The sequence below is a fragment of the Theropithecus gelada genome, chromosome 18, assembly GCF_003255815.1.
Source record: "Theropithecus gelada isolate Dixy chromosome 18, Tgel_1.0, whole genome shotgun sequence".
NCBI lineage: Eukaryota > Metazoa > Chordata > Mammalia > Primates > Cercopithecidae > Theropithecus > Theropithecus gelada.
Genome location: NC_037686.1, coordinates 64,675,536 through 64,819,714, shown reverse-complemented (window position 1 = coordinate 64,819,714; position 144,179 = coordinate 64,675,536). Strand labels below are relative to the sequence as shown.

Here is a 144,179-nt window from a genome sequence, read left to right as displayed (position 1 = left end):
GCAGAGATTTGTCTTCACTGAAATAAATGTTATGGATTTGGGGTTACTTCCCCTTCCCATAACACTTTCTGCCAGCACCTGCCATCCACTTGTGTATGGAATGTCTTATTTATAGTCATGGTATTACTAACAACATTTCCTCTGATGAAAAACCATATTTTGCAGGAAACAAAATATGCCTTCTCCTCAGAGGTGTAAGTCAGCCTTGTGAGCCCCTTTTTTGAAATTTCTAAATTTTAATAATTCTAATTTATTCTCATTGTTTTTCAGCCATTTTTGAAATTATAAATATCTTCAATAATTTAGTTATATTTGTTTATTTGTGTAATAACTTCATGATCTAGATTATCAAATAATTTGAAGAAATTATTTTATAGTTAGTTGTCCAAATAATTGCTGCTATTTTTGTTTCTTCAGAGGACTCTGACTAATATATCATGTTTTAATGAGTGGCATTTTTTTGTTCTTGCTTTGTACACAAACTTATGTCTCTTTTATTGATGGCAGCTTAATTTGATGATATTGAACATTTAGCATAATAGTATTAATTCAGTTTTACACAGTGAATTGCTGATACAAGGACTAAGTATTTTTTTAAATGAATGGGAGCAAAAATATAGTTATAATGAATAAGATTGAATGTTTGATAGCACAACGGTGTGACTATAGCCACCAATAATTTATTAAATATTTTAAAATAACTAAGAGTAAGATGGGAATGTTCCTATTCATAATTATTTTGGCAAGAGTGCGATTATAGCTACTCAAATAGCTAGACATGAAAGCAAAAAAGGGATACATTAGAATTTTAAATTGTGACATAATTTTATTTTTAATATGTAAATGACAACTAACTCAGGATAATAATCTGGCCAAAGCTATATACTATACTGTATCTCCATTTCAAGCTTAAATAGAGTCATCTAGTATGTCTAATACAATGGCCAGTTTTATTTACAATGGAAAGAATATTAATTAGAAATTTGACAGCTCATTGATAGACAAAAATTACACGTTTTAGAAATGAGGTAATAAAATAATATTTTTACATTTAATCATAAATCACATGCTTCCAGTAGTTTTATTAGTAATCATAATTCTGTTTGGTATAATTAGTTTAGCAATAAGGCAAACACACAGCTGAATTATGAGAGGAAATTGCTTAGGAAGAGCATTTATATGCACTGAAGAATCCAATTTATTCACTAATAGAGCAAACAACATGTAACTGCTCTCTGTGATGCAGATTTTCCACAATGTTAGTACGTGTTAATCCCAGTATTAAACTTAGATACACTTTTAGAAGCAGGCACACAGTCCATTTGTGCCTGTGTGGTGTGTGCCTGTGTATGTGTGTGTGATATATATATAATATATGTATTTTATATATATGTGTGTGCATATAAATACATTTTTTAATTTAGTGGAGTAGAAATATACCCTTATAATAGATAACACAGGTACAACATCTTTTTCTTAATGGAGCATGACACTGCAAATCAACATGTCTTAAGAAAGGTAAATTTTTGTGAATATTTTATATATATTTTTAAATGACAAATTTACCTTAAATTGTCTGTTAATAAATAGATTATTCATTCAGAGTTAAAATAGCAGTCATAAATTTCATAAAGCAATTGGCTTTTTTTATTCTTAGAGTAGCAGTCCCTGATACAAATAATTTAAAATTCCATCTAGCTTGTACTTTATTCAACAGTATGCCTTGCCTTGCGTAGCCAAACAATTCAAGCACTATAAGAAAAGGTATGGTATTACACCAATTATCCCCGAACTGTAATTACTGAAACTGACACAAAACGGTTGATTTGTGGACAGCTATGTTTCTCTAGTGGAGCTTGTTAATGGAAGTGAATTCTGTTCAGGAATGTTGTTTAATGCCATACCACTTATGCTAAATTACTGTCAAACCTAAAACAGGAAACAGCCTCTATTGAGTCTTAATTAATCAAAACTATGTTGCAAACTTTTTGATTTGTGACTCCATACAAATTGGAGAAAATAAATGTAAACTAATCTACTGAAATGTAAGGACATCTGTATATTTTGGCAAGTCAGTTGATGGATTGCAGCACACAAGAAATTAAAATATGTAAATCTGAAAACATCTTCGTCTTACAAAGTACTTTAAATATTTTTAAATGAAATATAAAAACTTGTTTTGAGACTTTTTGTTTAGCTTCTTTTCTGGAAGTTTCTTCAAACTAATATATTAAACAGTATAGTTGATTTACAATTTTGAATATTTTCTTTTAAATAGATATTTATTTTTACATTTAACAAAAATAGTATCTATCCGTTAAAGACCAAGTGAAAATAAACATTTAAATTTGAAAAAACTCCAGACATTTACTTTTGCCTCTTTTAAATTGGAATTAAACCACAGTACTGTTTTGAAGTGTACTTTATACCTGATATACCATGCATATTATTATTTCATAAACATTTTATATTGATACAAGCTATATTATCTTGCAGATGTGCTGTAATTTGTGTACCCAAATTAATTTCATTAGACATTTAGTTTCCATTGCTCAAAATTAGTGATAATATACTGGAAAAATTTAAATACTATATTAATTTATATTGAACCTTTATGGAGCAAGAGTAAATATTCAAGGGCTTTTTTTTTCTGTTTGTTTGCATTTTTTTCCGTCAGCATGGGCAAATAGTTGGGATACATTCCCAAGTTTCACATATCTAACAATGTGCATATCACTGTTACAACATAAATTACTATTGATATCTTGTACCCCAACTTCTTTATTTTAATCTCTGTATATATTCTCTCAATATATTTTAATATTGTCAAAATAGAAATATCTGAGGGCATTTTTAGTTTTCTTCCACTAAAATTATAACTTATTTTATGTTATTATGAATTAGAAAATGTATTTATTCATAACTCTATGAATAGTTATTGGAAATGTTCTTTAATCTTGGATGTAAACATATCACTGCATTATTTTTCAGTGTTGTCTAGGTCCATGGTTGTGTTTCTGTTGTTGGTGTTTTATATCATCCCTCAGATTCTTGCCTGTTCAGTTTAATTATTTTCTTTAGGGACACCATTTTTCTTACAGTAGATTTTATGCTTAGGTCTTTTATGTCATATTCCTTCATTTTTTAAGACCTGTGATTTGAATACTTGTGATTATTTCAAGGCTGTCTTCCACACTGCAATTTAATTATTTGGAGATTTGTTTGTTTTTACAATGATCATTGTAAAATGATCAAAACTGTGTAGTCTTAACCTAGTGAATAAGTAGAACTTTCCTATGACAATAAAAGGTCACATTCTGCATACCCAATTACCACTCTTTACATTCACAAAAATAAACCAGATCACTAATAGCACAGATTTTTTGGCCTCATGTATTAGTTTTCTGTTGAGGCCATAAAAAATGAATACAAATTTAGTGGCTTAAAATAGCACACACACATAATCTCACGGTTCTACGGATCAGAAGTCTGAAACTATTTACAATGAGCTCAAAACAAGGTGTTGTCAGGCTGTCTCTCTTCCTGGAAGCTCTAGAAGATAATCTGTTTATTCTGTAGCTTCTGGAAACTTCTTTCATCCCTTGGTCATGACCCCCTTTTCTCCATCTTGAAGACCAGAAATGGCAAGTCAAGACTTTTTAACGGGATCTCACTCTAACTGTTCTTCCAATGTCACATCTTTTCTTAATTCCAGTCAGGATAGATTCTTTGCTTTTTTAAACAAAAAGAATTTATTTATTATAATTTAAGTTCTGGGATACATGTGCAGAATGTGCAGGTTTGTTACATAGGTATACAGATGCCATGGTGGTTTATTGGACCCTTCAACCTATCATCTACATTAAGTATTTCTTCTAATGCTATCTGTCCCCTATCCCCCCACCACCTGGCAGGCACCAGTGTGTGATGTTCCCCTTTCTCCGTCCATGTGTTCTCATTGTTCCACTCCCACTTATGAGTGAGAACATGTGGTATGTGGTTTGCGTTTCCTATGTTTGTATGCTGAGAATGTTGGTTTCCAGTTTCATCCATGTCCCTGCAAAGGACATGAACTCATTTTTTTATCGCTACATAGTATTCATGATTCTCATACTAATTGATGAGGTCAAACAAATATGTGCAACATTTTCTTTATCCATTCTATCATTGATAGTCATTTGGCTTGGTTCCAAGTCTTTGCTGTTGTGAATAATGCTGCCATAAACATACGTGTGCATGTGTCTTTATGGTAGAATGATTTGTAATCCTTTGGGTATATACCCAGTAATGGGATTGCTGAGTCACATGGTATTTCTGGTTCTAGATCCTTGAGGAATTGCCACACTGTCTTCCACAATGGTTGAACTAATTTACACTGTCACCAACAGTATAAAAGCATTCCTATTTCTCCACATCTTCCCCAGCATCTGTTGTTTCGTGATGATTGCCATTCTACCTGGCATTAGATGGTACCTCCTTGTGGTTTTGATTTGCATTTTTCTAATGACCAGTTATGATGTGGCTTTTTTCATATGTTTGCTGGCCGTATAAATGTCTACTTTTGAGAAATGTCTGTTTATATCCTTAGCTGACATTTTAATGGGGATGTTTGCTTTTTTCTTGTAAATTTGTTTAAGTTCTTTATAGATTCTGGATATTAGCTTTTTGTCAGATGAAGAGATTGCAAAAATTCTCTCAAAGACTTGAATATAAGACCAAAACCATAAAAAACACTAGAAGAAAACCTAGGCAACACCATTTAGGATATAGGCACGGGCCAAGACTTCATGACTAAAACACCAAAAGCAATGGCAACAAAAGCCGAAATTGACAAATGGGATCTAATTAAACTAAACAGCTTCTGCACAGCAAAAAAACCCCTATCATCAGAGTTAACAGGTTCTTTGCTTTTTAAGGACTCATCCAGTTAGATTGGTCTCACCCAGATAATCCATGTTAATCTCATATCAAGACCTTCAACTTAATCATAGATGCATATTTTCTTCCGCAATGTAAGAAATCATATTCACAGATTCCATCCATTCCATCTTTATGCAACCTTTGTTCTGTCTACCTAATATTCTATTTAAATAGTTGAACAAACATAGGGTTTTTATTACTTTTTTTCATTCACTACAAGATTTGTGAGATACATGCCATTGTGTTTTAGAAGATTTTTCATTTTCATTGCTATAAGATGTTCAAATGTGGAATAAAAAACTGTGGTGTATTGATTTATTTTACCATTGAGAATACTTATTTTCAGTCTAGTTTTGAGCTATTACAAAGAATGCTGTTATGACATTCTTATTATATGTATTTTGGTGCACTCATATCTGTTGATAGACTTATGGGAGTATATATTTATTCACTGGCCACATAGTCCTTAATTTAAACTTCACAGCCATATAAGAAGGTTCCATTTCCTCTCATCCTCATCAATTACTGCAACTTTTACACCTTTATTTCCATTCTTTTGTTTAAATTTCACCATTTAGTAGGTATAGATTGACATATCATTATGATTTTTCCATATTATGAAGTTAAGTGTGCTGCAAATATCTTCTTCTACACTTACAGTTTGGGTTATCTTTTCACTCACTTGATGTTTTGGTGGTAAAAATTTTACAAACTTTAATTATTTTTATAAAATCAGATTTATCAATCTTTGTCCTCATTGATAGTGCCGTTAGTGTTAAAATCATTTAGTACCCTATCTTCATGAAACTATTCTTCCATGGTATACTTTCTAGATTTTTGTTGTTTTTTATATTTTAAGTCTTTTATTTTAAATTTTATTTTAGCTGATATTAATAAAGCTATGGAAAGATTTTATATTAGATTTGCCTAATATGATTTTTTCTAATCTTTTATTTGTTTGGATTTGTGCTTTAGGTATGAAACTTATCAAAACAGCTATATGAATTTTACTGTTTATCTGTTCATCAATATTTATCTTTTAATTTGGATAATCATATGACACAAATTTTGTAAACTTTGAAAATAGAAAAGCTTATTTATGTAACTACTGAAAACTAAAACAAAGGTGTTTTTTTCTAAAAATGAACACGAGGCACAGTTGGTTTTACTGAATAGTTCTTTAGTTAAACATAGAAAGTCCTCCCAATGTTATATGACTAATACAAAATGAGGAATATAATTTAAGTCTTAATATGAGGCCAGCATAGGCACAACAAAACCATTAAATGATAAACATGTGTATAAGATTTATACATGAAATATTAACAAACTTTATCTCTAAAGCCTATACCTTTTCGTGTTCATCCCCAAAGAGTAAGTAGAATTTAATAAAAGAAAATTTATAAATGTAATTCAGTACAAGATTGAATTTTTTAAATGATGAATTGAAATTTTCAATCTCTTGATAAAGTTCAACATACATTAGTAACACAACACTTGTTAACTCAATGAAGTTAATTAAGCATAAATATTAAATTATCATCTTATATAGGAAAAATACTAGAAAATTCCCTTAAGTGGACAAATATGGTAAAGATATCCAGTATCATTTTGACTCAAGAAAGATTTTTCTCCTGGGCACGGTGGCTCATACCTGTAATCCCAGCACTTTGGGAGGCCAAGGTGGGCAGATTACTTGAGGTCAGGAGTTTGAGACCAGCCTGGACAACGTGGTGAAGCCCCATCTCTACTAAGAACACAAAAATTACTGGGGTGTGGTGGTGGGCACCTATAATCCAGCCACTAGGGAGGCTGAAGCAGGAGAATTGCTTGAACCCAGGAGACAGAGGTTGCAGTGAGCCGAGATGGCACTGCTGCACTGCACTGCAGCCTGAGAGACAGCGCAAGACTTTGTAAAAAAAAAAAAAAAAAATTTCGTTTTTCTATGGTTCATAGATAGTAAAATTAAAGAAGATAAATCTGGATCACCTGATTGTTTATATAGACAATTCAATTTTTTATCTCAAATAATAAAACAATTTAAGATGATGTTTGATATAAAATTAATATTGAAAATCTTATACATGTTTTATATCAGCAAGAAACAGAAAATGTTACTAAATAAATTACACCATGTACAATAATATCAAATACCTCAAGATCATTCTAACTGAAATGATATAAGATAGCTACAGAAAAAATATATATTTATGTGTGGATATATATATTTAGGTGTGTATATATATAACTTTATATAAGTTAGCTACAAAATATATATATATATATTTCTGTGTGTTTGTGTATATGTATATATATAACTTTACTAATAAAGAAGACCTAGGTAGATTAAAAAAGTGCAACATTTGTGTCTAGAAAGACTAGATACATGTAGATTTAAATTCTCCCAAAATTGCTTAATTGATGTAACCTAAAGAAAATTCCAATGTATTTTAATACAATTTAAAAGACATATTTAAAATGTATTTGGGCAAAATAAAGAGATTTGTTTTCTGGAATGGCAGTGTGATCAGCTCTGTGTGTCCTCTCTGCAGGAAAATTAAAATAAAATTCACCATTGAAAATTGAACATTATTTTAAAAAACAATTTAAAGTCTCTGAAACTTGTCCTAAATGTATGCAGCAAACGGGAAACTTTAATTTATGAAAATCTACAAAAATCTGGGTAGAAGTCTGGCTCATTTGAGTCAGGACCTGCTCCCCACTCCTTAACTCCAAGAGATGGAAATCAACTCCAGGCACCTACACCAGGCAGATTCCACCAAGGAGACAGGGGTCCCTTCTCCTCTCTGTTCCTAGCCTAAAGCTATGATGTCACTGGGGAAGAACAGGCCTCCAGAGTCTCTTATCCATCTCCAGGCCTGTCTTATGGAAGTAATATTCTGGGCAAGCATGGCTGAGTGGACTAGCTTTGTTTTCTCCAACCTACCTCCCACTCATAAGGCAAAGGTTCTGCTTCAGATAGGATACCCCAGACACTCAGACCCTTATCTCTCCCATACCCACAGGAAGGGTAGAGCTGAAGACCAGGGTGACCATCCCTCTCTCTGAGCACCCACACATACAGAGCCCAGGCAACCCACTCTGGCAGGATGGGGCCACACTGCTCCACCCCAGGTCTACTGCAGAAGTTCTTCCTAAGGGTAAAAATGTGGGCTATAAGGATGGAGATACATCCATCCTTATCACAATAATCCATCCACATAATCACATCCATCCATCCCACAATACAGCCTAAGGGGACTGACTTTATGTAGTACTAAGCCTGGAGAAGTTTATATGGAGGAGCTTCATAGTTGGCAATAAGGAGAAAATTGGTAATTTTCCATATGAATTGCAGCATGTGAAATGGTAGACTTGTAAGTTTAATATAGACACTAATAGAAAAAACACAAAAAGAATCCTCCATGACCCCACTTTTTCCTGAGGTCCAGGAGGCTGGGTACATTCACTACACTCTACCTCTCTGGACCATGCACCGTGAAAAACAGGGCAGACTTGAATTCATTCTGCAATTGACACACAGATTCATCAGAAAAATCTAGAATACTTACCGGATTGAGGTGCTTACACACAACTTCTTCTAAAACACCAGCTGAGCCATAAGCTACCCTGAGCCAGGTGTACCACCTGGAAAGTTAGATTTAACATAAAATCACACTAATTCCTACAGCGTATGTGTCCAAACTACTACATGGGAGAAAAGACCAGAGAAGGACCTCTGAGGTCACAGATCTTGGCTCAATGAAGGTTAAAACCATAACCTTTCTGAACTGTGGAAGCTGTCTCTAAGTTGCACATACATTCAATGTAAAAGGGTGAACATCTACCTAGCTAAGGGGGACTAAGCATAAAACTTGAATGGCTTATGTTGATTCATTAGCAATGTTTAAGAAGCCAGAATACAAGATAAAATAAAGGCAAACATCTGAGCACAAATAGCAGAGAATACAAATTTCAAGGAGAACATTCCACAGCCAAGTTACTAAACAGTCAAATGACCAAACAAATAAAAACAGTCCCAGAAATGAGGAAAAGTGAATCAAGAGATTTAACAAGGGAAAGTCAAGAGTTGGAGCAAGGCTCACATATCATCAGCACCCAACATGGGGCCCTTGCCAAGTGACTGAACTTTGTTTGCATCAGACTGTGGAGCAATGCACATGCCGGAGTGTTGTGGAAAACAATAGGCCACTCGGCTAGCAGTCACTGGAGGATAATAGCTGTGTGTGATGCCAATGGAGCCAGGCAACTCAGAAGCTTCTGGGGAAATCAGAGAAAATACATTCAAAGTGAGCACAGCTAAAAACCCCAGTCGTCCGTCCTGGTTGTGATGCAGGCTGTGCACCTGCCCCGTGTGTGCCATCTGGGGAGAGAACAGAGTCAGATATCCAGAATCTGTGATTCCCCAGTTCTTGCCTGAATAACGGGTAAACTCACAAACCCCCTGAAGTGTGGGGTGGTTTCCAGGCCATGCCCAGAACCAATGATAACGGTGGAAACTTCACTAACTCGGGACGTAAGCCCAATCAGTGGCTGATCACTAAGCGGTTCGAATCCAGGGATGTAATTGGAGCAATGGCATCTGGGGATGCACTGGACTCGTGCTATCAAATCCCTAAAACAAACAAGCAGCAGCAACTTTAAATTCAAAGATAAAAATAAAAATGATATGCCATGTAAATAGCAGCCATGAGAGATAACAAAAAATATCCTGTTTTATGTTACCACAGTGCTTGTGATTCTTCTCTGACTTATAAAACCAATCTTTGTAAAAATTTTGTTGAAATTTAAACAAACAGAGGGTCACTTCCAAACTATACAATAATGCTTCAAAAATAAAATGCATTTAATAAACTCATTTAAGCACTACTCTGGCAGTCAACTTGTTAAGTATGGCAAATACAGAGATGGAAATAAGATGATGCTGATACTGGCATTGTAATAAGCCTGGTGAGGCAGTGGCCCCCGGGCAGTGGCCCTACCAGTAGTGCACTAAACAGGTCTTAAGAAAAAAGCTGTGGCTAGAGGAGTGACCCTTTCCACCATGTCCCCGCAGAGCTCCCTTGCTCTTGACATTTATCTCATAATGTTTTTCTGGTTTTATACATTTCCTTCTCAGTTTCCATTATTGGGCTGATTTTCTTCACCCTGTTCTGTCTGTCATCCCATGGGAATGCTTTTCAATTCCGTTTATTCAGCAAATCTGTTTACAGTACATTTAAACACTCTCTCATGTTGGACTCTTGGAAAAAGAAATTATCCTGTTTTATGTTACCAGAGTGCTTGTGATTCTTCCCTGAGTTATAAAACCAAATCTTTGCAAAAAAATTTTTTGAAATTTAAACACAAAGTGGGTCACCTCTAAAACTACAGAATACTGCTTCAAAAATAAAATGCATTTAATTAACTCATTTAAGCACGTCTCTGGCTGTCAACTTGTTTAATATGGCAAATACAGAGATGGAAATCAGATGATGCCAATACTGGCATTGTAATAATCTCAGGAATGCCGTGGCCCCGGACAGTTTGATAAGCGCTTTCTGCTGTAGGATCTGATGCCATAGGAGGATTGGACAAAGAGACACATTAAGAAACAGTAAAATAAATGCTAGGATTGTACATCAACTGAAATTTGTATGTTTCCTAAAAAATCTCTTGTCTGATTCCTCCTAATCAAAGTATCTTTTATATTGATATCCTCCTTTAGAAATAGGAAGGGATTAGGCATCACTTCACTTATTATAGACAATAACCAAAATCAAGTAAACAGCATTAGTTGTTCTCTGCAGGTCTCTTGTTCTTCAAAGAGCATGTTATTTTTGAAGTTATATTAGCTCAATATAGTTTAATGTTTTAAGTTCTTAAAACATGTATTTTAAAACATGATCATTATAATCAGAATTGGTAAAAAATGACTTTCTAAATCAAAAACAAACTAATTCCTTAAATGGTTTAAGAAACAAACACAGTAACATGGATTTCACTGCTCTTCCGAGAAGTTATAATGGGAAAAATACAGAACATTATTGAAATAAAAGGGAAATGTAATTTTCAGCCAATAATGAGAAGAGGGTTGGCATTCTTTTCTGTGCTGATGAAACGATTTTGCAATTATGTTCCAAGGGCTCAAACAGTAGGTGATCCTTTACCCTGAAATTGTACTCTTTTAAAATTATTTTACATATAATAAAAGATATTACTTATGTATTCTCTATTAATAGGGTCCAGATAAATATTATCTAGATTAATACTATTAATCTCTATTAATATTATTTTATATATTAGCAATATCATCAATATTAATAACTAATTTATAATATCTGATTTAGTAGCATCTATATATATCTCTTATTATTATTATTTATTACAATTATTATGCCCATTAATGCAGTATCAGATAATAGATATTTTAAATAATGTGATGAAGTAATACATTTAAATGAACATTTGAGCAAAGATATCAATGACAGAATTATTAACAAAAATTGGTTCTCTATAGAATATGGCAATTTCTAAATATGTGGGGTCAAATTGGTGTAAAAGAATACCAGACATCCAGTTAAAAATATTTTTAAAGATTGTTTCATCCCAAATAGGGCATAAATATTTAAGTATATTCTATATTGCATCCATTAATAATGTCTATTTGTGAAGATACTTTTCCTGTTAATGAAAAAATTTTAATATTGACAAATTTTTTTCTTCTTCTTAAAATTTTAAATTTGTACTTTTCTCATTGAAACACATTTTATTTTTAAATTGCACTCACTTGTATATAGTATTTACCTGTTTTGTCCTGTACATAGCTTAAATTTACAGTAATTGTCTTGAGACTACACTTTATCAATTACACTCTGTTAGATCCCTCATAGCTGATACAATGGTTTGTCCATAAGCCTATGTCGACATTATCTGCACTAAAACCAGGACTGATGTGTGACTGAGAACAGTCTGAGGCAGCTAGAATGATACCTGGGGAATGACATTCATTCTCATTTTCTTGTTATGTCAAAACTGTTGTTAAATATCCTGTGTGTTCTATCACACATAAAACTGAACATGTGTGTCCATCTCAGAGATATAAATATATTTCAGAGGTGGAAAATACTATATTATCTATCTGGCATTTTCCCCTATAATTATATGTATGTCTATAATGTTATCTTTCCATCTCACTATTTTACACTCTATGTTTAATCTATACTTCTGTAACTCTATTAGTCATGCTTTTCCTCAAAAAACCATTGCAATTGTGGTATGAGGTAGGAAACAAGTCCTTTCACAGACAGAAAGAAACAAGTCCTTTCAAATACATCATATACAAAGTGCCATCCGTGATGCCTATGTATTATTTATTTTTTTCTACTTCTCCTTCCTCTTCTTCTTGTTTTTTTCTTCCCCTCTTCCTTCCCCTCTTTCTTCCTCTTTTCCTTTTCTTTTCCTAATTTGAGAGGGTTTATGAACTTTATATTTCTATCATAATGTTGGTGTTGCTAGACAATCCATTTTGCTGCAAATTTCATGATAAAATAAAGGGTGAATAGTAAAGATAAGATTGAAGCCGTCACTCAAATACATGCATCTTGACTCACAGAGTAACAGAATCAATAAAATTCTAGTTAAACTAGTGCCACAAATTTTTAAAACACAATTTTAAATGCTTAATAATAAATAAACCTAAGGTAAATACATTACCTTAAATCAAAGTAACTATAATGATGAAAATACGTATTAGGTCGACATGAGTTTACCAAGCTATGGAAATTAAATTTGCAGATAGAAAAAAATTTTGACTTTGCATAAACTGTAGAAGACCAAAGATGGCTTTGTCTCACGTCATGTCTTGGTCTCTTTCAGCAAAGGTTTGGAATTACATCAGATTTAGCACTTCCAAATTACAGTATTTGGCTAAATTGAGGACTGGGTTTTATATACGTTACTAAATTCTTCACAGCTTTTTACATTCAGCTGTAATCGTGTACTTGGAATTTGGCTGCTATTTGGTTCTACTTAACATGTTGGGAAAACTTACATACTTAAATATGTTTTAAAATATGTGTCTGAAAAACGTATGCATTTATCATAATATTTAATTTGCCATATTTTAAAATGACAAAGGCAATTTATACGTCAAAGTAAAAATAGAAATTGTGCTTTTCCAGCTTTTAGTTTACTTTCTTTCAAGACTCATTTTTCAATTGTAGAAAAACAAAATTCTATTGCAAGTAGGAACTTGACATAAATTTATTCAGAGTGTATATTAATCAATTTTGTAAGCTTAACTTGTTCCTTGTGCTTGGGATGGCAAACTGAAACGAAGGAATAGAAGATGGAGGGAGGGAAGGTATGAAGGAGGGAGAGAAGAATGGGAGTAAAGAAGTAGGGAATGAAGGAAAAAAGTGAAGAAGGAGGGAGGGAAAGAAGGAAGAAAAAGGAAAGAAGGGAGACATGGAGGGAAGGAAAGAAATAAGGAAGGAAAATAACTTTCAAAAGTTGTAGTAAAAACACTTAATATGATAAATACTCTTCTAAAAAATGTATAAATGCATTAGTTATAATGTACTTTAAAATAAATGTAAGTACGTTTGTACAAATGTAAGAGTATTAGCTATAGACACAATGTTGTACAGCTTGTCTCTATTACTTATCCATCTCGCATAAATGAAACGTAGGCACTTTCGTGTTTATAGCATGGAAATGAATTCTGACAACAACCTGAAGGAGCTTAGAAGTAGATTTATCCCCAGAATCCCCAGAAAGAATCTTAGCCCTGCCCACACCTGGATTAGGTGAACCAATGATATTGTGCTGGGCTTTTGACAGAAAACGGTAACATAATAAAGGGGTGTTGTTTCAACCCACGAAGTTAGTGACAATTTATTATGGTACCAATAGACATCTAATACACTAACATATTCAAAGCTAAAGCTATGATCAGAAATGCCTCATCAGTAACTTTGGCAGTCGTTTTACTTTGCGATATTTGCATTAGGGATATTTGCTAAGGTCTGGAACTTCTAATATAGAAGAATTCGATTACTCCTGGTATAGTGTATGCTTTAGTTTTTAATATTTAGACTATGGGGATTTTTCTTCTTTAGAACCCTTTAGATTGGGGTGAGTGTCTGAATTATTGCTACCCGATTATGTGCTCTGCCTTAAGTGATGACCTACAACACCCATAGACTGAAGTAGAATGTCCTAATCAATTATTAGGCCAGATAAATTTTAAAACAATCTGTAATCACAAAGACATGAGGTAGCCGGTCCTAGTGAGGGCAAGAACTTTTTAGAGGAGGGAGATTTGAAGCAAAAAAAAAAAGTGATGAAGGAGGTATGTATTCATTAGAACATACCATGAGATGAGAGAGAGAAAGACACAGAGGCTATACTCATAATTTTATGTGGCTTAGACACTCTATTATATATCTACCATTAAGTTTCTGGAGATATCATTTCTTAAATACTGTAGTTTACTTCTCTTAAGTATCATCTGAACTACTGCCATCATCTGTCAACCATTTTCCCTGGTTTTACTCTTGCTTTTCTCAAGTCTTCCTCTCTATATGTGCTATGCATAATGTAATATGTATAAAATGTAAAATGAATCAGTCACACTGCTTCAAACACACCAATGCATTTTCTATTAAACCTGAATAAAATGCAAAGTTTAACCATGACATACAAAACCTTGGCAGCTTCTCCTCTTCTCCTCACATCCTGTGTGCCCACCATGCCAGGCTTCTATCTCTCTCTGAAGCAGACAACGCTCAATTTCTTCTGGTGACCTTTCTCTTTGCTTTTCTCACCATCCAGAATATTCTTTCTCCAGATTGCCACATTTCTACGTTTTAATATTCTTTTTCTCACCTAAAATACTATCTCCTCAGAAAAGATTTTTCTTTTTAGTCTCTCTAAATTCACTATCATGCCAAACCAAGTCCCAAGTTTTAGTTATTTTTGGGCTTATGTGACAAAATGTCATAAAAATGAGTGGTTTACAAACAACAGAAATTTACATCTCATAGATCTGGAGGCTGGGAAGTCCAAAATCAAGGAGCCAGTGGACTCAGAGTCTGGGAAGGTTTGCATCCTGGTTTTCAGATGGTGTTTTCTCTTTGTGTCCTCATGTGGTGCACAGGAGTTGTTCAGGGCACGAACCTCATTCTTGAGGGCTCCCCACTCAGGAGCTTATTACTTCCCAAACCTCCACCTCCTAATAGCATTACCTTGAAGATGAGGATTTTAAAAGATAAATTTTGAAGGGACACAAACATATAAACCATGGTAGCCTCAGTCCCATTACCCTATGTCACTTTTGCCATAGCACTTATGGCTCCAAAATCACTTGACATAATTAGTTTATTATCTGTATCTTTTCTCCCTAAGCCATATGGCTCTATAATAATAGTGACATTTTTTTAAATTTGGCACTGATATTCCCAAGTGCTGATATCTAATATGTACAGGATAAAAATATGTAAATTAATAATCAAAGATCTCTGATTTAATTTGTGAAAATTAGAAGTTTTATAGCAATGCTTATCTAACCCACATGATAAATGAAATCTCTTAAAAAGATCCCATGTAGAACTATTTACAATCTCATACTTTCAAGAACAAAAAGGGAGTTAATAAATTATAAATTAGCACCTGATTTCTTGCATAAGTTTTCAGTATCTTGGGATTCTAATGTGTCCAAAAGGGTCCCATGATATCAAGAATGCATGCAAGATGCAAACACAGCTATTATTTCAAAACTTTGCTTTCTTTAATTATGTTACCCAGATGTCATAATGAACTGCAAGCAAATTCCACCAAGAGCTGATGTAGGCAAAATCTCCAGAAAAACATAAAGCTGCAATAATGAATAAAAAAGACCAGAGGATGCAAAATTCCACAGGAATGTCAGGTAAATCTTTGACCTAAATATTTTCATTTCACAATTAGTAAAACAGGAATGACTATTCATGAGTCAAGCTGATATCTTAGCTTCATATTTAATTTCTCAGGTTAGGTTCAACTATCAACAAAAAAATAAATCTGTTATTTCCGTGAATAAAATATTGATATCTAAGTGGCATCAAGACTATTGATTAGTATACAATAGAACAGTTATTAGTGATTATTTATAATATACACACATATAATATATTATAGAAATGCAGAGATGAAAAAATTTAGATACTTATAAAGGGACTTTATTTTCCTTATATTAGCTAACACTATAAAATATATACCTTCAACTATTACTCATTTACAGATTCTTTGTTTTGAACAGTAGTACATATATCACAATTATTTTCCACCCCAAAGACTTGAAGAAAATTTTGAGTTTTTCTCTATAAAGACCCAAAAAATGTCATGTGAATTGCCCCTCAGAAGATGTTTTGTGGTATATGGATGGTGTCAGTGAAAGATACACATAGACAGGGTAACTACAGACTTGGAAAAGAGGAGAGAGTATAATTATAAGAAAAGTGATCCCTGTTTCTTAGGCTATTCAGAAGTAAGTATAAACCCAAAATGTGAAATTTGATAGAATGTTTTATTTTTTGTCCTTGTGTTCAGCCTCTTACTTTCTTTTCTCTACATAAAGTTTTCTCCAAAATATCATGGAAGCCTAGAATCCACATGTAAGATTTCTATTCTGTAACATATAATTCAAGTCCTTATTATTTGCCAAATTATCTAGAAAACAAAAAAGTCTTAAATGACACCTTCATTCATAGAGTTGCTTAGGCCAAAATTCTCATATTGACTGTTACCATCACATTGATATAGTCAACTGTATTCACTACTTACAAAACATATTCCAGACATTCCCAGTTCTAGTTCCTTTGCCACACTTTCAATGGAAACCACCAGTCCCTCTTCACCCTGACCTTCTGGATTGAGCTAAAATGTCAACCTTTTCAAAAGGAGCCATTTTCTAAATCATATTATCCTAGTTTATTTACTATTTTATTTACATTTTATTTTCTTCATAGCATTCATCACTATTTAAAATTATCGCTGTACAATTGCCTTAAATGTTATTACCTGGCTTCCCAGCTAGAATGTAAGCTACAGAGGCCAGGAACTTGTCTTCTAGAACAGTGATTGACATGGTATTAATGCTAGTAGTTATTTGTTGACTGATTTGTTGTCTAAGCATAAGAAAAGATTAAAAGGAATGTGTGAATATTACTTTCTTATGTTGAAACTTTACTGACAATATTGTACTTCCTATATATAAAATTATAAGATATATGGTGTTTTTTTTTTAAACTTCAACTTCCTTTTAGATGTGACTTTGTCATGAATTTTCTGAGACTGGATTATTAACTTATTTTACTAAAATGGTATTTATAAATGTTTTTATGACATATTATTAGGAATTGTGATGTTTCCTTATATAAAGGCAGTATGCATGAATGATTTCAACATTGCCTGAATTACGTTCAAAAGTAACTGTCACTGTATTATCTAGAGGATTGTATCACTAAGGGTCTACACAATAAAACAGAGCCCATTTTAGTATAATGAACAGAGGGAGATTTAATGTAGGGAATTCTTGTTAAGGTGTTAGATGTGCTGGGGATGAAAAGAGAGGTAGTGTTTCTCAGGAGGAAAGGAGGAGGAGCAAGGTATTTGTCAGAAATGGAGAAACTCCCATGAGTCATAAGCTGAGCCTGTGTTTCCTGGTGAGGGTTGGGGCATCTCCCCACTGGAGCTGGAAGAATCAACACAGTGTGAACAGCACCTGGTTCCCTGGACTGTGGGGGATGCTGGGAAGCCCTAGGTGTTATATTGGTCTGACGACTGAGAATAAGGCTCTGTGCTGTGAGCCCTGACAGGCCTTGATGGAGAGATGCCTCCAGAAGGCAGAAGTTCCTCTGACCTGTAATCACCTGCTAGTGCTTCCTGTTGGAAGGAACTAGCCAGGTAACAGCTGACAAAGATGACTAGAAGACATACTTGCAAAGACTCATTATTTTAAAAATGCACAGGGTGCAGAAGGGCAGATTTTAGCCCTAAGGCAAATGACCACCACGGAGGCAATCAAACATATTACGGTATTTAGGAAACAAAGCGATTTCTATTAGTAGCAAATACAACATCCCTCTGACACAAATATCTAAGTAAGTCCCCTTTTGAAAGTTAGGTGAATATGTCTTCTTCTCTATGTGAGGGTAAAGGGATCAAGTTTCACACTGGCCAACAGAGAGCTGGTATGGACTTCTCCAACATATCCAGATATTATTATAATAAATGACATCCTCAAAAAAGTATGTTGTTTAGTGTTAAGGGAATCTATCCAGAAATAAATAAATACAAACATGAAGCAGATGCAGAAAACATAAAACAGAGTCCAGGATTTTGTGAAAATTCTATAAAATAAAAAGATGATTTTAGACTTTTATTTTCTGGATTTTGTAGATAACCTGCAATCTATTTTTCATGCTACTAAAGACTTAGCATCTCTATTGAATATAAAAGAGGCATCGTTTTATATTAACAGAATTCACAAGAAAGTAAAATTTAAAAGTGAACACAAAACACTAACTGAAAATCAGAACGCTGGTGTAAATTGATAGAAGGAGGTTAGATTAGTGGCCTTGGTTTTCAAGTGGTTTGTGTTTTCACAGCCTTTTGGTGCAGAAAAGAAGGTTTTGGTCATTCAAAAATGGAAAGTTGGAACTTAGATTCATGCAAAAGTCAAAAATCACCTGATGGCTACATCTTCAGTGAAAGGGAGTATTAAAACATTCTGTTTACTGATACATGGAGGTAACAAAAAAGACTGCATTTAAGGCTTATACAAATACAACGTGTTCACTGAGAATTTGTAATACAATATTATACTCAAAATATTTTAAGGCTTAAATTTGCATTACCTATATGTTCCAGAATGCACCAGAATTTACAAGTCAATTACCTATATGTTCCAGAATGGAAAATGAATCATCAATACTACTTGAGCACTTATCATAGCTACCATATTACAGCTCTGGAGGGCACATGCTTAGCCAGGCTGCACAAGGTTGCTGGGGATAAAGCCTGGCTGGGACAAACTCATGACTCAGATTACCAGATGCATGAAGAAACAACTTATCAAAAGAGGGAGAGTGAAGATAGAAGACCTGTAGTAAAATAATTGCGTTACAGGCTATTGAATGTAAGTTTTAAATGATTTAAATTAAAAAGAAAAATCAGAGAAGAAGAAAAATGTCAAAAGATAAAAAAGACAGGAATGATTTAACAAAGAATCAAATGAATTCTAATAAGGGCTAATGGTTAAGGAATGAGTTCTGCACTTAGAAAGAAGGATAATCTTTTCAATAAATGATACTGGGAAAATGATATATATAGGCAAAAAATGTATCTCAAACCTTTTTGTATACCATATATGTTACTTAAAATATATCACATAAGAACTAGAATTATGAAATTTCTACAAAAAATAAGATGCACTTTGTGGCCTCAGAATACATTTTTTTAAAAGTTATGGACATGAAGAGAAAAAAATATGATCCATTAATAAATAAATGGGAAAATATTTGCAGAGTATTTCATAAATGCCAACAAGCCCTAGAAAAGATGCTCAAACTTAGTGATTCGTAAATGTAGATAGAAACAATTCAATACCTTTACACAACTACTAGAATGGCTAGAGTAAAAAGATTGACCTTACAAGGTTGGTGTAGATGAAGAGTGAAAGGAAATCTGCTTTGATAGAATGTAAAAATGGTACAATCAATATTTTTAAAAAGCTGATGGTTTCTTATAAAGCGAAGCATGCACTTACTGTGTAGGTTTCATTATTTGATAACTCCGTAATACAGACGAAAACATGTTTACACAAAAACTTGTACAAATTCCCATAAAAATTTTATTTGCAATATTTCAAACTTTGGTAAATGTAAGATGTAAAATGGAATACTTAGCAAGAAAAAGGATATGATGATTAGCACACAACATATATGCATTTTGACAGCGTTATGTTAGGTGAGAGAGTGAGACCAAAGAATACCTAAAGTATCATTCCATTCACATACACTTTCGAAAATACAAACATAATATTACAGAAAACAGATTAATTGCTTCTGAGGGTCAAGGTCAGGGAAGGGATCAGAACATTCAGAGCCATGTGGGAGCTTTGGAGATGACAAAAATATTAAATATAATTTTGATGTTTTATATGACTGAATATATTTGAAAAAAATCTCATGAATCTGTCCAGATAAATTTAGTTAATTGCTGTGTGAATTGTAGTATGTCTAAATTACACTTCAATCAATTTTATTATATATAGTTAATACTCAAATGAAGTTAATTTTAAAAATTAATTCCATTTGTATTGTCAACTGGGTTTACATTCGTAAATTGTTCAGAATATTAGCTAACATTTCTGAGTACATTTTAAAGTATTTCAAGTTATTCCTTAATTTGGGATTGAGTTAGCCAGTTTCAAAATATTTTTTAAAAACTAAAATTAAACAAGTAAACAGCATGGCTTTGAAAATGAAGCCTCTGCTCAATGTTTCATTCTGAATATGGCATATCTTGGTAGAGCAGAAACTCGATGATGTAGTCAAACTTGAGGTTTGCCCTCTCAATGCAACACATAAAGTTCCTAAACAGATTCATATTAAAAACAACAAAATAATTGGTCAATTGTTCTATATCTACCTCAGCTGCTCTTAGAGAAGTTCACCAATAGAAAATACCTTGAGCCACCATTTTCTAATGCCACAATCTCTATATTCAATGAGTCATATTTTTGTCTTAATATTTACAAGTTGATCTTTTTCTTTGCAGTTAAAGTTTAAAATGTGTTTTTCACCTTAATAATAAAGATTAACCTTGTAATCTACCAAGGGCTAAGAGATACTGTAGTCTGAGATTGGAAGGTGGGTCTAGGAAAAAGGATGAAGGTAAGAGATAAATATAGGCTTTTAAGGTCTTTAACTCCAGAATGGGAGGATACTTGAATTTAAGACTCATTTCAGTAAATATCTTCAGGAATATTTCATTACCTAACTTTCAGATTGAATTAAAGTAAATGGCATCCTTACGCTCTACTACGCCTTCTTCCAAATAAGCCATAAGCTTAAAATGGTTTATACCATGATAAAGAATAAAATTTATTTCCCAGTCTTGATCATTTCTTTCACCACATCAAACAATGAGCCTCTTTTAAAGTTCACAGCAGAAATTCTTCTGAGAAAATATTCAGTAAGAACTGAAGATACCACATTTTTTTTTAGACTTGACTAAATTGTTAAGCCCCTGTCCTGAATACATTTTTCTAGAATTTTGTCTAATTTTGAGTAAAATATTCCAGTTGGAGGCTAGAAAAATACTAGGATGAATTAGATCTAAATTTTAGCAAAGCTATGCAATTTTATTTATAGTTTTTTTGTTTTCTAATATGAAATATATTTTATGCATTGTATTTAAATGGAATTATTTTTACTATACATTTTATTAAAATCTTGAAATTCTATTTTAGAAATTGTTAAAATATGATAGTTTTAAGTAGATTTCGATATTAACCAGTAAAACTAGTAATTTTTAATACTCCTAGGTTGGTGTAAAGTAATTGCAGGTTGGCAAAAGTAATAATTACTTAGAATTATTATTGTAATAATAGTAATTTCAATAAGTGCTAATTTCAAGCACTCTATAAGCATAATTTTTATATAAATTACACTACTTAGTCTTATAACAACATTATGACCTGGAAAATATTTCAGTCACTCACATTTTACTAACAAGAAAACTGGTAGAAATGATTAAATAATTGGCTTAAAATTATTTAAGTGTAAGAACTGAGATTTGAATCAATGAATTCTAACTAAAAAAGCAAGTTCTTTGACAATATATTTGCTGTGTTTCTGAAAAAATAATCATGACTAGCACTTTATGGCCAAGTGTCCATAAATTTAAGATATCATAAATGTCTCAAAGATTAATCTTATGAAGCAATCAGAAACATTAATTTTTCAAAAGTCATTGCATTATAAAAACAGAAATTTTAGCAAATACACTGATTATTTTAAACTCTGTAATGATTTATCTGCCGTCATTAGTAAGATAATTATTTTTGGCAGTGATCTTTAATTTGTTTTTAATAGTCAAAGAAGGCTATGCAGGCAACCATGTAGACCAATGTTGCTTAACGATAAGGAAATTTGAATTCCTGTTCTTGATGAAACAAATAATGTTATCAAAAAATAATTTATTTTTAGTTTACATTGAAATAACATGCAAGTAATTGTGTCAATGGTGATGTTCAATACACATAGTTTCCTCTTTTAATGAAAGGTAAAAACAAACGATGCTGACAATTTTCCTAGAGAGATTATAAAGGTACATGAAAAAATACAATAAACATCATTATTAAAATAATTGCATAAATTAACCCAGAGATGTTGAAGTCTGTTTCTTATATTATTATTATTTTTTATTGCTAAATATTTATTTTATTTTTCTAGTTTTATTGAGGTAAAATTTACAACTTAAAAGTGCATATACTTATAGCGTATATAATATTTTAATTTATATACATTGTGAAATGATTACCACAATAAATCTAATTAACAAATCCGTCACCTCACATAGTTATCTTTGTGTGTATTTCTCTGTGGTGAGAACATTTAAGAGCTACTCTCCTAGCAATTTCAAGTCTACAATACGCTTTTAACTAGAGTCACCATTCTGTACATTGGATCCCCAGAACCTACTCTTTAAGCTTAGTACTCTTTAAACAAACCCCTTACAAAGTATAGGAGGTGCAATCCTCCAAGGCACCTATCTTTGAATAAAAAGTAAAAAGAATTATAAAATGATTTAAAGTGAAATGCTATGGACAGAAAATGTTGGGGCAGGCATTGAGTGAAAAAAAATGAGAAAATAGTAAGAAAAAAATCTTTGACAACTGGATTTGATATTTTGCATCCAGAAAATAAGTAAGATTTTTTTTCTTTAGCTAATGTTTATTTATTTTGTTCTTCTTTATTTTTAAGATTTTATACAAGTTCATAGAGTAAAAGGGAGCAAAGTTAGCAAGAGGTAAATTGTTTAAGACTACTTATGAAGGGGTGAAATACTCTGACTCTGAAGACATTGATATATCAATTTGTGGAAGAAGAGCATACCAGGCAAAACAGATTTTTGGATTGAGGAAATGTGTGTGTATGTTATTTTTTATTAAGAGTGGAAAAAAGAAAGAAAGAAAAAAAAAGAGTGGGAAGAAACCTTTTGCAGGGAACCAGAAGCTTCATACTGTCTTATTTTTAATATTTTCAGTTTCTGATACCTCTTTAAATTAAAATGATTTATGGAGTACAGTTGGATATAGGTATTTACAGTTTCTGTGAGACTTTTAAATTTGCCTTAGTTCCCCAAATGCTAGAATTAGAGGTGTGAGCCATGGCACTCTGCCAATGTCTAACTTTTTAAAAACATGCCTACAACATATAAGCAAAGTATGTTCAATGTTTTGAATATGACTCATTTCCAAAAATAGAATTCAAAGCTTAACTGCATATTTCATCTTTCTTTATTATAAAACGGTCATTTTTCTAAATATATCTTTCTTCATACTTTATTATTTCTAAAGCATAGTTCGACGTTTATGGAGTCCCTCAACTACAAAGTTAAGTTTTAAGTCAATTTAAATTTAAATAGAGATTTAGACTGTATCATTCATTTTATTTTATGTTAAGAAAGTTGTTTATAGGCCTGCATTTTATAACTGCTGATAAACATAACAATGATAGATAGACAAATAGATAGATACATCTAGGTTAGTGTAAAAAAATCCAATTTTTATTGACAAGTTTGCTTGAATTCAAAAAATACGGAGTCATTGAAATTCTAAAGGATTGTAATCTTGAAAAAAATCTACAGAAAACTTGTCATACCCATGTGAGTATATATGTGAGTACCCATGTACTCACATATATACACATTTGCAAACATCAAATTGAAGATTAAAAATTCTCTTATAAATTATGATAAGTTTTGAATAAGAAGTTCGTGTCTTAGATGGCAAAAGTGATCTTTTTAAGCGAAATAATTTCTAGGTATTTTAATTCCACTTGTCTGAGGGCGGAAGACAAAACATGTGAAAACATTTTTTTTTTTTTTCCTGTATTGAGCACTTCACTATTCAATGAACAGTTTATGAAAATAGGCTCAATTATTAAAGGAATGGCCTTCCTATAATCTAGGGAATACCTACTACATGAATATTGCGAGACTAAATTCTGATGATAAACATAGTAATTGAATATTTGTTCCAACAAATGGGTTTTAAGAAATGGTTTACATCCTGTAATTTCAAAAGACTTTTCAAAATAGGATAAAGAAATTTGTTTTACCAACACTTATAAGATTTACAGAAACAGTGTTTTGTTTACCAATAGGCATATTATCAAGCTAATGTAAACTTTTCAGACTTTTTATTGTAAGTAGTTACTGTGTTAAGTAAAATAAGGTAGTGATTTCCAGTCTTAATCTTTTAAGTCAGATTTACAATATCATTAATGTATATCATATCTTTGAATTTCACACTTAAAGATGGTTACAAAGGTAAATTTTGTTTTATGTATATTGTATTACAATAAAAACATTAAAAACACAATACAATAACAGAAAATAATTTCTTTGATGAATTTTCAGTGTACTTCACATAGCCAAGGAAAGAATCAGTGAACTGAAATGTAGACCTTTAGAAACCGAACTGAAACTGAATGGGGAAAAAATAGAAAAAAAATATACGAAGCGAAAAAAACAGAAGGAAACATCCATAAATTGTGGAAAAACATCAAAAAGTATAACATGCTTAAATGAATTACAGAAGTAAAATAAAATATTATTGTATATACGATCTTATATATCTTACATATTATATAAGAAATATTAGGTTGGTGCAAAATTAACTGTGTTTTTGGACCGTGAATTTTGAATCATTTAACTAGGCTCAAACACATTTTGTTAATCAGAATAAAAACCATTACAATCAATACATTATGACCAATGAGAAATAAGTTTGTTTATTCATGTAGCATAAAAATCCATGCTTCAGGATTTGATGATCTCTTGGAAAGCATTTTCTGCATCCTACTCGTTGTGGAAGTGTTTTCCCTGCAAAACATTGTTGAGATACTTGAAGAAGGGATAGTCAGTTGGTGAGAGGTCAGGTGAATATGGCGAATAAGGCAAAATTTCACACCACACTTCGTTCAACTTTTGAAGTGTTGGTTGTGCAACTATTTCTTCCTTATCAGGTCACATAAATATTCTCTCTCTCTCTCTGTGTATGTGTGTGTGTGTGTATACAAAAACAAGAATATAATACTTAGGTGTACTTCTCTCTCTTATCAACTAATCTTGCAAAAATATATTAATAATTGTTAACCATACTTCATAATATTTAATTTAAGGAAGTGTCAAGAAGTAAGCATCATCCAAAGCATTGCATTATCTTCTGCAGAAAGGATTGGCATGTTTTTCGTTGTTCGTAAAATAACTGTATCATATTAAGTGGAAATTTGACTTTGTTATTATCTGTATTTGATGATTAGTTATGGTTTAAGTAGATGTGTATGGATGTCAAATTGACAACAGGTAGATTGTGATGATGAGTTTTATATATCAACTTAGCTAGGCTATTGTATTCATTAGGGATCTCCACAGACAGAATCAATAGGATATGAATAGAGATGGGAACGGATGGATGGATAGATAGATAGACAATTTATTAGGAGGGTTGTTTACGTTGTTATGGAGGCTACATGCAAGCTGGAGATGTTGGGGTACTGGTAGTGCGGCCTCAGTTAGTTAGGAGGCCTTAGAACCAGGGAAACCAGTGATGAAAATCCTGGAGTCTAAAGAACAGGGAGCCTGGAATTGTTGTCCAAAGAGAGAAGAGGAAGAGTGTATCCCAGCTCTGAAAGATGGATCCCCACACTTGCCTATTCTCTGTTTTTGCTCTCTGGGCCCCTGCCCTATAGAATGGTACCTGCCCACAATAAGGAGATGTCTTTCCCAACTACACCCATCACTCACATGCTAATCTCTGGAAATGACCTCACGGACACACCCAACAATACTTTACCATATTTCTAGGCATTTTTTAATCCAGGTAAGTTGACACCTAAAATAAGCTATCACAGCTCTGGTATCCAGTTATTCCATTAAACACTAATCTAGTTACTGTGAAGGTATTTTACAGATTCGGTTAACATCTGTAATCAATTGACTTTAAATAAATGAGATTATCTTGACAATCTGGACAGGCCTCCTCTAATCAACTGAAAGGCTTTAAGAACAAAACTGGTTTCCCTAAGGATGAAAATATTCTGTTAAGACTGCAGTTTCCAGGCTGCTGGCCTGCCCTACAAATTATGGACTTGCCACAGTTGCACCTGCCAATCCTGGAGCTAAATTTCACGCGCGCCTGCATACATGCACACACAGATTGAGAGAGAGAGAGAGAGAAAGACAGAGAACTTGAAGTCTTCCTATATCCTCATTCTAAGGCATTCTTTTGTGTTGTTTTGTTTCATTTTGTTTTGTTTTTGGGACAGCGTCTCGCCCTGTCTCCCAGGCTGGAGTGCATTGGCACAATCTCAGCTCACTGCAACCTCCACCTCCCGGGTTCAAGTTATTCTTCTGCCTCAGCCTCCTGAGTAGCTGGGACTACAGGTGTGAGCCACCATGCTCAGCTAATTTTTGTATTTTTAGTAGAGACGGATTCTCGCCATGTTGGCCAGGCTGGTCTCAAACTCCTGTCCACCCATCTTGGCCTCACAGAGTGCTAGGATTACAAGCGTGAGCCACTGTGCTGGGCCGAAGTCATTCTTTTTTCTTTATGCTCTTACACATCACATTTGTGTATTGTTCATCCAGTCTAAAAATAGTAATCACCTATTTTGTATTAATACTAATATATTTGTATTTAAGATTCCAAAATACTATTTGCCCCCATGTTCTTATTAGTTTATTTTTACTTTTACTGCCAAATATTATATTTAATATTCACCTATATGTTTTATTATTGTTTTCATCAGTATCCTCGAGATCATGAGTAAAGACATCCTTTATTTATTTTGTTAATAGTTGCATAATTGTATTTTAATTAAAACTACTATCTTTTCCTCCTACTTTATAATGTAGTAAAGGTAGGTTTTTTAATTGAAACTCTGTCTTTAAAATATTTGTAAAAGGTAACATATGCATAAGTTTTTAAAAGTTTATAATACATATATTTTCTCCATCCCCAATCTAGCTCAAAATCACTACTTGTGAGTAGTACCTGTGAGTAGATTCCATATGATAATGCCACATCTGTTCTTTTGGAAGAATGTTGCTTCAGTTTATGCACAAAATTAATATAGCATTCTCTGCAATTGTTTTTAGAATTTGGTTTTAGGTTCTGAAGAATGCATCAAAAATGATTTTATTGGTGTATAATTTAAATGGCATTTTAAAATTTGTATTCCATACAATTTAGATAAAAATAATTTAGTGAATTTTAAATTATCAGACTAAATGTTGTAGACATACTGAAGAAACGGGGTCGCGCCCCTACTCAAATACTGTATCAAATGCCAGGAAGGATGCAGATACACAAGGACCAAACTCATACAAAAACTGTTTTCCCTCATATAATGAGAGTTCTGAGGACAGCAGCACTAGGCCCCAGTAAGCTTGAAACTGAGCTACAGAGAGAAGGTGAATAGAAAGAGGACTGCTTTGACATTTTTATTGCGATTGGGGTGTAGGACTGGGCTGAGACCCTCCTTTTGTGGAAATGGGCTTGTATGGTTTAAATCTCCCAATGAAGACAAAGGAGAGAGTACAGGGCCATCTTACCAGCTTGCCCAGGGGTAAGGAATAAGAGGAAGGAGATGGCAGTGACAGGAGTGGGGCCTTAAAATTTTTCAACATAGTCAGCTGAAAATTTGAGACAAAATGAAATCAGACTTTTTATTACACCAAGATATAACAAAAAAGTTACCATTAAGAAAACCCGGAAGAAAAGAAGTTATTATTTTATATAGTCTTCTTTCTTACCTTTCTTTCTTGTTCTCTTCCTCATACAGCCATTAGTTTCAGTCATGGCTCTCCACTCTCTTGCAAATAAAAAATGATGTTCTGAACAATGAATCATTTTTTAGTTGCTTTGAGTTTCTTGCCAGCTTACAGGGGGATTTTCAGGTTTACTTAGTGCGGCCTTTCATCATAAGCCTTCAGGTGAGTGTGTGGAAGCTCAGAATGAAGAATGAATCTATGGGTGAATGACAGTTACTATAGCTGTTTCACTAAAGCTCATAAGCTTGGAAGGCATTATTTGCCACTATTTGGCAAGAGACTCAAAGCACTGTTTTTTATTTCTCTAAACCTAGTGCCCTATGGGTAATGCCTTAGTTGGATAAAAGGAAATGCTTTGGGCTATGCAACTGCAAAACAATTCATCAATCATCTTTTAATAGATTTCCTATGGTATTTTAAAATGCATGCATTTTGATAAATGCATGTTGAGAAAATGCAAAACATTTACAACAGAAGGAAACTGCTTTCTTTTAACCTTTGCATGAAGGCATCTCAGATTATGTCGAAGTCTTCAGTTCTTGTATACCTATTGAGAGTCAAATTCGTTAAATATGTTGGTGGGCATGTATACAGAGGGGTTAAGGGAGACAGAATTATAAGAATTATGTATAGAAGGGAATATCTAAATGGATTTTTATGAACAACTCCCTATCCGAAAAGGAAGGCTGAGAATGGATCGATATGTAGGCATTACAGTGGTAATGCCTTCAAGGAGACTAACAGTCTTATTATTTCCTGACACATTCTTAGAGGGCAGAGGTGGGTGTTTTATTTATTTACTAACTTGTGGTTTTTTGAAAGATGGAGAGCAGAGGCATAATTGAACTGAATTTGCTTGGTTGTTCATGTTGTTTCCATCTACAGTCTCATTTTATCTGGTATTTCAGCATGGGAAACAGCAACGGGACATTTTTGTTAGATATGAGATGAGTAGTTGTTTTATGTGCTGATCAAAGGGAAAAGTGGAGATTTGGGAGAAGTGGGACAAATTGTATGATGCCTTGGAGACATTTTCAAGTCTTAGGACATTGATTACTATCTTTTTTTTTTTTTTTAATTTCAGAAGGAGCATGTGAACTTTGAGCTTCATTTTTTCTAATTGCAGTGGAATTATTATAAATAACCTTGCTTCATCATTTTGTTCATGTATGTGAGCTATTTTGTCAAGTATCCGAAAGCAAAAGAGAAAATGGAAAATTAAACTTTTACAAATAGGTATTTATAAAATGTATTCACTCCTCATCCTTTTTGGTACTTTTACCACGTGAAAATAATTACCGTGAACACAAACATTAATAAGAACATAGAAAAATAAAAGCCTGTGATTTAGAAGATTCGACAAAGCTACACAAATTATTCATTCCTCATGCTTCTGGTTACCTTATGCTGGCAGCCACGCAGTGCCTGTAAACCTAAAAGGGCAAGTTGAGCAGGGGGTTCTGTCTTTCCATGACTCTGTGTTCCCATCTTGGGTTGCAGTAGACACCCACTGCGGCGCTTCCAAAATCAACTCAAACACTAAAGGCTTAAGAGTCAAGAGCTTTCTGGAACCTACGTAAAGATAGATACACTGCATCTTGAAATTTATTTGATATATGATATTTCTTTTTTATAAAGAACCTGAGCACATGTGATTATCTTAAGTTCTAGTAGGAAAATAATTTAATTGCTTGTATTTAAGCATATGCTTTTTTATTTTTACAAATATATGTTTCAGAGCTATTGTGTACATACAATATACTAATATTGTGATGAAACTAAAGGAAAATTCTTATAGTATTAAAAGAAAAACAATTTTTGGTGATATTTTGAATGAAAACTTTTATGCTACAGGCTGTACCCTGTAATGTTATTGATGATATATATTAAAATAATAGGTTTTGTATTGTGATGTTGGAAATAATTTTAGACTTCTGTAGATGACTTTCCAGTAAACTGGTAGGCAACATTTTATTCTAAAAAGGGGGAAATAAAACCACAACTTACTTTTCTTGTCTTATTAAATTTCAGAAAATTAATTAATAACAAAAGTGTTAGATACAACTGTTTATTGCCATCCAAAGCCCTGTAGAAAAGCAGTATTACTTTTCAAATTTGGAAAATACAGGTACAGCTTTTATTTTCTAACCCAGCCAAAATGTCTTCACTAAGTCTTTGCTTTTTCCACTTCTAAAATGATTTATTATGGTGTCTTCAGATATAAAGGCATGATTCTGTCTTTAAGCCTTCCCTTTGGGATAGGCAACTATTAATTTAAACCCTTAAATACTCATTTCTGTATGAAATACGTGCATGTGCGTGTGTGTCTGTGTGTGTGGAGACAGAGAGACAGAGAGTGAGATAGAAAGAGAGAGGGAGAGGTTATGACAAAGAAACATAAAAGGCATAACAAAATAGGATTAGCATTCTTCCTAATTATGAAAGAAAAGTACTCAAAATTCCTTACTCATTTTTTAATAATTGTGTTAAACAGTCAAATATATAGAGTAGATACATTTCTAGTAAATTTTAGTGGTTAGGAAATCATCAGGCCAAAATTGCCATGTAGACTTGTAGCAACTCTCCTCCCAAATCAGTTAAATGGGAGCGTTAATTTACATGTAGTTAGTTAAAGTTACAGTGCAAGAAAAGTAAAGGAATATTCTATTTTTTTCTACATGTACAAACAAAAAACACCAGATGTAAAGATGAAACTCAAGAATAACTTGTCTTTTATTCCTAAGAGAACAATTAAATGGTCAGATGTGTTCTAATAGGTTAAAACTCACAGGGATTGAACATGAGATTTGTGGAAAGAAGATTGTACACAGAAAATTAATAGAAACTTGGGGGAAAAAGAAAAAAGTAAAAAAAAATCAACAGGCATTCAAATACTTAATGGAATATTGAGTGCATTTATTGAACATTAGAAACATATTCTCATTTTGGGTTATATAATAAGAAACACTACCAGTCTAATATGCATGGCTATTTCTTTTTGTCACATTATCTTTGATTTCCCGTTCTTTGTAAAATATTCTCTTTGAGGACATGAAAGTATGAATCCCTTTAAAGTTATGTCTAAATAGTATCTATTTTCATTTTCTGTAAGCATGTACTGATAATTTGTATATGTAAAAATTTACATTTTTGCATTTATTTTTTGATTTAATTTTTATATTTAAGTTCTATTAACTATCTTTAGGATTGTATTAATCATGGTTCTACTAAGAAACACAACTAATAGGATATAGATGTGTACATAGATAGATAAGGGGAGATTTCTTATGGGAATTGGCTTACGTGGTTATGGAGAGAGAGAAATCCCACTACATGCTGTCCGCAAGCTGGAGAACTGGGAAAGCTGGTGTTTTAATTCACTCCAAGTTTGAAGGCCTAAGAACCAGGGAAGTTGATTGTGTGACTTCAGTCTAAAGCTGAAGATTTGAAAAGGGTTGGTGGCAGGGAGCATTTAGGGGTTCCTGCCCTCAGAAATGGAAGTTTCTGGTTCTTGGGCCTTCAAACTCTGGGACAGAATCTGAGGGCAGGAGATCGATGCCCCAGCTCAGAAAGTGAGAGCAAATTCACATTTAGTCTACCTTTGGCTTTATTCAGGACCTCAAGGAATTAAATGAGCATGCCCATATTGGTGAGGGTGTATCTTGTTTACTCAGGTATTAATTCTAAAGCTAAACTCTTCTGAAAACACCTTCACAGACATACCCAGAAGCAATGGTTTATTAGCTATCTGGGCATTCCTTAGCCCAATCAAGTCAGTAGGTAAAATTAACCATCATAAAGGCTAATGCTAATATTATTTGCATAATATTTGCATATGTAGGAGGAGTAAAGACAAAGACGATACCCTTTACAATATTCTATATTGTAAAAAGGAAAACTTTTTTATATTTTATATTAACTTTGAGCTATTAATGTAAAAATCATTTCAAGAATTATAAAATAAAATGTCTGATTTGAATACATGATTGTCATTCCTTAGGGAAATAGTGGAAGTCCATTTACTTATATTGCAAGTTCTTTTTTAGTAGTTTAACAAATATGTTAGAAAAAACAGCTCGTGATATTTGCCAAATATCTGTCAAGTAAAGCAAGTTCCAGTTAAAATTGAAAAATTCCTGATAGATAGTTTTCATAAAGAGAATACATTTTCATGGCAAACACTTATATTGGTCAACTCTGATGCTACTTGTACAATCATTTCCAGTGGGATTAACATCCACTCTCATGCATATTGGATACTGTTATTTTTAACAGTGAGATTTTTGTACCATATTCTCAATACATTTGTGACACACTCACTGAACTTCTACAAACTGGTGTGTGCCATATCTCATATGGAACCATTTTTATAGTACACTTTCTTGACTGTTAGAGTCTTTATTTAAAGCCTAACTAGATGTGCATTATGATTATTTACTAAAAGAGAAAAACAATTAAATATTTTTAAAATGCATTAAGATAATGCTAACAGTCTAATTAATCTACTAACCAGATAGATCCAAAAGCTGCAAGTCTACCTTTACACTTTCTCCAACTTGCTATGTATTGTGTTTCTCTGTATATAAAATCCTGGATTTAAATATACGCCCTCCACACTGGTCAACATATATTATGTCCTTGTTGTTAATATTTATAGTTTTAAGGTTCAGAGCCTAATCAATTTGTACGTTCCTTCACATAGGGAATTAAGTGTTTGATCTCTGTTGAAGGATAGAGTATAGGCGAGGTGTGTCAAACCGCATATAATTTTAAAGGCTTTGAAGCAAGTTTCCCAACTCGTACCAATACTCAAAATGTTTCAAGAATAAATCCTTCCACCTATTCAATCCTTATTATCCACTTACTCAACAGTGTTAACAGTCCACTGCGGTCAAAGTGTTCTGTTTGAGGATTGAGGGAATGAAATGATGAAAAATTCAAAGACTGCTCCCATAGTGATCGCAGTGTAGGTGAGATGACAGAAAAATGTACAAAAGTAATTATAAAGTAGATTATGGTATGTGACACAAAGGAGGTAGAAAGTGATAAGAGAATTCAGAGACATGAACGGTCACCTTGAACTTGGGCATTCTTGGAGAAAGCTGTATTTGAGACCATGTTAGAGTTTGTTTAGAGTATTGATCAACTGTTTTGTGCAGGCGTGTCGTCCTAGACTATGAGAAGGTCTCAGCAGACACAGCAAGGCATCTTTCACTTCCATCTGTGCCTTGCTTCTCTTTTATTTTCTTTTCTGCCAGAGTGAATATGCCTATAAGTCCATTCTCTATTTGCATCCCATTTGCTTATTCTTCCTCATTTACTTGCATACTTTACATTAATACTGTATCTGTTTTTTGTGCATGTAAGAGAAAATATCTAATGATGTGAATTTGATATTATTGATAACAAAGTTGCCTAAGCGCTAATTTAAAAATACACTCTGCCACATATCTATGTTTTACTACTAGGTTCAAAGGAAGCCTAACTGTGAGTGTGATATTTAATCCATCATACTATAGTTTAAGATAAACTTGGCCACCAAAATATACAATTCAAGATATATCTTATACATATTATATTTCTCTATGTATAAGATAGTAATGTTAAGAACATTTATATATTTCACTTTAGAAATGGAAAGAACATATTCACAAAAAATAGAAAGTCAAGCCACTCATGATCTCCCTCTGGTTTTATTTGCTCTAGGAAACATCTATTCCGATAAGTCACTCTCACAGGGCATTCACAGTGGGACAAATCATCTTTGGCTCTCATCTGCAAATAGATTTTTAATGGAACCCCCAAATTTTCCATGTGTTGGAGGAGTTAGATATGATACGCAAGACAGCTTACCCTTCCTCTTCAGGGATACATTATCTGTGGCATTCGGAGTGATGACAAACTCCTGGGGGCAGGAGGAAATATTAAAGCCTTCACTACCTCTTTATAGTCTTCTGCAGCTGGGTCACTGACAGGGGCACACTTGGAGGGTTTAGGGTTTTGTAACGTATTTAAAGAACTATTTACTGAAGGCTACTATAATCTCCATGTCCATCAGGTCCACAGGAGTCTGCCATCAGTCCTACTGACTACCACGGGTAAAAACAGACTATAAAGCCTCCCAGAGGCGGATGCCTTTTTTTGTTGTTGTTTGTTATAACGTTATAAAAAGTATCCACCAATTCTTGGCACATAATAATTTCCTATGAGTAGTGTACTATGACATCCTTTCCTTAATACCATGTGCATTAATACAATGTTATGAATGTGCAGCATTTATAATGCCATTACAATATTTACAGGCCTTGGGAACATTATAATAATGCTTCAGACATGTTCTTAGACTTTTTTTTCCCATGAAGCCGCACCACAGCTAAGGATATCTTTTAATCATTTAAGTATTCTATCTATGAACATGCAACTTACCTATTTGTTAAGAATTTAATGACAGGAAATGTGTTAACTTCTTCAACATGTGTTATCTCAAGTAAACCCATCATTTAATTTATGCAAAAGTGTTTGGTTTATTTTATAAAGTAGACAACGGAAGTTTAATGATAAAATGTTGTTGACTAGCTCAGTAATGGTAAGTTGCAGTACTGAAATACAAATCCACTTCTAGTTACTAGAAAATATTATCCATCAATCTAATCAAGGATCCATAATTAAATTCTTCTAGATGTCATAAATTGTAAATATTTCTGATGAATAAACAAGTATTTTATAATTATATTTTTCATAAAGATTAATATCATGTAAGGTTCAGTGATCATATATATGAGATATATATATATATATGTTCATTTCCACATGTGTCTTCAGAAAGCGATTTGATAGTTTTGTGAATATTGCATCATGGGTCAGCAAACAATAAGAGAGGAAAATCAGGACTTACCATGAAATTACAATTACATTATTAAACATAATCACTAATTTGTTTACAGTTGAGATGTTTGAAGACAGTTGGTGTATTTTTATCTTTTTATCTCTAGTGTTGAGCACAGTAATGGTAAATGTCTAGAATGCTCTAATGTTCAAGACTACATAAATGAGCAAGTTAAAAAATAATCTAAAAAAAATCAATGACTTTTGATTAACTAATCAGCTCATTATATATCCTGAAATGTTCGTTATCAATGTAATTGCAATCTTATGAGTGAGAATGAAAATTGCTATATATTTTAGTAAGGCATTTTAGTGGTCATAACAATTTAAAAACACTATTTTTTTCTCAGAAGCTCCATTTCTTACAATCTATTTTTTAAATGTTTGCGTATGCACATAAGAAATATGTAGGTGGGAATTAGAAATTATGCAAGTAAGAGCAAGAAACAGAAAATATGGGGTTTCAAATATAACTTTGACTATTAAATCTGTCTTGTTTGAGCATTGTTTCAGCATTTTACTGCATCTCATTATGTAATCTAAATTCTCAGACATGTGAAAAAAATGAAGACCTCTTATCAATTGCAAGTCAACTGAGTTGCTGTTTTTGGTCTTTATTTAAAATAAAATATTATTTGATTGTGCTATATTAGAAATATTGCTTGTTCTATTTAAGTTCTCTTCTACTTTCTACTTCCATAAATAAGTCAACTATAACATACCTAATACTACATGTTCCTTTCTCTTTCTGTCTTTTACATACACAAACACACACCACACAAACTTATTCTGTTCTCACACTAGTGTAAAATAATACATGAGACAATTTTAAAAAAACAAGAAGAGTGTTACTACAAGTGCTCTCACATCTAATTACAGATTAACAAATATTTTAATATAGGTGTAAAAGCTTTGTCTGAAATGTTGTTTTCTTTCATACACATAGTCCAACTTTAATCATCAAATTAGCAGTGTCATAAGCACAGCACAAATCATTTACTCCTGTGAGCTACCCATTTTTTAATTTATCTGATACCATTTTGCTCTTCAGTAGTACCCAATTTGCTAGACTTTACATGACTTATATCATCCCTTTCAATCCATTCCCTATTCTACCTACCTGTTATATGTCCATGATTGTAGGACACAGTTTTATTTTGTTGATGAGGGAAGGAGCTCATACAGACAGACACAGAGCAAATCTAAATGGACAGGATAGATATATCTTGAGAAGATACTTTATTTTAACAGAATAAGGGGACTGACAAACTGGGAGCCTCATTATATAGCTTACTGAAGTATTTAGAGAAAGTTGTCTCAACCTCAGCGCTATTAACTTTTGGGGTCTCACAATTGTTCATATTAGATGTTTAGCATCACCCCTGGCTGCCACCCATTGACTGCAGTGCTCCAATTGTGCCAACCAAAAATGTCTCCAGAGGTCGGGCACAGGGGCTCATGCCTGTAATCCCAGCACTTTGGGAGGCCGAGGTGGTAGTATCACTTGAGGTCAGGAGTTCCAGACTAGCCTGGCCAACATGGGGAAACCCTTTCTCTACTCAACAACAAAAAATTAGCCAGGTGTGGTAGTGCATGCCTGTAATCCCAGCTACTTGGGAGGCTGAGGCAGGAGAATTGCTTGAAACTGTGAGGAAGAGGTTGCAGTGAGCCAAGATCAGGCCACTATACTCCAGCCTGGGCGAGCAAGACTCTATCTCAAAAAAAAAAAAAAAAAAAGAAAAAAGAAAGAAAAAAGAAAGTCTCCAGACATTGCTAAATGATCCCTGGGTGTAAAATTGTGCCCAGTCAAGAGCCACTAGTCTTTAGAGATTTTTTAATTATATGTCACATTACTTGGGATTTGAAATATGGAGTTTAAAATATATTTGATATCTGATTTTCTTTCTTTCATACCTATTTTTACCTTTGTAATTTCATTACTATTTTAAAATTACAAAATCAAACAATTATTTCTGTTAATGGAAAATAATAAATAGATTTCATCTTTTAAATTTGAAGTAGTTAAATTATTTAATTTATCTAATTTATTTATTAATAATTTATATACTCTGATTTTGCATGCTACCCTGCATCTGCTTTGAAATTGCAATTTAAAATATATACCTTATTTTTACAAGGCATTTTTTTAATTTGGCTAGACAATTTAATTTGAAATGGAGACATTAAGACATAAATTATGAAAATTTTATTAAAGTGAAGAGCCAGTTAGTTATTTAAATGAATAAATATAGCTCATTTGGCATCAGTTATATTGCCTTATTTGTGACATCAGACAGGCCTGTTTAGAATTTCATATTCAAAAGCGGAGAAAAATACAAGAGTTCTAATTCAAGGCATCAATCACTGAAAATGAACATAACCTAATGTCAGTGCTGAATCAGGCCATCAATTTATTGCTTTGTAAAAGCAATCAGCAAGCTATCAAGCAATAAAGCGTATGAGATAAGTGCTTCTTTTGAGACAGCACTACCATTGACAATGATATACTGATGGGGAATAGCAACTATTTTCCAGTACGTTATGCCTATTACTTGTTAAAAGCTCTGTACTGTGCAACAGATGTGAAATATGTTTCTTATTATTATGGACCAATCTAGTTTGTTTAATAGCTTTGTATGCCACTTAGACTTGCTGTCTTATTTAATGAGGTTATATTTGAACTCTTTTGCCTTCTGAGTCTTTATGCAGAGAAGTGCAGCTGTGAACTGCTTTTCACTCAATTTCCCAAAGACAGAGAGGTAACTCACTAGCATATTTTATAATGTCTTATTACCAAAAGTCCAAGGTATCTGGGGCAAATTGTGATACTATTAAAATAGTGTCACTTCTGACTAGAAGACCACATACTTTACATTATGTTAACAAGAAGTGATTGGTTGTTCATAAATACCTAAGAGGTGATTGGTGCTTTTCTCTAGGTCTGTTTCATTGTCACAAAAGGGAGGATATAGAAGAAATGTAGTGGAAAAGCATGTAGTCTGTTCACCTATTCTGCACATATATAAGATGGATTTGATTTGATGATACAATGAACACCCTAACCCTTATCCGCGATTTTCAGGAGGTTTACAACTAACAAAACTAACAATCTTTTCATATCTATTTTTTTTTTTTTTTTTGACGGAGAAGCAGAATCCTTGGGTTGGCACCAGTAGGACATTTAAAAAAAGAAAAGGTTTCTATTTTCTAATAGAAACAAAAGTGTCTTTTTAAAAAGTCAGTATTCATTTCTTTCCAAAGATGCATAATTCGTAATATTGAAAGCTGATTGATTCAATACAATTAATTGCAACAACCTTAAATCATCAATATATTTGGTGATTTTTTTAGTACAAATATATTGTATGTTGAACATTTAAATTTAACTTTTAAGGTTTTCTTTAAAGGCCATAGAATAATCCTTTAAAGATTAACACTTATTTGCAGAGCAAAGCTTAGCCATATGTTCTTATTAGCAGAGCTATCCCAAGTATACAGACAATCTGTTTTGACTTAACACATTTCAGGTTCGTCATTTATAATAGCAAATACAGTCATAACTGCTATTAGTGTAATTATTGCTAATATCATTATTATTTTGATATATTTTCCCAGCTTTTCCAAAACTTTTGAAAGCTAAAATTTTGTAATTCCAAGAAGAACAAATAGATCTATCAGCATGACTTCCTGTTAAGCATAATAGCACAGCAGAAGAAATATACTTAGAAAAAAATGGTTAAGGGAAACTACTGCTCTTAAATGAACGGCATACACAGTTACATACGAATTAAATTTTAATCTATAGGGCAAGACAGATTTTTGCCCTCTTACAGCAAAATATCTTCTTTATGAGCAATATTTTTGAAACAAATAAGCAAAAATCAGGTCTACCTAGTCAAAATAATCTAGATTATGATGACATAATACACCTTTAAAATCTCAGTGTTTTAAAACAGACGTGCATGCCATTAAAATGTCAACATAGATGAAAAAAAACTGAATAAATCTAATAAGAATTCTTAATAAAAACTCAGCAAACTAGGATTAGAAGCATTTTCCTCAACCGATAAAGGACATTTTCAAAATTTCTACAGGCAAATTATACCAAAGACTGGGTGCTTTTCACCTAAGATAAAAAAACATATGGATGCCCACACTTATTTCTTTGTAATACTGTCTTAACAAAAGAACAAAAATAATAATGTCAAAAGTAAATCTAGAAAAAGAAAGTTTTTGTTCAGTATCTGTTTATATTAAAAGTATGATGGCTTCTACAGTAAGCTACTATAAGTAAGAAGACAGTCTAGCAAGATTGCTGTCAATATATGGCAATAATTTTATTTATGTATATTAGCAACAAGCAACCAACAATTGAAATACAAAATTATCATTCAGCAGCATATTGAAAATATGAATATAAAGATACATCTCACTAATTATTTGGGATCGCTATATGATTGTTTAGAGAAGTTAAAGAACAACTAGTAAGTGGACCGATACACCTTTGTGTGGTTCAGCAAACTCACTATCAAAGATATTTCAATTCTTCCCACAATGATCTATAGTTTCAGTGCAATAAAAAAAATCCAGCAGGCTCTTTTTTTTTAACAACAACAACAAAAAGATATATTGATTATCTGCTTCCAAAATCTAAATGGAAATGCAGAAACCTAAATTAATTAAAAGACGTTTGAAAAGCAAGAAAATTATTAGAGATGGCACTACTTGATTCCAATACTTATAATTCTACAGTAATCAAGACAGTAAGATGTGGGTGTTGAAACAGATGAGTAGATCAAAGGAACAGAATAAAGAAATAGACTACCACAAGGGAAGGGGCCAAGATAGCGAACTAGAGCCAGGTCACGTGTGCCGTGTCACTGTGAGGAAATAGAGTGGCAAGTAAACACTGACTCTGGAAGCCTGTCACCGAAAAACTGTGTCGGGCTCCATTTAGGGAGCGGGAAAACACAGACAACAGCCCATGTGGGCTGGGCATGGAGCCAGGGAAGCTTCTCAGCTGAGAAGGGGTAAGTGAGTAAGAGACCCCAGGGAACCGACACCTCCTAGAGGGATGTGTGCAATCCTGGAAATAAGAGAATCCCCATGCAGCCCACAGGTCTCTAGACTGATACCGAAAGCCACCTGGAGTTATTACAGAAGCAACATTCAAATCCACAGAGACCCCTACAGGCCATGGACCCCACAGCAGTCTGCTGCCATCTACCATAACCCCCACAGAGGCTGCCAATGCGGTGCCTGGGATTAGTAAGATTGTCCCGCACTCCTACACCAGACAAAACTCGGAGCCAGCTTCCAGCAGAGCAGCCCTGCTTCAGCCTGAATTCATCCAGTGGACACAGCTCTCTGTTCCTTCAGGAAGAACCTAGACACTGGAGCTGGTGACTCGATCCCCCTCCCACTGCTCATAGCCAGGCAGGCAATGCCTGCATGGGTATCCAGCACAACACCTCACTTCTGCCTGAACTCTGTTGGCAAGTATAGCCCCGAACCCCTGGGAGATACCCATATTGCAGATTGGGCGGTTATACCCAATGTTGCTGCACCAAGACGGGCAGGATTCACCAGCTTGAGCAGTTCCCAAGCAATGGGGGAAGTTCTCACTGTCAGAACACTGAGAGGGGTGAGAAACATGGGTTCAAGGACCTGCAGGGAAGTAGGGTGTGTCTCCATCAGCAAGACTGGTCTGGGAAGGAAACAGCGTATGGCCTGTCTGCCAACTGATATGGAAGAAAAGGGCGTGGTCCCTTTAAATGATACAAAAGAGGGAAAGGGGTGTGGTCCCTGGCTAGAGCTCCACCCCCGGGCCTGTGCCCATGGACTTATGTGAGGACGGGCATTTTTGTTTTCCTGCCCAAATGTTGCATTTCCCAAGACCCCCCTAGTCTGTCATGCCCCCATCCTGTGCCTATAAAAACTCTGAGACCCTAGCAGGCGCACACACAGGGAGCTGGACGTCAAGAGGAGCACATCAGCGGAGAAACACATAGGTGACTGGATGTCGAGAGGAATGCATGGACAGGCACCGGCATACTGGCAGGCCACCGACTAGCACAGCCACACTGAGTTTGGTTGGGGCAGCTGGAGGAGAGCCCGGGTCACCGAGTGGCCTGGCTCCGGGGGAAAGCCATCTCCCTTCTGGCTCCGCCACTGCCGAGAGTTACTTCTACTCAATACAACCTTGCACTCATTCTCCAAGCCTATGTGTGATCCAATTATTCTGGTACACCAGGGCAAGAACCCGGGATACAAAAAGTGCTCTTTGTCCTTGCAATAAGGCAGGGTTCTAATTGAGCTAACACAAGCTGCCTACAGATGGCTAAACTGAAAGAGCACCCTGTAACACATACCCAGTGGGATTTCAGCTGCAGACGTGAGCCCCTAGATGCTGCCATGGGGTCGGAGTCCCACAGCCTTCCTGTCTGTATGCTCTCCTACAGGTGTGAGCAGTGGGGCACTGAATGAGTGAGTCACACCCCTGTCACACACCCTTGGAAGGGGACAAGGGAACCTTTCTTGTTTCATTACCATGACTCTGAGAAAGCCCCATGGCCCAGAACACCTAACAGTGGAAATGTGAGCACGGAACCAGAGATTGGAGGGGGCTTCTCCAAGCCAAGGAGTAAACCAGGTGAGGGGGTTATATCTCTCCTCGCCCACCATAGCAATACCACCAATACAACAAAACACAGAAGAGCCATGTGGCTAAGTAGAAACTTATCTTCCAGCCACACCCTCTCAAGTACCACCTCTGGAACAAAGCCCAAATTATGACACCAAAATTTAAGGACTTCGTAATACAATCAAAACCATTAACAGCAGAATAGGCCAAACTTAGGAAAGTATCTAAGAGTTTGAAGACTGGCTCTTTGAATCAACACAGACAAAAAAGAAAAAAAGAATTTTTGAAAGTGAGCAAAACCTCCATGAAATATGAAATTATGTGAAGAAACCAAATCTAGGACTCATTGGCATTCCTGAAAGAGAAGAAGAGAGTAAGCAACTTGGAAGGCATATTTGAGAATATAGTTCATGAAAATTTCCTTAAACTTGCTAGAAAGAGAAGCAATCAAATTTAAGAAATGCATACACCCCCTGCAGAATGCTATACAAGATGACTGTCCCTAAGGCACATAGTCAACAGAATCACCGACATCAATGCAAAAGGCAAAATCTTGAAGGCAGAATAGGTCACCTACAGGGGAAACTGTATTAGTCTGTTTTCACTCTGCTGTAAATATACTGCCTGAGACTGGGTAATTTATAAAGAAAAGATTAATTGACTTACCATTCCACATGGCTGTGGAGGCCTCAGGAGACTTACAATCATGGCAGAAGGGGAAGCAGGCACCTTCTTCACAAGGTGGGAAGAGACAGAAGTGCAAGCAGGGGAAATGCCAGATGCTTATAAAACCATCAGATCTCATGAGAACTCACTATCACAAGAAGAGCATGGGGAAAACTGTCCCCACGATCCAAGCACCTCCCTCCTTCCCTCGACACATGGGGACTGTAGGTCCCATAATTACCACATGTTGTGGGAGGGACCCAATGAGAGCTAATGGAATCATGGGGACAGGTCTTTCCCATTCTATTATTGTGAGAGTGAATAAGTCTCATGAGATCTAATGGTTTCATAAAGGGGAGTTCCCTTGCATACTGTCTCTTGCCTGCTACCATGTAAGACGTGACTTTGCTCCTCCTTTGCCTTCTGACATAATTGTGAGGCCTCCACAGCTATGTGGAACTGTGAGCCCAATAAACCTCTTTTTCTTTTTAAATTGCCCGGTCTCAGGTATGTCATTATCAGCAGTGTGAGAACAGAGTAATAAACCTCCAAGCTAGGATTCATAAGCAAAGGAGATATAAAATTCTATTTAGACATACAAATACTAAGGGAATTTGTTACTGCCAGATCAGACTTATAAGGTCCAAGGGGGTGCTAAACATGAAAATAAAAATCAGAGTCTGCTACCACAAAAATGAACTCAAGCATATAGCCCATAAACAAGATAAAGAAATTACACAGCCGAGTCTACAAAACAAACAGCCAACAACACAATGACAGATCAAAAGAAGGGCATTACATAATGATGGAGGGTTTAATTCAACAAGAAGACTTAGCTATCCTAAATATATATTCACTAAACACTAGAGCACCTAGATTCATAAAACCTTTTTAACCTACAAAAAGACTGAGCCACACAATAATTGTGGGGGACTTCAACACCTTACTGACAGCCTTAGACAGATCAGCCAGGTAGAAAATGAACAAAAAAATTATGGACTTAAACTCAACATTTGACCAACTGGACCTAAGAGACATCAACAGAATGCTCCACCCAACAGCCAGATAATATACCTTCTTCTCCTCTGCACATGGAACACATTCTAATTCTAAGACTAACTACAAACTCAGCAACAAAGCACATCTCAATACATTTTTAAAATTGAAATAATATCAGGCACATTCTCAGATCACAGTAAAATAAGAATAGAAATAAATACCAAGAAGATCTCTTGAAACTACACAGAAACATGAACATTAAACAACTTGCTTTCTAAACAACCTTGGGTGAACAATAAAGTAAAGGCAGAAATCAAAAATTTCTTTGGAATTAACAAAAAAAAAAAAAATAGAGACACAATTTACCAAAATATCTGGGATGCAGCAAAAGCAGTGTTAAGAGGAAAGTTTGCAGTGTTAAACATCTTAAATAATTTAGAAGGATTTCAAATTAACAAACTAACATCACACCTATAGTAACTAGAAAATGAAAAAGAACAATCCAACCCCAAACTGGTAGAAAAAACTAAATACCTAAAATCAGATAACTGAATGAAATTTATACCCAAAAGTTCATACAAAAGATCAATAAAACCAAGAATTGGTTATTCAAAAGAATATGTAAGATCGATTGGCTGTTAGTTAGATTAACAAAGAGAAAAAAAGATCCAAATAAGCAGAATCAGAAAGAAAAAAGATGACATTAAAAACAATCCCGCAGAAATACCGAGCTCCTCAGAGACTATTACAAACACCACGGCATACAAAAATTAGAAAATCTGGAGAATGTGGATACATTCCTGGAAACAAACAATACTCCAAGATTGAACCAGGAAGAAAGTAAAAATCGAAGCAAAGAATTATTATTATGAATAGACTGCATTTTGTCAAAGGTTTTTTCTATTGAGATGATCAAGTGGTTTTGGTTTTTGATTCTGTTTATGTGGTGAATCACATATATTTATTTTTGTATGTTGAACCAACCTTGCATCCCAGAAATAAAGCCTTCTTGATCGTGGTGAATTAACTTATTCATGTACTGCTGGATTTGGTTTGCTGTATTTTGTTGAGAAGTTTTGCATCTATATTCATCAGGAATATTCACCTTAAGTTTTGGTTTTTTGTTGTCTCTACCAAATTTTGAACACACCAGTAACAAGTTCTGAAATTGAATCAGTAATGGAAAATCTACGAACTAAAAATAGCTTTAAATTAGATGAATTCATAGCTGAATTTTGCCAGATGTACAAAGAAGAACTGATAGCACCTCTACTGAAACTATTCCAAAAAATTGATGAAAAGAGGCTGCTACTCCCCTCGTTTGACAAAGCCAGCATCATCCTGATACCAAAATTTGGCAGAGACGACATAAAGAAACAAAAACTTCAGGTGAAAATTCTTGATGAATATAGATGAAAAAATCCTCAACAAAATACAGCAAAACAAATCCAGCAGTACATCAATAAATTCACCACAATCAAGAAGGCTTCGTTCCTGGTATGGAAGGTTGGTTCACCATACAAAAATAAATATATGTGATACACCATATAAACAGACTCAAAACCCAAAATGACATGAGCATCTCAATAGACAAGAAAAAGTCTTCAAAAAAATGCATAGCTGATTCATGATAAAAACTCTTTACAGACTAGGCATCAAAGGAAAATACCTAAACATTATAAAATCCATCTATGACAAAGTCACAGCCAACATCACACTGAATGGGCAATAGCTGTAAGCATTTTGCTTGAGAACTGGAACAAGACAAGGATGCCTACTGTCACCTCTCCTATTTAAGAACATATTGAATGTCCTAGCCAGAGAAACCAGAAAGGAGAATTAAAAACATCTAAATAGGAACTGAAGAACACATCTATCTCTCTTTGCTGATGATACAATTCCATTTATAGAAAACCTTAAATACTCTGTCAAAAAGCTCCTGGAATTGATAAACAAATTCAGTCAAGTTTCAGGATACAAAATCAATGTACAAAAATCGGTAGCATTTCTGTATACCAACAACATTCTAGCTGGCAATCAAATCAAGAACACAATCCTAGTTGCAATAGCCATAAATAAATGAAACACCTAAGAGTATGGCTAAACAAGACGGAAAAAGGTATCTATAAGGGGAATGACAAAACACTGCTGAAAGAAATTACAGATGACACACATCAATGGAAACATAGTCTATACTCAGGGATTGGTAGAATCAATACTGTTTAAATGCCCAAAGCAATTTACAGATTCAACACTATCCCTATGAAAACACCAATGTCATTTTTCACAGAATTAGAAAAATCTATTCTAAAATTCATATGGAACTAAAAAAGAGCCCAAATAGCCAAAACAAACTTCAGCAGAAAAAACACATTAGTGTTCTTTGAAAATGTGGAGACTTCACATTATATGACTTTGAACTAAACTACAGTAACCAAAGCAGCATGGTACTCATACAAAAACAAAGATAGAACAATGGAAAGTAAAGAATGCAGAAATAAATCTATACATACATACCCATGTGATCTTTGGCAAAGTCAACACAATTAAGCAATGGAGAAAGGACCCTCTATTCAACAACTGGTACTGGGCTAGCTGGCTAGCCATATGCGGAGGAATGAAACTGGACCCCTACCTCTCACATTATGTACATTAACATAACTCACTATGTACATGTACATAACTCACTATGAATCAAATATTTAAATATAATACCTCAAACTATAAGAATCCTAGAAGAAAATGAAGGAAAAGCTTTTTGATCTTGGCCTTGGCAAGGAATTTATGACTAAGTCCCCAAAACAATTGCAATGAAAACAAAAACTGACAAGTGAGACCTAACTAAACTAAAGAGCTGTGGAACATCAAAGGAAACTATCAACAGAGTAAACAGAAAACCCTCAGAATTGAAGAAAATATTTGAAAACTAAGTGTCTGACAAAGGTCTAATATCGAGAATCTATAAGGAACTTAAATAAATCGATACGCAATAAGTAAATAATCCAATTAAAAAAGCACAAAGGACATGAACAGACATGTCTCAAAAGAAGACAGACAGTCGGTCAACAAACATGAAAAAATGCTCAACATCACTAATATCATGGAAATGCAAATCAAAAGCACAATGAAATTCCATCTTACACTAGTCAGAATGGCTATTAATAAAAAGTCAAACAATAACAGATGTTGGCAAGACCATGGAGAAAAGGAAAGACTTATACACAGTTGGTGGGAATGCAAACTAGTTTGATCGCTGTGTAAGCAGTTTGTAGATTTCTCATAGAACTTAAACAGAACTGCTATTCAACCCAGGAATTCTACTGCTGGAAATATATTCATAAGAAAACAAATTTTTCTATCAAAAATACACATGTGCTAGCATGTTCATCACAGCACTTTGCAATAGCAAAGACACGGAGGCCACCTAGGCGCCCATCACCAGTGGATTGGTTAAAGAAAATGTGGTAGATACACACTGTGGAATACTATGCAGCCATCTAAAACAAGGAGATCATGTCCTTTACGGGAACGTGGATGCAGCTGGAAGTCATTACCTTAAGTGAATGAATGCAGAAACAGAAAATCAAATACTGAATGTTCTCACTCATAAGCGGGAGCTAAACACTGAATACACGTATATATACGTTGGGATGGGAACAATAGACTTTGGGGACTACTGTACAGTGGATGGAGGGAGAGGGCCATGAGCTGAAAACCACCTATTGGGTACTATACTTACTGCCAGGATGAAGGGATCATTTGTAGCCCAAACCTCAAGTCATGCAATATACTGATGTCACACATCTGTACTTGTACCCTTTAAAATAAATGTTGAAATTGTATTTCAAAAATAGACTAACACTTAAATGGATAATTCATTTAAAAAATAAATGGAGTGGGTAGCTTCTCGGCTTTTTGGCTGAGATTGAGTGTAAAAATAAATGCAGTGGAGAAAATTTATCTTTTTAACACATTCTTCTGGGATAACTGAGTATCCATGTTCATATAAAAGGATCTTCATTTTATATCTCAGATTATATACAAAAATTCACTTGAAATGGATTATAGATTTAGAATGAAATATTTTTGATAAAACAGTAAATAATAAATTGATACATTGGATGTTTTCAAATGAAAAACTTCTGCTTCTTGAAATACACTATGAGCATAAAAAGATATAAAGAACATGTACCTTGAATATACATATATGTGAAAATCAATAACAAAATGAAAATCAAATTAAATATGAACCAAATTTGAACAGCTGCTTCAACAAAGAAAAACAAATGGATGATAGGTAAGCATGAGTGGATAATTAACATCATTAGTCACAAGAGAAATAAAAGTTATAACCACAATATAGTAATACTTCAAACATATTGAAATGGCTAAAAGTAAAAATAAAAATTCTATCAAGTTTTGATAAAAAGTAGAGGGACTGAAGTCATTTGCTCATGGAGAATTAAATTATACGCGTCTTTGGAAAGCAATTTGACAATTGCTTAAAAATTAAGCACGTGTATTACCTGTGATCTGACCGTTTCCACTCTCCTTATTTACCAAAGGATACATATATGTCTATAAAAGATAATATATGTCTATAAAAAACCTTAGACATAAATGTTTGCTACTAATTTTTTTTAGCAGCCAAAAAAACTGGAAACATCCATATGTCGGTCAGTAGGAGGATTAATAATCAACCTGTGCCACGTCCACACAATGGAACGCTACTCAGAAATTATAAGAACACACAGTTAAAAATAATAAAATATTAATGAATTCTAAAGTAATTACACTGTGTGAAAAGACAAGTTCCTCCCACTCTCAAAAAGAGTTTATACTGTATAATTCTTTTTATATAAAAATCTAGAATCTTGTATCTATCTACCTATGTATGTGTATATATGTATCTATATATAGATGATATATATACAGATATAGATATCTGATATATATATATATATCTGATGTATCTATATATCTATATCAGACCAGGGTTTTCTGGGGGCATAGTGGAATTAGGTGGATGAGTGGAAGCATTTTATAGCCTTGAATTATAAAAAAGCCAAAAATTGGAGGGCTGATATACACATTTATTATCTTGGTGATGCCTTATGGATGTATACATGTGTCAAAACTTATCAAACTTGTCAAACCCTTTAAATATGTGCAGTTTGTTGTATATCAATTATACCTCAATAAATATGTTTTAAAGAGCATATGAAGTTTGTAACATCTCTTAGATCTTATGACCTTTCCACCAATTTTATGGCATAATGATTTTATCAATTTACCCTCTTTACATGTAGATGTTGTTTCTCTTAGCTGCTTAGTATTAGCTAATGACATGCAATTTGCTTTGATTTGTGAAAGTTAAAGAAAAGTATATTCCAATTCCAATAGGAAACTTAATTGAGTGTTCTTCCCTTTTCTCTCCAATTGTGGAAAAATATGTTAAGAATATTCAACAATAAATCATCTCATAGCGACACCTGTGGTAAAAATGACTCTGCAGCCTGGCAGTGTTAGGATGGCACGTAGGTCCCTTTGGTTACGTTTGCAAGATTCCATATCAATCCCTCAGTCTCTGCAGCTTTCTTCCACTTGCAGCTTTCTTTACAATACTGTCTTTTCAAGCTGGTTCACCCACGGGAGCAAAAAATCTGAACTGCCTGAAAGTTTATATCCTCCAGGGGGTTGCCAGTCGCCAGTGAATAACTTTTGTGGGATTCTAAATCACCAACTCATTTCCCTAGATCGAAGAAAAATTATGTTTGTAGCTTATGCTTCAAGATCCTGGTGGGACAGAGCAAAAGCTGCGGTGAGTAAGAATAGAAACCAGGTGGAGGAGGATGCAGCGGCTCTGTGTTAACCTTGTCATTTGATAGGCACAGTGGACTTAGAAGTTATAGCAATATTCTTTCTAAGTGTAAGGACTATTGACATCAATTTTGTTATTCCTACACACCTGCAATACATTGAAAGAAAAAAGACTGCCTAATTACCATTTCGTAACCAAGCATGAAAAATCTGAAAACCTTACAGATACTCTCATCTCCTTCAATTGAGGGCTGACCATACTGAGGATCAGATTTGAGACCACTGCAAATGTTGAGGAATTCATCGGGGTTCACATCCTCAGTAATTCCCCATCTAAAGATGATGGACCTAATAGAAAAAAGGTAGAACACTGAGTCGTGATGAAACACACTTTAAAAATCTTATTCTCCCTAAGTCCCTTGAAAACTTCTGTGCTTGAACCAATGATTCATTTCTTCTTGCTCAAGTATAGCTTCCTTTATGATTTGTCAGAGGCCTCAGATGCAACACAGTGCTTACCCTCCTCAGAATCGATTCCTACGTCTACTTTATATAGGTAAATAAATATGCTAGGGAGATGTAGTCTGATTGCCAGGAACCATCAGAGTTCTCCCATCATGATGTAAATGATTTGAAAACTTTTTTTATGCTTTGATATAATGTTACGTATTCACTGTTATTTTACAAAACCAAGTCAAGAGGAATATGATAAACTCAGAAGTTAACCAAAATACAGCTTCTCACAGTGGTAATAAATTAGCAGTATTTTTTTCTTTTTTTTTTTTGGTATTTTTTCAAATTTTTTAAGGAAAATTGCTTTCTTCTCCTAGTCTAACTTGTCTATTTACTCTGCTGTCATGTGAATGCCCATGAGATTCTACTGCCTAAGAGAGTTTTTACATTAAACATTTAAGTATCTTGTCATCTACTTTTTGATCTTATAATATTAAAAAAATCCCTTCTGACATTGTTTACTCTCCTGCCTATATTCATTGTTTAGTCACCGTCATTCTCTTTTGATCTATTGTTTTTAATAGGTTCACCAATAATGTATCTTTCTAGCAATAAAAAACAGAGTAAAACTAAATAACATTTACAGGTGCGAGGAGAATCACTTTCACCTAGTGAATTATAACCAACAAATAGTCATTTTAATGATGAAATAAAAGTAGTATTTATATGTACAGCATGGAAGACTATACGATACACATAAAATTCCTGAAAATAAAAGGCTATATACTGATTCCCCCTCAATTCTTACACTCTACCACATACAACTTTAAAGCATTTGGGGATGACATGAGATATGAAAAGACAGTTGTTGAGAATTTTAAATTTCTGAATTTACTAAGAAAGCTTTGACAAATAAGTGATAACCAAAATGCCGCATTCAATGAGATTCTGTTACCTTTCTGGGACATGTTTAAATTACAAGAACTCAGTGACTGCTGTGTGGGCTGCAACTCACTTACTTGCAAGAGTCACTCAAGATATCTCTTGTACATCTCAGCCAGGTGCAGTGGCTCATACCTGTAATCCCAGCACTTTGGGAGGTGACTCGGGAGAATTGCCCAAACTCAGGAGTTCCAGACAAGCCTGGGCAACATGCCAAAACCCTGTCTATAACAAAAATACAACAAATTAACTGGGTATGGTGGCACACGCCTGTGGTCCCAGCTACTCAGGAGGCTGAGGCACAAGGATTGCTTGACTCAGAGAGTCCAATGTTGCAGTGAGCTGAGATGGTGCCACTGCACTCCAGCCTGAGCTACAGAGCAAGAATCTGTCTCCAAAAGAAAAGAAAAAAACAAAAACTCTTCTGTACATCTCAAGATTGTCCCTTCCCCCAACCCCTCTAAGTGAATGTAATGTAGAGAAGGGATTCTAGCTGTATTATTCTTTGAATCTGAGAATGTCCATAGTTCTATGAATTTAGACTTTAGAAATAGAGTAGATTCATTCTAAATCCAAATGATTAACTTAATCTCTTCAGCAGTACTTAGTGTAGTACTCCACCACTGGGGAGGAACTTCTTGAGTAGTCTTCCACCCAATGCACCAGGATAGTTTACTGTTTCCAGTCTAGGGAAAGTGATCAGATACTAATTTATGTGTGAGTGTTGGGTTTCAATCCCCTGAATCTTTTAAGAAAGTTGTGTTTCTTTTTTCTTCACCTTGGATCATGTGACCACAATTTATGTGTGAGTGTTGGGTTTCAATTTATGTATGAGTGTTGAGTTTCAATCTCTTGAATCCTTTAAGAAAATTTTGTTTCTTTTTTCTTCACCTTGGATCATGTGACCTCAGTAGTACACTGGTGGATATATTAGATATGTATTAGATCCATGTGGTGCTTAAACAAACCAAAGATAGCTGATGTAATATTTCCAGTACCAGACCAAATCAATGTTTAGGGAAAATAAGTATCATGGATAGAACGGGTATCATGTAAAACGAGGTAATTAGTTACTTGTGATGGTTGATATTAGGTGTCAACTTGATTGGATTGAAGAATGCCTAGATAGCTGGTGAAGAATTGTTTCTAGGTGCATCTGTGAGGGTGTTGCCAGAGGAGACTGACATTTGAGTCAGTGGACAGGGGGAGGAAGTCCCACCCTCAATGTGAGTGGGCACCATTGGCTGCCAGCATGACTAGGACAAAGCAGGTAGAAGAAAGTGGAAGAAGCTGGCTTGCTGAATCTTCTGGATTTCATCTCTCTCCGGTGCTGAATGCTTCCTTCTGCTCCTCCTGCCCTTAAACATGAGATTCCAGATTCTTCGACCTTTGGACTCTTGGACTTATGTCAGTGGATTGCCATGGGCTCTCATGCCTTCGGCCACAGACTGAGGGTTTCAGTGTTGACTACTGTCCTTTTCAGGCTTTGGAACTTGGACTGAGCCACTACTGGCTTCTTTCTATGTCCCATGATAGGTAATAGCTTGCAGATGACCAAACAAGGGACTTTGCCTTGTGATCTTGTGAGCCAATCCTCCTTAATAAAATTCCTTTCATATATAGGTCTGTCCTATTAGTTCTGTCCCTCTGAAGAACCCTGAATAATCCATTACTGTAAAACTAAAACAAATTGAAGCATGCACTCTAACAATACTCTTTCACAGTTCGCAAGGACATTTTCTGTTCCTATAGTTTTGACTTTCCAGAATGACATATAAATAAAATAATTTAGTATCTAGACTTTTGAATTTGCTACCTTACCAGCATAAGTAAAATTATTTATCATTTTGTTGTCTGAATATTCAGTTTATCACATTTTATTGCTGAGTCATATTTTATTGTGTCATAAATTGCAGATTGCTTATCTATTCACCTTCAAAATCTCTTTGTTGTTTCCAATTTTTGGTGATGGATGATGCCACTATAAAATTAACTAAAAGGCAGGGCATGGTGGCTCAAGCCTGTAATCTCAGCACTTTAGGAGGTCGAGGTGGGCGGATCACTTGAGGTCAGAAGTTGGAAACCAGCCTGGCCAATATGGCAAACCCAGTCTCTACCAAAATACAAAAATTAGCCAGGCATGGTGGTGGGTGCCTGTAACCCCAGCTATTCACTAGGTAGGCTGATGCAGGATAATTGCTTGAACCCAGGAGGTGGAGATTGCAGTGAGCTGAGATCATGGCACTGCGCTCCAGCCTGGGTGACAGAGCAAGACTCCATCTCAAAAAACAAAAAGAAGCAAACAAAAAAATCCACTAAATTTTTTAATGTAAACATGTTTTTCTTTATACTATTAATAATTATTTATAATTTCTATAATTACATCCAATAATGTACAACTACTATCTAGGAGTAGAGTGGCTGGATCACAGGGCACATGTATGATTATGTTATAAACTGCCAAACTTCTTTCTGAAGTTACTGTAAAGTTATTATTCTTCACGAGGATGTATGAACTTCCAGTTTCTCTGGATTCTCACCAAAACTTGATAATGTCAATAGTCTCTTTCTTTTTAAAAAGCCATTTGTATAGATGTATAGTTGTATCTCATTGTAAATTTTGCAAATTTTTTTTGTATTAACGTGTATGTTAATTTGGAATACGTTAGGATGAGACAAACTAAGTTATTTATTTATAGAGATGGGGTTTCGCCATGTTGCCCAGTCTGGTCTCAAATGCCTGGATTCAAGCAATCCACCCGCCTCAGCCTCTCAAAGTGCTAGAAGTACAAACGTGAACCATCACACATGGCCTACAAGTTATTTTTAATTTCAAATATTTAACGAGTCATACTAGAAATCAGTAGAAATTAGAATTGCATTATCTGAATCTGTGGGATGCAGTGAATATGGAAATAGAACTAAATTATTTTTTGATTATTTAATAAAGTGGCCAAATATTAGTAAGCTAAACATCTAACATAATTTTGAAAAAAGAAAAAAACAATATTAACCCATAAATTAAAACAATAAACTAGGATAAAATATTTATTAATATATATGAAAATATGTTAAAAATGTTCAACAGAATAAAAGTTTGAAAATGGATGAATAGGCAAGAGAAAATTTTGATAAGACAGAAATGTTTACATAAATAGAAAATATTAGGTAGGAAAGAGGGAGGATTGTAAGTAAAACAGATCAAATATATGAAAAGAATGCTGTAAAAATGGGTGAATAAATTTAAAATAAGATAAAATGCTTAAAATGTTATAAACTATAACCTACTAAAACTGGCTCAGGATGAAACAGGAAATTGTTTTCAAGCCTTTAAAATATTTCCACAAAGAGGATAAAAAATTCAGATGATTTCGGAAGTGACTTTTATCAAAAAGACTTGAGAAAGTCACTCCAATCTTTAATAAATTCTTTCAGAAAATAAAAAAGAAAAAATCTGAAACTAATTTTATATGTCTTGTATAATAATAGAAAAACCAGAAGAAAGCAGTACAAGAAACTATAAATATTATACTATCTCATTAATGACCAGAGATCCAACAATTCCAAAAGAAAATGTTAACAAGGAGGAAAGAGCAATGTATAAAAATCACCATATAGAATAAGGTTGGTATAACAAGATCATCTAGTAAGGCAAATTTCCACTTTTCCTGGGCGATCAAAAAACTTTCTAGTGGTTTCTGTTTTTTTCTTATTTAAAACATAGATTCTATGTTTAATTTTCAACACAGCAGTGAGGAATATTTTGAATTAAAGCACATAATCTTTTGTCAGGACTCTGGTTGGAATACTCCAATTCTGTTCCAAATCCAGTTTCTGAACTTTCTTGAAGACCTCATCAACTACTTCCTTTCTCTCTGATGTGGTTTGGTTCTGTGTCCGCACTCAAATCTCATCTCAAATTGTAATCTTCATGTGTCGAGGGAGGGGAGTGACTGGATTATGGGGCAGTTTCCCCCATGCTGTTATGATAGTTAGTGAATTCTCACGAGATCTGAGAGTTTTATAAGTGGTAGTTTTTCCTGCATGCTCACACTCTCTCACCTGCTGCCATGTAAGACATGCCTGATTCCCCTTCCACCATGATTGTAAGTTTCCTGAGGCCTCCTCAGTCATGCAGAACTGTGAGTCAATTAAACCTCTATCCTTTATAAATTACTAGTTTCAAGTAGTATATTCATAGCAGTGTGAAAAACAATGCAAACATTCTCCTTCACTTCTCTGCACCCAGGCTGGCAGCTTACTTCTTGATTTCACCTAGTACTTGATTGTATCTGCCACATGGATTTGTTACTTCTTGTTCCCTTTGCCTAGAAAGCCTCAACTCTCTGCCTGGTTGTTTTCCTTATCTCTTTCAGTGAGAATTTTGTTCATATATCGGCTTTGTACTGACCCTATTCCTGACTGCTCTTTTTAAAATGTTTACTGCCTCACCCCTTATTTGTGTGCAGGACACATTCTTTATTTTAATTATTTACTTATTTTATTCTTCTATTTGAACACAGAAGTCATTTGTATGTCTTGTCTTTTCACCATTTGGTGTCTTCTCAGTGCCCAAACAGCACCTGGCTCTTGATTCCTGCGACAACTGATTACCATTGTGGGCAAGTTTATCTCTCTGGCTTTAAATGCTTCTAGGATGGACGTCTTCACACCACTCCTATATCTTTCAATCAGACTACATTTTTCTTGTCATAATTACCATCTCCTTTAACTTATAAGTAGCCTATCTATTGAGTGATATTTCTGAATATTTTTTTCTTTGAAGTTTATGCCATCCTAATACTCATAAATTGAAAATGAAAAATCTATTATTTCCATTCAGTCATATGTGAAAGGCACCCAACCACACTAAGTCAAAGGACAACTCTTCTGTAAAATTGTATATAGCACTACAGAAGGTAATGAGGTAACACTTTTAGGGCTGTGCCCTTAATTTCTTTATCATTTACTTCAAGCAGCAAAATTCCCCTTCAGCGACTAGCACCTATCAATATCAATTGTGTTTCCAATTTTGTCTTGTACGTTGGTCAGTGATGAGCAACTGGCAGAAACAGATGCTGCCAATTCAGCATCTATAGTTATAAATGTCTCTGGGTTTCTTTTCTTTTTTTTTCCTCTTGTTCTTCTCTTTGATGTCTGAGTATCCTGGCATTAAATTGCCTACTCTTGTTTATTGACAGTGTCCAATAATTTTCAATTATTTTAGAACAATTTTCCTTCTCAGGTTATGGTGTCAGTGAAATTAACTCTGGATTCCTTCTAGAAGTATGAATTTAATACCACATGATGCTGTTGGAACTATGAAATAATCTGATAAAACAGCTTAAGAACAAGTACAATGTTTTAACTAAACATAGTAACAGTGTATATGTGTGACATCTAGTTTGTTTAATCTCTATGTTCCATGTCTTAACTGATAAGCCTGATAGGTTTGCATGTCTTGAATAGGTTTCTGTATTAATTCACAGATTTCAAAAAAAATCTATCTTTGTATGTATGTGACTCAGCCCTTTAAAAAATAATCTACTTTTATCAAATGCTTAAAGTTGAATTTAATGTTTTATGAATGGTGTAAAACTGGACTCTTCACATCAAGAGTTCAAACTTTCTAGAACTGACAATTTAAGTTATCCTATTTACCAGTTTTCCAAGGGCCATCGGGTTAGCCCAAGGCAGTCCCAATTTTATGCCTTTTGACACGGTGAAATGATTAAATAATACTTCCATTTCATCATCTGCAATGTTCTTGTTTGGAAGTTAAGTTACAAGCTTACTCAGACTAACATTTGTTAATTCATCGAGCCTTGTCTCCATTCATTTTTTCATTCTCTGAGTAAATTTTGTGGAACCTGGTGAAAAACATGCATTCTCTCGTTTAGGATGAGAAGAAGAGACTCCAAATGATATAGGCAAGGTTTACAGTGAAAACTTACTGACATGAAACGTCAGAGAAAAAAACTATAGTATGGTGTGCAGAAAGTCAGAATGTAGGGATGTGGCGGAAAGAGAAGTAGAGGTATTGCAAAATGAGAAAAAGCCTCCACTTAAAGGTTTATAATTAAGTTTCAATGACAAAAATAAAAGAGGCAGGAGACAGGGGAAAGGTAATTTCTCCTAGAGGAAAAAAGTAAGGGCAAGTGCCGTAAGACTAAAACGAGTGGGGCATGGTGCTGGGAAGAAGAGTTCAGTGTGAATGGAGCATGGCAAATGAGTTTAAAGGAAGGCACAATATCAGTTTAGAAATGCTCAGGTTAGCCAGAGTACATTTTGCTTTGTACCAGGATAATGTGAATTGTATAGCTCTTTAGTAAAAAACAAAACAAAACAAACAGACAAACAGAAAAAACAGAACTGTTTCGGCAGGATATGGTGGCTCATGTTTGTAGTCATCACTTTGGGAGGCCGAAGAGAACAGATCACTTGAGGAGGCCAGGTGTTCCAGACCAGCCTGGCCAACATGGTGAGACCCCCCCTCTGCTAAAAGTACAGAAATTAGCTGGGCGTGGTGGTGCACACCTATAGTCCCAGCTACTTGGGAGGCTGACGAGGGAGGATCACTTGAGTCTAGGAGGTTGAGGCTGCAGCCAGCCAACATCATGCCTCTGCACTCTAGCCTGGGCAACAGAGCGAGACTCAGTCTCAAAATAATAATAATAATAATAATAATAATAATAAATAATCATAATAGAACTGTTTATTTTAGATAACATTTTTTCATAGTAGCCAACAAAGTAAAACAATTAAATCATAAAAAAATGCGGCCTTGAGAGGCAAAAACTGATAACAAAAGATCAGGGACAGACTTTTTCTTTTAGAGATTGTGGTATAACCCTGGAAAGAGGATGCTTTTATGGCAGGACGAGCACTCACAACGATGTGTATAATATAGATAATAGGGTTCTTTTATTTTCACCATAATACTTTTGAAGATAGTTAAATATCTTTGTTCATAGGTTAAGTCATTTAATAAATACTTATGGAGATACAGACCCCATCCTATGCCATGTATATGGAGGTAAACAAGAGAGGAATGGTTCCTGCCCTCCTGCAGAAAAGGCTGCTGGATACATCATGACAAAGACTGAGAATTTGAAATTAGTACAGTGTTTTCTGGATATAAATAACCTGTTCTAAGATATGGGAGAGGCAGGAGAAAGTGTCCCTGAGAAACTCAGAGGTAATCATGTAAATAGTTGCTGAATTTTGTAAGTGAATTACTAGTATTTATTAACCAGTTGATTTAATATTGGAGTCATTTGGAATGTCAGGCTGCATTAAGAGTGAAGGGGAAAAAAATCTGGGACCCCGCTAAACATGACCATCTTACAATAGAAGTTCTCTTGCATCAGTTTTACAAATAAAGTCTTTGCCAATTATTTCCATACGTAGTAATTTCGAAGTTGGCTTGTACCAAAAACAAGTGCTAAAAATCCTAGAGTAACTAGAGATTTTGAAACTGCACCAATTTATAAAGCCGTTAGGGTACGATGATTAAATAAATAATGAATAATGAAATAATGAAAGCCCCAAGGAACTATGAAGTCTTGAATTAAATTCTAAATTTTCTTAACTTAAGCTAAACACTTTCTTTAGCATTTTGAAACAGCTTTGTTATATATTGATGATTTTATAATAGATTGTTTACTGCGCTATAAACAGTTATAATCAGCCAATCACTTGTTAATGCATAGTTTCGTAAAGCTTTAGATTTGAGCCGTTACATGCTATTTCCATTTTGACAAACAACAATGGTTCATGAGATTTACTTTAGGGGTGGAGAATAAAATTAATCTAAAAAATTGTTTCTTAACAGTTTCAGTGGCTAAGCAATAGACATTGTTTGGCATTAATGAGCAGTGTGCTTGAAACAAGGGAATTTCATCAGTTGTATTTATTTAATGTTGTTCTTTCTCTTAAGTTTTATACAAAAAGTTTTCTCTGAAGGGTTATGGCCAGGCACACTGGCTCATACCTGCAATCTCAGCACTGGGGGAGGATGAGGAGGGAGGATCACTTGAGCCAGAAGTTCAAGACTAGCCTAGGCAACACAGTGAGACCTCGATGGCTGCAAAAAACTAAAAGAATTACCTGGCCATGGTGGTGTGCACCTGTAGTCTCAACTACTTGTGAGGCTAAGGTGGGAGAATCTCTTGAGCCTGGAGGTCGAGGTCATAGTGAACTGTGATCAAGTAATTGCACTCCAGCCTAGGTAAAAAAGCCAAAAAACAAAAAACAAAAAACAAAAAAAACCCAAAACAAAACAAAACAAAAAAAACAGCAACAACTCAGGATACTTGTAGAATATGGAGTAAAATAAGAGAGGTGAAATTACTTAATATTAAAGTTACTTAATATTAAGTAAAAGTAAAATATTTATGTTACCTTTATGTTGAGTAAAAGTGCAATGACTTTGAGTGATAAGGTTGTCATTAATGAAATTTATGCATAATAGATTATTCTTTTCCATGGGCTTCAAGAATGAGGGCACAAAATATAAGGAGCTGACATATGCATATTTCAGCCACTTTTCTATCATTCTCTAACCTGTCCTTTCTGCCTTGAACAGGCGTTGAAGTAAATGCATACACTAAGTCATATCTCTAATAGGGTTAGATGAGAAAGATAAATAGGACATTGCACCTGTACAAACAGATCTTATAAGTAAACAGACGTAGCAGATAAAGAAAGATACAGGCCAGGCACAGTGGCTCATACCTGTAATCCCAGCATTTTGGGAGGCTGAGTCGGGCAAGATAACCTGAGGTCAGGAGTTCAAGACCGGCCTGGCCAACATGTTGAGACCCTGTCTCTAATAAAAATACAAAAATTAGCCGAGCATGATGATGTGCACCCGTAATCCCAGCTACTCAGGAGGCTGAGACACAAGTTTATTTTTTGAAGCCTTTTGCATATTGTAGACTTATAGCTATGCTTGTGTTTGTAAGGAGAGGGGAAAATTAGAAATAGAAAACAAACAATAACAACTATGTCCCCTAATCTAAATTAAGCATTCAAGTATTCAGCTGACTGTTAAGTAGTTTTCATTATCTTAGAAAGCATCCCCAACTTCTCTATTTTTAAAGAAAGAATGAATGTTTTTTCAGGACCTAAACTGTCAATGATATTGCAGCTTTTGACCTGACTTGTTTATTCTCCCCCATGTGCCTTTTAAAAATTTCGTTTCTCATAGTTTCTTTCACGCATTCTATTGTTCTGGGATAATCCATATTAATTCTTCTTTGGTAATACTTCTAAATTTTCCCAATATCTGATTGTTTTTAATTCTCCAAACATAGTCCTTAACTATTTGGCTATTCATTTATCCTGAATCAATTGGACACATTTTACTTTTTGACTATAAACTTCAAATCAGTGAATACACTGCTCCCCCTCCTCATTTGGTGTGTTTTTAGATATACTTCCATATTTTTAAATGCTTTTCAGGACATCTGCTAATATTTATCTTGTTATCAGTTGTACATTTTGGTACTAAGCTCCTAAGTGTCCACATCACAGCAATCGATACTTATGAACTGTCTTATAACCATCATTGACATTGTCCTTTATCCTTTACATATCTCAAATTCCTATGTCCTTCATCACATGCTTTTTCCTGTCCCTTCCATGGATCTATCAATAATTACCTAGAACCAATTTTTTTCTAATAGATTCCTATTTTCCATTTTTTCCCCCACACTTCTGTTGTCCTAGCAAAAAGTTTGTTAACTGCTGGTGAAATCACTACACAGCAGATTCCTATCGGCAGATCGTGCACTGTTTCAAATTATCGTTCCCAATTTAGTTGCAGCAAACATAGAATAAGTAGCACTCTATGTCCTCCATATGTGTTATTATAACAGTAGACTGAAGATTTTAAAGTCCAAAGCCATCTAGATGCTTAACTATAACCTCAAGAGAAGGGACCAATCTTCAGATTATAGTTGCAACAATGAGAAGAAAAAAAAAATCGACCATAATGAGCATGTGGGGGATTCTTATGACTGTGCCTGGAATTTACTGACTAGGAACTCTTCCCATAAATGGTGCATCCTCCATGTAATTTGAAGAATTTACAGGCAAACCATATTCTATGTTTTAATAATGGCAGAGCATTGAGGACCATTCTACATCTACATCTATGTTGTCCTCTCATTATTTAAATCATACACAAGACTGAAATTCTAGGTGAGGTCTAAACTCCTTTGAATGACTTTGCTAACAGCCCCAACACACAGACACTCAATTACCCTTTTACAGTTTGTGTAGGCTTTCACTCCACACACTTTTTTTTTTTTTTGGAGACAGAGTCTTGCTCTGTCGCCCAGGCTGGAGTGCAGTGGCGCAATCTCGGCTCACTGCAAGCTCTGCCTCCCGGGTTCACGCCATTCTCCTGCCTCAGCCTCCTGAGTAGCTGGGACTACAGGCGCCCGCCACCGCGCCCGGCTAATTTTTGTATTTTTAGTAGAAACGGGGTTTCACCGTGGTCTCGATCTCCTGACCTTGTGATCCGCCCGCCTCGGCCTCCCAAAGTGCTGGGATTACAGGCGTGAGCCACCGCGCCTGGCTCCACACACTTTTATAACTGTAAATATTCTCAGGTACTCTTGCTTTTCCATGTGTTTTTAAGTACTCTGTTTTTAAGTAGCATTAAAAAAAATTCACCCACCTTCACCTTCAGTGTAATATTAGTCACCCATAAATAATCTATTTAAATTCCATTATATAATAAGTACATATCTACTACTCACACTAATAATTACTTGGAGTTATTACGGAGAAATGTTAACATTTTAAAATATTTGAAGTTTCTGAAGGAAAAGAGAAGGAAATAGGAGTTCTTCCCATTATGCTGCATCTCTTTCACCTTTAAAATCTTTATCAATAATTTAGAGCATAGCATTTGTCCTTTCCTCTTGTACTAATGCATTACATTGTAGCCTAGTGCCCTCAAATGTCAATGTGCCTAAGATATAAAATTAGCAACAGGGGCTTAGACAATTTAAAATTTGAAAGTCTTAAAAACTATAATTAAACATAGGTGTGGAAGGTTAAGCCATCACTTTTGGAGAAAAATTTACTTCAGCCTTTAATAGAAGACATTGGTAGTACTTACATGAAAATTATATTCTGGGCTGAAAAGGCAAGAAAAACATGAAATTCCCATGTATTTTTTCTTCCTTAATTGCTCAATACCCATTTTTTCAAATTGATTCCATCATAACCATGCAATTTAACATTTTTTAAATTTTAATTGATTTTAATATTGCAAGTGTCTTAACTGGTTCATTGCTCCCAATGGCATTGCAGAGATATATCTCAATAAAGGCTGTTGCTATATTAAATCAGTATATCAATACACCTTACATTAAGAAGCAAGAGCCTTAGAGAATATATGAATCAAAGCAGAAAGAAAAATGGTTGCTGAACTTCATCTTTCCTAAAACAAACACATTAATGGAAAAACATCATAAAAAGTATTTTTTGTGTGCTGAGGGATACATAAAACAAAAATGCATAGCAGAGTAAATATTTCCCTTCCATATATTGATATAAAGCACTAAAATATTTTCTCCAGGGCAGGAAATTCAAATGCTTACATCAAAATAATGCATAAAGTGTGTGAATAAAAAAAGTGAAGACCCTGTTTATGACAATCACTTCCTCAATAAATGAAGAAAGTAACTGTAGTACCTGTTTTTCTCACAGGGATATAGACAGTTCCAATTTATGACTTGCTTAGGCTCAAAACTGGTATGTAAGGAAACCTGTAGACCTTTGATTGCACTTTCACTTACGGGTTAAAAGTACTGGTTTATGAACAGAATCTCCAAAGACAGACAATGTATTCCTGATCAAGTGAAAGCATAATACAAATTACACTACCTTATGTTTTAATCAGGGTTTACTGAAGAAAAATGCTTAGCAAAAGAAAAAAAAAAGGAAAGAGGAAGGAAGGAAGGAAGGAAAGGAGGGAGGAGGGAGGAAAGGAGGGAAGAAGGGAGAGAGGGAGGGAGGAAGGAAGAAAGGAAGGAAGAAAGGAAGGAAAGAAGGAAGGAAGGAAAGAAAGAAGGAAGGGAGGGAGGGATGGAAGGAGGGAAGGAAAAACACTTTCTGTGCAAAACTGCATCTGCAATTGCCCTTCTACCTATTGTGACTCTGATAATGATAACAAGATTAAATATCTACAATCTATTTTCAGATACTAGAATACTTCCCACACTTTTTTTCCCTCATGATGCCCAGTTGTACTGGCATTATTTTATTTATGAGAAAATGCTTGATTTGAGTAAATAACATGCTCAACTGCAAAGGGTGGAGCTGTGTTTGTCTCGAGTCATTAACAGGCTTATTATTAACTGGCTATGCTGTTGTGACTAGGAGACTAGTCTCTCTCTGCTGATTGATGGAGTTGACAGAAAAAAAGGCTCAAGTGGAACTGAGAAAATCTTTCCTTGGAAAAGATGTATTCCTATGGTTGTCGTTCAATGATGACTTACATGACCATACTAGGTGGAACAGAAATTGGTGCTGTGAGCACAATTTTGCCAAAGTATTCACATAAGTGCTTCCAGAAACTGTGAGACCGTGAGGGTGAGAAAAAAACAGACCAAAAAAAACAGACCAAAAAAACCCACAAAAAAAACCAAAGGAGAAATGGCTGTATGTTGGAGGTATGACAACAACCGTGAGAGATATTGAATATTGGTTGTAACAGTGCTTCCAAAAGTTGTGTGAGAGATAGAACACACAGTTATAAACCAAGCAAACATGGACAGTTTTTATTAAGAATGTGTAATAGGGAATTGTTTCAAAATGAAATGTATTTTAAATGTAGGATGAACCTTCTCCAGATAAAGTATTGATACATTTAATGCTTTCTATCAATATATGGAAGAGAAATACTTGTTACTGTAGTATCAGGGAAAAAGTATTAGGTTTATGTATCTCTCATATTTTTATTTATGTCTAAAAGTTGTTAATTATAATTGTTAAAAAACATGTAAATAAGGAAATGCCATGTTTTAATTAATGAAATTGGTGTTAATTTCAGATCGATAGATACGAGCATGTTTCAACATGGGAAAAGAAAGACCATGAGGCCAGTAAAAGGAGGAAAAGTTGTTATGGTTGGAGTAAAGCATGTGGACTATTCACTTAAACAACTAGGTTGTATTTGTATGATCTGTGTGTGCTTTTTAAATGGCGAAAACTGTTGAGAAAATTGTACAATATATTACATAATTACCATAGAACCCTAATAGGTTGCCTTATTACAATCATTTTGTAAATAAAGCTGCTAGCTAGTTAATGGCAGAACTATAATTTAGAACTAGTACTTAGAAATTTTGTAGCTCATGGTCTTGCAACTGTATCATAAAACTGCAGGGAACATTTCTTTATTAATAGCTCAGACATCATACAGTAATTATTTTAAAAATACCAAAATAAAACCAGGAGTTGGTCAAGAGCCAATACTTAAGAAAAAGAGTCAGTCTTCAAAGCTAAAGGTGGAAAATACAGTCATTTTGCTCATCAGTAAGAAAGAAAGCAGAAGCCAGGGTACGTAATGATCAGTCCAAAGGATTGGATGAGATTCAAGGTCAGGACTGGCTGGACAAAATGAAGAGAAAGAAAAAAAATAGCACGAGAAAAGACATAGTTCAACCCATTTCCAGTGGAAGGTATCTTGATATTGGATTCTACATGTTTATTTGTATTTACTTACCTACTGTGTGCAAATTTTTAAAATATATGTGTGTATGCACATTTATGTTTATAAAAGTTTCCCTCTCAGCTTGAAAATTATTCTAAGTTTTTATTTGTACTTCTGAAAAGTCTTACAAACAACCCTGGTCTGCTCTCAGATCTCCAGAGTCTGATTTGGGGTAGAAAAATGCCCTGATTTTAAAGCATGCTATCTATTTTATTTTTTTATTTTTATTTATATATTTATTTTGAGACAGAGTTTTGCTCTGTCACCCAGGCTGGAGTGCAGTGGTGTGACCTCGACTCACTGCAACCTCTGCCGCCGGGGTTCAAGCGATTCTCCTGCCAGACTGCAGAGTAGCGAAGATTATACACTCGTGCCACCACACCCGGTTGATTTTTGTATTTTTAGTAGAGACAGGGTTTCACTGTACTAGCCAAGCTGATCTCGAACTCTTGACCTCTGGTGATCCACTAGCCTCGAACTCCAAAAGTGCGGGGGTTACAGGCATGAACCACCACATTCAGCCAAAAGCCTGCTATTTAAACCTCCACGACTTTCTTATTTGGCTCCATTCTTTGTCTTTACTCACATATTTTATATCATTCTTTCCATATCATATATATAAATGCAAATTAACTGTTTGCATTTCTTAAAATATGCCTTATGTTTTATAGTCTCTGTGACTTAGCTCAAACTATTCAATCAGTAATGTCTGTCTCACTATTTACTTTTCACCCAAGCTCTATGAATTTGAACAGTATCCTCTTATATAACAACTACTTCTAGTTAGATATATTTCTTATTTACTCTTTCTAACATGCTCTGCTAGATATCAATTTACATGTACAGTTGTCTGTATCCATTCCGATTTTAAGCGCTTAAAATGTAGGTTCTTAGTTGTTTGATTCCATGGAACAAATGTCCCAATAATTCAGTTATCTTTGCGACATTTTTGAAGACTTGAAATTAAAAATTCAGTGATTAGAAACTGATTTTGCAAGTAATTATGATAGAGCACCTGCAGGAAGTGGGTAATATATACATTTACTTCATAAAAGGTAGACATCAAAATTCAGCAATCCGATAGGAATATTTATGGATCAGAAGCTTCTTTATTTTAATCAACTCAATTAATTGTTCCTAACAAACCTAATATCTAATTCTATATGTATCCCATGTAAGCTAACACAAACAATATTATCCTTTTAATTTCTGGAAGAAGCATCTAAGAATGTAAGATTTAAACATGTCTGCTAAGTTCTATAATTTCATACTTGGGCTAAGACAGCCAGATGTCCGTGTTATTGTTGTATATGTTACAATTTTAGTCTTGCTTTCTACTACTTTTCAGCTGAGTTTTTACTACCATTGCTTGGAGTGGATTTTGCAGAAGAGGGAGTGAGAAGGTATTTTTCTTCTTTTCATCTTCCCTTCTTCCCTGCATCCCTCTCTCTTCCCACTTTCTCTCCTTCCCTTCTTCATTCCTTGCATTTTCATTTCTGGGGAATAAATTACATACATGGCACTTCTTACATGAGTGAGCTATGCCTATGCCCTTAAAAATTAATTATTAACCAGAAATTAAACTATATTTTACTTATCATTTTCAAAAATCATGCATGGGGAATTTAATTTTACATGGTCTTACATCATCTCTTTCAACCCTATATTTAATTTACAAAAAGTAATAAAACTTTTATTGAAGAGTTTGTAGGGTTATTTATCTTAAAAGGCCCTAGAACAATTGTTCATCATTTTGACTACATAATCTGATTAATTAAAGAGTATACATGTGTTTGCTACACATTGATTTTAATTTTAGATCAGTTACAGAAATTCAAGGTAACTTCTTGTTATTTTCATTCAAGTAGAAAAATTTTTAATAAAATATGATAAATATTTTATTTTTAATGTATTGAAAAGTCTTCACTAAATCACACACTATAAAACTTTATTGACGTAAACATATTTTTAAGATCATTTTTCCAGAGATTTCCATATAGTGTACAAGTTAAAGAGAAATTTTTTCGTGGACTTTGTCTTACATGGAATAATGTGTTTGGGAGGAAGGCTTTCCTAAGCATCTTGGAGTTGGGGTGATAATTACCATTGTTATATCTGCTTCCTGAGTGGACTGTGTTGAGGATAAAAGAAGCTAATCAAAAATATGTTATTATTAGATGTTAATGGCATTATGTCTGTTTTATAGTTTATGTGTTTTAATGATAAATTACTGTAAAACGGATTTGATGATATGAACACCTAATAGCAAACAAATAGCTCTTAAATGATTTTTGCCAGGTTGAGGAATAAGTAACCTATGACTCCCAAATAAAAGTAAGAGAAAAAAACGTTCTTATTGTATTTTCTCTTTATCATATTGGAAAAAATTGCACAGTCAAGAAACAACAAAACAAAAAACAAACAACAATTCCCACAACCCAAAACTCTTTTACTCTTTCAGAACTGTGGTCTCATAATGACCAAGGAGTGCTGCTCCACAGCGCTCCATTTCCATTTGAGCAGCAGCAGCCATTTAAGAGTGTGCCTCTCTACACTGATACACAGATGGAAAGAGGAAAGCCATTGTATTCCTCTTGGTATATATTTTCACGAACACCAGTGTTGTCCCCTTGTGGGTTTGTGATACCCTTCATCCTCTCTCTTCGTAACAAGTGTAAATAGGCTTACATTTCATGCCCCAGTCAAATCGATCAAGAAAACAAAACAAAGTCACTTGTTGAAAATAGAATGGGACATTAGTGTTGGGTCAGGTTTTCTCTATTTTTAGGACGGCCATAAGGGAAATGTTCCTGGCAGAATCAAAACGTATGAGATCAATGGATGCTTTCTTTAAAAAAAGAGAGGCAGTACTCACCTTCATGCCTTCATGCAGAGTTACCGGCTGTCACTGAAAACTAATTGTCATTAAATTCTCCCTTTGAAACATTAAATGGAGTACAAGCATGTTGAAGATTATTGGGAAATTAAAAGCATGACATGTTTGAAACCTGTGATTAATATCACATTTATTGCAAAACTCAGTTAACAGGGCTCTTTGGAAGAAGTTTTATATCATATCAGGTTATTGATGAATAGCAAATTGAAATTTTCATTATGCTGAGATTATATTTAGAGTTAGGGAAAATAATTCGCTATTCATTATTTAACCTCTCCAATGGTAAGTCAAGAACAGTAATTCTGAAAAGGTACAAATTTTATAAACTTACACAGATAAATCTGTGATTTTTTATTTTTACCAAATTTAGTCTAGAAAAGCTTACTTTCATTCCAAGTCTGTCGCGTAAAATGGGCAATATATTTTAGGAGAAAAACTCTGTACTGAATGATTACAAATTGAAGTAAAAAATATAGGATACAAAATTGAATTCAAAATTTATTTCTAAACTTGTCTGAGCACTAAAGACTTTTTTGTTTCTGTGACTCAGAAATAAAAATATGCAATATGAGCATAATATTAATAAAGACTTTGCAATATTATTGTGAAAATCAAACAAAGTAACACAAGCACAAAAACTTTCATCAGTAAAGCTCAACATAAGCCTTACCAATACCTTCAGTCTGTTTTAGTGACTACAAATGTATGGAATTGGTATTACTAGGACTTATTTATAGGATTACATACACTTATAGACTTTAGACTATAATTTTCGTTTGCAGGTCAGTTGTGGCTTTGTTAGTTGGTGTTTCTAATTTTTTATATTTCTTGAAGATACTGAAATGCATTCTAGTCAAAACAGCTTTAAATGGACTAAAAACAAAGACATTTGAGGAAAGTGTTTCTCCTTTCTAATGTAATTCATGTTGCCACATGAGTAAGATAATGTAATTCAATATTCTGGCAAAGAAGGAGAGCTAGTTTCAACTGATTATGTAAGCAGACAGAAAACATGTAGACACCACCAATACTAGAGGGGAGCTGTCCAGAGAAAAAACAAACGTCCAAAGTACATATAGAATGTGTATGGAAATGAGACGATCCAATTTTAAATAACACATGTGTCCAAATAAATAACCAAAACATTTTAGAAAATATTTTCATTGAATGATTTTTTAAATTCTGTCTATCAAAATTCATGGAATGAAGGTAACGCAGTACTCTTAGAGAAATTTAAGACTTGCAAGACTTATCTTCAGATGAAAGAGATCCTTAAAATCGATAATCTGATATTTCATCGTAGGATTATAGAGAACAACCAACTGAATCTAGTTAGATGAAGCCAAGAAATAATAAAGATAACAAAAAGCATTAAACAGAAGAATACACCACTTCATGGGTGTTGGGTTTAAACATACTCCAAACCTCAGCGTCATGCACTATACCTTTGTAACAAACCTGCAATTGTACCCCCAGAATCTAAAATAAAAGTTGAAAAAATTACAGAAATTAATAACACCCAACAATGGTTTTTGAGAGTATTAAAACTGAAAAAGGTATATGTAAAATGATGAGTGGAAAAAAAAAATGCCATTAACAGTAATGAAATAACTTTTTAATATTGTTTTGTAAGCACTCATAAAATGATGACAAAATATGACTAACTTCGTATCGTTGAATTTCTCAATTTTAGTGAGGTAAACAAATTCCTTGAAAGATATAACTTACCAAATTAGACTCAAGAACATATTGCAAATATAAAGAGCTTTCTTTTATTAGAGTAATTACATTCATAAATAAAACCTTCCTCTTCCCTTCCCAATAAAACTTTCAGCACCAGATGGTTTTATTGATGAATCCTATTTAATATGTAATAAAGATATAATAACAATCTTACGTAAATTTGGGGGAAAATAAGAGCAAATTCTTTTCACTTACTTTATAAACTATTAATACCAAAACTGCAAAAAAAAAAAAAAAAAAAAAAGAAAGAAAAGAAACTCTAAGAAATGACAAAAGCCACTAAGAAATGAAACCACAAGTTTGTTAATTAAAAGGATAAACAAGATTGATAGAGTACTAGCTAGATCAGTGGTCCCCTACCTTTTTGGCACAAAAGATCGGTTTTGTGAAAGACAATTTTTCCAAAGATTGGAGAGAAAGTGAGTGGAGTTTGTGATGAAACTGTTCCACATCAGATCATCAGGCATTAGTTAGATTCTCATAAGGAGTGCACAACCTAGATCCCTCATGTGCGCAGTTCACAGCAGGGTTCACGATCCTATGAGAATCTAATGCTGCTGCTGATCTGACAGCAGGCGGAGCTCAGGTGGTGATGTTCACTTGCCCCCACACTCATCCCCGGCTGTGCAGCCTGATTCCTAACTGGTTGGGGACCTCTGAGCTAGATTATCAAAGAAAACAAGAGAGAGGATCAAAATATGGACATTCGGAAACGACAAAGGTGAAATTATGACTGATAATGCAGAAATACAAAATATCCTCAGAGACTATTGTGAATACCACTATGCACATAAACTAAAAATCAAGAAGATATGAATAGATTCCTGGAAATACAGTCTCCCAAGATTGAATCAGGAAAAATTGAAACCCCGAACAGATCAATATCATGTTCTAAAATGAAATCAGTTAAAAAAAAAAAAACAAAAAAAACTACCAACCATACCATGTAAAGCGCTGGACCAGATGGATTTACAGCCAAATTCTACCAAATGGGCAAAGAAGAGCTAGTACCAACTATATTGAAACTATTTCAAAAAACTGAGCAAGAGGGTCTCCTCCTTAACTAATTCTATGAGGCCCTGATACCAAAATCTGGCCAACACACAATAAAAAAGAAAATTGAAGGTCAATATCCCTAATGAATATACATACAAAATTCTCAACAAAATACTAACAAACTGAATCCAGCAGCAAGTCAAAAAGGTAATTCACCACAATTAAGTTGGCTTTATTTCTGTGATGCAGGGTTGGCTCAACATACAAAAGTTAATAAATGGGACTGCCACATGAACAGACTTAAAAACAAAAATTGAATCACTATCTCAGTAGACACAGGAAAAGTCTTCAATAAAATCCAGCATTCCTTCACACAATAAAACCCCTCATGAAACTGGGCATCCATGGAACATACTCCAAAATAGTGAAAGCCATCTATGGCAGATACACAAGCAACAGCAAACTGTATTTGCAAAAGCTGGAAGCATTACCATTGACAACTGGAAAAAGACAAGGATGCCTAGTCTCACCACTCTGCTTCAACGTAATACTGGAGGTCTTAGAGCAATCTGGAAAGAGAAAGAAACAAAAGTCATCTGAATAGGAAAAGATGTCAAATTATTTCTCAACATATGATGTGCTTCTATATGTAAAACACCCGAAGGATTCTGCCAGAAGGCTCCTGGAACCAATAAATGACTTTAGTTAAGTTTCAAAAAACAAAATCAAAGTACAAAAATCAGTAGCATTTCTGTACACCAGTAATCTTCATGCTGAGGGCCAAATCAAAAATAGAATCTCATTTACAATGGTGACAAAAATAAAATAAAATAAGTTACCTAGGAATATAGCTAACCAAGCAAGTAAAACATCTCTACAAGAAGAACTACAAAACACTGATGAAAGAAATTATAGGTGACACAAACAAATAGAAAAATATTCCATGCTTATTGATTGCAAGAAATAATATTGTTAAAATGGCCATGCTACCATTGAATCTACAGATTCAATGCTATTCAAACTACCAATATCATTTTTCACATTTTAGAATAGAAAAGATACTATTCTAAAATTCACATATACCAAAAAAGAGCCCAAATAGCCAAAGCAATCGTAAGCAAAAACCACAAAGCTGGAGGCATCACATTACCCACCTTCTACTACATGGCTACAGTAACCAAAAGAACATGGTACTGTTACAAGAACAGATACATAGAACAATGGAACAGAACAGATAATTCAGAAATAAAGCCACATACCTACACCAATCTGATCTTTGACAGTCAACAACAACAACAAAAGCAATGGAGAAATGATTCCCTGTTTAATAAATGATGCTGGGATAGCTGGCTAGCCATATGCAGAACAGTGAAACTCAGCACCTACCTTTCACCATATACAAAAATTAACACAAGGTGGATTAAAGGTTTAAACTTAAAACATCAAACAGAATCCTAAAAGAAAACATAAGATACACTATCCTTGACATTGGCTTTGGAAAGAATTTATGACTAAGTCCTCAAAACCAATTGTAACAAAAATAAAAGTTTGCAAGTGGGACCTAATTAAATTTCTGCACAGCACAAGAACCTGTCAACAGAGTAAACAGGCAACTTAAAATGGGAGAATATATTCACAGGCTATGCATCTGACAAGTGTCTCATATCCAGAACCTACAAATAACTTAAACAATTCAATAAGCAAAAAACAATCCCATGAAAAGGTCTGCAAAAGACATCAATAAACACTTCGCAAATGAAGGCATACAAGTGACCAACAAACATAAGAGAAAATGGTCAACATCATTAATAATCAGAAAAATGCAAATCAAGACCACAAAGATGTATCATTGCATTCCAGTCAGAATAACTATTATTAAAAAGTCAAAAAAATATAACAAATGCTGGTGAGGCTGTGAAGAAAAGGAAACCCTTCTACACTGTTAGTGGGGATATAAATTAGTTCAGCATCTGTGGAAAGCAATTTGGAGATTTCTCAGAGAACTATCATTTGACCCAACAACCCCATTACTGTATATATATCCAAAAGAAGACAAATTATTCTACCAAAAAAACATGTGCACTCATTTGTTCATCACAACACTGTTCATAATAGCAAAGACACAGAATCAACTTAATGTGGCTATCAATGGTGGATTAGATAAAGAAAATGTGGTACATATACCCCATGGAATACAATGTAGCCATAAAAAATTGCCAGAATAACTGAGAATATTATGTAATTTTACAATAAATGCACAGAAAGTATTTAGCAAATGTTGACAGCTATAAATGATTGTTCAATATCAGAAACTATAGTTAACATCGTTAATTGTTAAAGACTGAATGCTTTCCTGTTCTCCCCAATTGGACTGACAACAGAAAAGGTTTCCTGCATTCACATTTTTCTTCAATATTGTATTAAAAGCTCTAGCCAGTGCTGTACAGCAGAAAAATGGGATAATTGGCATTAAAAAACTTAAATGGAAGGGAAAACTGTCTCTACATGCACATGGCATGTGCATAGAAAATCCCAAATGATCACCAACTAATGCATAGAATAGAATTTTAAAATATATTTAACATAATTTAAAGACATACTTATTATATAATAGCTGCAAAAATAGAAAATTCAAATAAAAGTACAATTAATAATAGCATTAAAAACATAATATTTTCATGTAAATTAAATACAGATTTGTAAAATACACTGAAAAGCACACAACATAAATTTATAAATGTAAGACCTTAAAGAATCACAGGACATATTTTGTTATTAGATTTGAAGGCTGAACATTTTTAAGTGCCTATTGTTCCCCAATTTTTTTTAATAGGTCACAATCAATCAAAATGAAAAAGGATTTTTTTGTAGAAAATGGTAAGCTGATTCTAAAATATGTATGGAATTGCAAAGATCCTAGATTAGCCCAAACAATTTTGAAAAGGATGATAAAATTTGAAGAACATATGCTACCTGATTTAAGTCTTTATATACAGCTTCACTGATTACCACAATATGGTATTGGAATAAGCAGACAAAGAGAAATGAAACACAGATGTTGTCAGTAGATTCTTGACCATGGTACTAAAGTAATTCAATGGAAGAAAATATAGTCATTTTTTGGCAAATGATATTAGAACAACAGGATGGTCATATAGAGCAAAACAAACTTCTACTACTATCTTACACTACACAGAAACACTATATTTATAAAGAGTTGTATACTTAGAGAATAGCCTGAGTAAATACTTATACTGAGTAAAAGTACACAGCAATACAAAGGAATAAGCACAGCAATATGTATAAATCACAAAAACATATGCTGAGTGGCAGAACCCATAAAGAACTGCAGTATAGTGTATGATTGCATTTATATGACATTCTAGAACAACCAGTACAAATCTACAGTGAACAAAATCAGATCAGTTGTTTCTTGGGGCAGGGAATTTCAAGAATTGAATAGAGAGGGCTCAAGGGGATTTCCTGAGCAGTATAAAAGTTCTCTATATTAATGGACATGCATCTGGGTATATACTTTTATCAAAACTCATCAAATGATATATATATATATATGTAATTCTGTATATAAATTATAATCAAGATTTTTTTAATTTGAAAAGAATATAAATATAGACAGGAAAGGTATCTAATAAGTTTCTTTGAGAGCATACACATACAAAAGTGGAATGCAAAGTACTGACTCAAAAAAAAAAGACTAGATAAACATACTTTCAAAAGCATAATATCCAAATAAATGGTTTATGGTGATTTATGATGTGAAATTTGTGAAAGCTCCTTGATATGTTTTGGCTCTGTGTCCCCACCCAAATCTCATCTTGTAGCTCCCATAATTCCCAGGTGTTGTGGAAGGGACCCAGTGGGAGATGATTGACTCATGGGGGTGAGTCTTTCCCATGCTGTTCTCATGATAGTGAATGGGTCTCACAAGATCTGATGGTGTTAAAAGTGAGAGTTTCCCTGCACAGGCTCTCTTTTTGCCAGCTGCCATCCACATAAGATGTGACTTGCTCCTCCTTGCCTTCTGCCATGATCATGAAGCTTCCCTAGCTACATGGAACTGTAAGTCCATTTAAACCTCTGTCTTTTGTAAACTGTCCAGTCCCAGGTGTGTCTTTATGAGCAGCATGAAAACAGATTAATACACTCCTATAATATGGTAGATCAAATTCTGGTTTATAAGTCCATTTTATGTTCTTTGCATTTTATTAAAAATATTTATTCCTGGAAAACACGAATTTATGGCCATTTTAAAATAATTGACTAGGTAATTTTTGAAATCATTACAGATGTCCTAAATTTGTTTCCTAGTTGGCTAATATTATTAATTTATTATTTATGATACTAATTTATCTAACTATTAATGGTATCTAAAGTTTCTAATACTTAGTTTTAGATATCTTTTCTAATTCATATATTTGTTTTTCTATAAGCTTTTCATTTCTCTGATTGCTTTCAAGACGTTCTTTTTAGTTATAAAATTTGTTGTTTTCTGAAATTCTGCAATGTGTGACTTGGTGTATGTTTTTCAGATGACCATTATTTCTTCACATATATTAACATACATCTTGGCCATTACTTCTTCACGTACATTTCTGCCAAATTTTAGTTCTTGAACTTCTAGACTTTCGATTACATGTAAATTGTAACATTTGATCTTGCCTGCTCTGTTTTCTGTGTGCATGTGATTCATTTTCCTCTTTAACTTTTATGTGTGTGCAAATAAAACACTTTGAATTGGCCTCTTTTCAAGTTAAATGATCAAAAATATATTGATGAACCTCTGGTCAATATTTTCCATATCCTTTACTATGGTTTTCATTTCTAGCATTCCCATTTGATTATTTCTGATAATTTCCATCTTTCTGATAAAGTTAGCTATCTGGTTATTCACTATGCCCACTTTTTCTGCTATAGCCTTCAATGTATTATTCATAGTTATTTTACATTATGTCTTGGATAATCCCTATAGGTTAGTCATGTTTCAGTCTGGTACTATTGATTGCTTTCACTCTTGAAAAGAAGATTTTTCAATGTTTTTTTCTTGTTTCAGTTTCCAAAATTATTCTTCTTACTAATTTCTATTGATTTCTAGTTTTATTACATTGTGGTTAGAGAAGATCCTTGATGTTATGTCAGTTTTTTTTTTCTTTTAACATTTTCAGACTTGTTTTGTGACTGATATAATTTGGCTGTGTGTCCCAACTTAAATTTCACCTTGAATTGTAATAATCCCCACATGTTAAGGGTGGCGCCAGGTAGAAATAATTGAACCATGGGTACAGTTGCCTTCATACTGTTCTCCTGTTAGTGAATAAGTCTTATAAGATCTGATTGTTTTATAAATGAAAGTTTCCCTGCACAAACTCTCTTGTCTGCTACCATATAAGACAAAACTTTGCTCCTCATTCACCTTTAGCCATTATTGTGAGGTCTTCTCAGCCATGTGAAAAGGTGAATGAATTAAAACTTTTTTCTTTTCAAATTACCCAGTCTTTGATACGTTTTTATTAACAACATGAAAACTGACTATACAGTAAATAGGTTCCAGGAATTGGGCGCTGCTGGTAAGATATCTGAGAAAATGGTAGCAACTTTGGAACTGGGTAAGAGGCAGAAGCTGGAACAGTTTGGAGGACTCTGAATAAGACAGGAAAATGTGGGAAAGTGTAAAACTTCCTAGACACTTGGAGGGCTCAGAAGACACAAAGATATGGGAAAGTTTGGAGCTTCCCAGAGACTTGTTGAATGACTTTGACCAAAATGCTATGGTAATATAGACAATAAAATCCAGGCTGAGGTAGTTGCAGATGGATGTGAGGAACTTGTTGGGAACTGGAGATAAGGAGACTCTTGTTATGCTTTAGCAAAGAGACTGGCAGCATTTTGTCCCTGACCTAGAGATCTGTGGAACATTGAACTTGAGAAAGATGATTTAGGATATCTGGAAGAAGAAATTTCTAAGTGGCAAAGAATTCAAGAAGAGGAAGAGCATAACATTTTGGAAAATTGGCAGCCTGATGATGTGATAGAAAAGAAACCCATTTTCTAAGTAGAAATTCAAGCATGGTTCAAAAATTTGCATAAATAACAAGGAGCTGAATATTAATCAGCAAGACAATGGGGACAATGTCTCCAGGGCATGTCAGAGACCTTCCTGTCAGCCCCTCCCATCACAGGCCCAGAGGCCAGGGAGGAAAAAATGGTTTTGTGTGCCAGGCCCAGGATCCCCTTGCTGTGTGCAGCCTAGGGACTTGGTGCCCTTTGTTCCAGTTACTCCAGCCATGTCTAAAAGGTTCCAGGTACAGCTCGAGCCATGGCTTTGGAGATTGCAAGCCCCAAGCCTCGTGGCTTACATGTGGTGTTGGACCTATGAGTGCACAGAAGCCAAAAATTGAGGGTTTGGAACCTCTACCTAGATTTCAGAGGATGTATCAAAACACCTGGATGTCCAAGCAAAAGTTGGTTGCAGTGGCAGAGCCCTCTTAGAACACCTGTGCTAGGACAGTGTGGAAGGAAAATGTAGGGTGGGAACCCCCACAAAGGGTCCCCACCAGGGCACTGCCTAATAAAGCTGTGAGAAGAGGGCTGTCATCCTCCACATTCCAGAATGGTAGATCCACTGGCAGCTTTCACTGTGCACCTGGAAGTGCCACAGACACTCAAAGTCAGTCTGTGAAAGCAGCCAGGAAAAGGGGTATACAGTGTACACTGCAAAGCCACAGAGGTGGAGCTGCCCAAGGTCATGGGAGCCCACCTTTTGCATCCGTGTGACCAGGGTGTTAGACGTGGAGTCAAAGACAATCATTTTTATAACTTTATGGCTTAATGACTGTCCTATTGGATTTTGGACTTGCATGGGGCCTGTAGCCCATTCATTTTTGCCAATTTATCCCATTTGGAATGGGTATATTTACCCAATGCCTACGTCCCCCAATGTATCTAGAAAGTAACTAACTTGCTTTTAATTTCACAGGTTCATAGGTGGAAGAGACGTTCCTTGTCTCAAAAGAGACATTAGACTGTGGACTTGTAAGTTAATGCTGAAATAAGTTAAGACTTTAGGAGATGGTTTGGAAGGCATGATTGGTTTTAAAATGTGAAGACATTAGATTTGTGAGGGGCCAGGGTGGGAATGATATAGTTTGGCTGTGTCCCCACCCAAATCTCACCTTCAATTGTAATAATCCTGAGGTATCAAGGGCAGGGCCAGATGGAGATAATTGAATCATTGGGGTGGTTTCCCCCATACTATTCTCATAGTAGTGATTAAGTCTCATGAGATCGGATGGTTTTATAAATAGGAGGTCCCCTGCACAAGGTCTTTGCCTGTTGCCATGATGTAAGACGTGACTTTATTCCTCATTTACCTTTAGCCATGATTGTGAGGCTTCCCCAGCCATGTGGAACAATGAGTCAGTTAAACTACTTTCCTTTATGAATTACCCAGTCTATGGTATGTCTTTATTAGCCACGTGAGAACAGACTAATACAGTGACCTAACAAATGGTCTATTCTTGGGAGTTATGTATGTGCTGAGAACAAGAATGTGTATTCTGTAGCCACTGGATAAAATCTGTATATTTATATTAGATCTACTTGTCTATAGCTAATATAAAGTCCAGGGTTTCTTTGTTGATATTCTGTGTGTAAGATCTGGCCAATGCTAAAAGTGAGTGTTTATGTCTCCAATTATTATTATATTGGAGTCTACCTCTCTCTTTAGCTCTAATAATGTTTCCTTTATATATCTGGGTGCTCCAGTGTTGGGTGGATATATATTTCAAATTGTTATATTCTCTTGCTGTATTGACCCCTTTATTATTAGTCACCTTCTTTGTCACTTCTTAGATTTTTTATCTTGAAATCTATTTTTTCTAATACAAGTATAGTGACTCCTGCTCTTTTTTGGTTTCCATTGGCATGGAATATCTCTTTCCATCTCTTTATTTTTGCTATTTGTCTTTATAGCTGAGGTGTGTTTCTTGTAGGCAACAGATCAATGGGTTTTTTTTTTCTTTATCCATTCAGTCACTCTATGCCTTTCAATTTGAGAGTTTAGTCCATTTACATACAATGTTACTGTTGCTAAGTAATGATTTACTTCTGTCATGTTGTTATTCATTTTCTGGTTGTTTCATGGCCTTTTCTTCCCTCTTTCCTTCTTTTACTAGAGGTGGTTTTCTCTGGTGATATTGTTTAGTTTCTTTTTGCTTTTTGGTATTCATTGTGTGCTTTTTGGTTTGAGGTGAACATGAGATTTGCAAATACTCTCTTATAACCCATTGTTTAAGCTGATAACAACTGAACACTGTTTGCATAAACAAATAAGCAGAAAGAAAACTAATAAAAATATTTATATCTTAACTATGTCACCTGCTTCTTAACATTTTGTTGTTTCTATTTATATCTGATCATACTATACATGTCTTGAAAACTTGTTGTAGGTACTATTTTTGTTTATTTAATGATTTAGTCTTTCTACTTAGCATACAAGTAGTTTATATACCACAGTTACAGAGTTATAATAATCTGTGATTTTTCTGTGTATTTACTATTACCAGTGAATTTTGTACTTTTAAGTGATTAGATATTGCTCATTAACATCCTTTCTTTCTGACTGAATTATTCTCTTTAACATTTCTCCAAGTCTGGTGTTAATGAAATATCTCAGCTTTTGTCTTGGAAAACAAAACAAACTTATTTAAGGGATATTTTTGCTGCATATACTATTCTAAGGTATTTTTTTTTTCCTTCAGCACTTTTATTATGTTATGCCACTCTCTCCTGGCTGTAAGATTTCAACTAACAAGTATGCTGCGAGACATATTGGAGCACAATTGTATGTTGTTTCTTTTTTCTTGTTGCTTTTGGGATCCATTCTTTATCTTTGATCTTTAAGAGTTTTGATTACTAAATACTTTCTGGTAGTCTTCTTTGGGTTAAATCTGCTTAGTATTCTATAACCTTCTTGTACTTTGATATTGATATCTTTCTCTAGGTTTGGGAAATTCTGTTGTTGTCCCTTTGAATAAACTTTCTACCCCTATCTCTTTCTCTACCTCCTCTTTATGGCCAGTAACTCTTAGATTTGCCCTTTTGAGGCTACTTTCTAGATCCTGCAGGTGTGCTTCATTTTAAAAATTCCTTCTCTTTTGTCTCCTCTGACTGTGTATTTTCAAATAGGAATAAACCCTATTTGATTATTGTATATTAATGTTTTATACATTGCTAAATTTAATTTGCTTGCATTTTATGGAAGATGATATGTGTTCAAATTAATTATACAATGTATCAATATTTTATTAAATTTAAGAAATAGAGCTAATGCCAATTAGAGAATTGAATTACTTTGAGCTAAATAAAAATAATCAGCACATCCATCAAAAATGTGCTTTAATGCAACTCTACCTGTATATGTATCTACATATTTATTTACATATATAAATTTAAGTAGAGAAATTTATCTTTAGTGAGAAAAAGTTTTAACATTTTTAAAAGTATACAAACTGTTGAGAACAAGCCCCCCAAAATCTGGCCATAAACTGGCCCCAAAACTGGCCCTAAACAAAATCTCTGCAGCACTGTGACATGTTCATGAGGGCCATAAAGCCCACTTTGGAAAGTTGTGAGTTTACCTGAATGAGGGAAAGGAACACCTGGCTCACCCAGGGCAGAAAACCACTTAAAGGTATTCCTAAACCACAAACAATAGCATGAGCAATCTGTGCCTTAAGGACGTGGTCCTGCTGCAGTTAACTAGCCCAACCTATTCCTTTAATTCAGCCCATCCCTTCATTTCCCATAAGGGATACTTTTAGTTAATTTAGTATCTATAGAAATAATGCTAATGACTGGTTTACCGTCAATGAATACATGGGTAAATCTCTGTTCAGGGCTCTCAGCTCTGAAGGCTGTAAGACCCCTGACTTCACACTTCACACCTCTATATTTCTGTGTATGTGTCATTAATTCCTCTAGTGCTGCTGGGTTAGAGTCTCCCCAGCTGAACTGTTCTTGGCAACAAACTAGCTGATTTTTTTTACAATAAAAATATATAATATTCCATTATTTCTCAGCTCTAAATTCCGGAAAGAGTATGTAAACCAAAAAAAAATATATATATATATTGTAAAAGTAAAATTATTATAAATATGTTCTTTAATTTTCTTCATTTTTATTCCTTACAGAGTGATATGGTTAGCCTTTGTGTCTCCACTCAAATCTCTTCTTAAATTGTAATCCACATGTGTTGGGGGAGAGACCTGGAGAAAAGTGATTGGATTATGGGGGTTATTTCCCCCATGGTGTTTTCATCATAGTGAGCAAATTCTCACAAGATATGATGGTTTTGTAAATGGTAGTTTTTTCTGTGCTCACACACACTCTTTTTCCTGCTGCCATGTAAGTCACGCCTGCTTCCCCTTCTGCCATGATTGTAAGTTTCCTGAGGCCTCCCCAGCCATGTGGAACTGTGAATCAATTAAACCTCTTTCCTTTATAAATTACACAGTCTCAGGTATTTCTTTATGGTGGTGTGAGAATGGACTAATATACAGAGAGAAAAAAATTTGTCTCTCTATCATAGAGACAATTAAAATTAAAATTCCTAGACACCCTGTGGCTTTTTAGTATACTATTTTGAGACTTTGACTGTGTATGAAATGTAAATGAATTCTTGATAATAAGATTTTATGTATTATCAGGTGCTAATGGTTGATAATCACTTGTTGCATATGAATATATCAGACCACAAACTAGAATTTAGTATTATTTCATCAATAACACAACATTGTTTTTCTTTAAGGTATTCCTCGTGTTTGTTAACTGTTTATTATTTTTAGGGTATTTCCCTTGACTTTAATTGTCATATCATACAGGAAAACATTACCTATTCCTTTTCCCCCGAAATAGGAAACCAAAGCTTAAAAATGTAATGATTTACCTTACGTTATGCAATTTAAAATTATGTGAGCTATAATTTGAACCAAAAATATTCAAGTCAATCTTCTGAACCATTTCTAGAAAATTCCACATTTTAGTAATTCTGAAATATATTCATTTACCTCACAGAAAAACTCTGACATTATAAAGCAATGATATATCATCTCTGTTTTAAGCATAATTCAAACTAACTTATGTTAAAATATAGAAAGTCTCTCTCTCTCCATATATATATATACATACATATATATATGTGTGTATATATATACTTTTAAGTACAAAAGTTTTCTATTTTTAATTTGGAAATTATCTTTTCTTCTGATTTTAATTTTGCTAGTTGTTATTAATCAAATTAAAACACAGAAATTTAATTAAATATTTATGTGTCACTCAAGAAAAATAAAGCCTAATTTAAAAAGTTAATATTAGCACTCATATAAATTTATTTCAGCCACAACCTAGAGATTATATTTTAATATAATATGAGATTTAATATTTAATGTAATGTTTTATCTATACTTTTGACAAATATTTTATTTATTTTGGTTGACAACACCAATTTTTCAAGTTAATGTATTCCAGGTACCCATGTCGCAATCAGGAGACTATTAGATCTACATAGTTTTTCTAGCCAAAGATTGGTAACATAAGAAACATTAGGAATGGAAGTTATATTAGTTACCTACTCAATGCTGTTCCTAATAAAGGAATGTTCCCTTTAGGGTGTTATTAAGTGTTCAATTTACTCATTAAATGATTCAGAGTTCAAAAATCTACAGCCATTCCCTGAAGAGCTCAGTCTGCTGCCTAAAAAATTCCACAGTAGTAAAAATTATCTCCAGGACTTGATCTATTTTTAACAATTGAATTAATTAATTAATTGTATTTAATTTTCTACTTGAGTACCTTTTTGACATTTCTTTCCTTTTTATTGGGTTTATTATAGCACCTTCATTTTAATGATTAAGTAATTTGCTGTCATTCCTAGTCATTTATATTATTTTTAGAAAATTTTCCCAAATTACGCTGCCAAAGTGAGTCATGCTGTATACATTTGTTTAATATTCCTTTAATTATTCAAAAGATTTAAAAAATCCTGCTTCTATAAAGTAATTAGAAATTGTTTTGAGAAAATTTTAATTGTATCCTTTTAATTTCACATCATTATTGCAATACATTTTGGAAGTTCAGTCTATACTTCTAACATGAGTCCTAACTGGCTTATTCCCTGCTGATTTATACTTCCATGGTACTCCTCTTTAACTGATCAATTCACGTACCTCTTCCATAAGGATTTACTGAATAAATACTGTTTTATAAATATTGTTTTATAATATGAGGACACAGTACTCAGGATGATGGGGGAGAATCACAAACAACTTAAATTCACGTGAGGGAGCATAAAATAAATCACTAAATGTATCAACAATTTTATTTTAGGAAGTGAGAATTCATATGATAACTTCTCTGTCCAATCTGCAAATTCTCTCTTTCCCTTGCTTTGTTTCTAGCACTTGTCTTTGGAAACAACCATGTAGGAGTGCTGGAAATGTTTCTCTGTGGGTTCATCCACACAGCATTCAAATCCATTTTCCTTTCTGATCTCACCAGTTTCTTAGGGGTATTAGGTTTTTGCTGTCAAAATGGTATTATGTGTGACGTATTATGTGTGACATATTATGTGTGACATGGGCATTATGTGTGACGTTTTCATATTGACTATCATTATTTAGTCAAAACATATGCAGTATCTATGAGAAATCTGTGTTCTAATCTATCGTATCACAAAACAACAACAACAACCTCAAAAATAATTGTCAGCATCCAATAAAAGGAAACCACTAAGGGAAAGCACAAGCAGTTCTATGTGATGACCACATCCGAGAGTCCACATAGAGCTGATTCTCTCCTGCTTCCATTTTAAGAACATGTGTTAAAATGTGTCATATCTTCATGTGTTTATAGCAACATTTTAAAATGTTGCTTTTCTAACCTCATATACAACAAAAATAACTTTATAAGATGAAGTGTTTGAAGACTGATTTCCTAGAAGTCTAGATTTCTCCAAAGAATATTTGGGAATATCTATCACTTTCAACAACTGTATTCTTACATAATAGTGCAAATGATTCTCATAGAACAAGATTCCTCAAAGATTTCTTTTTCATTTCCACAATTTAGAAATAATGATCAGGTTTCCACAGCACCTCTTGACAATAAAGGCCTCATGATTTTCTAAAAAGAGCATAGTCTTATGGAATCATAGAATATTACAAACCAAAGGAATCTTATAAATCACCAATTGCAGCATTTCTGTTAGCATACATGATAATCTCCTCCAAGGGAATGAATGGAAAAGACAATACCTTAAACTCTTCATTCTATATATTTGTTACTTGCTAATGGTCTATTTGGAATAAAACATTCTAATGTATTTAAAACAAGTTTGAAATGTACTGATGTAAAGTGACCACTCATTTTATATTAGGGAATTAAATAGAACTTGTACATAATAAAAAAAAAAAAGCTTTTTTTTTTTTTTTTTTTAAATCAGAAACCAAAATTACAAAATGGAACCTTGTTACGTACATGTACTTTATGTGATACTAAGTTTTAGGAATCTCTAGAAGGTACCCTCTATTCTAAATTTATTATTTAGGCAACAGTTTCTTGTCTAAAGACTTCTTATATGAAGGATTAAAATCCATTCAGATTTTTGCTGTTGTTGCTTAGCACACAAGTAATCATCAGGAAATTAAAATTATCAACTGAACTAATGTAACTATGAGGAGGTGAAAGACACCTGAGAAGCAGACTTTGAATAAACAGTATATAAAATTTAACTCTACTTTTGGGTGAACTTGAGTGAACTTGGGATCAGATTAATTTCAATGCTTGGACAGTTCTAATGTAAGTCCCTCCCCTAAATAAATGGGGAGGGGCTGGGAGCAGTGATTCACACCTGCAATCCCAGCACTTTGGTAGGCTGAGATGGGTGGATTACTTGAGGCCAGGATTTCAAGATCAGCCTGGCCAACATGGCAAACCATGTTCTTTACTAAAAATACAAAAATTATCTGGGTATGTTGGAACATGCCTGTAATCCTAGCCACTTAGGAGGCTGAGGGAGGAGAATCTCTTAAACCTGGAAGACAGAGGTTGCAGTGAGCCAAGACTATGCCACTGCACTCCAGCCTAGGCAAAGAGTGAGAATCTGTCTCAAAAATAAAATTAAAATTAAAAAAATACAAATAAATGGAGAGAGACTCCATCGCAGATATTCATTCTTTAAACGAGTCTTTATTGAGATGACCTCACTTTATAACAGTGGTTACTCTTGAGGCACTGGGGATAAATCAAAATACAAAACCCAGAAATTTACTGCTATTATGAAGCATACATTCTAGTGCAGAGGTAGACAATTTACAAAGTAATTAAGATGGAGGTTGTTTTAAGTATATTATCTTGCTCTGGCACATATTTCAGAAACAACGAGAATGACAAAACCAAAATGAGAAAGAAGAAGTCTGAGTGACTGACAAAACAAAATTATATTTCCTTGGTCACATGTAGTTATGAACTAACTGCATGTACTAATATAAGGGAGCATTTCTTTAATTGGAAGAAAGGGCTCTCATGGCAGAAAAAAAAATTAATAATGAAGGCATATAATTGCTCTTATTGTTTCTACTTAAATGTAATGTATATCACCTTCTCTTAAACCCCACTGGACAAGTGAGGCCACTGAAACAAATGGAAGGGAGAGATGCATTCTCCAATCATGGGAGACTGTCAAGCACCTGGGAGTAAACAGGTGTGTGTATATATATATATATCTTCACACCAGGAACACTGAAAGTTTGCAAACAGTACTTCAAACTAGTGGTAGCAAGTTTCCGGGTAAGAGCTTTACAGAGAAAAAAAAAAAAAAAAAAAAAATGGAGACGGGACTGAGGCATACCAAGAGTTAGGGATTGTGGTATTAAAAATTAAGTAGATGAGTCAAAGGAGACCCAAGATAGCAGCTTTGGAGTGAAGTCTTGAGGGAGGTGAAGGAGTGGAGCAGAAGCACACTCTGCAGGGCGAGCCCATGTGGAGCCCAGTGTGGGTGAAGCTGACTGAGAAAGGGTGGGAAGAACAGGAAACAAAAAGAGGTTCAGAGAAAAACTGGCTGAGGCAGATCAAGTGGGATTTTGAAGATCAATTTGAGGGATTTGACTCCTACTCGTAGTGAGATGAAAAGACATTGTGGGGTTTTGATCATAGAAGTGCCAGAGTGACTTAATTTTTTATAAGACCACTCTGGATGCTTTGTGAGTAAACTAAAATTTTCAAGAATCAAATAAGAGGACAGTTGGGAGGTTATTTTTTTACCAGCTAGTAGAGATGACAGTGAAATATTCCAGAAAGATATTAGTGAGAAGAGTCAAATGCTGGTTTTATCTGAAGGCAATGCATGCTGATTGATGATATATGTCACAGGCAGGAATTATTTTCTGCCTGTATTTACCAAGTGTGTTTATAGAAGTAGGATATTAAGGAAGGCAAAGTGTCAGGCTTCCAAAAGAATGGACATGAAAGTGACTACATCAATGGGAAACTGTATATAAAAGTTGGAAGTTCAGAGGAAAGGTCTAGACTTTTAGGAAACTGAAATATATATATTATATTTTTAATATAAACACGCACATACAAATATATATAATTTGTATATATATTTTACTTTATTTTTTGTTCCTCCTTAATAATTTAAGGATGTGGCCATAGTGATCATATTTTTCAAAAAAGATCCAATAATAAATATCTTCTTCAAAGAAGATATGTAACTTAAGTTGAAATCTACCAAAAAAAAAAAGTAACTTATTCATAGAGAGAACACTATGTATTAGTCTGTTCTCACACTGCTAATAAAGACATACCTTAGACTAGGCAATTTATAAAGGAAAGAGGTTTAATTAACTCAGAGTTCATGGCTGGGGAGGTCTCAGGAAATATACAGTCATGGCAGAAGGGAAGGCAAACACATCCTTCTTCACAACATGGCAGGAGCGAGAAGTATGAAAACCAAGTAAAGGGGGAAGTCCATTATAAAACCATCACAGGAATCACATGAGGGAAATTGTCCCCATGATTCAATTACCTCCCACTGGGTCCCACCCACAATGGAAATTATGGGAACTATAATTCAAAATGTGATTTGTGTGACAACATAGTCAAACCATATCATTCTATTCCTGGTCCCTCTCAAATATCATGTCCTCACATTTCAAAACACAGTCATGCCTTTTCAACAATCCTTTAAAGTCTCAACTCACTTCAGCATTAACTCAAAAGTCCAAGTCGAAGGTCTCATCTGAGACAAGGCAAGTCCCTTCTGCCTATGAGCCTGCAAAATCAAAAGCAAGTTAGTTACTTCCAAGATACAATGGGGGAACAGGCACTGGGCAAATACACCCACTGCAAATGGGAGAAATTGGCCAAAACAAAGAGACTACAGGGCCCATGCAAGTCTGAAATCCAATAGGATATTCATTAAACGTTAAAGTTCCAAAATTATCTCCTTTAACTCCATGTCTCACATCCAGGTCACACTGATGCAAGAGGTGGGGTCCCACAGCCTTGGGCAGCTTCCCCCCATGACTTTGCAGGGTATAGCCCCCTTTCTGGCTGCTTTCATGAACTGGCATTGAGTGCCTGTGGCTTTTCCAGATACATGGTGCAAGCCGTCAGTGGAGCTACCGTTCTGGGGTCTGAAGGATGGTGACCCCCCCCCTTACAGCTCCACTATAAAGTGCCCTTGAGAAGACTCTGTGTGGGGGTTCCAACCCCACATTTCCCTTCCACTCTACCCCAGCAGAGGTTCTCCATGAGTGCTGCACCCCTGCAGCAAACTTCTGCTGGGACATCCAGGTATTTCCATACATCCTCTGCAACCTAGGCAGAGGTTCCTAAACCTCAGTTCTTGTCTTCTTTGCACCCACAGCGCCAACACCATATGGAAGCTGCCAAGGTTTGGAGCTTACACCCTGTGACACAACGGCCCAAGCCTGGATATTGACCCCTTTTACCATGGCTGGGGCTGAAGTAGCTGGGACACAGGGCACCATGTCCTGAGACGGCACAGAGTTGGGGTGCCCTGGGCCCAGGTCATGAAAACATTTTTCCTTCTAGGCCTCCAGGCCTGTGATGGGGGAGGGGTTGCTGTGAAGGTCTCTGGCATGCCCTGGAGGCAATTTTCTTATTGTCTTGGTGGCTAACATTTGGCTCCTCATTACTTATGCAAATTTCTGCAGTGGGCCTGAATTTTTCCTCAGAAAATGGGTTTTTCTCTTCTATCGCATCATCAGGCTGCAAATTTTCCTAAATCTTATGCTCTACTTCCTCTTGAATGCTTTGCCACTTAGAAATTTCTTCCACCAGATACCTAGACCATCTCTGTCAAGTTCAAAGTTCCAGGGATCTCTAGGGCAGGGACAAAATACTGCCAGTCTCTTTGCATAGTGAGAGTGCACAGTTCCCAAGAAGTTCCTCATCTCCACCTGAGACCACCTTAGCCTGGGCTTTATTATCCATACCACCATCAGCATTTTGGTCAAAACCATTCGACAAGTCTCCGGGAAGTTCCAAATCTCCCTACATCTTCCTGTTTTCTGAACCCTCCAAGTCTAGGAAGTTCTAAACTTTCCCACATTTTCTTATCTTATTCTGAGCCCTCCAAACTATTCCAGCCGCTCATGTTATCCAGTTGTAATGTCACTTCCACATTTTTGAGTATCTTTATATCAGCACCCCACTCTCTGTGATACCAATATAGAATATTAGTCCATTCTCAAACTACTAATAAAGAGATGCCTGAAACTGGGTAATTTATAAATGAAGGAGGTTTGGTTGACTCATAGTTCAGTATGGATGGGGAGATCTCAGGAATCTTACACTCATGGCAGAAGTGAAAGCAAGCACACCCTTCTTTACATGGTGGCAGGAGAGAGAAAAATGAGAACAAATTGAAGGGGAAAGCCCCTCATAAAATCATCAGATATCATGAGAACTCACTCTCTATAATGGGAATAGCATGGGGGAAACAACCCCCAAGAGTCAATTACGCCCCACCAGGCTTCTCTCACAGCACATGGGGATTATGAGAACTATAATTTAAAATGTAATTTGGAGGTCAGGTGCAGTAGCTCTTGCCTATAATCCCAGCACTTTGGGAGACCAAGGTGGGTGGATCATGAGGTCACATGTTTGAGACCAGCCTGGTCAACATGGTGAAACCCTGTCTCTACTAAGAATACAAAAATTAGCTGGCATGGTGGCACATGCCTGTAATCCCAGCTACTGGGGAGGCTGATGCAGGAGAATTGCTTGAACCCAAGAGGCAGAGGTTGTAATGAGCCAAGATCGTACCACTGCATTCCAGCCTGAGTGACAGAGTAAGACTCCATCTCGAAAATAAATAAATAAATAATGAAATAAAATGTAATTTGGGTGGGGACACAGCCAAACCATATCATTGCATCCCTAGGCCCACCAAAATTTCATGTCCTCACTTTTTAAAACACAATCATGCCTTTTCAACAGTCCTTTAAAGTCTCAACTCATTTTGGCATTAACTCAAAAGTCCAAGTCCAAGGTCAGACATGCCAAGTCCCTTCCGCCTATGAGCCCACAGAATCAAAAGCAAGTTAGTTACTTCCTAGATACAATGGAGGAACAGGCATTGGTCAAATACACATACTATGGGAGAAATTTGGCAAAACAAGAGACTACAGGCCCCATTCAGGTCTAAAATTCAAAAAGGCAGTCATTAAAATTTAAAGTTCCAAAATGATCTCATTTGACTCCATGTCGCACATCCAGGTCACACTAATGCAAGAGGTGGGCTCCCATGGCCTTGGGCACTGGGAAATTTATAAAGGAAAGAGATTTAATTGACTAATAATAGTTCAGCATACCTGGCGAGGCTTCAGGAAATTTATAATCATGGTGAAAGCAGATGTGAACATGTCCTTCTTCACATGGCAGCAGTAGAGAGAAGAATGAGAACTGAGAAAATGGGGATGCCCCTTATAAAGCCATCAGATCTCATGAGAACTTACTCACTCTCTTGAGAATAGCATGGGGGAACCACCCCCATGATTAATTATCTTCCACCGGTCCCTCCAATGACAAGTGGGGATTATGGGTACTACAATTCAAGATGACTTGGGTGAGGCCACAGCCAAGCCATATCACACTAATATTCACTAACAACTGTGTTTGTTATCTTCTTGCCTGGAAAATGTCAATCCCATGTATTTCACTGATGATTATTAAGTGGAGCTGGAGATCTGATTTCTGGATGCAAAGAGAAAGGCATGTGCAGTCTCCAAGTCTGGCCTCTAAAGTGCACATTGCACAGTCCTCTTTTCTCACCCCATTTGCCCTCTCTGATGCAGGAGAGCTAGTGGAAAAATCTGGGGATTGATGGACAAAGAAACCACAGGATGGAAAGAATCCTGTTTGTCATCTTTCACTGGACATCAATATAAGATAAACAGCAATCTTTGCTGTGTTAAGCTGCCAAGATTTTGGGGTGGAGGTGGTTGTTTCTTACATCCTCGGGTGGTACACACTTGGAATAAATAAGATTATATATGAAGAAGCAAGTGATAAGTTTTGGTCAGAATGAGGAGGAAAGGGAACCCCTACACCGTTACGGAAATGTACCTTGTAATAGCCATTGTGGAAAACAGTATAAAAATTCCTCAAAAAATTTAAAAAACTCCAATGATCCAGCAATCCTACTACTGGGTATATATTCAAAAGATAATAAATCAATATGTTGAAGAGAAAACATCTCTTTCATATTCATTGCAGCATTATTCAAAATTTCTGAGATATAAAAACAACGTGGGTATCTCTAGGCAGATAAACGGATAAAGAAAATGTGGTGTGTATATATACACACATATATACACACACAAACACACACACACGTGATGGAATAATATTCAGACTCAAAAAACAAAACAATTCTGTCATTTACAAAATCATGGGTGAAACTGAAGGACATTATACTAAGTTAAATAAGCCAGAAATAGAAAGAAAAATACTGCATGATGCCACTTGTATGTGGAATCTAAAACAACAAAAAAAAGGTTTAAAACATAGAGACAGAGAATGAAACAATGGTTAACAGGGGCAGGGAGGGAAGGGAATTAGGAATGTGGAGATATAAGTCACAAGGTAAAAGTTTCAGTGATGTGGGTTGGATAAGTCTGAAGATTAAATCTATAAATAAATACTACAGTTTAAAATATTGTATACCTGAGATTTGCTAAGAGAAGATTTTAGGTGCTCTTACCACACACATTCACTTTCACCCCCCTACATATACACACACAGTTACTATGTGAGCTAATGGATTTGTCTATTGCATGATTTAAAATTTCACTATGTATATGTGTATCAAAACTTCATGTTGTACACATTAAATGTATGTGATTCAAAAATAATAAAGGCATGCCTATGTAGTGTTCATGGTGGTGCAAACTGGTGCTAACAATGTGGCAATATTGCTGAAAACCTTGCAAAAGTGCCTTTGCCCTTTGATCAGTTATATATTTTTAGAAATTTTTGGTAAAGGATAAAATCAGATATGTATCTAAGGTTTTAGCTCCAAGTCATTCACCTCAGATAGTTATAAATCTTCTTATAGCACAAAAAATATAATGTCCAATAAAAAACTGGCTGACTAAAAAAAGAAAATAAAGCCTTTAAGATTACATCTTATTCTGAAATACGTTTTGAAAACATGTACAAATACTGCATAAATAATCACTGTAATGGTTTTGTTTATATTAATTTGCTTTGCTTAAACATATTAGTGCAGTTATTGTTTTTGCAGCTATGAATAATGAAATCCTTAGAAAAACTATATTTGAATTGTAAAACAGAAAGAGCAAGGTAGACAAAAACCAATATAGCAGATTTTCCAGGAACAAATTTATACAAATATACAAAATAATCAATATAGAACCATGGCTCTATATTTTGTATAATATAACACTAATTATAACTATTAACAGTCATTTTATTTGTGATGTAGTTTTTAGTACTTTCTTTGCAATATGCAATTTTCCGTAAGAACAACCTTATGGGTTCTTGTGTTATTTAACGTTGGAAGAGTGCTTTCACAGTCTGAATATGTGGGCCTCTCTCCCGTCATTTTCGGTAGTAAAGTGAAATCATTTTCAGTTTCCAGTGAATTCACTACTCTCTTAATTGCCCCCTGAGGAGCAAAGTGTCAGCAAGAACTTCTACCGAATCTTGAATAATGATTAAAAATGGAGAAACCAAGGCAGCTACAGAAAAGGTCACTGTATAATCTCCTCTTATTGAAACAAATAGATTTAATGGAAGTACTCCATCTTTTCGGTAGATATTGGTGACTTTTCTCAGTCTTGAAGAAAAGATCCCTTCCAATTTTATTACACTGAATTAAATGCTATCTTTATGAGTTTCTTCTTTTCAATAGTAATGGGATGAGAGTCTTTAACTTTCATTTTTTTCATCATGAAAATTAACTTAAATAAGGCTTAATTGTACTTTATCAAAGACTAGAAAAATATTCATTTCCACAGAAAAAGATATTTGTGTTCTCTTTTAGTTTCAGAGCTTAGGAATAAAGCCTGCTCAGCCTCTGAAAATAGCTGCCCACATTCCACTGTTTTGAGTGTGATTGAATACACACTCTTTTCCTTTAATATTTAGAAAATGTTTTCTATTGCAGAAAATGTAATTAACATTAAATTGTAGACAGTCTATTACAGGAAAAGTTACCAAGTATACCTTACTCAAAATTCATATTTATAGATGAGAATTAGATTGAGTAATTGTAGAGTCCCCTAAATAATAATGATCATAATAATGACATTGTCAACAGCCAATATACTTTCTGGATCCTAACAATCTTCTGGCCAATCTGATAAACACTTTTTGCACGTAATCAACTAATTTAATCCCCATATGTCTTTTACATATCAGTTTGTTACTCCCATTTTAGAGGGAGCAAACTGATTTTTATCAAGGTTAAATAATTTTTCTAGATCCCACAGTAGGCAAACTAAACTCTAAAATCATGGTTCAGGTATTTGAGGAAATTCATGAAATTTAGAGGCTGAAAAATATAGAACTTAAATTTTTTCATAATAAAAGCTACTCATTGTGAAAAAATATTTGCCTGTGAACATATATATTTGTGCTTTGGGCACTGTAAACTTTAAGCTAACTGTATAAAAAAAATTTCTGAGAGGCAAATAATGTCTACAGAAAAAAATGTTTGCAGTAATGGTGTCATTTTACAGTATTTTACAAACTAGCAGTCCTTTCATTTGAGGTTTAGTATGCTTAAATCTAAAAACCAAAATGGAATTCTGTAAAATAATTCTATATAAATTAGCTTACTTTAGTTCACTAAGATTTTACTGATTGCTTTGTTTTATAAGGAAAATAAACTCATATATGAAGTTCTGGCTCATAATTCCTCAAGAGATTTGCTTAAAAAAATTGTTCAAAAGAGTGTGCTTAAAGTTTGGTTTACTTAGATATGGTGAAAATAATTTAAAATCAAAACACTTCATATGTAATAATAGTTATAAGAGTCCCAATGTTAAGAGAAGCAAATCTATTTAAAACTTGTATATATTTTTCATATGTTAAACAAGCTTAGAAAATCATACTATAAAATTAATTCATATGGCTTAACTTGGTTATAAATTTACCTTTTTAACAAAATTGAGTTTTATTCTCTTGCATTAAGACAATACATGATCTTTCAGATAATTGTGAGCAGTTAAAAATATGTAAGCCCCAAGTATGTATCTTAAATACATAATATATATTACAGATTATAAATATGTATATACATAATTTTGTAATGCTTATTTTAAATATTCTAAAGTTAGCATATGTTGATGTAACTAGTTTCTAAATATATCAATAGTAATTTTCTAGTTTTTCAATGTCCCATAAATTATTTAGCCAGTCTCTCCTTGTTTGGATATTTAGAGAGCATCATTTGATGCTATTGGGGAAAAGTCTAAGACATTTTTCTACACTGAGCAAAATAAATTTTAGGAAAAGCTTAATGGTAAAGCAAATGTGTTGTTGAGATAGTATCTTATATCTAAGATTAGTCAAATGACTAAAATTGTATCATCCCTTTTTACATCCATATGTTTAAAAGGGCCAAGAGGAAACTTCCTAATGTATGAAATTGTACTTGTAAATGTTATCTCTCTTTGGCCGCTTTCATTTCCCTGATTAACACTCTCTTACAGGTGGAACGGACTATCACTTACAAAAAAGCCTGAGGCTTGAAATCCATGTTTCTTTGAATGTCAGATTGAGTTTATTCCTCAAACGTATGGTTTCTTATTTCGATGAGAATATATACTTACATTAGTCACACAAAATTCTTACTATGATTTTTAATTGTCTCTTTGTTTTGACAGGCCAGAATAACAAATTCGGGTTGATTTGTACCAGTTATTCTACAGAATCTTATCTCTAAGAAACCTTCTCTACCTCCTAAATTTTAACTTTGTTCATCTCCTTAATATTTATAGAAAGCCATGCTTCCATTCTGCCACATTGTGTAAATAGACATAAAATATTTCTTGCTCAGGCACAGTGGCTCATGCCTGTAATTCCAGCACTTTAGGAGGCCTAGGTGGGCGAATCACAAGGTCAGGAGTTTGAGACCTGCCTGGCCAACATTGTGAAACCCCGTCTCTACTAAAAATACAAAAATTAGCTGAGCGCGATGGCGGGTGCCTGTAATTCCAGCTACTAGGGAAGCTCAGGCAGAAGAATTGCTTGAACCTGGGAGGCAGAGGTTGCAGTGAGCTGAGATTGTGCCACTGCACTCTAGCCCAGGCAACAGTGCGAGACTCTATTTAAAAAAAAAAAAAACAAACAAACAAACAAAAAAAAAACCCAATAAAATGTCTTACATAGTCAATAAATATGTGTATCAAAAATTGATATTTTAAAAACTATCATAAAATTTCTAATTTAAGTTATATTTTAAAATCATAGGATAAAAAATTCTCTACTAGGTTGATTTATTTAGGCAATATAGTAGATATTTGCCTTTATGTGTTGTCTAGTGTATACAGTACTCATATTTCACAAAGGTATCAAGTTTCATTCGAGGGAAGTTGTTTCTTTCTGGTTCTGTGTTGTGTTTGGTAACTATCCCATTTTTTATCCTTCCTCTACGGAATCACAAAAGTGCCAGATCCTTCCCCTCCTCAATTTCCAGGAAAATAAATGATAGATGGGAAGTGGTGGGGGAGAGGGGTCGTAGTAATGCCCAGCACATGCTGTCTCCCAGGTCTGAATTTTGATTAAGCGGCTAAGGATAAGGTAAGACTCATCCCTAAGTCTTAAAGTAAGACTTAAGGTAAGACTTCAAGTAAGACTCATCCCTGAGTCTTACCAGTGGCTGTGATGGCAACGTTCAATGCAGCTGTCAGATAATTGCTATTTGCAACATGAATCAATAATTTGAAAGAGATCATACATTCTTAGCCCTTGGTTGTAATTTATGACCTCTAGTTTATAGAAATAGTGCAGATAATTATAGTGTTAATTCATCACAGTAATGTAATATTACTTAAGACTTACCTTAGGCTATTTTCCCTGACAACTATTTTGCATGCACTATCTCACTACCTATATTGCGCAGTGTTTGAAATAGTATTTAACTCTCTAAGGGCATGCACACTTGGGTTCATAGCTCTAAATCTAGAGTTCTAGCTCTCAACCCTTCACTGTCCTATCTATTGTCAACCTATTTAGTTTCTTATCTATTATTTTCAACTCATGCAACATCTCTTGAGGACTTCATTTCTATGAGACAGGGCACTATACACTGGATTTACACAGTTTAATTTGATATTATCCCTGCCTTAGTTGCAGTTTATTAAGAAGAGACCGACATTTCAGCAATGAAGTGAAATTGAATATGGTACTCACCATGATAGATGTCAGGGATAGGAAGAGGATTAATTAAAGATAATGGTTGGTTCACGGATCAGGGTCAGAATAGGATTTACAGCAAAGTGGCCTGCTAACACTTTAAAGATTATGAGGTATTTTGTGGCAGCCAAAATACAGGAGAGATTTTAAGAAGAGGTAACACCTTGACTAAATTTTTGTAGCAAGGAAACAAAGTGCCATATGTTAGAAATGGAATTTAGATTGTCCTGAATAGAGAGAGGGGAAATACCTATGTGGGAAACAGCACGTGAAAGTTTGAAACGTGGGCAAAGGCCAGATCATGGAAGGTATCAAAGGTCATGATAACAATTTACACTATTTTGCTGCATTTAATAATAATATGAAGATGTTTTTGAAAATAGATAATAAAAGGATCAATTAGAAATTTTGGAAGGTGTGTTTATATTTCAATTATATACTGAAAATATTATAAAATTATGATTAATCTTTGCAACGGTAGCCAATATTATATCTAGTGCATTATGACTTACAAATTCTAAGAGATTTAATGTAGATCCACTCCAAGGAACTAAGAGCTTTTAAATGATGTATACTATTGCTTTTTATTCAAACTGTTGTGTCTTTCTGAGATGTAGAATTAGCTCTGGGTACATCGTTTGTAGAGATTTGTCTTGACAATGTTTTCATCTTCTGCATTCTCTGAAGTGCCCTCTCCCTCATCGTACCTTGTTTTCCCAAAATTCCTTTTGTAGTTCAATGATACTTTTAAGCATTATCCACATATAATTCTCTTGGGACATGGGTTACTCCCCAGTGGCAGCAATCACAATAAAAAAAAAAAAAAAACTTAGGTTAACAGAGGCTATGTTTATTGGGGCTTTCTTTGTTTTTGTTTGTTTGTTTGTTCTGAGACAAAGTCTCACTCTGTCGCCCAGGCTGGAATGCAGTGATGCAATCTCAGCTCACTGCAACCTCCACCTCCCAGACTCATGCAATTCTCATGCCTCAGCCTCTCTAGTAGCTTGGATTACAGGTGCCTGCCACTATGCCCGGCTAATTTTCTGCGTATTTAGTAGAGACAGGATTTCACCATCTTGGCCAGTCTGGTCTCGAACTCCTGACCTCAAACCATCTGCCCTCCTCGCTCTCACAAAGTGCTGAGATTACAGGCAGGAGCCACCATGCCTGACCAAATCTATGTTAATATAGTATCTCCATCTGAGTTTTATTATTTGGATAACCTAAAAAGTGGCCTTAATTGTTGAAATTTGAGTTGCAGCACGTGATTTGGTAAGTTGTGACCTTATTAATAAGAATTTTTCAGCAGCAATTAAGAGTGTAGACATCTCCTGAATATTGTATTGAATCGTTTAAGGCTCCACAGTTTTCTGAGATTTATTATGCATCATACTTCACTGTCCTTAAAAAATTTCTTCCAATTTCTCAGTATTAGTCATGGTATTTTCTTGATGTAAAAAGTGTCCGAAAAACAGAGATTGAAAGAATAAATAAAATTAAAAAGTGTCAGAAAAACAGGGCATGAAAGAATAAATAAAACAAAACAGTACTTCAGAAACACGCAAGCAGCATAACACTTCCCATTACTGGTCCTCTTGTTCTTCAAGATCTATTTATTAGCTCCCTGCCTCTGCATTTAGAGTAGAATGAGAACTAAATATCTTAAAAAATGGAAAATAAAATGAAAAACATGAAGTCCAAGATAAAAAAAAGGTAACTGCAGTGTGAATTCATCTTTCCTCCTTGTGGTTTACTTCAGTTGCCACTAAATTGAGTGCTTGTACTGCAAATAACCTCCTCATTCTTTATCCCTTATAGATATGGTCTGTACCTTTTGGGAGCATTGTGAAAATAATATTTATGTTGGGAAAGTAATCTGCTTTGACATTACAGAACCAAAGCATTTTTGATGAGCACCAAGGGTATGTCTTTCTATAGGAATTTTGTTACAATATGTATCGTTAGAAAATCACTAGGATATTTTCTCATAAGTTCAAGGTAAAACCATTTATTATATTTACCAGTTTACATATATCTAGTTAGATGTATGATTCATAACTTGATGACAATAGGAGTAAAACATATCACTAAAGAACTAGATAACTTTTGTACAGCATAACCACATTTTGATATTATTAGGTCTTTTAAAGATTTGTTCCCTCTCGTTTTTTATATTCATTTATGCTGCTCAGATCAAACCAAGTAGGACATTTGCTGCTCATTTACTAAGGAAGAAGAAATTTTAACAACTTGCTAAGTGTCGAGTTCCATTAAGTGACCCTAGGACTCCTTAGAATTGAAGAGGCTCCAAAAAAAGAATATAGCATCCCGCTTTGATAAGCAACCTAGAATTTTTAAAAAGAGACTTTTACTTATAAATTGTTGCAGGTTTTATTTAGTTTACAGTGTTGAAATACTATTTGTATTTCGAAGTGTTGTATACAGTCCTGTAACAGGTACATTTACTAAAAATCAGTCCTTCAAGATGTTATACAGTCTTAAGCCATAAACTAACTGCTGTGCTCCAAACTTGCTACCAAAAAATAAATAAGTAAAATAAAATAAGACCCAATTATCCTCCTTTACATTTGAGGTTTTAATTTCAGAAATATTTCATTCAGATTACTTAGTGGAGAAAAAAAAATCCAATTTGTAACTCTACTAGGACAAAATGTGATTTTACTTTTCACACGTTTGCATGGTAGCAAGATCTCGCCAACAATGCTGATAATGCCAGACAGTGCATATCCCAAAAGCCAGGACAGCTTAGTGCATCAGAATCTCACATTTTCTTAAGGTAGTTTTTCCCAGAAAGTGATCATTATTGCCTTGTGTTCTGCTCAGGGACCATGAAGTCCTTCAAGAACGTAGCTAGGTCTGATTGACTGTTATATCATTGACAGTAATCATAAATGGTATGTAAAGGTGTGTTGAATAACACAGTATTTGCTTTTTTTTGACTTTTGTAATCCAGAAATACATGAATGCCTTAAAAGTAATTTTTCTAATGAATGCATAAACTCATCAGTATGATTATTTGTGTAAGTTACTAATTTACTTTTTAAAATATTTTATTTATCCATTGAAAATATATATTTTTAAACAATCGCTTATATAATTTACACATTATTAATTTGATTGATAGAAACATACTCCTTAGGGAACCTTTTGTTCACACTCATTTATTGTCCAAAATATAATAAATATTTATAAGTAACATTTCTCTGATAGGAAATATTGATAAATATTTTTAAGACATTCTTTTATTCTGTAGGTCATTTAATTATATTTCACATGGAAAATGCCTTTAGTTCCAAGACACATACCTGACAAGTAAACAGTTTTAATCTGATCTTTTTTAGCTACATTTATTAGAATTCAGAATTGGAATAGTCTAAGATTTCCTATGTCTATTACGGCTATTCTCTACCCTGACTTCTCTCAGAGTTCAACTGGTCTTAGATTTAATTCAGCTTTTCATATTCCCATCATTTTACTGTCAAAGTAGGCTGACAGATTCATTGTATCTAGATATATGCAGACTTGGTGCAAGGCACAGACGGAAAGGATCTGGACTGATGCATTCAGCTATCAGGCACCTTCTATGCACTGCTGAACAACCCATTCCAAGCAGGGTTCAATGACATGATTCATTGAGAGTTTGGCCCACCCAGGAATGGGGGCAAAGCAAAAAATGACAATATTTTTAACAATATTTCAGGAAGACAATTGTTGAAATGAAATACTCAAATCAGTTTCTTTGAATTCATCCCAGTGGATTGGTGACAGGTAGAATGCTGCTCTAATGAATTAGGGGAAAGTGATGGTTGCTTGAACTAGATTGATGTGGTGGAGACACAGAGAAGAGAAATTGGAGAGCTATTGAGGAGAAAAATCAATAGGACTCGACCAATTGATTACGCAGGTTAAGCGAGAAAAGAGTCAATGATGACTTTTAGATTTTATATAAATTTTCATCCATAATTATCCATAAAATTGTCTGACAAAACAAAATTATATACTCAGTAGAACCTGAAATATAGCTCTTGTGCTTCAGTAAAATTCTGTTCACTATAATGCAACTTACAATAATGTGAAATGTTGGAAACAGGAGTACTACTGGATTATCAAGGAGTCAGTCTTCTGAAAGAGTTCGAATAGTTTCCTAAAGAGTAAATAAGGCGTGAATGATGTTGGGGCTATTCTGGTACAAGTGAGTCAGGTAATAAAGGCAGGGCCATTTGCTATCATGTACTATCCACTCACATTCACATCGAGTGCTCACAGGAGTGTCTTCAACTCTGAATGTACAGGATGCTGTGTTTCAGTCTCAAAGTTCTGATACAGTGTTTTAGTCTCAAAATCCTGTCTCTGAACACTTTTGCAGTCTTAAAGAATATTGACAGCCTCCAAACCATTGGTTTTTTAAATATTATGTCTCTTTATATTTCCCGTATTTAAAATTAAAACCACACACAAACACACACGCACGAACACACACACACACACACACACACACACACATTATTATGTATTCAGTCAGAGCGGTGACATCTCTCACCATGTAGCCTCAAAGAAACTCCACTGTACCTATGTGAGAGAAAGACAGTAGAAAAATTCACATGGCAAGCAGGTTAGTATGAAATCAGCACAATCCTTTAAAAGGATGGCATGGATCATCAGGCATCCCCACACAATACTAAAAGGATGGCATGGATCATCAGGCATCCCCACACAACACTTTGAGAACCACTGCTGCAGTATTAATAAAATGAATGGTATTTATTGACCATCTACTGTGTATGACAGAATATGCTAGAGCCTAGTCATATATTGTTATTCGATTTTCAATAGCTTAGAGAATATTATTTTCATATAACATTTGGGCAATTGATGTCTAATGAGACAAATGTTATTTGTCTAATGTAATGTTAGATAGGAAAAGAATTTCAAAGCCAGATCAATCTGCATCCAGAATCCATCTTTCCCTTATATGTTATAATTTTACCAAGTAACAGTTAGTCAAATGGTATTTTTTAGGAATAATTATGAAAATTGCATTGGGAAAAAATGTTGCCAGTACAAGATCTCTAAGGTTTCCTGCATATGTTTTTTTTCTGCTTCTTATGTAAGTGTCCAGTACTTTTTGGGATCAAAAAATCAAGTAATTAACTAGGCATCTGGAACTGACATACTTAGTTTTGTCTAACTAGTGGAGGTTTATATATGAGAGTTTCTTCATAAATTTATTTCAAATTTCACTTACTTTTGTGATAAAAACTCATTTTTATAGAATCACATGTTACAACCCCCAAGTTGAAAATCCAGGAGTGTGTGTTTGTATATGTGTGTATATTTTTTAAACTCAATAGAGAAAAATATAGTTTAAAATGTATTCTAAAATACTGGTAATAATGCTAATATAAGACATGCCATGAGCAGAAAAAAATGATTTCTTGAAATAAAATTTAATAAAGTTTGGCCTTAAGTCGATTGGCCTAATTTTAGTGCTAACATTTTAATTTCTGGGTTTCAATTTAGAAAGACAGCCAAAAATTACTCTTCTGCTATCATAAACTGTTGAAACAATGTAAGATTTACTGGTGAGAGAGTTTATTAAGTATTAACGTATACGATCACAAGGTCCCACAGTAGGCTGTCTGCATGCAGAGGAGCAAGAAGAGCAAGTCCCAGTCCCAAAACTGAAGAACTTGGAGTCCAGTGTTTGGGAGCAGGAAGCATCCAGCACAGGAGAAAGATGTAGACTGGGAGCCTAGGCCAATCTTCACGTTTTTCTACCTGCTTTATATTTGCTAGAAGCTGATTCGATTGTGCCCACCAGATTAAAGGTGGATCTGCCATCCCCAGCCCACTGACTCAAATGTTAATCTCTTTTGGCAACACCCATACAGACAAACCCAGGATTAATACTTTGTATCCTTCAATCCAATCAAGTTGACAGTATTAACCATCACATTGTCTGTTAAATGATATACGTATTCTGAAGATTTAACCATGAGCACAATCAACATAAACCTTGACCTCACAAAGCACACCCTAGTTGAAGACATAGACATTAAGCTAATAATCACAAAATAGGTACATATTTATTATAGCAGCGGTGTACTGCTACTAGAAAATACTCTAGGTTGAGAATCATATATTTTTACTTTAGAGATAATTTAAATGTGATGATATACACCAGATTGTAAATAAAATTTGAGAAGATTATGCTATCAGTTTTGAATTTGTATTTATGAGGAAGATGACAGTAAATTATAGCCAGGTATTTGGTCATTGTCATCTGTATTCAACAATTTTTGTCTGCTTTTCTGCTGATTTTTGCTCTATTATTTATGGGTGTTTTGTTTTTTCTTTTTCCTCATTTCCATGTGTGATTTCCTTGAAACAGGACTCATACTTTGGGGATTAGAACTAGTTACTTTGTGATCTTGGATTAAAGTCTTGACCTGATATAAAGACTCGTGGTGGATTAAATTCAATGGATGAAAAAGCAAAGGTTTGTGGGAAGAGAAACCTAGCACATTCTATTTTTGCATCTTTAAATAGTAATAGTTCTGAGTCCCAGTTTTCTATGAAATTATCAATGGATTTATTGTGTTTGTATATATTCAGAAAGAATAAATTGGGATTTGGAGACATAAATCACATTTACATCATGTAATAGTGATGTGATCGTAACGTTTCTGAATTAATTGAAAAATTATTAGAGTGCAGGATAATGAATAGTCAACCACTAAACAGATCTTTTGTATTAATATCTATGTATTTCTTTAAGACTGTATCAAGTTCAGATTTCTTATAAAGAACTTACCGTTTTTATAGGATATATTAATAATAATACTAATGATAATGTATTTAATCCTGAATGATCTTCATGTTACATACTGAGTGCTTTCTTCACATGTGTGCAGGGGCTTTATTTTAAGAAATACTATCAGACAAAATGTATGTGAATCTAGGAAGAATGTTACGGAAAGGAGAAAGACATCTTTTTTGTACTCATTTATCCTGGGGTTTATCATAAACGGACAAAATGAGCATCTCTGTGGACAAGTGGACTGCAGTCCCTCTGGGAGCCCTCCGAGACGCTGTATAGAATACACTCCAGGCCGGGCGCGGTGGCTCACGCCTGTAATCCCAGCACTTTGGGAGGCCCAGGTGAGCGAATCACGAGGTCAGGATATGGAGACCATCTTGGCTAACAGGGTGAAACCCCGTCTCTACTAAAAATGCAAAAAATTAGCCGGGCGGGGTGGCGGCGCCTATAGTCCCAGTTGCTCCGGAGGCTGAGGCAGGAGAATGGCGGGAACCCGGGAGGTGGAGCTTGGAGTGAGCCCAGATCTCACCACTGCACTCCAGCCTGGGCCACAGGGTGAGACTCCATCTCAAAAAAAATAAAAATAAAAATAAATAAAAATAAAAATTAGCTAAGTGTGGTGGCACGAGCCTGTAATTCCAGCTACCCGGCAGGCTGAGGCACGAATATTGCTTGAACCCAGGAAGCAGAGGTTGCAGTGAGCCGAGATGGCGCCACTGCTCTCCAGCCTGGTGACAGAGTGAGACTCAGTCTCTAAATAAATAAATAAATAGAATACACTCCAGATGGGAAAGAATAGGTACTCATCCACGGATTCTCGTGACGCTGTTCAACTCCCTCACCATTTCACACTGGCCCACGATGAAATGGATGAACAAATTCCAGCAGGCAGAATACCAGCTGCAGGCAGAGGAGTCCAGGCAGAAAGTGAGCTGTGTGCGTGGGCTGCTGCAGCTGAGGTGAGGTCGGTTCATGCCTACCCACGGACGGTTGCCGTGGCAACACTGGAGTCACTTTTTTGGTCAAGAGACTGTGAAGTGGGTGCAAGAGGTTTGGCATTTAGTAGAGATAGGGTTATTTCAGCATCTAGGCTACATTAAAATTGAATCCAGTTTCTTTGACCCTTTCTCTTACATCTTGCTTCTATCTCAGGGAAAAGAGCTTCTATTTTGGAGAGCAGTAAACTAAACTTCTACTCTTTCCTGTTCAGCCTTCCAAATTTCCCCTTGCTTCACGCTTCTGGCAGGATTGGGCTTACGAAGATTATTCACGTCTCCATCTCGGGTGGGAACACTGGGTTCTTGATGAGGACCAGACCTGAGACTGGAAGACGAAACACTGGTAATCGCTTTTGGCATAGATGTTCAAGGAATTTGTGTTAACACTCTCATATTGACTGCCAAATACTTCATACTAAGGCTTATGGAGAAGACAGCAAAAATTTGATTTTTGCTGCTAGAAAAATGAGTTTCATCTTCACCAAACTGATCAGGACAGTGAAACTATGTTTAACAAGATGAGAAATTATGTGTGCCTACATTGTCTGATTAATAACTAGGATCTATCTCACCTTTTATGTTGACTATACATGAACTTCTTATGTTGACTTATGCACCTCCTATGCACCTCTATACATACACCTCTTATGTTGACTTATGTTGACTATACATGAACTTAACATTTCTGTTTACTTGTTGTAATTATTAGCTGTGAAGATTTTAGTGTCAAAAATTTAGCTTTGTGCTTATTGAATTTATTTTATATGTGAAGTAAACCTATGTGTGTGTGTGTATGTGTGTTTATTTCCATTTCTTAATTGTCACCTTGGTTCAGAGCCTTCATACATGATGCCTCTTCTGCTCAGAATTCTTTCTCCAACCAAACTCCCATCATGCCCAGTAATTGCTATTCTTCATTGATGTTTCAACTCAGGGAAGATTTCTAAAAAACCCTGCCCATTCCCCCAGTAGAAGTGGATATTTCCCTGTATTTCTCTTTATTATATATGAGTTTTTACATTTTTTAGTAACATATGTTTTCCCTACTAGCATAAATTTCATGAGTGCACTGGCTATTCAGTTCTGAACTTAGTGCCTTAAATTTCTTGGTAAATATTTGTTGAATCCAATAGTTAACATACAATATATTAAAATAGAATAATACAAATTCTCTCTAAGTACTTAATCTTAATTTATTTAATACAATAAAAATGATACATATCAAACAAACAAATTTGTTTGAGCTCTTTGTAGATTCTGGATATTAGCCCTTTGTCAGATGAGTAGATTGCAAATATTTTCTCCCATTCTGTAGGTTGCCCATTCATTCTGATGGTAGTTTCTTTTGCTAAGCAGAAGCTCTTTAGTTTAATTAGATCCCATTTGTCAATTTTAGCTGTTGTTGCCATTGCTTTTGGTGTTTTAGACATGAAGTTCTTGCCCATGCCTATGTCCTGAATGGTATTGCCTAGGTTTTCTTCTAGGGTTTTTATGGTTTTAGGTTTAAGTGTTTAATCCATCTTGAATTAATTTTTGTATAAGGTGTAAGGAAGGGATCCAGTTTCAGCTTTCTACATATGGCTAGCCAGTTTTCCAAGCACCATTTATTAAATACGGAATCCTTTCCCCATTTCTTGTTTTTGTCAGGTTTGTCAAATATCAGATGTTTGTAGATGTGTGGTATTATTTTTGAGGGCTCTGTTCTGTTCCATTGGTCTATATCTCTGTTTTGGTACCAGTGCCATGCTGTTTTGGTTACTGTAGCCTTGTAGTATAGTTTGAAGTCAGGTAGTGTGATGCCTCCAGTTTTGTTCTTTTGGCTTAGGATTGTCTTGGCAATGCAGGCTCTTTTTTGGTTCCATATGAACTTTAAAGCAGTTTTTTCTAATTCTGTGAAAAAAGTCATTGGTAGCTTGATGGGGATGCCATTGAATCTATAAATTACCTTGGGCAGTATGGCCATTTTCACAATATTGATTCTTCCTATCCATGAGCATGGAATGTTCTTCCATTTGTTTGTGTCCTCTTTTATTTCGTTGAGCAGTGGTTTGTAATTGTCCTTGAAGAGGTCCTTCACATCACCTGTAAGTTGGATTCCTAGGTATTTTATTCTTTTTGAAGCAGTTGTGAATAGGAGTTCACTCATGATTTGGCTCTGTGTTTGTCTGTTATTGACGTATAAGAATGCTTGTGAGTTTTGCACATTGATTTTGTATCCTGAGACTTTGCTGAAGTTGCTTATCAGCTTAAGGAGATTTTGGGCTGAGACGATGGGGTTTTCTAAATATACAATCATGTCATCTGCAATCAGGGACAATTTAACTTCCTCTTTTCCTAATTGAATACCTTTTATTTCTTTCTCCTGCCTGACTGTCCTGGCCAGAACTTCTAACACTATGTTGAGTAGGAGTGGTGAAAGAAGGCATCCCTGTCTTGTTCCAGTTTTCAAAGGGAATGCTTCCGGTTTTTGCTCATTCAGTATGATACTGGCTGTGGGTTTGTCATAAATAGCTCTTGTTATTTTGAGATACATCCCATCAATACCGAATTTATTGAGAGTTTTTAGCATGAGGACTGTTGAATTTTGTCAAAGGCCGTCTGCATCTATTGAGATAATCATGTGGTTTTCATCTTTGGTTCTGTTTATGTGCTGGATTACTTTTATTGATTTGTGTATGTTGAACCAGCCTTGCATCCCAGGGGTGAAGCCCACCTAATCATGGTGGATAAGCTTTTTGATGTGCTGCTGGATTTGGTTTGCCAGTATTTTATTGAGGATGTTTGCATCGATGTTCATCAGGGATATTGGTCAGTCTAGTTGGTTTTAAAACTGGATTGATGAAATAAGATAGTATCTGATAAGGTGACAGAATTTTTCTGTTTTTAATGTCTGTATTACAGGTTTTAAAAGTATAGGAGGGAAATGTCATCTTAAAATGAATATTTAGCTCTCTAAAAGGGAGGATGGGTGACAATAATCTATCTACAGATTGTGGAGACCCACAATTAAATCTGAACTTATCTCTGGTGATTATTAATTATAAACATGACATTTTTGAGGTCAATAGAGATGGCTGACAGTTGAACCATAATTGACAATCTGCTTAGGTTGAGATGACAATATTTAAATTAAAATCTATACTTGAAATACCATAGGACAAAGCATCTTTTATAAGTGGGATATCAGGTCTTTTAAGATGACTCTAATAATTCACTGATAGTACTGGATTAAAGAACACCAGCTATTAGTGTCAATAATCTGCCTAAAGGAAAGTAAGTAACATTTCTGGGTTTTAATTTCATACACATGAAAAGAAAACAAATTGAAGGGTTTTAACATGTAGGCTGATTATGAGGCTTAAATTAGTAAATTTCTATAAAGTCCTTACAATCGTAGTTCTAACTTGTTAGTAAGTACCTTATAACATAGTACATAATATGTAAAATACGTATCTTTTTTTAGAAGCAAACTATTACAGAGGTATTTATAAATGGGGCTGAACCCATCAGAAGAGAGAAACGGTATATTTACCAGAGTTTACCAGACCCTCTGAACAACTTGCATTTAGCTTATCACAACGGAAAATGGCCTGGGTAGTTAATCTCACTGGGCCAAGTTGTAGTACCTGACCTGGGAAAATGGCCAATTGTTCTAGGTCTGTTTGCATATGTGTCAGAAAACTATGACAAACAGAACAGTTTAGTATTGAGTAATAAAACTCTTAAAAATATGGGCATATGCATTCTACAACTTACAGGCACAGGTTTTGTCCCACTGATAATGGTCCAAGAGTCTCGACTTTTATTTTGGAGTTAAACCACATTGTTCTTTCAGCATCTACACAGATTTCAAATCATGAGTGTTTTGAGTCTTTCAAAAGCTTAGTTAACACAAACCAGAGCCAGTTATTCTAAACTAGGGTTTAAAGGAGAGTTTTAATTATATATCCCACTGCAGGAAAATGTGACGCAACTTGAAAATATGGTTCACACACTGCCCAAAGAGAGGCGGAATGCTGCCATAACCTAGTCTTCATCAAGGCACCAAGGAATAATCTGTGAGAAGCATGCAATGGAGTGTGGATTCAAACTGACGAATTGCATATACATAAAATCCATAGGTAAATCCTCGACAGTGAGTGAAATATTTTGGATGAAAAAAATGGGTAAAGTCTTCCCATAAAAAATAGTTCATTGGAAAAGAACTCTGATTCTCCTCAGAGAAAAGCAGCTTCTCAAAGATGTGAAGGAAGGTCTCATTCTCTGATCTCTGAGACTCATGCCATGATACGTGACGGAACAAGAAAGGGTTCACTACTTTCTGTTGTCCTTATTCCCCTTCCTGGGTCACTTTCACTTTAATCATTAAGTAAATTTTCAGCAGTAAATTAGCTGATAGTTCGAGAAAGTTTCAAATGGATATAGAAGAATAGAATACTAATGTGATTAGATTTAAATGGGAAGAATCCATAAAAATGGAATGAAGGAGAAGAGGAATGAGACTACATTTTACTTTAAATAGCATTGTTAATCAGGTAAACCATGTACCTTACAAATTCATGGGATAGCCCGTAAAGGGGACTACAGCAACAAGGGTAGGAGAGTCCATCCTTCTTCAAAATCAACCCAGTGTGAATTTTCTGTTCAAAATATTTTTCCTATCATACTGAAGTCACTGAGATAAGCTCTAATGTTATGAGAAACTAAATTTCCTATGTAATATCATTTGACATGATGAAAGTGGTTTGCCACTTGCCTTTTATAACTTAAATTTTTTGAAATAAGATTGATTTATTTATATTTTATTTGGATAAATATCTATTTGAACCTGTCCCATGTGGGAAACAGTTTACAAGCTATGTTAAGTTTTAGGAAAAATGTGCTTCAGTGATTAACGGACAGCATGTTTAAAAACTGTTTCAGTTGTAAAACAGCAGCAGTATAAAGCAACAAAGAAAGAGATTCATTGTTTTTGGTTACAAAACCACATAAGCCATTGTAGCCAAAAGTACAAATCAATAGTTCAGAAATTGGCATTAAGATTATATGGGAAAGAGATCAACTTCCCTTAATCTGAAAAGGAATTATGGCGCTCATAGTCAAACTATGCCTGGGAAAGACAGACAGAATTAGGAAAGAGAAAGACACCTGGAATGTATTGGTTTCTACCAGAGGAGTTATCAAAGGGTTGTCACTTCAGGAACGGTGACAATGGCAATAGCAATGGTATTTCTCACTTATGCAAAATTAGAGGTGAGAAAGTAGAGGCATTGAACAATTATTATTTCTTAGCATCAGGCAGACATCTAGTAGCAAAGTCAAGATTCAAAACCAGTGCTAACTCCACTCTACATGCTTTAAATACCACATTCAAAAAACAGGTTCTCTACAGACACACCTCATCCACATGAACCGGAGGACAAAAGGAAAGAACAGACATCATGTTGGGAAGCTTTACGTTGGGTGACTAAAAAAAAAAAAAGTTCCGGATTTGAGCTGCTGCAGCCTCTATTTCATCTGAGATGTGGTTTTTGAATTAATCAGCTGAGAGTGAGGATGAACTGAAAACTGGATTAAGAGTTGATATATTTAGCACAGTTATAAAATTTGTCTTCTGCAGCACGCTTTTGAAATCTTATAGACATGGAAAGAGCAGGCAGTTGAACTTCGTGTAGACATGGTCAAAGCAGCATGATGGCAGAGGAACACAGAGGGAATTTGAGAGAATCTGATTAAATATTGTATTAAAGGAATGAAATTGTATGGCTAGGTACATGGAATAAAAAGAAGTGGCTAATATGGAAAGAAATAAAGCATTCATTGGACAAGAAGGGCTGGTTTTAGTGAGTTTATAGAACAGTTATCATTAGACTAAATATAGTAAAACACTGTGAATAGAAAAGCATAGATAGAGAATAGATATTTGAGAATGTTTCCAAATGTTACAAGGCCTGCAAGTTGCAAATTTCTGGACAAGTAATGTGTGAATTTGTTTCAGTTCAAATACAGGTCAAAGGAGATGAGGATGCCAAGAAATTGAGAAGCAAAGCCTTTATAATAGTCATGGGCGTGAATGTTAAATCTCATGGTGAAGGAAGAGAGAGAGTCTCTCATATTGTTTTATATTGTTTTATACTCAGAAAAGGAAAAATAAGCGAAACTAAAGGCAGGTAGCCCGGCGCCTAGGAACCAGACCCGAAACCAGGCCTGGGCCTGCCTGACCTAAGCCTGGTAGTTAAAATTCGACCCCTGACCTAGCAACTGATGTTATCTATAGATTCCAGACATTGTATGGAAGGACGTTGTGAAACCTCTCATTCTGTTCTGTTTCACTCTGACCACTGGTGCTTGCAGACCCTGTCAGGTACCCGGCTTCCTCAATCGTACCCCCGCTTGCTCAATCGATCACAACGATCACAACCGTCTCATGTGGACCCCCTTGGAGTTGTGAGTCCTTAAAAGGGATAAAAGTTGAGCACTCGAGGAGCTCGGATTTTAAGATGCTAGCCTGCCGACACTCCCAGCTGATTAAAGCCACTCCCTTCACTATCTCAGTGTCTGAGAGGTTTTGTCCGAGGCTCGTCCTGCTACACTGGAATGAAAAAATAACTGGGTAGAAAGAAAAATGTAGACATTGATGTTAACAGTGTTTGTCAGTGAGTAATGGGGAGAGACCTCAAGTTTGAAAAGTGACCTTAAATTGGAGAAGTAGATACTAGATTTAAATAAAGTGTCAACGAGGTATAGACAGTTGAGTTTTGGAGTTCAATAACTTTTCCTGGATTCACAGATAAGTAAGGTTTACAAAATATTAGTGATACTTAGAGTAGAACCTACAAGACTTGGTAATTGTATGTGAGGTGTTAGGAAAGAAAGAGTGGAAGATGCCCCAGAGATTAGAAGAATGAGGATTGTGTCAGTATAATTGAACTCTGTTGCATTTTTTTCAATTAGGCATTGGGAAGAGATTTATCTGCATAGTAATAGAAAATACGTTGCTAAAATGCGGTTGCACATTTCTTCTCTGTATCAGGAATTACCTGGCTGAGGTGCTGTCTTTGGCATTACAGAGCTCAATAAGAATTTCTAGATGAGTGGGATGTGCCTGCCCAGTGTTTTTTTCCATTTTCTTGATAACAGAATCCCGCTTTTGCTTGAGTAACAGTGTGTCCAGCCATACTCAAAGCAATACACAAAATCTCATGCTCTACCAGTGACTTGTCTACTGATGAACATGTGACCAAGCTCTGATCAATAAAATATAAGAGGTTATCTTCTGGAGGCTTCTGAGAAAGTCCTTCCTGAGGGGCAGGGGATGAGTGAAATAGTCATCCCCATGTGAGGAAAAAGTTATTCTTCCTCATTCCCACCGACACCTCACCCTGCAGCTGCGGACATTGGATCTGGTGTCTAGAGCTCAGCAGCCCTCCCGTGAATGTCAGAAACAAGTGTGGGCATAGAAGCCAAAAGCTGGGATGTGGAGGTTAGTAGAATGCAAGGATTTTAAAGATCTGGGTCCTTGTTTACATGACTGAGACACTGAACCAACCCTGAGGCAGCCTACCTCATGACTTTTCATTAAATCAGTCAGGATTAAACAAAACAAACCAAAAGAATTACCAGTCCGGAGCACCACATTCAGAAGAAGAGCTGCTCTGCAATGTATAATTACCTTCAAACTGAAAATAAAATAAAATAAAGCTACTGACTAACATACTAGTAATCCATCTCTTAAACACCACAAAACTTTGATGTGAACTGTCTCTCAAAGAGTGCTTTCTGAATTCTCCACACAACTTGAATCATAAAGGTTTCTTTTGTCAAAGCATTGTTCTGGATGGCTTTATTCAAGGCTATTGCAATAGCAAAGAGGGGCCATGTCTATCAATTGTACAAAAACAAAGAGCTAGTGGATTTTTAAGAGCTGGGTGTGCGGAACTTAGCCCATATGTGCTTATTAGTTGGACTGCCACAAAGGAGCAGTCATCTTCACAGTGGGAGGTAGTTTTAGACCTTGCAGCAAGGGCCCCAGGAAGTTAGGCTTCTACCCTCCCACGGAGACAAGACCAGGGAGGCGCTATCTTCCTTGATGATTGCATTTCAAAGGGACTGCTCCCAGGTCCTTAAAAAATAAAGTCTTGGGTTTTAAAACATGAAAGAGGCTTCTTAAAAATTACCATTTCAAAGGGGTACAGAAAATAAAAGTTTTCTAAAGTAAATATTCTAAGAAAATTGAGGGTAAGAGCAATTGTGGTTAGGCCATCTGGATTCTAGAAGTGTTGGTGCTAGGGAGGCCAGGAGCCTAGAGGCAGGAAGAAGATCTTGTAGGTTATAGTCCAGCTGTGGGGAATGCAAGGCAGTGCCAGTCGTTCCTGATTACCTTTAAGGAACAATCTTTCTTTTTAAAATATTTGCTGGTAGGGTGGTGCAAAGTTATTTCGATTGTTGGCATTTCTTTCAATGGCAAAAACTGCAATTACTTTTGCACCAACCTAGTATTTAAGCTAATATGAAATGTATTCTTTATTCAACAATTTATTTTTAATTTAGTCAAGTAAAATAAATCACACATCTTTCATGCATGTTCATTCAGGCAATGTTCTCAGTGCAAGAAATATTACAGTGAGACAAAATTCATCATTTTCTAAAAATCCCTTATACTGAGGGTGAGAAAGATGTAAAAAAATAAAGAAATAAGTAATATGTCAGGTGAACTATCTATGAAGAAAACAATTTACAATTAAAAAATAAAGAGTGTCGGAACCTTGGAATGGATCTCTGATGATATGACAGTTGTTCATTATGATTCAGGACATCCCTAGTAAAACCTAGCAACAGTGGAGAATGTTTACCTTGGGTCTAACGTAACTTTAAGAATTCTTCATATAAAACTCATTTAACCCTTCTAGCAATATTATGAAGGCATATTTTTCCACTCTAAGATGAGAGAACTGAGTTGCAGAAAATTAAATAATTTACTCAAGTTCACTCAACTAATGAGTAATAGGTCTGAGAATTGAACCCAAGCACTCTGACACCAGATCAAAGATTTTAATCACTATACCATACAACTCTCAACTGAGGGAGTTCCTATTTTATATTTGCCTCTGGTGATTCCAGTCTTAACAAAAGTTTGGGAAATAATATATTCCTTTATGCAAATCACTACATTAAGTCACACTTGGAGTGGGATGAGTGTGTACAATAAGCAAGAAGTGGACAATGCCCTTTCTCAAGAAATGGGAAAGCTTGTTAGTAAAAGATACATAAATATCAGTTTAATTCCCATTGTGTGCACCACAGCACTTAATAATTCACGCAAATAAGCTTTAGTGAGTCTTCCCCAGTAGACTGCTAGCTCATCAATTGCCCAGGTTTGATGCTTTTCATTTTTTGTTTGTTTGTTTGTTTTTTTAATCTCAAAATCTGGCCCCTTGCTTGACAAGGTGAGGAGGCAGTCAGTGTTTTAACACATGAATGGGAATGTTCTTCCTGCTGTCCTCCTTCTCATCTTAGCAATGATGAAAAGAAGGGACAATGTGTGTTCCAGAACAAGTGTGCTAATATAGGCTCTAATGTTAGTGTAGAGAAGTGTCATTCCACATGGTATAGATTATATCAAAAATTAATGCATGTTAAATGTTGGGTTGTGTTGCCAGAATATTGACATAAAATAAAATTTCAGTAACAGGGTTAGTGGGAGGGAAGAAAAATCTTTTTATTTGAGATTTTCAGGGAAAGACTATGCCTGTCTGTGATTTAAAAAAAAAAAAAAAAAAAAAAAAAAAAAAAGATCTTGAGGGGATAAACAGTTCTCCCATTGAAGTCTCAAATAGCTGAGACTTTGGTGTTTTTCTATCCTCAGGCTTCTACAAAACTATATCTACTAGAAACGTGTATAAAAAAAGAAATAGACAGAACTCTAATTTGTATCAGTGTTAAGTACTTTGATATATTACTTTTGAACCAAATTTCCTTTTTAAGGTAGAAAAGTCAGAGGAAAATCAAATAGGCACCTTAAATAAAAGGTTATTAAGAAAAAAAATAAAATAAAAGTCAGCAGGTTAGAGTTGACCAAAACTGCTGCAGGGCTTTCCATTCGTATTCCAGTGGCTTCCTTAAAGGAGCCTTTGTTAACAGATGACTGACATGGATTTGCCTTTAATTTCCTTGGAGGCACAGAAAAATCCTAAACCATCAGTTATGTTAGAGTGTAGTGATTGATCAATTAATAATTGAATTCATAATGATATAACATAATCTTGGTTCATTGCAATACTTGATGAACAGTCAAAATATTTTCCAGTGGATTTTCAGACATTATTGCCAATTACCCACACTAGCACAGGAGCTGAAGAGCTTTCACAGGCATATTTCAGTGAGTAATTGGCTATTTGGGTATGACAGCTGGAAGAACAAATAATCCTCTCTTAACCAAAATAAAATTTATTTTTTACATAAGGAGATATTCCATATTAACAAGAGATTTGATGAGTTAGCAAAGTAAAGACATTCATAAAAAAAATGCTGGAGATTTTAGACCTGCTTCATGCATAAAACTGTAGGACCTTTAAACCCCTATGTAGTATATTTTATGAGACAACCTATGTTGAGAGACCATAATGTAAATCATTCTTCAAAGATGTTTTATTTAATCTACTACACAATGAACAGATCTCTGTTTTTGCCATTGATTTTCTTTTTTTGCATTTAGTTCAGTTGCATCGATGTCTTTTTCTCACTTACCTTTTCCCCTTTACCTTCTTTGTTTTCTTTACCTTTGCTCTTCTCATTTCTTTGTTTGCTTAAAGTTTAAATATTTCAGATTGAGTGGTATCCTTTACTCTCCTTATGACATTCAAGACTTTTTAAATCATCTATTTTATCAATAACGATGTTAAACTAAAATCTCTCCTTTGGCTAAGGAGTTGCCACAGCACAGGGATGCATCAACATCTGATGGCTGTTATTCAGCCCTCCATCATCATCACCATAGTCACGTCATTTTCAAATTCCATTCTGCTTTCCAGTACTGGGATGATTGTAAACTGATGCTTTAATCTGAAGCACCATCTGAGATTGAGTATATACTAACTCAATTTTGTTTTCGTTATTCAGATCTGTTCAGAAAAAGAAAATTCTTAGGCTTTTATTGAGCTTACTTCCTGATGGAGGAGAGTAGCAAAAATCAGAAACACAAAAATAAATGGAGATATAATTTGCTGTTAATGATAATTTTTAAAAAGGCCTATGAAACAAAATAATGGAATAGGATACCTACTCTTGGAGTTAACAAGACCTCTTTGGGAAGAAATGATATGTAACTAAAGCCTTATCTCCTAATGTGTTGAATGTTTATGTCTGAAGTGGTGTCTGGCGAGGGCTCCTCTCTGCTTCCAATATGGCCTTTTGTTTTAGCATCCTCTGTAGAGGAGGAGTGCGGTGTCTTCTCACAGTCCAAGGATCTGAAGGGCAAGAGAGCTCCCTTCAACCTCAAGCCCTTTTATGAAGGTGCTAATTCTATTCATGCGGGCTCCACCCAAGGCCATGCCTCTTAATACTGTTGTATTGGGAATTAATTTCAAAATAAATGTTGGAGAGTACAACATCATTCAAACCCTGGCATTTCACGAAATAGTGTGCTCTATTTTGTTCAGGGGAAGCGTCACACAAGAGCTGCATAATGCTAGACTTACTCGAGAAAGTTAAAGTTACCAAAAACTACCCGGGAATTAATATCTTGTCATGGAAATCTTAGATACAAATAGATACCTACAGATTAGATATAGATATGGGTATAGATATCTAGATATAGATATGTACTGACACCTGCAGACTGGAGTTAGTGTGCTCATTATTAAAATGATCTCATATTCATGGACTCATGTTCTTTGAGAAAAAGAGGCTCTACATCTATATTGACAATCAATGGCATATGCAGAATAAAACAAAATATTTTTCTTTTATTACTGTGTAATGACTTACATAATCTCAGGTTAGGTTAGTTTTAAACTTCTGGAGTTCCTTTTTTAAACCAATATTTAATCCAACAAAATAATATGCTTACAAAAATATAATTGACAAATTAAACTTAATTACCTGGTGATTAAGTATGCTGGACATGTTGACACCTGCAATTAGAGCTTGACATTGATCTAATATTTGTGGATGTTTTGGAAATGGTAACTTTTCAGGAAAATTTACAATTCTCTCATTGAATGAACTCACATATAAAGAAGTAATAATTTTGTGTAAGTCCAATTCTAGGTTAAACTTATTCAGAGTCTAGTTAGGCAAATAAGTTATAATTTGATCAAACTACAAGTCGAATTCTCATGACTTGTACTTTCTGGTCAAAGGCATAAAAAGTAATCTGATAACAAAATTTAACACGATATATTTGAAAATTATATTTATATAAAAGTGATTAACTGTAAATGTTAAATTGAAGGGTAAGGTAAACTTAGTCTTAACATTTAAGACTAAGGTTTTAAAAAATTGTGAAATTCGCAATTTTTCTCTCACTAACAGCTGTTTCTTTTAATATCCAAATACTATAGTACAAACTATGTCTGCCTGACTACAAGAAATCTTTGTTCCTTATTGAATCATTTCTGGTCCTGAGAATTTCTGAAAATGCCAGGGAGTATTGTGAAAATTTATCTTAATTGTCACCTGTCACCTTTAATTTAGAATAGTTTTTCAGTGCTTTCTGCATACTATTTATGTCTGTCTCACAAAAAATCCTCCAAGATATTTTAGCTCCACTCCTAGATACACTTTTTTTCAAGTGTGCTTGGAAGCTGTTTTCTTTAATTCTCAAAAGCACAGTCATCATAAGACTGAATGAATCAAAAAATTTTGAGTGATAATATGAAAATATCAGAAGATCAGTGAAGAGATTTCATTTCTAAAAAGCACATTATTTTGCTTTGTTGAGGGAACAGACATACCATATTGGCTTAAACAAATAGAAAGTTGACAAAAATATAAAATGACTCGCTTTGGACATTGTACCACAGGCTATGCAAGACTGTGATTCCCAATAGAAGACAAACCAAATAATATAAATAACATGATTTCCCTAGATTATCATTTGGAGGCAGTGCCCAAATATCAGACTGAGAGCAGACACCCAAACAGAGTCTCACAATAACCTTGATTCAAGGAGACAAAAGTTGAAGTTGGAAGATGTCAAACTGGCTAGCATTTGTAGGATAGAATGCCAGGTAGAAGGGAGCTGCAGAGAGAAAGAAACAGAAGAATGTGCAGAGGGATGCCTTCATTGTTTGGATAAATGTTTATATGCACATGAGTCCATTTGTAGGAAAATCAACAACAACAAACAAAATGAATGAATCATCCAACAAATATAATCCCCTGACTGAAATATGAACTTTAGCAAACATTTATAGAAGAAAAGGTATTAATTCTACACAAAATATTCCACAAAATAGAATAGAAGGAAATAATTCTCAATTCATATTATGAGGGCACCACTACTCTGACGCCAAAACCAGACAAAAGCATTATTTAAAAAAATACATACAAACCTATAGATTGACTTCATTCATGAATATAAATTCAAAGACCTGTAACAACATATCAACACACACAATTCAGGAATATATAAAAAGGATAATATATACTTGGAATGGAAGACAGGTTTCACATTGAAAGACCAAACTGATAATTGTTTATAATAACAGGTCAGTAAAAGAAAAGAAATATTCATAATCAATTATTATCTAGGATAAAAACTCTTAGCAACTAGGAGGAAGAATTTCTGCTACTAACGCATACCTATAAAAATTCTACTGTCAATGTCAACAAACAACAGTTCAACCTAAAACTATACTTTATTTTTTTCTTTTCCTCTTTTCTCCGTAGTCTCAAGATATAAAGTTGCATCTTACTACAGAAATCCCCTTCTTTTTTTTCTCTGTAGTGCTGGAAAATAGTTTTGAAATATAATGTCTTTGAAACATTAAAACGCTCCTTTTCTCACCATACACTCCCTTACAACATACATGTTTACCTAACTATATGCTTGTATCTAATTATGTGCTTCTTGAAAGTTCTGAGGGCTAATCTTGAAACAGACCAGGCACAGAGACCTAGCTGCATTATCCTCCTGCTTAGGTGGAGTTATGAAGAACTAGTCCACTACTACAAAGGTAAAATTGAGATGACACCAACCAGACCTCTGGTTGGGCGATTACCTAAGATAACCATCAGAACAAGACACACAGACCTGCATCCTCCTGTGCCACTCACATTTCGCACCCCAAGTTTTCTTCCTTAAACCCCTTCATTAAGCCTCAAAAGCTGGAATGGTCTTTTAAAGACGTGAGCCTGGCCAATCCTCAACTACTAGCATTTGATTAATAAAACTGCTTTCCTTTCACCACTCGTTGCTTCTCATATTATCAGCTCTCTGAGCAGTAAGTGGCCGGACTTGAGCTAGGTAGAAATTTGGTGACCCATTTGAGGAACTGTGTGGTTCAAGCAGCTCAGCCTATACACATGGTTTCCAGTGAATGGAACCATTGGCTGCAGCAGTTACCCATTCATGCTACCAGGTGGGATGGCAGCCACTTGCAAATGCCAGCTGCTGGTGGCCTGGTGACCCCCTTGCTGGGAGCTCAGGGAATGGCCAGCAGCTGTTGAGAGTGCTTTTGGCTCAGGGATCTTCCCTTCTCTCTCCTTCATGGCATCACCTACTGCAACATTCTGTCAGTGTAAAAAAACATCTGAGAAGTTGGCAGGCTTCCAGAACTAGGTAAATCAACCAAAGTGCGCCCAGAAATCTTGTTTCCGCCATCTGAGCTCTGCAGCCATTTAGACCCAGTATATGTCATCTGTGGTGCCATGTGGACTTAATGCAGGTCACTCTGTGGTGCTATCTCAGTTTGAGGTTAAGATCTCAGGACTTTGCTTCAGTCTCCCCTCTTTCAGAATCGGTTTGGAGTGCTCCATCTGCATCAGATTCATGTGTATTTATGTCTCTGTTTAGTGTTACGCCCACCCTCCAAGGGTGCTTTGGCACAGTCTCCATCCCACCGGCCAAGACCAGGTCCATCCAATTGTCAGAAGGCAGCAAGAGAGGCTGTCTGTATCTTAGTTAGGGGAGAAACAGTTTCCAAACTCCTGGCCCTCATATTGTCATCCTCTTTCTCCAGAGTATTCCTTTTATCTGTGGCAAGTGTTCTAGGGGAGAAAGCATGTGAACTATTTTCTAAACTATCTGAAATTCCAACTAGTTATATAATATAGCTCATTTTTGTGCACATTTTAAACTGATGATCAAATAACAGCAAGACAAATCCAGAGCCCAAATGCTTCATCTGCAACAATAGAGTTAAGTATAGTCTTCTAAAGCTCTGTATTTCTGATTTTCATTTTCTGCCTGATTTGAATCTGCTGTTATTAAGCTACTAGTGTTGAGATTAAATTCATTGTTTCAAGGTTACTTGGAGACTTTGTTTTTTTATACATCTCAGTCAGTTCAGGCTAAAATAAAAACATTAAAATATTATTTACATTTTAAAAAGGAAACAGAAGTAAAAGAAGTTTTAAAATCAAAACTGCCAGTTAAACTGCTTTACCCAAAATTTTGCTTTATGTCCCTCATTGGATTACCTATTAGCAATGTTTAGCCATTTAGACGGGTTACCATTTTGTCAGAAATAACTTGGATCCAGTTATCTTTTATTGTTCAGTGAGTTTGTGATGCTGTCTCGTGGGCAGAGTTTTGAGAAAAAAACTGCTGGATCTTTGTTTGTATGTGTGCATACATGTATAGATACATTTATGTGTCTGTACATGCTTTATGTTCTTTATTGTGTCTAGCATCCTACCAAGTTGGCTTATAAATAGATGAGAACTCTTAAATAAGTCCAAATGGTATTCAAGGTCACATGAACTTAATAATCTTCAATAAATAAACTGGCTTTAAAATCATTGATGAGATAAAAATAAAAATGTCTCCAGAATTGTCGACATACATTTTGTCTGGGTAAAAAAGTTTTATATTTGCCTGTGCTAAATGTTTTCAGGTTGACACTATAAACCCAACCAAAACCAATAATCTTTGGCTTTTTTTGACAAATAAGTATAATTTCAAATTGCTCGTTCAATGAAAACAGATAAAATGCTCATATGTTTAACTTTAAGGTTCTCAGGTGAACGTTTAATGCTCACAGACTTTAAAATGTTAATAGAAAAATAATTTAATGACTAAAAATAACTTTAATGACTAGCTTTGTGTAATATCTCATTTTTCAAAAGTAATCTTAATAAGCTTAAAATTTATCAAAAAAAAATGAATACATGTAAATGAAATTAATGCTTGTAAATGGACTTCTTTGTAATTTAAAACTAAAATTGTTAAGGCCTGGCATGGTGGCTCAGGCCTGTAATCCCAGCACTTTGGGAGGCCAAGGCGGGCGAATCACGAGGTCAGGAGATCCAGACCATCCTGGCTAACACGGTGAAACTCCGTCTCTACTAAAAATACAAAAAATTAGCCAGGCCTGGTGGTGGGAAGCTGCAGTCCCAGCTACTCAGGAGGCTGAGGCAGGAGAATGGCGGGAACCCGGGAGGCGGACCTTGCAGTGAGCCGGGATCGCGCCACTGCACCCCAGCCTGGGCAACAGAGTGAGACTCCATCTCAAAAAGAAAAACACAAAAAACTAAAATTCTTTTGGATGCTCATTGGGTGTCTGGGTTATTTACAGCTTTAAAAAAGTTATAATGTGGTAATATATTTCTAAAACTTCTCAGATTGTTTCATCTATAAAATACTGAAATCTAATAAACAGTTTAGGAATTCTTGCTTCCTAAATTTTCGCTAAAATTTAAAGTTACTAAAAATTAAAATTCTAGTTAATATATAATTCTATAAATTATGTTCTTATTGAGAAAAAATATTATTATGTAACTTGAGGATTATTTATAAGTTATTTATGAAAAAGTTAAAAAGAAATGAGTAAGTAGGCGAGAGAGATGCGAATAAAGTTATGAATATGATTACGTATTTTTGGTAAGGAAGGTTATAAAGAAAAAAGTATAATTTATATAGGAAAGAATATTATATGGTAAATTTTGTCCTCAAGAAAAATAATTGTTTATTTAGGAATAGGGGAAGTATAGGACAAGTTAGAAAGTTCAATTATGTCATAAATAGTCTGTATAAGTTGGAATAACTTTCATGAAGAGGAGTTTATAAAAGGAGTTTTGAATGTGATTAAGGTAGTTATAATGAAAAGGGAATTATTTAAAATAGTCTTCTAAAGTTTAGTCCCCTATGTTCAAATAATGTTTTCTTAAGGTATTGATTTACTTTTAATAAAATCATAAGAGGTTTTGATTTTAATTCTATAAACTTTCTTTTAATAAGTTATCAGAATCATATATTAGAAATTCAACTTTTATTGTGCCTTGCTGTTTTCAACTTTGTCTGCCTTTAAAAGGACCTGAGATAAAACTCTCGCCTTCATCTTTTTAGCTAGCTTCTCTAAATTTTTGCCTCTGGTTCTGACGGTTATTGTGACCTGATGCTGAAATATTTTTATCTTATAGATCAAAAATGTATAACTTAATTCTATGCTCTTGGCTTTTCTTAATATGTCTAAATTTTCAAAGTAATCAGAAAACTTCTAATACTATTATCAAGAGTCCTGTATTCCACTGCTCAAGGTATCAGTTTTCCTTTCTCTTGTTTCCTCTATAATGTAAGGTTCACTCATAAACTTAAACATAGTCTTCCTGTGTCCAATTAAATTCAACCACTTTTTAAATCATGTTTGACTTCCTGGTTATCTAAATGGATTTTAAATAAGGAGAGGCAGTCACACTGCAAAATGATTTTTTTTCTTTTTTTGTTTTCTTGGTAACTAGTTATGAAACAAAATTTATACTTTATCAGGATAGTTGCTATACTGTCTTCATTAGAGTTTTAATTGCTTTAAAAAACTGAGACTTAAAAGGCTTAAGGTTTTTACATAGATATAACTTTCTGTGTTGCCTTTAAGGATTTTTAATTATTACTTTGGTTAAATGAGTAGCTACTATTTTACAATTACCCATGGTTCTGTTTTAATCAAATGTTGTAAGCCTTTTAACATCTTTGACAAGCGTCCTCAAAATTTAATCCTAAATTAAATCTCTGACCTATTGCTGAGGTTTATCAAAGTTGTAAAAATTCATCACCATGCTCCTATAGAATCTTTTTACAGTTCCTAGTCAGGGCATGTACTCCAGTATCAGCCCCTCAATCCCCTTGAAAAGGTCCTTGTCATGTGCTATTAACTAATACTTGTGTTATTAAATTATAGGGCTTTGACTTCTGGGTACACATATCTCATCTAAGGAAGGCGCTGACTCCTGCTGGTATCTGACCCAAACTCAAGCTAACCAAAGTCCTGTCGTTAGACCCAGGCAAAGGCAACGGTCAAAGTAAACTGCTTTCATGCAACACAAACGCAGGGACAGGTCTGTATTCAAAAACATTAAGATTCATTTAATACTTTTGCCTCTATCTAAATTAACGTAATTTATTCTATGCCTTAATACTAAATAATGTAAATATTTTGCCACTTATAAGCTTCCTTTTCTGTTATTCTCAAAACGAGGCAGGGCTTATGACATCTTTATTTAAAACATTGCTAATTCTTTATATTTTGTTTTACCTACAGAATTTGCAACTATTCAATTTCTTCAGGTTCAGGAACCATCACATAAGATTGTAAGGGGCAGTTTTGAAGGATATAATTAGTTCATGTCCTCCAAATCAAGGGCAGGCACACAGATGCCTGAACAGCTGAACAAAATGCTTCTATTTTGTATAACTAATTGCTACAAGCCAAGATTACAGTAGCTCAATTCATAAAATTTATAAATAAGTCAATTTTGTATCCTTGCCTTTTGGCTTTTAATTTTTGGCTGTAATGTTGTTTAAAATGGGTTTTAAAGGTTAATGCATACTTGCCCTCCTCCATTCCCATCTGGCCTAGAACATGTAATTGAGTATGAGTCTTTTGGCTGTAAGTCCCTTGGCCATAGGCGACCCACCTAGGGACATGATAGAACCGGGTCAGGCAGCACACCACTCTGGCATCGACATGAGACAAAAATAAAAACTTAGCCATCAGTACCACTACTAGCATACTTTGACAAAAAAGGAAACCTATAAACTAAAAAATAAAATCCTAAAGACCCTAAAAGACTGAATTGATTAATGGATGCTGCTCTTGCCCAAAGGGAATCCCAAAGAAACCTGATAAACTAGTTCTGGCCATAATGGGAAGTGAGGAGTCAGAGATGTCTCACTATAACTTCCTCCTTTTAAAATTTAGGCACAACTAATCAGCATTAACATAAAAATAAAAATCCAAATACTGACAAAACAGACTCTTTACCACAATAAAAGTCCTACTGACCCGTATGAAAATCATAATGATATTACAGACCATGGTTCATAGGCAAAAGAGACAATGACTTCTCACAAAAAGCTTTTTCCTAAAAGCACAATTTATGGGGAAATCATTTATTTACTTGATTGCCTGTCTATCTAAACTACTTATTCTCTCTACCAACTTGCTTATTCTGGACACTTAATATAAATGGAATCATACATTATACAGCCTTTTATGTCTGGCTTTTCCCCCTAGCATCATGTTTTCAAGGTAATCCATGTTGAAGCATATTTCAGACCTTTTTTATTTTGGTGGCTAAGTAACAGTCCACTGTATAAGTGTAATACTTCATTATATATCAGATATTATTTATCCATTTATTAGCTGGTAGACATTTGGTTTGTTTTTATTTTTTATGCTTATTGTAAATAATGCTCCTATGAACATTCATGCTCAAATTTTGTGTGGATGCTTGTTTTTAATTATCTTGAGTGTACTGATAGGAGTAAAATTGCTAAATCATATAATTAACTGTAAAACTGTTTTGCAAAGCATTTGCATCATTTTTAAATTACCACTAGCAATTTATAAGAGTTCCAGTTTTCCAAGTAATTGTCAACACTTGTTTTTGTCTGACTTTTTGATTATAGCCACAGCAGTAAATATTAAGTGGTATCTGTTCTGGTTTTCATTTGTATTATCCAATGCAATGATGTTGAATATCTTTTCATATGCATATTTGCCAATTTTATAGCTTCTTTGTTGAAATGTCTATTGAAATCAGTTGCCATATTTTAATTACTTATTTATTTTGAGTTTTTTATCCAAATTTTATTTTAGGTTCAGGAAGTGCATGTGCAGGTTTGTTACATGGGTAAATTGTGTGTCACTGAGGTTTGGTATACAAATGATCTTGTCACACAGGTAGTGAGCTTAGTACTTGATAGGCAGTGTTTCACTTCAGCCTTCTCACTCTCCACCCTCTTGTATTGTGCCTGTTGTTTCCACCTTTATGTCCTTGTATGCTCAATGTTTCGCTCACACTAAAAAGTGAGAACATGAGGTATTTGGTTTTCTGTTTCTGCACTAGTTCACTTCCGATAATGGCTTCTTGTTGTATCCATGTTGCTACAAAGGACACGATTTCATTCTATGCTATAACTGCATGGTATTTTATGACGTATTTGTACCACATTTTTTTTCATCCAGTCCACCACTGATAGTTCCCAGGACTTTGGTTGATTCTATGTTTTTACTATTGTGAATAGTGCTGCAACAAACATATAAGTGCCTTTGTCTTTTTGGTATAACGATCTATACTCCTTTGGGTATATACCCAGTATCTGGGTTGCTAAGTTGAATGGTAGTTCTTGCTTTCCACAGTGGCTAAATTAATTTATATTCCCACCAACAGTGTATAAGTGTTCCCTTTTCTTCATAAGCTTGCCATTGCCTGATTTTTTTTTTTTGACTTTTTAATCATAGCCAGTCTGATTGGTGTAACATGCTCTCTCTGTATGGTTTTGCATTGCTCTAATGATTAGTGATGATGAACATTTTTTCCTATATTTGTTGGCCACATGTAGGTCTTCTTTAGAGAAGTTTCTGTTCATGACCTTTGTGCATTGTTTAATTTGGTTATATGTTTTTTGCTTGTGGAATTTTTTAAGTTCCATATGGATTCTAGATATTTGACCTTTGTTTGATACATTTGTGAATATTTTTCCCCATTCTGTAGTCTGTCCACTCTGTTTGTAGCTTCTTATGTTGTGCAGAAGCTGTTTAGTTTAATGAGGTTCCATTTGTCAATATTTGGTTTTGTTGTAATTGCTTTTAGGGACGTAGTCATAAATTCTTTGACAAAGGCTTATGTCTAAAATATTACTTCCTAGGTTTTCTTTTAGGATTTTAATAATTGGAGGTCTACATTTGTGCATCAGATTGAGTGAAGTGGTTATGCCTTTAAACCAGTCCCATAGGCAGTAACAAAATACGTGTTCTCTGTGGCTCTCAACCACATTGCGGGCTGGAGATAGACTACAGTGTGCATGTGAACTAGGAGTATGAGCTTGAAACAGAGGTGGATAGGGAAGCAGGTTGTGTTTCTGCCTATGTAGGATAGGAAGCAAATGCAACTTCCCAATCCTGCTGCAGATACCTCAGTGCGCTTCACAAGGAGCCTCTCCCAGCCACCCTCATCAGGGCTAGTACCTGTGCTCAGCATTGAAGTATCTGTGGGCAAGCCAGGGGCTCCAGCCTGGCCCATCTATGTCCTCTGTGAAAGTGGCCTCAAGGAATAGGAAGCTCAGAGCACCAGCCACCCCGTTGTCCAATCCTTCACCTCAAACAAAAGAGACCACCTCACAGTAAACAAAGATCAGGTCCATATGCACCTGATTGTGCGGCAGCTGGCATTTACCGCAAATACAATTTAATGGACTGCAGGTTATACCACCCAGCTCAGTACAAAACCTGCTAACAGAAGTCCACAGGACTATAGAAGGAAAGTCAAAAGACCCTACCCAACAGAGTTCTCTCCAAATGAGAAGAAACCAGCATAAGAATTCTGCCATCATAAGAATCTGAATGTTGTGACACTACCACAGTTTCACTCTAGCTGTCCAGCCATGGTTCTTAGCCAAAATGGAGGCAGAGAGATACAGATGGAGAATGCAAAGCATGGATTGCAGGGAAACTCAACAAGATCCAAGACAAGGTTGAAAATCAACACAAAGAAAGCTCTAAAGCAATCAAAGAAATAAAGGAAGAAATAAACATCTTATAAAGAAATCAAACAGAGCTACTGGGACTAAAAAACACACTTAAGAATTTTCAAAATGCAATCAAATCTTTCTCAATAGACTAGATCTAACAGAGGAAAGAATTTCAGAGCTTAAATATTGGTCTTTCAAACTAACCCAGTCAGACAAAAAAAGGAAAGAGAATTTTTTTTTAAATGAACAAAGTCTCCGAAAAATATGGGATTATGGAAAGTGACCAAACCTATGAATTATTGGCATTCTTGGGAGAAAAGGAGAAAAAGTAAAGAACCTGGAAAACATTTAAAGGAATACTTTAGGAAGATTTTCCTAATCTTGCTAGAGGCGTAGACACATTTAAATTTTTGCTGAGTTGCAAGTGTTCTTTCTATTTTATAGATAGTAGGCACTTACATACTGTTTTTGTTTCTTTTTGATACACAAAAATTTCCGTTGTGATGATCTTCATTTTATATTTTCCCTGCCTTGGTTGCTTGAGCTTTTGCTGTCATGTCTAATAATGTGGCTAATCAAAGATCACAAAGATTTTTACAAAGATTTTCTTCTAAAAGTCCATATAGCTTATAGCACTTATGTTTAATTCTTTAGTCCATTTTGAGTCAATATTTACTATCTAGTCTATTATGGGGTTATAAATGTATTCTACTGGGTGTGGCTGTCCAGTTGTCCCACTACAATGTGTTAAAAATTATTTCTGTCTTATTGTTTGGTTTTGACACAGTTATAAAAATCAATTGACTATGGATGTTGTGTGTGTGTTTCTGGACAGTCAACTTTATTTAATTAATCTATCTGTCTAACCCCATGCCAGTTTCACTCTGTTATGATTACTGTAGCTTTGCAGTTACATTTTATAAAATACTGCCATCGACAATATTAAGTCTTCCAATCCATGACCACAGGATGTCTTTTCATTCATTTAGGTCTGTTATTTATTTCAGCATTTTTGTTCCCTTTTCATTTTTTTGGTATCTAATGTATAAGTCTTGAACTTCTCTAATTAAATACACTACTAGGTATTTGATTCTTTTTATGATATTGTAGAAGGAAATGCTTTCTTGCTTCTATGACTGGATTGTTCATTGCTATTGCATAGAAATACAACTAAATTTCTGATAACTGATACTGTATCTTTCAAGCTTACTGAACTGGTTTATTAGCTCTAAAGATGTTTTATAGATTCTAAAGAATCTAGATCTTCAGAATGTTTACTTGGTATCCTTTAATAATTTCCATCACTTTTTAAAAATACTTTTTAAGGGTAGCTTTAGATTCATAGCAAAACTTAGAGGAAGGTGCAGAAATTTCCTATATACCCTCTACCATTTTGTATATGCACAGCCCACCCCATCATCAGCCTTCTCCGCCAGTGTGTTCAACTTGATGAACTTGGCCAGGCATGGTGGCTCACGCATGTAATCCCAACACTTTGGGAGGCCAAGAAGGACTGATCACCTGAGGTCAGGAGTTTGAGACCAGCCTGGCCAACATATCAAAATTCCATCTCTACCAAAAATACAAAAATTAGCCTGTTGTGGTGGTAGGCACCTGTAATCTCAGCTACTCAGGAGGCTGAGGCAGGGAGAATTACTTGAACCTTGGAGGCTGAGGTTGCAGTGAGCCAAGATGGCACCATAACACTCCAGCCTGGGCGACAGAGCAAGATTCTGTCTCAAAACAAAACAAAACAAAACAAAACAAAACAAAAAAAACAAAAACTTACGTCAACCATTATTATCACCAAAATCCATAGTTTATATTGGGGCTTACACTTAGTACTATGCATTTTATGGGTTTGGACAAAGGTATTACCATTCTAGTATTATTCAGAGTATTTACATAGCCCTAAACATTTTCTGAGCTTACTGTATTGATACTGGTATTTGAGGCATTGTTCTATGCTTTCCATTAGTTCTTTATACATGGTTTTCTCGAGCTCTTTGAACATATTTAAACTGCTAATTTGAAATTTTTGTCTTTTAAGTCTAATGTTAAGGTTTGCTCTTGGACAATTTCTACTGAATTTTCCCCTTGGCTATAGGTCATATAATTTTTGTTTCTTTGCATTTCTTAATTTTTGTTGAAAACTGCATATTAAAATAATATTATATGACAATGCTGCAAATCAGATTCCCATGCTCATGCAAAGCAGGTTTACTAATTACAAATCTCAAGAGACAATTCTTACTGTTTGGAGAATAGCAAAGGTCATTATTATGCCAACCAGCAGGAACAAGAATCCACACACTTATGCCCACTGTATTCTGGACTACTGATTAGGTCCACCTTGCACTGCTTACCTATTTGTCTGAGTCCCGTGACACAGAACACACACATAAAATGAAGCATGTTATGCAAAGCAAGTTTGTTCCTTACAGATAGGCAGCCAAGGACAGAAGAGGTCTCAGATCCATCATTGGCAGGTCCCTCGAGGCTTAGACAAGCTGCCCAGGGTAGATGGAGTCTTGACTGCACATGGCCCATTTTGCTCCATATCTGAGAGACTCTGACAAGGCATCCCATCCTGGGTTACGTATGTCAGGGGTCATGTGTCCCATTGGGCAAAGCTGTGAAGGACATTTGGCTTCTAGAGGAGAGAAGAACAAAGCAGTTCCTAACTCAAGATGTCACATTCCTTAGCAAAAAGAGGAACAAGCCCTGGGCTGTTTGAGGCAGTTCTTCTCTATCTCAAGATGTTACATTCTCGGCACATTCTGTGGTTATACTTTAACTACAAGCAAGAAAGGGGAACTTGGCCTGTCTAAGGTCACCCAGATAACTGTCCTGTACCCTCTGCTTCTTTTCTGTTGTTTCTGCTTGTCACAGTAGGGGCTGCCTGTTTGTTTAGTGCATTTTATAACTTATTCTATATAATCTATATTCATTGTCAGGTGCGTCCACTAAAGTCTCTGCTCAGTTCCTGGTCAAATAATAATTGAACAAAGTTTTCCTTAAATCCTTGGAATCAATAAATCTTTAAGTGTTTGCTGAGGGGCTCTCTGTGCGTCTGGGGACACACCTTTGACACAGACAGGCAGGTTACAGCGCTGCTATAGCCTTCATTTCAAAACCAGCTAGATGAGAATGTTTAGCACCTTCCCAGATTTTTCTTGAGGGTGCCTCCTGTAGAGAAAAGTATCTCTATTTACTATTTTAAGGGTCTTTATGTGTACTTCACTGGAAACCCTTCCTGTGAAACTCTTTGATTAGGCTATTGTTTGCTCCAACGTTTATTCATTGCTTCGGGCTGCAGCCACATTAAACGTGTGTCTGTACATGTTTTTGGCAAATACTCCCTAGGAAGAGAATTTTCGCACCGGCAGATCTCTGAGTCAGGTCAAAGAAAGGCAAGCATCCAAGTGGGTCATCTAGCAAACCACCAAACAGATTAAATATTAACAATTTTTAAAGAAATGAATCTTTGAAAGAGCAGCAGCTCCATTTTGCACTCTAGGTACCAGAAATGTGGGATGTTATTTTTCAGAACTACAGCTGAACTGGGGATGGAATGATTGGGCTAAGACAAGTTAGAATGTGACAAAGTTCACTGTCCTTAATAAGATCCAGCTCTTTTCTTGAATAAGTGCTTCTAGGTTATTCAATACATAACTGCATAGCTTTAATTAATTTCCAGAGTTCTGAAAAGTTGATTCCGACAATCTTTGTCATTTTCTGTTTCTCTTTGAAGGGGTAATTTTCAGAGATTCTTACTCTGCCACATTCACTGACATCACCCAGTCTGCTTTTTTAAAGGTATTGAAGTAATATTTTTAGTACATCCTCTAATATTTTATCTTCAGCGTAAATTTTCAGTAAGACAGAATGTATTCCTATGTCTTTCTGCCATTGGTATTCTACACAGTGGTGTACAGTTAACAAGCTACCATCCAATTTCGCTTATTAGCAAACGATTTTGGAGAGGACAAATGGAACATCTAAATGTCATTGTCCATTTATTAAAGAGTTCATAGCTACATTAGAAAGACATGCAAATGTGGGTCATGTTTCAATAGACCTAACCATATTTTCCACCAAATAAACTCTGGTAGAGGATAGTTAAGTTTTTTATGTAAAGGAAAATCTGGTATTCTGTGAAAAAGAGCCAAATTAATGTGGTGTGTTGTGTTAAAAATTAAGGCATAGCTACTCTACTACTTTCCTTGTTACATTTACGTGTAATAATTGATGTATTTCTCAGCATTTAAACCACAGGGTAAACAATGGTATTTGGAATTTTGGTATTTGGAATTTTGAAGAAAACTGGAGTATTTCACCAGAGAATATGCCTCTGTGATATAAATATTTCTGAGGAAAGTGTAGTTAAAAAGCAGTAGATACCAAAGGATCTATCTGAACTACCCTTTGTCACATAAGGCAGGCCATAAAAATTCCTGTGGCAAGGAAGCAAGAAAACTGTCTGCTTCCCGTCTGTGTGCCTGATTCACAAAACCAGGAAGTCCTCCTGCCCGCCTTCCCCACTTTTGGCCTCCAGACAGAGATGTCAATCCTGCTTCCTTATCATCTCAAAGGTGGCCCAGCGGGGCCAGAGGAACCTGGGAGCAGATTTTACATCCTTCCCACAGTATCCTGTGTCTGGGAACCTGAGACTGCCAATTCCTTTGTCTGCTCACCGTGGTGAGATGTATTGTTCTTTATTAAAATATTATTTAAGCACGGCTCTTAAGCCACTGAGTTGAGAGAGTTACTTTTTTCCCCCACCATAAGCATAGCACATATTACTAAACCTGCATATTTTTCTCTTGGTAATCTGTCTTTTATTTCAGAAGAGGGTCTCCACTACAACCTTAAGAGGGTTGAGGAAAGAAAGATTATATATTTTCTCGCCTGTGATCTATTAGACAAATTCTAACTATGAAATGTTTTGTACTAGTAGAAGTGAAGAGATTCCATAATTTCAAAGCATGATATATTTATCGTGTTAAGAGAAAAGCAACTCTTCCCTTTAAATTTATGCTCGTTTCTGAGTTTTTACAATTATGGTTGTATTTAAAAATGTATATTTAAGTTATGTATCTTATAATAATGTGTTTTTATTATTTAAAAAGTATATCTATATATTTTTAGAGCCTCAGATGATTGTTTTTAAAAAACACAGTAAGTAGCTCACATGTATTATTTTCCTCTGGTCAGCATTCCCCTTTGGAAATACTTTAAAAGTTATACCAATAAATTATTAATGTATGTGAAGAACTAACAAGTTCTATTTGAAAAGATGTGCTCTGCACAGAGTGCCATATGAGCTCACAATCAATAAACAAAGGAAACCTGAGTGAGTATCCTTAATGTCTATAGATGGAAGATATTGATAGATATAGGGGATAAATGGCATGGGAAAATCTTGTGGAAATGGTGTCAGAAAAGAAAGTTCTCAGATTCCTTATTGAGTCATTTTGCAGATAGTTTACTTACTGGCGTGGCTTGATTCCAAACCATAATAAAACAGAATTGGATAAACAAGTTTTTAGAAATCTCTCCTAGGGGTTTACGGAAGACATGTTGTTCTTCTGTAGAAAAACAAGGGTTCTTATTTGAAGTTCAAATCAACGTTTAAATCTTTAATTTGACTAATGAGATAAATGGAACATCTTTCTTTTCAGATATTCCTGATATTTAAAAAGTATAAAACTAAAATAGACTTCAACACAAGATTGATTTTTGCTCATTTTGTATTTCAGTACTAAGTATTTGATCACCAAATTAATGGAGCCTTTTAAAAATCTTGAGTATTTTCACCTTCAGCCTGTCCTTCTATCTTCCTCAAGAGCTCCGTGTAATTCAGCCTGTTTTATAAAGATGCAACATTCTGCCCTGGGCCAGTCACTGCTTAAATCTTGTTTCTCTGTCCTAAAATCAAATCCATTCTTCTATTAACATGTTATTCTTATCTGCTTCATAGACTACTTGATTTCTCTTAACAGACATTGTTCTTCTACTTTTTTGAACTTCTATGCCTGTACATTATTTCCTAAGAGTCAGTAGAAATCTCCAGGTTCACACTGACAGACACAATACTGTATCCCTCCCCTCAAACTTCCCCTCCTCCCTTGCATTCCCACTTTTGCTGGGTTACGAATTCTTTTACTTATCAAGGCAATAGAGTCACTCATAAGACATTTGATTATGTTAGTGACCTTGATTTCTTTTTTATTATTCAACTTTCATTTTAGATTCAGGGAGTTCATGTGCAGGTTTGTTAACAAAGATGTGTGCTGTTGAGGTCTGGAGTACAATCAAGTCTGTTCTTAAGGTAGTAAGTATAGCACCTGATAGGTACTTTATCAACACCTTACCCACCTCTCCTGGGCCCCTCCCCCACTAGTCTCCAGTGTCTATTGTTCTCATCTTTATGTCCATGTGTACTCAGTTTAGCTCCCAGTTATACAGGAGAACATACAATATTTGGTTTTCTGTTTCTGCCTCCTGTGGAATCCATGTTGCTGCAAAGAACACAATTCATTCTTTTTTATGGCTGCGTAGTATTCCATGGTATATACATACCAGATTTTCTTTATCTGATCCACTGTTGATGGGCACGTGGGTTGATTCCATGTCTTTGCTATTGTTAATAGTGCTGTAATGAACATATAAGTACATGTCTTTTTGGTAGAACAATTTATTTCCTTTTAGGTATATACCCAGTAATGACATTGTCAGGTTGAATGGTGTTTCCATTTTTAGTTCTTTGAGAAATTTCCAAATTGCTTTCCACAGTGGCTGAACTAATTTACATTCCTACCAACAGTGTATAAGCATCCCTTTTCTCTGCAGCCCAACCAACATCTGTTGCTTTTGAGGTTTTAAAAATAGCCATTCTGACTGGTGTGACATGGTATCTCATTGTGGTTTAAATGTACATTTCTCTGATAATTAGTAATGTTGAGCATTGTTTTATATGTTTGTTGGCCATTTGTATGTCTTCTTTTAAAGAGTATCTCCATTTCTAACATAACTCTATTATCTGAGGCCTTCTTTATTGGCCTCAGATAAGGTGATTCCATGCATTACCAAATGAACCCACAATCTGGAATTTTAATACCTGGTCTCTTATACAATGGTCAGTTCAGCCTACCAATGCATTAAAGTTTTCAGGACTCCAAACAAACTCTCCTTAGACCCATTCTCCCATTGTAACAAATCTATTTCTCTTTTCTCCTTCATGCTCAAACTTCTTTAAAGTTTTATCTGTACTTACCAGCTTCTGCTTGTATAAGTTTTTATCTGAGTTGAATATAATTCTCCCCCAGTCACACCCAAAACAATATTATAGGAGTCACAATCGACACTTATATCTATACCCAATTAATATAGTGAATCAAAATGTATTTACTTAGCAGTTAGTCAGTTATAGATTCAATGTTGAACAAATGAGAAATGTTCTACTTGTTAAAACTTAAAGTCTAATAATGGAAGTAAATATTAAGAATAACACATGTGTATGAGATTTAATTTTTTTAATTTTTTATTTTTATTTTTATTTTTAAGAAACAAGATCTCACTCTGTCAGCCAGGCTATGGTGCAGTGGCACAGTCATAACCCGCTACAGCCTCAAACTCCTGAGCTCAATTCATCCTTCTGCCTCTGCTTCTCAAGTAGCTGTGACTACAGACACATGCTTCCACACGTAGATGAAATATATGAAATACTTGAAAATGAATTAACTGAGGATAATTGTATAGGGGTATTCTAGCTTTCTTCTCCATCTTAGTCTCTGGGCTCACAAAGATTATACTTGCATTAGCTACATTTGATCTTTCTACCATATATGTATACACATAGATAAAAATACAACATTGTCCTCCATAAATTACACTGTTCTTATCTGTCAATTAAAAAATAAACAACTTTTTTTTTTTTTTTTGAGATGGAGTTTCACTCTTGTTGCCCAGGTTGGAATGCAGTGGTGCGATCTCAGCTTACTGCAACCTCCACCTCCTGGGTTCAAGACATTCTCCTGTCTCAGCCCACTGACTAGCTGGAATGACAGACGCCTGACACCATGCCCAGCTAAGTTTTGTATTTTTAGTAGACACGGGTTTTCACCATGTTGGCCAGGCTGGTCTTGAACTCCTGACCTCAGGTGATCCACCCGCCTCCACATCCTACAGTGCTGGGATTACAGGTGTGAGCCACCGCACCTGGCCTCAATTTTTTAAAAGAAGCTTATTTTTCCTGTCTAATTGAAACTTTATAGCCTTTTATCAACATCTCCCTTTTCCGCATCAAATCCCTTCCTCCAGCCTCTAGTAACTACCCCTGTACTCGCCACTCCTCTCCAAACCACGTGTTAAAATGTAATCCCAGTGCGGGAGGTGGGGCCTGGTATGAGGTGTCTGGATCATGGTGGTGGATCCCTCATGAATGGCTTAACGCCATCCTCTTGGTGATGAGTGAGTTCTTCCTTTGAGTTCCCAGGAGATCGGTTTTTTTAAATGCGGGTAACACTTTCCCCTCTTTTTCACTCCCGCTCTCACCAGGTGATACATCAGCTTCCACTTTACCTTCCACCACATTGTAAGCTTCCTGAAGTCCTGGCCAGAAAAAATGCTGCTGCCATGCTTCCTATAGAGCCTGCAGGACCATGAACCAATTAAACCTCCTTTCTTTATAAATTACCCAGTTTGGGTTGTTTCTGTGTTACAGTGTAAACAAACTAACACATCAACTTTTTAAGATTCCACATAGAAATGATATCATGAAACATTTGTCATTCTGATCTGACTTCTTTCACTTAGCATAATGTCCTCCAGTTTATGTTGTCACATTGCACAGAATGGTGACTATAATAAATAGTAATGCAGTGTAATGTATTTAAATTGCTAAAAGAATAGATTTTGCATTTTTTAACCAAAAAAGAAATAATAAATATGGGAGGGAATGGATTTGTTAATTAGTCTGATTTAATCATTTCATACTGTAAACACATATCAAAATATCGTACTGTATCCCATAGATATGTACAATTATAATTTGTCAGTCAAGAATAAAATTTTAAAAAGAAGGCATAAAAAAGGCCAAACAGATATATGAGGAGATGTTGAACATGGCTAGTCATTGGAATAATGCCACTGGAACCAGAGTGGGATGTCACCTCATGCCTGTTATAATGGTTGTTATCAAAAAGATAAAAGACAAAAAGTATTGACAAGAATTGGGAGGCCAAGATGGCAGGATCACTTGAGGCCAGGAGTTTGACATCAGCTTGGTCAACATACCGATACTCTCTCTCTCTCTGTGTGAAAAAATATATATATACACACTCACACACACATATACATGTGTATACATACGTATATACATAAATACACATATATACATATATGTACACATGTATATACACACACGTATATAGACATATATACATATATGTACACATACCTATATACACATATGCACATATATAGATATATAAAATATATATGTGCACATGTGTATATACATATATACGTATGCCTTTTATACATTACATACATTTTGTCTTTTTGATAACCATTATAAGAGGCATGAGGTGACATCCTACTCTGGTTCCAGTGGCATTATTCCAATGACTAGCCATGTTCAACATCTCCTCATATATCTGTTTGGCCTTTTGTATGCCTTCCTTTAATATATATATATATGTATATATATGTGTGTGTGTGTATATGTATATATATGTGTGTGTACATATACGTGTGTGTATATATATGTGTGTGTGTATATATGCATATATGTGTGTGTATATGTATATATATCTGTGTGTATGTATGTGTGTATATATGTGTGTGTGTGTATATATATATGTATATAAAGAATTGACAAGAATTTGAAAAACAGAATTCCTTTGTACACTACTGGTGGTAAAGTAAATTTGTATAACCGTTTTTAATATAAAGGTTACAAAAAAAACCTAGAATTACTATATGTTCCAGCAATACCAATTCTTGGTATATACCCAAAGTCATTGAAATAAGCCTGTTGAAGAGCTGTCTGCATTTCTATGTTCATTGCAACATTGTTCACAATAGCCAAGATATGTAAATAATCTAAGTGCCAATCCATAGATGAATAGATTAAAAGTGGTATATATACATAATTAAATACTGTTCAACCTTTAAAAAAATACAAAATTCCGTACTCTCTGCCAACAAGAATAAATCTAGAGGACATTATGCTAAGTGAAATAATCCATGCCCAGACAGATAAATATCACTTGTTGTTACAAATATGTGAAATCTAGAAAAGTGAACTTATATTCACTCATGGTGGTTACCAGAGGTTGAGTGGGGAGAGTGTATGTGGAAAATGGAGAAATGTTGGTCAAAGGACCAACATTTGTTGTCCAGAAATGTTGGACAAAGTTTCAGTTAGATGGGGAAGAAGTGATAGTGCACAACAAGGTGACTATACATAATAATCATGTATTGTATATTTCAAAACTGCTACGAGTAGGTTTTAAATGTATACAGTACTTGTACAGAAGCATTATCTTGTACCACACAAATATATACAATTATTATTCTTTAATTAGAAAATAATTTTTTAAAACATCAACAGAAACCACAAAAAACAATTATTATTAATAATAGTTTAAAGGAACTTTTAACTTCCCAATAATATGAATCTCTTCCTACTCATATCAAATTTATCTCTACTTTCAGAATGTGGCATTCAAATGGTGCATGATATAATCCAAATTTACTTAACATAGGAAGAATCAAGAAAATATCTCTGGTATGTTGTGGGCTCTTTATCCCCACTGAAATCTCGTGTTGAGTTGTAATTCCTGATGTTGGAGGAGGGACGTGGTGGGAGGTGATTGGATCATGGCTGTATTCCCCCTTGCTGTTCTCAAGATAGTGAGTGAGTTCTCATGAGAGCTGGTTGTTTAAAAATGTGTGACACTTCTCTCTTCACTCTCTCTCTCCTGAAACCATGTGAATTCATGCCTGCTCCCCCTTCACCTTCTGCCATGATTGTAAGTTTCCTGAGGTCTCCCAGCCATGCCTCCTGCACAGCTGTTGCACTGTGAGTCAATTAAACTTCTTTTCTTTATAACTTACTCAGCCTCAGGTAGTTCTTTATGGCACTGTGAAAACTGACTAATACAATGTCCCTTTCTGAAGAGAAGAAAAACAAATAAACATGAAAACCAGAAAGACGTACAGAAGACAAAAGTTCTAATTTATTTTCTACATTCAACATATGCAGATTTCAGTCCACAGATTGGTTTGAGAGCATTGCCTTAAATCCTGATATTTAAATTTAGAAACATGTGTGATCTAATCAATTTTCTTTGTAGTATTATTTACATTCAGGAATATAATATACAATGATTTGGTGGAAATAGAAATGATTTTCTTAATTTTTTTAATTCTTTCCTGATTTGTCAATTGCTTTTAATTTGCTTGTTTGCAAACTGTATTATACATACCACAAAGTTTGCTAGAAAAATGTCTTTTTTTGCACTATTGATTTATGTACCATGATAACTAGACTTATTTTACTTTTGGCTTATTATTAATTCAGATACCAAGCAAAATTTTTAAAACTTTAGGGCTTTATACCCAACCCCCAGAAAAAAAAAAATTTCATCTCTCTCCTGCCGTAGTTGCTGTTAAATGTTAACCAATAGGAAAATACACATTCATTTCACACATTTTCTACAAATCCTTTCTGTTTTTACATGTCTAAAGATTTTTGCTTGCTTTTGAATTTCAAAGTTCTCCCAAAGTTCTTATTGACGACTCAGAGAAATTGTTTGATGTTACTGTTTCAAAATGATTTCCATGAATGTCCTTAGTTTCTTTGAAAATAGTTGCAACCTTCTAAATATTTGAACACATACGCTTAAATTTATTTATAATAAAAATAATATGCACAAAGGCTGTAGACACTAAATGCCTTCAATCATATCAGAAGTAACATATTTCTCAAATTCATCTAAAAATGAGTTGCTAGCATTGGAAAACTTTATTATGTATGTTTAACCTCCTTTTTCTCATCCACATTGTAATCATAAGAATTTTGATTTTAAGATGCATTACTTTGGAAGAAGTGCAAAATGAGAAATGCTAATTTATTTATTGAATAACCATTAATTCAGTGTCAGTAAAGTTATTCTAAAAGTATTTTTTTTCTATCAACAAATATGGCAATGCTTTAAATACAATATTCTTAGGAAGATAATCTACAAACATCAGTAATTCAGACTATCCCTGGGAGGCCCAGCATCATCTATCTTCAAGGAACCAGACAGAATACTTCATTAAAAAAAATGTATAGACAGGCCGGGTACAGGCATGGTAGCTCACGCCTTTAGTCCCAGCCCTTTGGGAGGCTGAGGCAGGTGAGCCCAGAGGTTCGTGGCTGCAGTGAGCTATGATTGCACCACTGCACTGAGCCAGGTGACAGACCAAGACCCTGTCTCTAAAAAAACCACTGTAATATAATAAAAACTAGAAAAATTTGTAGACAAGACACATTATTTGTCAAGCAAAAGAAGTGACCTTTCAGAGTCTAAAACTTGAAGGATTAAAAAAGTCCACCTTCTGTAACCAGTGACACAGGCTTACGTAAGCTGAGAGAGGGATTTAGATATCTCACATCTTCCTCCACTTCCACAAAAATCTTTTGAAGTTCAATCTATATGAAAAAGTACTTTGTAAGCACAGCCCGGAGAAGTATTGCTTCATGGTCGCTATCATGATGATTATCATCATTAATAATTATGAGATACTTATCAGGGTCCAATAGCCTCCTCAGCACTTTATATTTGTTAATTTATTTAATAACTTCAACAAAATTTGTAGGGGTTACTATATTATTATTCCAGTCTTACTGAAGTGAACACATAGGTGGATAAAATAATCTCTGGAAGTCCCATGGGTAGAAAGTAGCAAATTCTGAAACTTGTAGAAGTTGTTGAACTTCTTGTTGAAGTTGTTGAACTTGTAGAAGCAGAGAGTAGAATGGTGGTTGCCAAGGGGTGGAGGTTGGGGAAAATGGGGAGATGTTGGTTAAAGGGCATGAACTTTCAGTGATAAGGCAAGTAAGTTCTAAGGATCTAATGTAGGATGGTGACTATAGTTAGTAATACTGTATTGTTTATTTGAAGTTTGCTGAGACAGAATCATGTCATCACCACACACACATGCACAAAATGATAACTATGTGTGGTAATACATGTGGTAAGATTTCCTCATTGTATACATACATCAAATTACCACATTGTACACCTTGAATGTATACTTTTTTTGGTCAACTGTACTTCAGTGAAGCTGAAATAGATAAAATATATGCTTGCTGGGTGTTGAGTTCCTCCCTGCATCCAAAAGTACGTTGAAATCTTAACCATGGAAGCTGAGAATGTGAAATTATGTGGAAATAGGTTCGCTGCAGATGTTACTAGTTAAGGTGAGGTCATCCTGCAGGAGAGCAGGCCCTTAATCCAATAGGGCTATGTCCTTAAACAAGAAGAGCTGAAACACACGAAGATGTGCAGGGAGAACCCATGTGGTGAGAAAGGCAGTGTTTAAAGGAAAGTGTCTACAAGCCAAAGTATTCCAAGGATTGCTGGCAACACAAGAAACTCTGGGAAAAGTTTGGAAGGATTCTCCCCTAGAGGATTTGGAGGGAGCATGCCCCACCTGACAAACAGATTTTATACGTTTAGCCTCCAGAATTGTGAGAGAATAAATGTCTTTTGTTTCAGGCTAACTGGTTTGTAGGACTTTGTTACAGCAGACCTAGAAAATTGATACAATGCTTTTAAGTGGCTTATTTGAATTAAAAACTAATAATGAATAATAACAACCATTTTTAAAATAAGGGCTAAAATAGCAGGTTCATTCTCTAATACCAGCCTTTAAAAATAATTATAATAATGCATACATCCATTTGTGCTGCTATAACAAAATGGATGAAACTGGGTAGTTTATATATAATAGAAAATTATTTCTCACAGTTGTGGAGGCTGGAAAGTCCTAGGTCTGATGTCTGGTGTGGGCTGCTCCCTGCTTCCAAGATGGTGCCCTGTTGCTGTGTCCTGCATAGTGGATAAGTGCTGTGTCCTTGCCTAGGAGAAAGGATGGAAGGGGAAAAGGAGATGAACATTGTGTCCTCACATGGTGGGAGAGCAAAAGAGAGCAAATGCACTCCTTTAAAACCTTTTATTTGGTTTCTAATCCCATCCATGAGCGCTTGGCCCTTGTGACTTAATCACCTCCTAAAGGCCCTACCTCTTAAGGTGTTACATTGGCCCCTTAAGTTTTAACTATAAATTTTGGAAAACACACTCATCCCATAGCATGGCATTCCTGGCCTCAAAAATTCATGTCCTTCTCACATGGAAAATTTATTTATTCCACCCCAATAGCCCCATAAATCTTAACTTGTTCCAGCATCTAAACGCCTAAGTCCAGAGTCTCATCTAAATTAGATCTGAGTGACACTAAAATTTCTCTCCAGCTGTGAGCCCGTCAAGCACGTTATGTGCTTCCAAAATATAATGATGGAACAGGTGTAGCATAGACATCTTGATTCCAAAATGGGAGAAATAGGCAAGAAGAAAGAAGCAACAGGTCCCTAGCAATTCCCAAACCCAGCAAAGCAAGCAGCATTAAATCTTGAGGCTTGAGAATAATTTAATTTGACCCCTATCTTCTGGAAACAGTATCCTATCTTCTGGAAACACTGGGGTGGAGATTTGTCACCCAGGCTTCAGGCAATCCTACTCCTATTGCTTTGCCGGGTGTAGCCCATACTGCAGTCTTCACATGGTGGGTTCCAGTTTCTGTGGCTTTCAGGCTGGAGTTGCACATGCGTGGCTCTATAGTTCTGGGGTCTTGGGAATGACTCAGTGCTCATGACTGTGCCAGACATTGCACCACTGAAGACTCTCTCTGGTTAACCTGACCCCATTACTATACTAGGTATTGCCCCAGCGGGGGTTCTCTGCGGTATCTCCAGCCCTCTGGCAGTTCTCTGCCTGCACCTTGAGGCACTCTGAAGTATCCTTCATCACTGAGGTGGAGGCAGCCATGGCTTCGTTGCTCCTGCACTCTGTTCCCCTGCAGAGTTAGCATCATCGGGAGCTGCCAAGGTTTACCACTTGTGCCCTCTAGAGCAGTAGCTCAAGTCACACGTGGGACCACTTGAGCTACAACTGGTGTGGTCAAGGATTAGTGAATTAAAACGCAGGAAGCAAAGACTTGAGGTGGTCGTGGGCAGTGAGACCCAACGTCCAACAAGCACCTTGGGACCCTCCTTTGAAACTCCTCTAAGCTCATGGCCCTGGCACCCTGGAACTCTGATGGAGTGGGAGCCTCAGAGAGCTCTGAAATGCTTTGGGGGTCATTTTTCCTTTGTCTTGATGAACAATATTTGGCTTCTTTATCTGCATACTAAAGTTATTTTCAAATCCAGATATTAGCTTGGCCACACCCTTGGTATTCACTTTGAGACACACTTTTATTCTTCACATGGGTAAAGAATTATTCATATCTTTAAGTACTGCTTCTTTTTTATTATAAATTCCATCTTTAATTTGTTTCTCCTCTCACGCTTTATTATAAGCAGTCAAGAGAAACTGTGAAACGCCCTAAATATTTTGCTTAGAGATTTCTTCCACGAAATATCCTGGTTTATCACTCTTAAATTCTGCCTTCCACAAAGTGCAGTCTCCAACTTAAGATGGTTTGATTTACATGATTTTTTTGACTTTATAATGGTGGAAAAGTGATATTCATTCCATAGAAACTGTACTTCAAGTGCCCATAAAGTTTTCTGTTTTTCGCTTTTAGTATATTATTCAATAAATTACATAAGCTAATCAATATTTTATTATAAAACAGGATTTGTGTTAGATGATTTTGCCCAACTGCTGGCAAATGTAAGTGTACTGATCACGTTTAAAGTAGGCTAGACTAAGCTATGATGTTTGTTACTCTAGGTGTATTAAACGCATTTTTAACTTACTGATATATTTAACTTAGGATTGGATATTTGAGACATAACCCCATTGTAAGTCAGGGAGTATCTGTACTTAGACATGGACAAAATTCAGCCAAGATTTTTGGCACTTTGTAATGAGGATGGTCTTTCCTCTAGTTTCCAATATGATATTCCTCATTTTAGTCTGAGGTCACATCAGAATTACCTGTACTGTCCATAGTTCTACCAGCATTCTGATCATGAGCATGTTAGATAATCTCTAAGAACTCTGAGGCTCTCTCTACAGCTCTCCTATTCTGAGCCCTCACCAGAGTTTCCCTTAATGATTCATTTATGGCAATCTAGACTCTTTCTAGCATGCACTTCAAAATCGTTCCTGCCTCTACCCATTACCACATTCCAAAGCTGCTTACACATTTTTAGGTATCTGTTATAGCAACACCTGACTTCTTGGTACCAATGTTCTGTTGAACAGGACAATGTTCCATTTGTCCTGTTACAAAAAAATACTTGGAACTGTGGAGTTTATAAGTAATAGAAAATTATTTTTCACAGGAAGTCCAAAATCAAGGTGCTGGCAGGTTCAGTGTCTGGGAGGGCTGCTCTCTGCTTCCAAGATGGCGCTATGTTGCTGCAGCCTCCATATAAGACACATGCTATGCCCTCACATGGTGAAAATAATGGAAGGGCAAGGGGGAGGAATGCTGCGTCCTCACATGACAGAACAGCAGAAGACTTTATAAGTGTCCTAATCCCATTCATGCAGGTTCCACCCTCAGGACTCTTAAAGACAGATCCCACCTCTTAATACTATTAGACTAGCCCTTAGACTTCACACCTGAATTTCGGGGGATGCCCTCAGTCCATAATAGCATGTAATGTGAATGCATGTATAAAATTATTTTAATATCTAATGATAGTTTAACTTTGGCACCAAATAATCACCACGTAGTTTTTACAGCTGCATAACTACAGTGACAGACACTCAAGTAATATCCAGTGTTCCTAATATTTAATCTATGTCATGTGTTATAACAAAAGTTTTGTATAGTTACACTAAAACAATAAAGGATTCCTAATGAAATTGTTATACAAATGAATCTTATTCACTAATTTTATTATGCATCATCTAAATTGTGGAGATAATTTTATTGCTCCAAAGCTTGAATACAATATTCTAAAATGTTTTGCTTTTCAAAATTACAGGGTTTAACAAAAGTTGATATGCAAAATTAATAAACTAATTGACTTAATGTTTTGTATTTCTCAGGATACATTTAAAACTAATAGCTTCTTTAACAGTAGAAATAATTTGAAACAACATCCTCTGTGTATAGTAAATAGAGAAAAGGAAATGCACAGCTGTATGCAAATGCAACAAAAAATAGGCTTCTTTGAACAAGCTGTTGAGTCAGTCAAAAGTAAGGATAAATATTATACCAGGTCAAGGCAGTACACATGTATGTTGTCATATTTATAGATAAAAATGAATACTGATATGATGAAAGACATAACATAAATATAGAATACATTGCATTGTTTTTCTGATTATTATAGTAGGCTCCATTATTTACTATTCTATTCCAAGCTTGACTTTGTATCATTTCCGCTCTTATTTCCCATCTTTCAGAAATACTGTAACATACCATTTAAACCAATCTTGTCTCTATTAAAATACCTTCAAAACTAATGGAACGTAAAAGCTAAAATGGGAAATAGGTTGCTTGCCTGTGATTACCACCTTTCACTTAGCCTGTTGAATCCAATGTATTTTAGAAGATCTCTAAATAGGTGATCATTTCTCTTTAACACTGTACTTAGAACAATAAATAATGCATAACATGCTTTAAAAATAAAAATTGCTTGAACAAGAGGAAAGAAATTGTTCTTTTCTCATCAATTTAGCAAACTGTGAATGAGTCCCTTACTCTTATTAACCAATGCAAGTTTTAAAATACACATCTTTATCACTGGCAATTCAATTAGATTCAACTCAAAACAAGTCAGTTCAATCAAGTCAGCATTCATTAAGCAAGGAACCACATTTATCTATTTACTGTTAGAGAACAAATTATTCATTGTCCTCTCAATTATTCCATGCTTTATGTTAAGGGTAAGCTGGACATACACAAAAATGCTGGGGACACAAAATGAAGGGATGTATGTGATAGATTCTGTTTATAAATGTTACAAGATTGTAGTGGAGGAAAAATTATTGACATTGAACCAAGAAAAATCTTGGTAGAAATTTGAATTTTGAACTATAAGAAACTGTATGGATTGAATTGAAGTAAGTATCTGTCATCTTAAGACAGATTATAATATATAATTTTAAGTTACCTAACAGTTTAGCCATTAATATGTCTATCTCTAATTCATCTATTGGCAATATAGCCGTTTAAATGGGTAGACATGAGATATCACATAGTAAAACCAGGTATTAATTTCCTGATTAAAACTAGACAGATAATAGATAGATAGGAAGATAGATAACTTACAGATAAAACTCAAAGGAAAAAAATCCTTTGACTCTTTAAGTTTATTAGAGTTTATTTGAGAAATTAAAAATGAAGTAAAAGCCAAAGAAGAAACAAAGCAAAAATGATTTGCAAATCGGGCAGCTCTTAGAACCAAAACAAGTTCAGAGAACTTCAGCTAACAACATAATCTGACCTCATTTATAGAAAACAGAAGCGAGGTATTAAGACAACTTAATTGGTTACAGCTTAATTGGTTAACTGGTTACAGAGACTCCTACATTTAACTAAACCCCAGCTACAGTGATTAAACTCCGTATTTATTTGGCCTGTTGGACCCAGTGCAGAAGCCTAGTTCAAAATAATGGTCTCCTAAAAATTGTATTTACTAGATAGACAGATAGATAGATAGATAGATAGATAGATAGATAGATAGATAGATAGACAGACACACAGACAGACAGATAGATGTAGAAACAACTTCCTCATTTTCCATTTAAAGCTTATGTGTAATATAAAAGTGATTTTAACATGACTATATTATTTTAAAAGTATGTAAATTCAGAAAGTGTTCTGAAGAACTGTTGAAAAATTACTACGTAAAAAGTGCCACGCTGGGCCAAATGAGTCTAAATATGGTTTGTGCAAACATTCTCTACGAGAAAAGAAGTTTTCTACTTTTTGTCATTTGACTGTTTGCAGACCTGGTTTAACCCTGCCCCTGAAACCAATGCTGGCTAAAATGCCTTAAGTCTTCTTGAATGTGTTCATAATCTGACAAAGAGAAAAAGAATATTCTGCCAAAAACAAAGTGACAAGAAATTGCAGGGAAATAAGTGTTGAAACATGCCTTTCCTAGAGGGCATTTACAACACAGTGGAAATTGAAGCTTTGGATTTTAAGACATGAAGAG

The 144,179-nt window shown here is 35.0% G+C and overlaps 1 long non-coding RNA gene across 1 annotated transcript; it reads right to left on the bottom strand.

The window, feature by feature from the left end:
- Nucleotides 1-65,268: 65,268 nt before the first annotated feature.
- LOC112611266 lies at nt 65,269-99,094 on the bottom strand. Its single transcript, XR_003116622.1, has 2 exons — nt 98,888-99,094; nt 65,269-65,671 (listed from the first exon to the last, which is right to left on the bottom strand). It is a non-coding gene; the product is annotated as an uncharacterized LOC112611266 (long non-coding RNA).
- Nucleotides 99,095-144,179: the final 45,085 nt, after the last annotated feature.